The 122,118-nt window shown below is 51.0% G+C and overlaps 3 protein-coding genes and 1 long non-coding RNA gene across 15 annotated transcripts; 2 read left to right on the top strand and 2 right to left on the bottom strand.

The window, feature by feature from the left end:
* Positions 1 to 3,357: 3,357 nt before the first annotated feature.
* On the bottom strand, positions 3,358 to 12,993 carry LOC135183073 (uncharacterized). The gene is made up of 3 exons (XR_010305397.1): positions 12,793 to 12,993; positions 10,501 to 10,822; positions 3,358 to 4,094 (listed from the first exon to the last, which is right to left on the bottom strand). It is a non-coding gene; the product is annotated as an uncharacterized LOC135183073 (long non-coding RNA).
* GLCE (glucuronic acid epimerase) lies at positions 12,646 to 68,669 on the top strand. Of its 9 annotated transcripts, none has more exons than XR_010305396.1 (6): positions 12,646 to 12,797; positions 31,671 to 31,772; positions 52,603 to 53,156; positions 58,234 to 58,479; positions 64,538 to 65,995; positions 67,257 to 68,669. XR_010305396.1 is itself a non-coding variant. In XM_064157861.1 (6 exons), the coding sequence occupies exons 4-6, from the start codon at positions 52,616 to 52,618 to the stop codon at positions 65,560 to 65,562; spliced, it is 1,812 nt and encodes a 603-aa protein (XP_064013931.1). In that variant the 5' UTR covers positions 22,880 to 22,922; positions 23,015 to 23,148; positions 31,671 to 31,772; positions 52,603 to 52,615; the 3' UTR covers positions 65,563 to 66,219. The 9 variants fall into 9 exon arrangements, 8 of the variants coding, with proteins under 8 accessions (XP_064013926.1, XP_064013927.1, XP_064013932.1 ...); XM_064157861.1 differs by lacking the exons at positions 12,646 to 12,797; positions 67,257 to 68,669 and adding exons at positions 22,880 to 22,922; positions 23,015 to 23,148 and having other exon boundaries at positions 64,538 to 66,219; XM_064157856.1 differs by lacking the exon at positions 67,257 to 68,669 and having other exon boundaries at positions 64,538 to 66,219.
* A 10,113-nt stretch (positions 68,670 to 78,782) lies between these two features.
* Positions 78,783 to 96,935, top strand: PAQR5 (progestin and adipoQ receptor family member 5). The gene is made up of 9 exons (XM_064157854.1): positions 78,783 to 79,184; positions 84,380 to 84,432; positions 84,841 to 85,060; positions 85,811 to 85,938; positions 86,045 to 86,250; positions 87,266 to 87,392; positions 91,593 to 91,689; positions 92,522 to 92,663; positions 93,987 to 96,935. The coding sequence occupies exons 3-9, from the start codon at positions 85,007 to 85,009 to the stop codon at positions 94,232 to 94,234; spliced, it is 1,002 nt and encodes a 333-aa protein (XP_064013924.1). The 5' UTR covers positions 78,783 to 79,184; positions 84,380 to 84,432; positions 84,841 to 85,006; the 3' UTR covers positions 94,235 to 96,935.
* Positions 96,936 to 97,613: 678 nt separating this feature from the next.
* On the bottom strand, positions 97,614 to 115,237 carry KIF23 (kinesin family member 23). 4 transcript variants are annotated; one of them, XM_064157853.1, is made up of 24 exons: positions 115,145 to 115,234; positions 114,911 to 114,980; positions 114,641 to 114,769; positions 114,119 to 114,224; positions 112,926 to 113,062; positions 112,261 to 112,370; positions 111,165 to 111,335; positions 110,255 to 110,296; positions 109,751 to 109,863; positions 109,519 to 109,640; positions 108,669 to 108,771; positions 108,256 to 108,335; positions 108,046 to 108,165; positions 107,120 to 107,279; positions 105,710 to 105,877; positions 105,344 to 105,501; positions 104,608 to 104,781; positions 103,865 to 104,044; positions 103,243 to 103,539; positions 100,834 to 101,064; positions 99,703 to 99,785; positions 99,334 to 99,415; positions 99,145 to 99,215; positions 97,614 to 98,426 (listed from the first exon to the last, which is right to left on the bottom strand). In XM_064157853.1, exons 1-24 carry the CDS (start codon positions 115,153 to 115,155, stop codon positions 98,411 to 98,413), a joined length of 2,934 nt encoding a protein of 977 aa, XP_064013923.1. In that variant the 5' UTR covers positions 115,156 to 115,234; the 3' UTR covers positions 97,614 to 98,410. The 4 variants fall into 4 exon arrangements, with proteins under 4 accessions (XP_064013923.1, XP_064013921.1, XP_064013920.1 ...); XM_064157851.1 differs by lacking the exon at positions 110,255 to 110,296 and having other exon boundaries at positions 114,911 to 114,977; positions 115,145 to 115,237; XM_064157850.1 differs by lacking the exon at positions 110,255 to 110,296.
* Between the last annotated feature and the right edge of the window lie 6,881 nt (positions 115,238 to 122,118).

Here is a 122,118-nt window from a genome sequence, read left to right as displayed (position 1 = left end):
GAGGTCCTACAGCCCGGCCAGCAGAGCAGTGCCCACAGGAGGGCACTGCAGACTCTGTAACCACTGCTGGGCCCGGGCTGCTCTGCCTGGACCTCCCCCCAGTCCCCTTTGCCCAAGTTCTGCCCCATCCCTCTGCCCACCCCAGCGTCCAGCTGCTTCTTTCTGGAGCATATCGGATATTTTTCTGCATACCCAACCACTTTGGCAGCTCCTCCGAGCCCACCCCAGCCCCAGCTTGCAGACCAGGAAGATTTTAACTCTTTTTGCACCAAGAAAATGTGGGTTTGACATTTTTGTGTAAAAACAACCCTGATAAAAAGCAAGATTAGTGTAGATGAGACACTCAATTGATGGCCTTCAAAGAGCAGGAAGGTCTTGGAAGCCAGCTGGGCTTTGCTTTGAGTTTGATTTTGCTTTTAGAAGGATGTGGTTGGTGTTTGGAGGACACCAAGACACAAAGAGTGGCCTCTCTGCTCACCAGCAGTAGCTTTTTGTAGTCAGGTGCATGGTTTATCAGGAGGAACTTGGTTGCTCTTTTTGGTTTTGGGAATTGCAAAGTGCCTGGAGGGGTTGCAGACACATTGCAGGAGGTCTTTGTGCTGCCCTGGAACAAGGTCACTGCTGATGTGATGAATATTGAGCTGCTCACATCCCAGTGATGAAAATTTGTTGACTTTCTTCCTTTTTCTACCCACAAATGCTCCATCAACTGCCACTTCCTCCCTCTTGCTTCTCCAGTTTCTTTTTGGATCCAAGGAATAAATGATAAAAGATGGGAAAGTTGAGGAGTGAGGTTGCTCAGGGAAGGGGATTTGGTTATGGAGCAGGCAAGGAGGTGAAGGCAACTTGGTTTGGAATCATAGAATGGTTTGGAAGGGACCTTAAAGATCACAGAATATATATGGTTAAAAGGAGGCCTCCAAGATCATCCTGTCCAGCCCTCAACCCAGACTGAAGTCAACACTAAACCATGTCCCTAAGCACCAGCTCCATACAGCACTTAAACAGCCCCAGGGATAGTGACTGCAGCACTGCCCTGGGCAGACCATTCCAGTGCTTGAGAATCCTTTCAGAGAAGATTTCCTAACATCCAGCCTGAACCTCCCCTGGCACAGCTTGGAACCATCTCCTCTAGCCCTGTGGCTTGACACCAAGGAGCAGAGGCCTCCTCGCTCCAACCTCCCTTCAGGGAGCTGTAGAGAGAATCATAATCATAGAATCAAGCAGTTTGGAAGAGACCTCCAAGATCATCCAGTCCAACCTAGCACCCAGCCCTAGCCAGTCAACTAGACCAGAGCAATGAGGTCTCCCCTCAGCCTCCTCTTCTCCAGACTGAACATCCCCAGCTCGCTCAGGCACTCCTCAGAAGCCCTTCTCCAGGCCCTTCAGCAGCCTCCTTGACCTTCTCTGGCCATGCTCCAGCTGCTTGATGTCCTTCCTGTAGTGAGGGTTCCAGAGCTGAATACAACACTTGAGGTGTGGCCTCACCAGTGCTGAGCACAGGAGGATGATGACCTCCCTGTCCCTGCTGGCCAGCCTGTTTCTAGCACAAGCCAGGATGCCATTGGCTTTCTAGTTCCAACCCCCTGCCATAGGCAGGGACACTTTCCACTCGCCCAGGTCGCTCAAGGCCTCATCCAACCTGGCCTTGAACACCTCCAAGGAGGGAGCATTCACAACCTCCCTGGGCAGCCTGTGCCAGTGTCCCACCAACCTCACTGGAAAGAATTCCTTCCTGATCTCCAGTCTCAATCTGCCCTCCTCAAGCATGGTGAGAAGTGGTGATCAGAGAGGAGCTTCTCCCTCCAACCTTGGGGTTGGATTTAGTTTTCCTTTTTTTTCACTGGGGAGGGCTGGGTTGTTGTTTATCACTTCAAAGCTCCAAACGAGGAGCTTGGGAGGCAGGGGGAGGCTGGGTAATGATTTCCCTCCTGATTAATGCTTTCCCCTGGCTGGCTTCGTTCCTGTGATTGCACTGAGGCTGTAGCATAGCAACGAACTAATTGTTGGTTGGATGCAAAGCTCAGGGTTGCCTGTATTAAATTTTTATTAAGATATAATTGCCTTCATCTGGCAGGAGGCTTCAAAGATGCCAAGGAGATGCTTGTGGGGCTCTGCTGTCATGCTCCCCGAGCTGTTGCTCCAGCTGATGGGGTTTGAGTGATGGTTGAACCTAAGGATAACAGGTGTTGGGAGGTTAGGGCTTTGCAGGGTTGTCCTGGAGCTTGGTTTTGGGTGAGGGCATCTGGGCTGTGGGTGCCTCTTGTACAGAACACTGTGTGCAGAATATTCCCTAATGAACCCTCAACAAATCGATTCTCATCCACTGAGAAATGGAAATGAAGGTTTAAGAGGTGATGAAATGCTGTCATGCCTTGGTCCTGCACTTGAGTCACAGCAACCCCATTAAGGCTCCAGGCTTGGGGCAGAGTGGCTGGAGAATACCCAGCGGAAGAAGACCTGTGGGTCTTGGTTGGCAGTGGCTGAAGGTGAGCCAAGGTGCACCCAGGTGCTCCAAGGCACACATTCTCTCCATCCCAAAAGGTTCCAGGATACTCATCCTCTCCATCCCCAAAAGCCCCACCCCAAAGCCCTCCAAGATGATGCAAGAGCCCATCTCCTCTGCCCCAAAGCCCAGAAAGGTACCCGAGGACCCCTTCCCCTCCATCCCAAAGCCCTGCAAAATGATGCAGAACCCTGCCCCATAGCCCTGAAAGGTACCTGAGGACCCCTTCCCCTCCATCCCAAAGCCCTGCAAAATGATGCAGAACCCTGCCCCAAATCTCTGAAAGGTACTCAAGGACCCCTTTCCCTCCATCCCAAAGCTCTGCAAGATGATGCAGAACCCTGCCCCAAATCCCTGAAAGGTACTCAAGGACCCCTTTCCCTCCATCCCAAAGCCCTGCAAGATGATTCAGAACCTTGCCCCAAATCCCTGAAAGGTACTCAAGGACCCCGTCCCCTCCATCCCAAAGCCCTGCAAGATGATGCAGAACCCTGCCCCATAGTCCTGAAAGGTACCTGAGGACCCCTTGCCCTCCATCCCAAAGCCCTGCAAGATGATGCAGAACCTTGCCCCAAATCCCTGAAAGGTACTCAAGGACCCCGTCCCCTCCATCCCAAAGCCCTGTAAGATGATGCAGAACCCTGCCCCAAATCCCTGAAAGGTACCTGAGGACCCCTTGCCCTCCATCCCAAAGCCCTGCAAAATGATGCAGAACCTTGCCCCAAATCCCTGAAAGGTACTCAAGGACCCCGTCCCCTCCATCCCAAAGCCCTGCAAGATGATGCAGAACCCTGCCCCATAGTCCTGAAAGGTACCTGAGGACCCCTTGCCCTCCATCCCAAAGCCCTGCAAGATGGTGCAAGAGCTCATCTCCTCTGCCCCATAGCCCTGAAAGGTGCTGGGTATTAGGAAGTATTTCTTCACTGAAAGGATTATCAGACATTGGAATGGTCTGCCCAGGGCAGTGCTGGAGTCACCATCCCTGGAGGTGTTTTACTGGTGCATGGACCTGGTGCTAGGGACAGGGTTTAGTGGTGACCTTGCAGTGCTGAGTTGAGGGTTGGCCTGGATGGATTTGAAGGTCTCTTCCAACCAAAGATCAAGAGTCAATCCTGTTACTGGTGACAAATACCTGAAGGGTGGGTGTCAAGAACAATAGGCCAGGCTCTGTTCTGTGGTGTCCTGCGACAGGACAAGGGGCTCCTGGAACGCAGGGAACTCCACCTTAGCTTGAGGAGAAACTGCTTTGGTGTGAGGGTGCTGGAGCTCTGGAGCAGGCTGCCCACAGATGTAGTGGAGTCTCCCTTCAAGACCTGTCTGAACGCTTTCCTATGTGGCCTGCCCTAGGTGATTCTGCTTTGGCAGTGGAGGTGGATTGATTTCCAGAGGTCTCTTCCACCCCCTACCATTCTGTGATTCTATGACTTGGAGTGGGAAGATGCTCCAGGCTATTCAGACCTGGGGAAGCTTCTCTGGAGAAGCCATCTGCACACAATCCTTTGTGACCTGCTCTAGGTGATCCTGCCTTGGCAGCTGGGTTGAACACGATGATCTCTGGAGGTCTTCTACCACTCTGTGATTCTTGCTCCTGACGGTGAAGAAATGGCACTGGTTAAAACAGAGGGTTTGAAAGAATGCATCTTGCTGGAGCAAACAAGCACTCTGCAAGCCCAGGAGCTCCTTGGGGACCAGTTATTTCTCCCAGCACTGCCCTGTGGTCCTGCTGTTTGTCCCTGCAACAGGTATGAATGCCTGGCACCTTCTGTTCTGTGCTGGGCAAAGCCAGGGCAGAGCCAGCACCATCCCCTTAAAGGGGACTTATCTCCATGGGTCACTTCACATTTATCTCATCCAGTCACTCCAAACACAATCCACTTCTCCTGAGGTGTCAAGGTGAAGATGCAGCCTGGAGAACATCAGTGTGAGGCTCAGGCTGGAGGAACCTTGCTGGCTTTCCAGGAGAAGTGTGTGTCAGTTCCTGCTGTGATGGCTGCTGTAACCTGTGAGTAGGTGAGGGACCTACTGACAGCTCCCTGCTGCTTCTCACATGTGATCAGGACACAAAGGTCTCTACCAGCAGGCACTGTCCTCAGGATCATGTGGTGGCCAAGAAGGCCAACAGCATCCTGGTCTGTAGCAGCAGTATTGTTGCCAGCAGGACTGGAGAGACAGGAGCAACAACTGCCTGCACTTAGGTACATTCCTCCACCATTTGGGCTCTGCGCAATGGAGCGGTGCAGGACCTGTGCCCATGCAGACCTCAGCTCCTGTTCCCATCAGACCCACTTAAAGCAAGATTAAATGTGAAGAGCTTCACATGACTGTTACTGGCCTGGTGGAGGATGCCCCTGCAGAAGGCCTACAGCAGCAAGCTATGACATTCCTCTTGGCAGATCCAACTCTCGTGCTCCCTTGCAAGTATCGCCCCTGTGTCCCTCCCCTTCCCCCCCAAATCCCTGTGCTCCCCCAGCACTGCCTCCCCTTGCTCCTCCACCATCCAGACAGTGAGGGAGACCTCCAGGCAGAGTGTATTTATGGAGAGGATGATCACACTTGGCATGCTCCATCACTAAGTGGCCCTGCTACACGGATATTATTCACTTAAGTAATAAATCACTGCCAACAAATTACAGGATACAGGGAATGAAATTAAAGCCAAATGAACTCTGGATGTCAAATCCATTTGAAATTCAATTGAGGAGCAACGTTGGCTTTCAATTAGCCTTGCCCAACTGGTTGAGCAGCATTTTGGGTCTATCAGAGTTTTCAATACCTTCTAATTAACCTTTGCTGGGGAATTGGTGTTGATTTCATCGAGATCATTATTGTGTGACTCCTAATCTTTCCCTCAGATGGAATCTTATTAGCTGGTGGCTTCTAATGAAGGAAATGAAGGACCAGGAATGGTGATTTCATGGATTCATAGAATCACAGAATGGTTTGGGTTGGGATGGACCTTAAAGATCATCCAGGTCCAACCTCATCCCATAGACAGGGACACCTTCCACTCAGATCAGGTAGGTCAAGGCCTTGTCCAACTGATTTCTGAGGCTCATTGTTTTCTCTGCCTGGTTAAAGTGCACCAAAGCTTGGAGTTTGGTTGTGGAATTTGGTTCAGGGCTTGGCCCTACTGTCCCCAGCTGGACATAGAGCAGCAGTGGGTGCTAGAGATAGAGGAAGGGCCATAGGGTGCAGCACCATGGATATCCCTGCCCTATCCTGAAGCCTCAAGCAGCTTGGTCTGGTGGAAGCTGTCCCTGCCCAGGGCAGAGGGTTTGGAACTAGATGATATTTAAGATCCCTTCTATGACCCCTGGAACCATTCCAGATCAGGTTGAACAAGGTTGTGAGCAGCCTGATCTAGTTGAAGATGCTCCAGAGGAGGTTTAGGTTGGAGATCAGAGAAAAAAATCTTTCTTGCAAGAGTAGTCAGGGATTGGAACAGGCTGCCTGGCAAGGTGGTGGAGTCACCATCCCTGGAGGTGTTCAAGAAACCTGTGGACATGGCACCTGGGGACATGGTTGAGTGGTGATGGTGGTGGTAGGTTGATGTTTGGACTTGATGATCCAATCTTTATGATTCTATGACTTCATGTTCCCTGCTGACTGCAGAAAGGTTGGACTAGCTGGAACTATGAAGGTCTCTTCCCACCCAAACAAGTCTGCAATTCCATGATTCCATTAATAGAAGGGTGATGAGAGGGGTCCTGCAAACTCAGGCAGCAGCACCCAGATGTTGGATACCTCCTTGGAGAGGGTGATACTGATTTTGCCTCAGGTTATTTATAGCAGGGTGAGGGACCCATAGGGTGAGGTGGGGCTGGAAGGGCACTGGTGCCTTCTTGTGCTCTCTCCATTGCCATTTCCATTCCCATCCCCATCCCCACGGCCAGCAAGATGGAGGGTAGTAAGAGGTGGACATCTGGGGGTTTTGTGCTTCAGTGCACCATGTGTGCCCACAGTGGGATGTCTGGATTTAAATGAAGCTCTTTCTCATCTGTAAAAGCTGATCAGAAGGTGAGTGGTTCCCTGTAGAGAGGAGGTCACAGATGGTCCCATGGGATGCAGCCATCAGGAGCCATGGTTCCTCCTGCTGGGCTTTGAGAAGGGTGATGGACAAGAAGGCTTACATGCAGAGGTGAGATTGCCAGATAAGGAGTTAGAAGAAGAGTTAGTTAATACAGCAAGCAGCAGCAGAGACTGACTTGGTTTATGTTTCTTGGGTTTATATCTCTCAGCAGAACCTATGAGTGATACAGACATCAATGTTCTTTTTCACAGCCAATGATCTAATTTATCTCATTAAAATATTCCAGTTAGCCTCAAACCAGCACAATGGGGAGGTAATTAATGAGAGGAACTCATTGTGGTCCCATTTGAGGGCCTGAGGGTCTCAGCAGCTGAGGAGGGCTGAGCTGTTCCTCTCACATCATGAGCAGCCCCCTGATCAAAGCCAAGAGCACAATAGGGCCTGAATCTTTGAGCTACAGAATCACAGGATTCTGGAGCTTAGAAGTGACCTCTGGAGATCATCCAGTCCAACCCCCCTGCCAAGGCAGGGTCACCTAGAGAAGGTCACACAGGAATACATCCAGATGGGTTTGAATCCAGACTGAGACTCCACTACTTCTCTGAGCAGTCTGCTCCAGGGCTCTGCCACCCTTAAATTAAAGAAGTTCCTCCTCACGTTTAGGTGGAACTTCTGATGTTCCATTGTGTGCCCCTTAGCCCTTGTCCTGCCACTGGGCACCACTGGCAAAAGCCTGGCACTGATGAGATCCCCCTCGGGCTGCTCTTCTCCAGCCTACAAAGACCTAAGCTGGACAGTCACAGGAGTTCTGGAGAGCAGCCAGGAGGAAAGGGACCTGGGGGTACTGATAGACAGTAAGCTGAAGATGAGCCAGCAGTGTGCCCAGGTGGCCAAGACAGCCAATGGCATCCTGGCCTGCATCAGGAACAGTGTGGCCAGTAGGACAAGGGAGGTTATTCTTCCCCTGTACTCAGCACTGCTCAGGCCACACCTTGAGTACTGTGTCCAGTTCTGGGCCCCTCAATTCAAGAAAGATGTTGAGGTGCTGGAACATGTCCAGAGAAGGGCAACAAAGCTGGTGAGGGGCCTGGAACACAAATCCTATGAGGAGAGGTTGAGGGAGCTGGGCCTGTTTAGCCTGGAGAAGAGGAGGCTCAGGGGTGATCTTATTACTGTCTACAACTACCTGAAGGGGCATTGTAGCCAGGTGGGGGGTGGCCTCTTCTCCCAGGTAACCACCAATAGGACAAGGGGACACAGTCTCAAGTTGTGCCAGGGTAGGTCTAGGCTGGATGTTAGGAAGAAGTTCTTCACAGAGAGAGTGATTAGCATTGGAATGGGCTGCCCAGGGAGGTGGTGGAGGCACCGTGCCTGGGGGTGTTCAAGAAAAGCCTGGATGAGGCACTTAGTGCCATGGTCTGGTTGACTGGTTAGGGTTGGGTGCTAGGTTGGACTGGATGAGCTTGGAGGTCTCTTCCAACCTGGTTGATTCTATGATTCTATGATTCTATGATTCTATTTTCCCAGGCAGAGCTTTCCCCCTTCAGCTGCATGGGGTTTGAAGGTTATCAGTGGAGCTAACATCTGATCCATGGGCCTAACTGTTGCCCCTAGTGAGGCAGCTGGAGATGTTTCCACTGACGTCAGCAGGAGAGGGATCGATCGTGGCATGTGGACTCTTTATTCTGAGGTCTGAAGAGTTTCATTTCCTCCTGCCAGGGAGCAGCAGTGGAGGGAGAGGAGGCAGCTCCCAACCGCACACTCAGAGGTGAATCATCAGCTCACAGCCCAGAGCAGGAGGCAGCTGCAAGGAGAATCACCCAGCTTGGTGTCAGGAAAGGGATTTGCAGCCAGATGTTGGGCACCTCCTCGGGCACAGCTGGAGAGGGTGATGCTGCCTTTGGCACAGCAGCTGTTCTGCAAGCAGGGGATCCTGGCAATGTGCATTTTGACACACTGGTGTGCATCTGAATCGTGGAATTACAGAATGGTTGAAGAGATCTTTGAGATCATCAGGAGGTGATGGAGGTCCTGTCTCAGGAGATTCTAGGTCAGGCTTGATGTGGCTCTGAGCAACATCTAGTCGGGGATGTCCCTGCTTACTGCAGGGGGGTTGGACTAGATGACCTCTAGGAGTCCCTTCCAGCCCAGTGCATTCTATCATCAACTCCAACCACACTCCTGGACCTCACAATTCCACCACTGCTGCTGAGCCACTACCACTAAACCCTCAGCACCACATCCATGCAGCTTTTAAATCCCTACACGGATGGGGACTCCACCACCTCCCTGGGCAGCCTATAACAGCATTGGAGAACCCTTTCTGGGAAGAAAGTTTTCCTAACATCCAACTTAAACCTCCCCTGGTGCAACCTGAAGCCATTTCCTTTGGTCCTGTCCCTTGTTGCATGTGAGAAGAATGCCAGTCCTCACCTGACTCCAACCTCTCCTCAGGTTTCCCCTCAGCCTCTCCTTCTGAAGACTAAACACCCCCAGGTCTCTTGGCTGCTTCTCACCAGACCCTTCACCAACTTGGTTGCCCTTCTCTGTCCTCTAGGAGCGAGAGGCCCAGAACTGAACCCTTCCCTGGTCCTTCTGGCCACACTGTTGCTGATCCAAGTCCTTCACCAGCTTTGTTGCCCTTCTTTGGGCTCTATTCAGATGCACTGTGCTAGACTTAGGCCTCTGTTGAGATCCTTATCCCACGCTGGGACAGAAGCAAATGTGGGATTTCTTTAGGACACACTTTGAAGACACTGCTTTGGGATTGACACCAGAAAGCACTTTACAAAGCTGGGACAGACAATGTCCTTGGACACCACTGTGGGGTAGGCAGAAAAGGACCCTCAAGTCTTATCCTGACACCTCGTTTCTTCTTTTGCATCATTAAGAGGGAAGGTGACCATTCTGGCTTTCATTTCACCATTCCTCCTGCACAGCACTTCAGGAACTTCTCACAGGAAAGCAGAAAGATGGATTCTGTTTGGCCTATGACACCTAAGGGGAGAAAAGGAGGCTGAGGGGAGGCCTTCTGGCTATCTACAACTCCCTGAGAGGACGCTGGAGATGGGATGGAGTTGGCTTCTTCTCCCAAGAAACAAGAGGAGAGAGGCTCAAGTTGCACCAGAGTTAGGCATTAGAAGAAACTTCCTCAATGAAAGGGCTCTCAAGCCCTGGGACAGGCTGCCCAGGGAGGTGGTTGAATCCCCATCCCTGGGGGTACTTCTGAAAGGCAGAAATGTGGCACTGAGGGACATGCTTTAGAATCATAGAATCAACCAGGTTGGAAGAGACCTCCAAGATCAGTCAGTCCAACCTAGCACCCAGCCCTAGCCAGTCAACCAGACCATGGCACTAAGTGCCTCATCCAGGCGTTTCTTGAAGACCTCCAGGGATGGTGCCTCCACCACCTCCCTGGGTAGGTTGCTTAGAGCCCCAAAAAACCTGACCTGCCATGGTGCCAGGCGTGGGGCAACTCCCACCTCTCTGGGCAGCTTGGGCCAGGGTCTCACCACCTTCATGGTGAAGCATTTCTCTTTTCTCTCTGGTTTCAATCTCCCTGTTCTAATTCAAACCATCACCCCTTGTCCTGTCACAACAGGCCCTGCTCCAAAGCCTGTACCCAGAGTTCTGACTGGCTCCCTAACGTCCTGAAAAGCCACCAGAAGGTGTCCCTGGAGCCTTCTGTTCTCCAGGCTGAACAACCCCAACTCTCTCAGCCTGGCCTTCCAGCCCTGACATCACTGTGGTGGCCCCCTCTGGTCCCTGTCTCTGCTGTGCCGAGACTCCAGAGCTGGCCTCAGCACTGAAGGTGAAATCAGAGCAGAGAACAGCAGAAGGGCAGAATCTCCTCCCTCTGCTGCCCATGCTGCTGGGGACCAGCCCAGTACACAGCTAGGACTGGGATGTGAGCCTTTGTTGATGGCTCAGTTGTGCTTGATAGGGAAACTATGGTGTCACTTGCCAGGTCTCACTGAGAGGATTTGCAGCCTGGAAGGAATGGAGTCAGGAAAGGTAGGAGGCACCTTCAGCACTGGAGTACAGCAGAGATGATTCTGATCAGTGATGTCACTTCTCTGCTCAGTGAGGCACTTTCTGAAGTTCAGGGCAGGTTTGCAGAGCCAGAGGCTGCAGCTGGCAGCAAAAACCTGATGGAGAGGGTTACTGCCAAGGGTTGCGCTAGAGGAAGGCTCTGGCTCAGACTTGGTCCTCTGCAAACCAAGGTCACTCCCAAATCTAATGTGTCTAATGTGACCCATTAGAGTACATTAAGTGAGAGGTGGCACCTGTAGAGAGGAGCAGACAGGACAGGTGACTCTCAACTGACTGACAAGGGATTCTATCCCATGGACCTCATCTTCAGTGTAAGGGGTTAAGTTCTTTAATAGCCAGCATCAGAGAAGGACTCTCCATTCTGCTTGCAGTCCTGATCCACATGGGACATGGCTTAGTGGTGACTTAATGGTTGGCCTTCATCTTAGAAGACTTTTCCAACCAAAACGATTCCATGAGTTGCTGAACCCAGTTCCATGATCCAGCTCCTGAATCCTGTTTTTCTCTCCCATTAAATCCAGTCTAGAATTTCCTCAGTCTCTGCCCACAGCATCAGTGGTGGCTTGACCATCTCTGGGTGACACTAGGTTTGGATCACAGGATGTCAGGGGTTGGAAGGGACCCAAGGAGATCATCGAGTCCAACCCCCCTGCCAGAGCAGGACAATACTATCTAACACTGATCACAGAGGAACACATCCAGACAGGCCTTGAAAGGCTCCAGAGAAGGAGACTCCACAGCCTCCCTGGGGAGCCTGTGCCAGTGCTCTGTGACCCTTACAGTCAAGAAGTTCCCCCTTGTGTTGAGCTGGAACCTCCTGTGCTGCAGCTTCCACCCATTGCTCCTTGTCCTATCCCAGGGAGCAGTGAGCAGAGCCTGTCCCCCCCATCCTGAGCAGCCCTCAGATACTTATAAACATTTATCAAATCCCTTCTAAGTCTTCTCTTCTCCAGACTAAACAGCCTCAGGTCCCTCAGCCTCTCCTCACAAGCCATGCCCTCCAGTCCCCTCATCATCCTCCTAGCCCTCCGCTGGACCCTCTCCAGCAGATCCCTGTCCCTCTTCAACTGTGGAGCCCAAAACTGAGCACAGTATTCAAGATGAGGTCTCAGGAGGGCAGAGCAGAGGGGCAGAAGAACCTCCCTTGATCTGCTGGACCCACTCTTGGATGTATTTAATTATATTCTTATTTTCATATGTTATTGTTTCATTAAAGCAGTTTTAGTGTTTCCCCTCCCAGCCCTTTCATTTCTCTCCTTTATTCCAACAGAACAAGGGGACACAGTCTCAAGTTGTGCCAGGGAAAGTCTAGGCTGGATGTTAGGAGGAAGTTGTGGCCGGAGAGAGTGATTGGCATTGGAATGGGCTGCCCAGGGAGGTGGTGGAGTCACTGTCCCTGGAGGTGTTCAAGAAAAGACTGCATGAGGCACTTAGTGCCATGGCCTGGTTGATTGGATAGGGCTGGGTGCTAAGTTGGACTGGCTGAGCTTGGAGGTCTCTTCCAACCTGGTTGATTCTATGATTCTTTTGGGAAGGGGTTCATAAGCTATCTCTGAGAAGTTTAGTAGCCAGCTCTGCTTTAATTCATGACAGAGTGTGAGCTGCTCAGCAGACAAAAGAACATTTTACCTCAGGAAAACTTGATTTTTTGTTGAAGATTTCCTGAACAACCTGGATAATCCACCCCCTCTCACAGCCTATTTCCATTAAAAACCCCTTCACACGTGAATTAACTCCTCCCGTCGCAGATTATTCCAATGAAGCGCCATTGCCGCAGATGGTTTTTATTGCTGCAGCCCCCTCTCTGCCTGCTTTAACAACTAAACCTCCTCATCAGTGAGTTGAATTCACGTCCCGTCCCTCGGTCTCCCCCCGTCCAAGCCAGCAGGCGCAGCCAGCCCCGCCCTGCGCTTCCCGCCACTCCGCCCGGCGCGCCGCCACGTGCGCCCGGCCAGGGGGCGGAGCACCGCTCAACCAATAGCCAGCTCTCGCTCCCCTCTAGTCCCACCTCCCCCGCTCCCATTGGCTAGTGGAGGAACCCGCCCACCCCCGCCATTCTCGCGGGAAGTAGGGGCGGGGCTGGCCCTCCCGCTCCGTTCCCGGTGCTGGGACTCTGTCGCCCTCGCCTCCGTTGAGGGCGGCAGCTGCCCCGGAGGTTCCGCTGCTCGCCGCGTTCCTCCCGCCGTCCATGTCGGTGGCTCACCGCAGGTAGGGTGGCTGGCAGCGGGTTGAAGCGAGGCCGCAGCTGAGGGTGAACGGAGTGAGGGTGCCATTGAAAGCTGCCCTTCCTGTTGGGAGGCGCGGGAGCGTCTCCGCCGCCGGGCTGATGCTGCCGGTGCAGCAGCTCCTCCCTTTGCCGTCCAGCGGCTCCCCGCCCCGCCGCTCCGGCTGCCGCTGTCACGGCGTGCCGCGCGCCCGGCGCCTTCCCATTGGCCACGGGCTGCCGACGCGCCCCGCCCCGCTCTGCCCCGGTTGGCGGCACGGCCCGAGGGCGGCCCCGCCGCGGCCCCGCCGTGCTCCCCCTCACCCCGGCGCTCGCGTTCCGCCGCCGGCGAGGCCCGCGCCCCGCAGGTAGGAAGCGGCCCGGCCTCCTGCCGCTCGCACACCCTCGCCGCGCCGCCTTGCCTCGCTCCCCTTCCGCTCCCACTCGGGAGGCCTCTTCTAGCCCTTCCAGAGGAGCCGCGGCCCCTCCTCAGCTGCAGGCGGACGCCCCGTGGGCCGCTTTTCCCTCAGAGGCTCGCCGGTAACGGTAGCCCTGGGGCTTTCCGTGTCATCTAGTGGGCCGGGGGCGGTTGGGGAGGGAGCTGGAGCCGCTCTCGCCCCGCGGCGTCCGTGGTTGCGTGTGCATGGCTCAAATTTGGTTTGTCTCTCGGAGGCTGGTGAGGAAAATGCGGGACGTGGGGCTGTGGGTTGTAGGGATAGGCGGAGGAGCCCAGCGCCGGGAGTTCTGTCTGGAAACCCCCTGAGCCAAGGGGATGCGAACTCTGGACTTGTGCTCAGCGAGGCCTCCCAGCGCTGGTGAAAACCTGGTTTGTTTCTTGGAGGAGAGGCAAAGCTGCTTCTTGATCAGCAGAACGAGGGTGTTATCTGGTCCCGTGCTTTGTGTCTGCTGCTGTGGTGTGTGCTTGGTACCTGGAAAGGCTTGGGAAGCGATAAGGAATTGGGGTTTGATCATGTCATGCCTCTGCTAGGTGAGAGAGGCAAACGACTATCTTCAGAGGTCGTCTCCTAGTGCTCTGCTCCAGCAGCTTGTCCGAATAGAGCCATAAAATCCTTCAGCTTGGAAAAGATCTGAGTCCAACTGGGAATAATAATAACAATAATCTATCTCTAGGGACAGTGCCGAAGTGGCCCAGTCAGGAGCTGTGTTGATGCTGCTCGGGTGTGGGGGCTGTTTTGCTCTGTGAAGGTGTTTTTAACGTGTTTGAGATGGCGAGATAACAACAGAAGCACCATGAATGTGGATGAGAGGCTTTGTCAGGTGGCCATAAAGCTTAACTCAACTCGAGTTGCTTTCTTATTCTTTAGTTTTCGACTGGGAGCTAGGGATGGGTCAGGCTTTGTCAAGCTGAGCTCTGAAAGTGTCTCCGCACCAGCACGCAGCAGCTCCCCAGTGCTTCTGGAGTTGGTGGAGCATCAGCTGCCAGTAAAGCTGTTTGTGTGAAGGCTCATTACGTGTTCCAAGCCCAGAGCTGCTGTAACGGGATGAGGTTAGTGTTGTTAGGAAGCCTGGAGCTGTGTTTGTGTAGAACAGTCTCTTTCTCCTTCATGGGGCTTAATTCAAGGAGGCATGGCCGTTAACTGCTCCTCATCTTGCCTTCTGGAATTCCAACCCACCCGAATAGTGTGAAGAGAGGGCAAAACCTGATCAACACCTGCTCTGGGAAGGGGAGATTAAAATAGTACCTGTGGGTTTTGGCAGAGCAAAGTGAGCGAGGTGTCAGAACCTGGATGATGAGGACAGTGTGTTCCAGGACACTCTGTCAGGATCAGACCTCCTGTGGCTTCTCTCAGCATGCAGCATGCAGGTCAGCTGCTCCACACCTCATCGTGCACCTGTGGATGCTGGGTGGTGAGACGCTGGAACAGGTTGCCCAGGGAGGTATGGATGCCCCTTCCCTAACAGTGTGGAGTACCGGCTTGGAGCAGCATGGTTTGGTGGGAGCAATCCCTGCTTATGGTGGGGAGGGGGGTGTGTGTAGAACTGGATGGTCTTTAAGGTCCCTTCCAACCCAAACCATTCTTTGCTTCTATGACACTGAAAGAGATTTGGAGCACTTTATTGTCAGGAGAAGACAAATAAGATGTGTAGCTGCAGATAGGTTTGAGTGTCTGTGGGCTGCTGTGCTTATTTAGAGAAGCAGAAGAAGAAGGCCTGATGCAAAATTTTAACTAATATATTCTGCCTCTAAGCAGAATTATGTTGCAGAGGCAAATACCTGCCAGCTTCCCAGGTAGTGGAAGATGATGAGCACAGATACAGGAGTGTGATCTTCCAGTTCTTCTACATGATGCTTGTTGGCTCCAGGGGACTACAACACAAAAACTCTTGAGGGTTTTTTTATTACTACTTCTTACTGTTTTATTCCTTTGACTGAAGAGCTTGAGCCTCTTGGCTTGTTCCATTAGGCACAGAAGTTGCCAGTAGTTAATAGTCCTCCCAGTCAGAGCTGGCCGAGCAAGAAAGGGTTTTAAGGCCCTTACATGCCTCTAAAGTTGGCCAGTTGGAACAAGCCTTAATATTTACTCTGTCCTTAGAGGCATCTTGCCCTGCTGAGATGTTCTTTGGCACAGTTGCGAAACGGGGGCGAAACAGTGCCCTGTGTTTCTCTAAAGGCATTGTTTACGCTTCAGTGACCCTCTCACCTTCTGATCCACTTGGTGATGGATCAGTAGAACCGAGGTCAAAAGCAACTCGATTATCCAGGTGCTCTTTGTACCTTTTTTAAACCAGCACATCCCCTCTCACCGAGATTCGGCAGCAGTTCCACCGCCGCCTGTGACATGATGCTCTAATAAGGCAGGATGGCTTGCTTGTCGTGCCATGTGTCCCTTCAGGTGGCTGCCTTAGGAAGTCCTCTCTCTGTTTCTGAGGTAACAACATCACTGTCTGCATCTGGGATGGAAGAGAATGGTTTCTTTTTCTTCCTTTTTTTTTTTTTTAATAATCAATAAAAATGCCCTAAAGCACCTCCTGGCTGAAGCTGTCCCTTTTAGATCAGGCAGTCTGTTACACAGCTCCAAATTAGTAGGGACCTGGAATGATTAGTATCTGGCTGGTGGCCCAGAAAGAGGGAAAGCTGAGGCTGGAAGCATTTGACAGTAATTTTCTGTAAGACAAGTGTCCTTAGCTCTTTCATTGTCCAATTGATTCTTTAACAATAGCTCTCCCATTTGTAATTCCAAATCTATAGAGCAGCTCCGGTAGGGAAAAACGAGAGGTGTGCTAAGGCTTGTGCTGCAGGAGACAAGAGGTCTTGGGTGCCTCCTTCAGAGAAATAGGTAAAATGTGTTAAAATCACCCCAAACACCATCACACCCCTCTTAATGTTTGGCTAGAGTGGAGGTGGTTGCCTGTTGAAGCGTGGGCAGGTGATAATCAGCTGCTGCTGTGTGGGAAATGTGAGTCTCATGAGGTTCAACAAAGCTTAAGTGCAAGGTCCTGCACCTGGGCTGGAGCAGCTCCTGATGTCAAGCCATGGGGCAGAAAACAAGGACTTGGGGTGCAAAGAAGAGCTGGCACTGAGCACCCCAAACCCTGCCCCAGCTGTGTCCTAGGCAGCAGGGGCAGGGAGGGGATGCTCCCCTCCCCGGCTTCCCCCCCACCTGCACTGCCGGGGCCAGCTCTGGAGTCCTCAGCACAGCAGAGGCATGAACCTGTTGGAGCGGGCCAGAGGAGGCCACAGCAATGCTGGGAGGGCTGGAAGGGCTCTGCTATGAGGCCAGGCTGAGAGAGTTGGGGTTGTGCAGCCTGGGGAGAGAAAAGGTTCCAGGGACACCTTCTGGTGGCCTTTCAGGACTTCAAGATGCTGATCAGAAGTCTGGGTACATCTGCAGGGCACCTGAACCATGGCACCTCCCCAGTACCTTCTCTAGGGAGCACGAGGTCTCAGCACAGACATGGACCTGTTGGAGCAGGGCCAGAGGAGACCACAGCAATGATGCTGGAAGCCCTCTGCTGGGAGGCCAGTGTGAGAGAGTTGGGGTTGTTCAGCCTGGAGAGGAGAAGGCTCCTGAGACCTTCTGGTGGCTGCTCAGTGCTTAAAGGGGCTGGGAAGAAAGCAGGGGACAGACTTCTGAGCAGTGCCTGTTGTGACAGGGCAAAGGGTGGTGGTTTGAACTCAAAGAGAGAGATTCAGACTGGAGAGAAGGGAGAAAGGGTTGACCCTGAGGGTGGTGAGAGCCTGGCCCAGGTTGTCCAGAGAGGTAGTAGTTGCCCCATACTTGGAGCCATTGCAGGTCAGGTTGTTTGGGGCTGTGAGCAACCTGCTCTAGCTGCAGCTGTCCCTGCCGAATGCAGGGGATTGGTCTGGATGACCTTTAAAGGTCCTTTCCCACAAACACAAGTTCATGACTCTCTGATGCTACGTGTTGCTGACCTCTATCATTCCCCACCCTTTCCTTCTGTCCAGGATCTCCTCTCCCCTAAGAAAAAGGAAAACCACAGCTGGGATTTCATCGAGGTTCCGTTTCGAGTCAGTTTTTCTCTGAACACTTAATTGAAGCCCAAGATTAAAAGGCCTTTCCTTGCAGTGCTCCTTCAGCTGGTTACTGTATGTTTGGGGATGTTTCTAATGAAGAAGCTTTCATCTCTGAGCCGCAGCTGAAACTTTTAAGCTCTGATTTCTGCTGGTGTTCAGTTGACTCATCGCTTTAGCCTTGTGCTGCAGACCTAAGATGTCGGAAGATGTTTCCCCTTTCACAGCAGTGCCGTTTTGTCCTGCTCCTTTCCCCCCCTCTCCCCCCCCTCCTCCCCCAAAGAATGATTAAATTCTGATGCTTCTAAAGTAGATTCAGGGAATAAACACGAATATTTGAGGAGTGTTTGCTTATGTGAGCCCAGTGCCTCGCTGCTTGTAGCACGAATCATTCCCTTTGTGCTGCCCTGGAGGATTAGGTCTGGTTCTGGGCTCCTCCGTTCAGAAGACACTACTGGAGAGAATCCAGTGGGTGGCTACAAAGATGCTGAGGGGCTTGGAGTGTCTCTGTGAGGAGGAAAGGCTGAGAGCCCTGGGGCTGGTGAGCAGCCTGAGAGGAGATCTGCTCAGTGCTCAGCAAGAGCTAAAGGGTGAGGAGCAAAAGGACTGGGCCAGCACCTTGTCAGTGATGCCAAATAACAGGACAAGGGGCAGTGGGCACAAAGTGGAACCCAGGAAGCTCCATCTGAAGATGAGGAGAAACTTCTTTGTTGTGAGGGTGCTGTAGCCCTGGAGCAGGCTGCCCAGAGAGGTTGCGGAGTCTTCTCTGGAGAGCTTCCAACCCCCTATGCCATTGTGATGCTGGGCAAGCTGCTGTGGGTGCCCCTGCTTGAGCAGGGGGATTGGATGATCTCCAGAGGTCCCTTCCAATCCCTACCATACTGGGATTCTGTGATATGCTGGATTTTCACTTAGCATTTCTAGAACCAAGTCTAACTTTGCTTCTTTTTAGCACTTGCCGTTTTCCTGACTCCATTCTGTGTTGCAGCTTTGTCTGCTTTCTTTTTACTTCATCTTCTCTTGATGTCTTTTTTTTTTCCCCTCCTTCTTCTTTATGGTGTCTTGTTGGTGCCAGAACATGGCATGTCCTCTGTGCACAGCGAGCAAGCTGCTGGCCTTTGAATCCCTCTTTGGTGCCAAACTTTGTGCCATGCTTGCTGCCGGAGCTGTGGGAGAGCCTCGGTGCTTGCTTTTGATCTGGGAAACCTTTGGCAGGACAGAGAGACTTTTGATCTAGCTAATATTTAACCAAGTTTACCTGAAAACCTCCTGTAGCTTCTGTGTTTTAAAATGTTAATATTGAATGTGAAATATTGAAGGTGACAGATAAAACACATGGTAATGAGATCCTTCCAAAGCAAGCTCACTGCTAATTCCAAAGGAAATGAGGTTTTAATTAGGGTCTTATCTCAAGTGTGGCACCTTTTTTTTTCCCCTCCTTTTTCTTTTTACCTCATTTAGATGATTAAAGTTCAGCTGCTGTCCCCTGATGTGGGAAGCAGTTGGTTGGTGTCACTTTCTGATAGCTGATTTACAGACTTTGCTTTGATTTGATCAGAAAATGAATTGCTTTTGGCCATATTGTCAACAGGGAGGGTTTGTTGGTGTCCAAAGGAATGCTTTGGGATGGGAAGATGTTCATGGAATGTCCATGTTGCTGTCTGGGCAGGATATGTTGTAAAAATCAAGGCTTGGGAGCACTGAATCTCTGTCCTTTTAGGAGTGCTTATTGAATCACAGGCTGCTTTGGGTTGGAAAGGACCTTTAAAGCTCACCTAGTCCAACCCTCTGTATGATAGGTTGATCTGGTTGGTGATAGGTTGATCTAGTTGGTGATAGGTTGATCTGATTGGTGATCTTGGAGGTCTCTTCCAACCTGATTGATTCTGTGATGCATTCCTTGCTTTGTCATAATCAAGACCTTAAATGTCTTGAAGGAGCTGTAAAGACTAAGCAGAGAGTTTAGCCACTGGGGCTTCTCCCTTCCTAAAACCTTTTTAGTTCATAGAATCACAGAATGGATTGAGTTGGAAGGTACCTCAGAGATCATCTAGTTCCAACCTCTCAGCCATGGGGACACCTTCCACTAGAATGGGTTGCTCAAGGTCTTGTTTGACCTGGACTTGAACACCTCCAGAGAGGGAGATGGTGATGGCACAGCCTACTCCAGCTCCAGGCAGCTGGTGCTCAGCACAACTCCTCCTCCCTGAGCTCTTGTAGCACTTTGGAGAGGCTTGTCCAGGTTTGGATAGCCTGGAGCATCTTCCCACTCCAAGTCATAGAATCACAGAAGGGATCTTTGGAGATCACGGAGTCCAACTCCCCTGCCAAAGCAGGATCACCTCAGGCAGGTCACACAGAAAAGCATCCAGATGGGTCTTGAAAGTCTCCAGAGAAAGAGACTGCACAAGCTCTGTGGGCAGCCTGCTTCAGTGTCTCACCACCCTTACTGTTGGCCTTTAAAATCTGACTCCCTGGTAGGGTTAAGAGCAACAGGGCTTCTGTCTGAAGGTTCTTCTGCAGCAGGCTTTCCAGAGTCATTTTGGTTTAACAAGATGTAAACCAGCTGGTAAGGTTTTCAGACTTCAGGAAGTGTGTGTGGAGTTTGAGAGGTGCAGTGATGTGAATTAAGGAGCCAAGTTGGCCCAGCAGAGTTCACTTGAGCCAAAGGGTTTCCATGTCTAGCAGGGTCCAATATTTCTGCTCTGGATGTTCACAAAATCACAGAATGGTTTGTGTTAGGGACATTTCAAGGTCATCCAGGCCAACTCCCCTACAGCCAGCAGGGACATCTGCAACTAGAGCAGGTTGCTCAGAGCCATGGCCTGACCTGCAATGGTTGGAACAAGCATGGTGCAACTACCAACTCTCTGGGTGACCTGGGCCAGGCTCTCACCACCCTCAGGGTCAACCCTTTCTCCCTTCTCTCCAATCTGAATCTCCCTCTTTGAGTTCAAACCACCACCCTTTGCCCTGTCACAACAGGCACTGCTCAGAAGTCTGTCCCCTGCTTTCTTCCCAGCCCCTTTAAGCACTGAGCAGCCACCAGAAGGTCTCAGGAGCCTTCTCCCCTCCAGGCTGAACAACCCCAACTCTCTCACACTGGCCTCCCAGCAGAGGGCTTCCAGCATCATTGCTGTGGTCTCCTCTGGCCCTGCTCTGACAGGTCCATGTCTGTGCTGTGCTCCCTGGAGAAGGTGCTGGGGAGGTGCCATGGTTCATGTGCCCTGCAGGTGGGAGCAGTGGTGACCCACGTTTACTGGGCTGTAGGACTAATGCACAGAGCCACAAGAGGCAAGGTAAGAACAGAGCTGGAGTGAGTGAGCATCAAATGAGCTTGGCCTGGCACTAGGGCACTTGGATCTTCTCACTTGTGCTGGGAACTATGAAGGTTAAGCTTTGGTTTAGCTTCTAAAGTGGCTTCAGTCAGGCCCATTGTTTTGTGGCACAAAGCAGGAGAGGAAAACCCAAATGTATTCCAGAGCCCTCTGTTGGGTGCCTCTGAGTTTAGTAGAGGTTGTGTCCTTGGTGAGAAGCCTTCTAACAGGTTTGAGAGGAGTGTCCAGCCTGGGAAATGAGGCTGTTGGTGCATTTCTCTTCCTCTTTTTAATGGAATGAAGTGATGCAGGAAATTCCAACAAGCATTGAAACAAAAGCAGTTTATCAGGAGCTACCTGAGCCAGCGAGGTCATGAGGTTTCCTTGGAGGTGAAAACTCAGGATCTCTCTTTGTGCTTCTCTGCCTTGGAGATAGCAAAGCTTAGCCTGAGCTTTGGTAAGTGTCTGGTGTTTGAAAAGGCAGTTTGGCTCCTTTTAAAGTCGGTTTCTGTGCTGAAAGTGAAATGGTTTTACCTTTCCTTCCTGAGTGTGGTTTTCCAAAGAAGTATTTGTGCTGTTTTCCTTCTGGATGGCTAAATCTGAAGAGAAGGAGCTTAACTGACCAGCTGTACTTAGTGGACACCTGGATTTCCCAAAGGAATCTTCTCACCAGTACCAAAAAATACCAGTTAATTCCTACAGACTGACTGGAAACAATAAAAGATGGGTTCTTTCTGGTGTCAGGTAAAGGGGGTGAAGGTCATCCAGATGAACAACCTCTCAGCTGGGCTGCAGACAGGTTGCCCAGGGAGTTCATGGCTTAGGGGTTTAGACTGGAGGTGAGGAAGAAAATCTTTCCAGTGAGGGTGGTGAAACACTGGAACAGGTTGCCCAGGGAGGTTGTGGCTGCTCCCTCTATAGAGATGTTCAAGGCCAGGCTAGATGAGGCCTTCAGTGACCTGGTCTAGTGTAAAGTGCCCCTGCCTGTGGCAGGTGGGATTGGAACTAGATGATCTTCAAGGTCCCTTTCAGCACAAACCATTTTGTGGTTCTGTGATTTGGTGCTCTCCAGGCAGCAGCAATGCAGTTGTGGAGTCTCCTTCTCTGGAGCCACAGCAATGCTGGGAGGGCTGAAAGCCCTCTGCTGTGAGAGCAGGCTGAGGGAGTTTGGGTTGTGCAGCCAGGAGAAGAGCAGGCTCCAGGGACACCTTCTGATGGTCTTTCAGGTCTTCAAGGGGCTGAGAGGAAAGCTGGAGACAGACTTCTGAGCAGTGCCTGTTGTGACAGGACAAGGGGTGATGGTTTGAATTAGAAGAGGGAGATTCAGACTGCAGAGAAGAGATAAATGTTTGCCCCTGGGGGTGATGAGAGCCTGTCCCAGGCTGCCCAGGGACACTGGCAAGAAAATCATCTGCCAGTCAAGCTGTTGTTGCTCATGGTGGGATACCACAAAGCACCTATAGGCTTCCTAACTTGAGTGGTTGCTGTCTCCAGTTAATTTTAACATGCTTGTAGGGTTTACCTTTCTTCCAGAGCAAGTTCAATTGTTTAAAAGGAGCTGAAGGTCTCCCAAGCAGGTCACTGCCACACAACACTGAATTTTGGGTTTTAAACATCCCTGTTTTCCCTCAGGATCTGTTGGTTATGTCATTTGATGCAGTAAGAGATATTTGGACTGATGAAGAAATAATAGACTGCTGCTGGCTTAATTTTCTTCCTAATGATTTGGTTTAAGCAGCATCTGAGCAGATGTAAGGATTAATTGTTAAACTGCTTAACGAGCAGGCTGCTGAAGAGCATGGTTGGTGTTTGGAGCCAGTTGTCCTTGGAGAGCTGACCTGGATCAGTTCACTTGCTGAGTGTCTTAATAATTTAGAGAGATCCCAGAATCCCAGCATGGTGAGGTTTGGAAGGGACCTCTGGAGATCATCCAGTCCAACCCCTCTGCTAAAGCAGGGGCACCCACAGCAGCTTGTCCAGGATCATAGTGGCCAGGAGGGTTTGGAAGCTCTCCAGAAAAGGAGACTTCACAACCTCTCTGGGCAGCCTGCTGCAGGGCTTCAGGACTCTCACACCAGGCTGCCCAGGGAGGTGGTGGAGTCCCCATCCCTGGAGGTGTTCCTGGCACTTAGTGCCATGGTCTGGTTGATTGGATGAGGCTGGGTGCTAGGTTGGACTGAATGAGCATGGAGGTCTCTTCCAACCTGGTTGATTCTATGATTTCAAGACTTACTCATCAATCTCTCTTGTTTAAAAGGCACCTGAGGAAGAAGCTGGATGCAGAAGTCTGCTGTTTCTGTTGTCTTGGCTGAGCTTGGGTTCTTCTGTGAAACTCAGGTGGAGTTAACTGCTTGGTGCATCTCAAGCAGAAGGACTAATTAGCTCTTGCCATCCCTGCTGTTTAATGCAGGCTTTCTTAAAGACCTTAAGAAGCTTTTCCTCTCCTGGTGGAGGTCTTTTGGATCTTCCTAATGATAAATGTCAACAAATGAGATCAGAGCATCTTCTGCTGCAGGAAGGGAGAAGTAATTTTCTCACTCTGGGGTGAGCTTTTTGAGAGGTGCTCTTTTTCTTTATATATCCATGTAGCTGAGACACCAAAATAGGTCCCATATTTCATACTGGTGGTGTGTGGCTGCCACTGGCATCCACTGACTGCTCCTGGGCTGTCTGTTTCATGTTCTAGCCGGATTGGAGTGGCTTTGGTCCTTGCCAACATGACAAATTCACACTGGAGCTGCCATATGGAAGGTGAATTGAGAGAAAATCTCCCTTACATGCCAGTTCCACAACCAAGGTGTAGGAGAGTTGCATGCTTTGAAGGATGGCAGCCACCTTCCTCCACGTGTTAGTGGGTTTTGCTATCTTTGTGCATTGAGAGTTCTTCCAGAAAAATCTGAATTTCCCAGGAGGTTGAATTGTCAGAAGAGCTGCTTGGGGGGTTGGGTGGGTGGGAGGAGCAGCTTTGCTCTGCTCAGCCATATGTTGGTGGTAACTTGAAGCCAGTGAGGTTTTAGGACTGGAAATGGGTGAGAATTTGGTCACCTCCACAGCTCAGACATGAATGCCAACGTGGTGGGTGTTGGAAGGGATTCTGGAGATCATCCAGGCCAACCTCTCTGCTAAAGCACCCACAGCAGCTTGGCCAGCATCACAAGGTCCAGATGGGTTTGGAATCTCTGGGTTTTTGCCTGGAAAAGATCTCCAACCATCAGCCTAAGACTATCGTGGCCATTAAACCATGTCCTGAGTGCTATGTCCACAGGTTTCTTGAACACATCTAGGGATGGTGACTCCATCTCCCTGGGTGACCTGTTCCACTCTTGCAGGAAGGAAAATTATTCTTTGGAATGGGCTGCCCAGGGAGGTGGTGGAGTCACTGCCTCTGGAGGTGTTCAGGAAAAGCCTGGATGAGGCACTTAGTGCCATGGTCTGGTTGATTGGCTAGGGCTGGGTGCTAGGTTGGACTGGATGAGGTTGGAGGTCTCTTCCAGTCTGGTTGATTCTATGATTCTATGTCCAACCTAAACCTCCCCTGGTGCAGCTTGAGGCTATTTCCTCTTCTCCTATCCCTTGTTCCTTGTGAGAATGGGCTGCCCAGGGAGGTGGTGGAGTCACCATCCTTGGCGGTGTTGAAGCAAAGCTTGGATGAGGCACTTGGTGCCATGGTCTGGTTGATTGGATAGGGCTGGGGGATAGGTTGGACTGGATGAGCTTGGAGCTCTCTTCCAACCTGGTTGATTCTATGATTCTAAGGCACTGACTCCACCTCACTCCAACCTCCTTTCAGGGAGCTGTAGAGAGCCAGAAGATCTCCCTTCAGCCTCCTTTTCTCCAGGCTGAACAACCCCAGTTCCCTCAGCTGCTCCTCAGCAGCCCTGCTCTCCAGCCCCTCCACCAGCTGGGCTGGTTGCAGGCTGTGGCTCCTGGGTGGCCAAGCAAAGTAGGTCAGTTATTTTGAAGGGCTATGATTAATTTATAAATGCCATCATTTCATGGAGGCACCCTTGATCTAAGCACTCCCTCTCCTGTGACTGGTGGCTTGTTTGCAGCAACAAACTGCTGCTTGACAGTAAACAATAAAACCCTTCTGCAAGGCTTCAGCTCTGGAAGGAAATGGAAAAGATTAATTCCTGGTGTGTGGGGTTGTGTTTTTTTTAAGCTTAAAGATTTGCATGCCTGGAGATTAATTTTTTTCCCCCTTCTTTAACATGAAATGGCTTTTTAGGAGAGAAAAAAATCTTTGGTATGTAATGCTTCCAAAACCCTTGGCAGATGGGTGACTTTGTTTCCAAACATCAAATGTTTTAGCTGTTTTAATGCCTGGTTTTAAGCATGAGCAGCACTCGTGGAGAATGTTCATATTAAGCCTGGTGGGAGTTAGACTTTTACAAAGAGCCTCAGCAGTGCTCAGTCTAGGGGGGGCAATCCCTGCCTTGGTCCTGCTGGCCATACTATTGCTGATGCCAGCCAGGATGCTGGTGGCCTTCTTGGCCACTTGGGTGTGTGGTGGCTCATCTTCAGCTGTTGTCAGCCAGGACCCCCAGGTCCTTTTTCAGTGGGCAGTTTCCAGCCATTCTGTCCTAGTCCTGAAGCATTCATGGGGTTGTTGTGATCCAAGTGCAGGACCTGATTCTTGACCTTGTTCAATCTCCTCCCATTGGCCTTTGCCGTGGTCCCAGCCCATTCAGGTCTCTGGGTTAGCCATATTGGGGTTGAACATTGAAGTAGCAGTACTTGAGGGACAGTTTCATGCCTTGAGGACTCAAATTGAGGGATCAAGTGCTTGTGTTAGTTGGGTTTAACAGTTTGAGTCAGACTGTTTCCTCTTTGGAGCTAGATGATCCTTGAGGTCACTTCCAGTCTGGTATTCTATGGATCTATGAATCTTTGGAGCCCAAAAATGCCTCTTGCACCAGGAAGAATCACACAGAGTCACAGGATGGTCAGGGTGGAAAGAGACCTCTGGAGATGGAGTCCAACCCCTTGCCAAGGCAGGTTCACCTTAACAAGGTCACACAGAAACACGTCTAGGGAGGGAGGTTGAGTATCTCCAGAGATGGAGACTCCACAGCCTCTCTGGGCAAGAGACTTGAATCAAGCTGAATATGGGGTTTGGGTGGACAAAGATGATCCTGGAAGCCAAGGTGCTGAAATAAAGGCTGAATTTCTTGGGAGAGGAGGAGAAGGGTAGAGTGTTAGCACAGCTTTGTTGTGTGTGGGCTCAGACAATGAAGCAGCCCACGTCTGCTTGGAGTGTTTCATGAATATTAATGCTGTCCTCCTCCTGAGCAGTTAATTGGGTGCTGTCCCTTCATCCACCTGATTGAAATGGAAAAGTGCTCTGCAGAAATGACAAATGTCAGAGTGAAACTCGCTCTGCTGGGAGCAGGCTCTGGTGCCTGCTCCTCTGCTCCTCCCTGCTAGTCTGGTCCATAACCTTAAACCCCCACAAGCTGAGTCTCTGCTGGCCTTTGGTGTCTGGGTTGAGGGCTCCAGTGGGTATTTGAGGCCACAGCTCAAATTCTGGGTTCAGTTTTGGGCCACCCACTCCAACAAGGATATTGAGGGGCTGGAGTAGATCCAGAGAAGGGCAATGAAGCTGGTGAAGGGTCTGGAGGACAGAGGTGGTGAGGAGCAGCTGAGGGAACTGGGGTTGTTCAGCCTGGAGAAAAGGAGGCTGAGGGGAGACCTTCTGGCTCTCTACAGCTCCCTGAAAGGAGGCTGCAGCCAGGTTGGAGCAGGTATCTTCTCCCAAGGAGCCAGAAAGATGAAAAGGTGTCAAGTTGTCCCATGGGCATTTAGGTTGGACCTGAGGAATTTCTTCTTGCAGGTTGCTCAGGGCAACCTCTCTGAAAAGAGGTTAGAGCCAGGTGTCCCTGGAGCCTTCTCTTCTCCAGGCTGAACAAGCCCAACTCTCTCAGCCTGGCTTCACAGCAGAGGGCTTCCAGCCCTGACATCACTGCAGTGTTCCCCCCTGGCCCCACTCTGACAGCTCAATGCCTCTGCTGTGCTGAGGACCCCAGAGCTGAACCATCATCTGCGCACTTGCTGAGGTGCACCTCATCTGACCCTCTGTGTCACCAACGAGGATCTCCATCCCTCAGGGCTGCATGAAGTGTCTCTTGTGCCTTTTCCTGCTTGGTTTGTGTCCTTTCTGCCCTTGGCTTCTCCCAGCCTTCACCTACCACAGTCCTGGTGGAGCTGGCTGAGTGTGTGACTGCGTCAAGACCTCCATCCCCCATCCGAAGGTCCCTGCAGGGATTTCTTGGCTGTTGGAGCCATGCCCTCTCCCAGCCCTTGGTGCAAGCTGTTAGCAAGAGCTGCCTCTCGCCTTGCTGGAGAAGTGGGGAGCAAAGCACCTGCTTGGCTGCTCCATGCTCAGCCTTCAGGCAGTCTCCTGGGTTTATTTTCAGGCTCTGCAGCTGTTCTTTCTGCAAGCCAGAAAGACAACTTGGCCAGATGGACTCTCCTGACTGGTTCCAAGCTGTTGCAGGGATGCTCCTGATTTATTCTCTGCTGACCTGTTGTAACCAACCAGCTTGGTCTTGCCCATCTGGGGTCAGTGGGGAGCAAGGGGACCTTTGCCCAGCACTGATCTCTACATCAGTCCTGTGGAGCAGGACTGCAATGGCTTCTGGAATTCTACCAGGATTTTAGAGAGGAATTCCTCTTGAGGAAGAGGTGCAGGTTTATTTCTACTGCCTAAGGACCTGCTGGGGTGGGGTCAGAGAAGGACACAGCAATGCTGAGAGGGCTGGAAGCCCTCTGCTATGAAGCCAGACTGAGGGAGTTGGGGTTGTTCAGCCTGGAGAGGAAGAAGCTTCAGGGACACCTTCTGATGACCTTTCAGCATTTAAAGGGGCTGAGAAGAAAGCTGGGGACAGCCTTTTGAGCAGAACCTGTCATGACAGGATAAGGGGTAAGGATTTGAGCTAGAAGAGGGAGCTTGAGACTGGAGAGAAGGGAGAAATGTTTGACCCTGAGAGTGGTGAGAGCCTGACTCGGGCTGCCCAGATTGGTTTTGAGATGCGCTATGCCTGGAGGTGTTCAAGGCCAGGTTGGACAAGGCCTTTGGCAACCTAGTCTGGTGTTCTTCCCATAGTCAGAGCTAAATGATCTTCAAGGTCTCTTCCAACCCTAGCCACTCTAGGATTCTATGATTGCCAGAGGACCAGAGTGCAGAATGGGTGAGATCTCAACCTGGCCACTTCAAGGCAGCTGAGTAAGCTGTTAGATAATACAGATTCCATCTCTTGATACAGGCAAGCCAAGAGGTTTGGGGGAGATGCTACCTACTGGAGAGACTTTAAACATGTATGTTGTGTGTGAAGGGATTCTTGATTGCTGCATCCTTGCCCATGGAAGTTTAGTCCTTTCCAACCCATTCTATGATTCTGCAGCCTGGCTGGGAGGAAAATCCATGCGGGAGCTTTGTCTGTTGGGATCTTGGCTTTTGTTTGCTTCAGTTTAGAAATAAGTGCCAAGAAAAATTAGTGGTTCTGTTGTAAAGATGTTTTCAAGGCCACTTCTTTAGTAGCTGGGGTTGTGGTTTGTGTTTGGGATTCCCCCCCCCCCTTTTTCAGGAGAAGCATGGAAGAGAAGCTGACAATTTAGTGGTGCGTGGTGTGCTAATAAAAACGTCTGTGTGGTTGTGAGCTTTAATCCTTTAAAGGAGAGAACAAGAAACAGAGGAGTTATCAGCATTTAAAAAGCAAAACACAGGCTTTCAATGTATGCAAAGCCTTGGAGGGAGGGGGCTGAAGAAATGTTCTGCCTGTGTAGCAGAAAGCTCCTGACAGCCACATCGCATCTTTGAAAGTAAGGTTTGAATTGTTAGAGCCTCTTTTGTTTATGAAATTGAGCCTCCAGCAAGAGCATGAGAGGGGGAAAAAAACCAAACCCAAACAGTTCCAGGCTTTGAATGGGTGATAAATTTGATTTTCTTTTATAGAGCTCATTCAAGAGGGGAAATACTCCACTAGGTTGGTAAAAAGATCCAGGTGTGGTGTTGGCTACCTAAAGAAATGAAGTGTGTGAATGAGCCTCCTCTTAGGGGAATCCTTTGCCAACAGGACTCCATCAAGGCACAAAATACACAACCCCAACCCAACAGAAGAGCTTTTGTTTCATTTGGATTTGGGAAGGATGCAGAGAGCTAATAAGAGAGGAATTATCCACGGGGTTGCCAAGCTGAGGAAGGGCAGAGATCATTAAAATGCCATTTGAGGAGTTAATTATGTGGCGTCGCGAGGCGATGCTGGTGTCCTGCTTTCTCTGGGAAGCTACCTAGGTGGTGGAGTTAGGATGTTGGTTGGGCTTGATCTTAAAGGTCTTTTCCAACCTTAATGGTTCTATGACATCTCCTTTCTGTTTTGAGGGAATTTGGGCTTGCTGCATTATAAAATGCTTTCCCCCCCAAAAAAAATCCCAAACATCTTCCAGCTGCTGTAAGTTTGGATTTGGTTAAGGAAAGAGCACCAAAAAAGGGCTAAATTGTTGGATTGGGGTGGGAAAGAGGGCAACAGAAAGTTAATATTGGTTGGATTTGGTTAGGAAAGAGGAGGAAAAAGGGTAATGTTTGGGGGATTGGGTTAGGAAAGGGGGAGGAAGGCAATGATTGTGGGATTAGGTTAGGAAAGAGGGCAGAAAAAGGCAATGATTGTGAGATTGGGTTAGGAACGTGGGAGGGAAGGCAATGAGTGTGGGATTGGGTTAGGAAAGGGGGGGGAAGGCAATGAGTGTGGGATTGGGTTAGGAAAAGGGGGGGGAAGGCAATGATTGTGGGATTGGGTTAGGAAAAGGGGGGGAAGGCAATGATTGTGGGATTGAGTTAGGAAAAGGAGGGGGAAAGGCAATGATTGTGGGATTGGGTTAGGAAAAGGGGGGGAAGGCAATGATTGTGGGATTGGGTTAGGAAAAGGGGGGGAAGGCAATGATTGTGGGATTGGGTTAGGAAAAGGGGGGGGCAAGGCAATGATTGTGGGATTGGGTTAAAAAAAGGGGGGGAAGGCAATGATTGTGGGATTGGGTTAGGAAAAGGGGGGGAAGGCAATGATTGTGGGATTGGGTTAGGAAAAGGAGGGGGAAAGGCAATGATTGTGGGATTGGGTTAGGAAAAGGAGGGGGAAAGGCAATGATTGTGGGATTGGGTTAGGAAAAGGGGGGGAAGGCAATGATTGTGGGATTGGGTTAGGAAAAGGGGGGGAAGGCAATGATTGTGGGATTGGGTTAGGAAAAGGAGGGGGAAAGGCAATGATTGTGGGATTGGGTTAGGAAAAGGAGGGGGAAAGGCAATGATTGTGGGATTGGGTTAGGAAAAGGGGGGGAAGGCAATGATTGTGGGATTGGGTTAGGAAAGAGGGGGAAGGCAATGAGTGTGGGATTGGGTTAGGAACGTGGGAGGGAAGGCAATGATTGTGGGATTGGGCTAGGAAAAGGGGGGGAAGGCAATGATTGTGGGATTGGGTTAGGAAAAGGGGGGGAAGGCAATGATTGTGGGATTGGGTTAGGAAAAGGAGGGGGAAAGGCAATGATTGTGGGATTGGGTTAGGAAAAGGGGGGGAAGGCAATGATTGTGGGATTGGGTTAGGAAAGAGGGGGAAGGCAATGAGTGTGGGATTGGGTTAGGAACGTGGGAGGGAAGGCAATGAGTGTGGGATTGGGCTAGGAAAGGGGGGAAGGCAATGATTGTGGGATTGGGTTAGGAAAAGGGGGGGAAGGCAATGATTGTGGGATTGAGTTAGGAAAAGGAGGGGGAAAGGCAATGATTGTGGGATTGGGTTAGGAAAAGGAGGGGGAAAGGCAATGATTGTGGGATTGGGTTAGGAAAAGGGGGGGAAGGCAATGATTGTGGGATTGGGTTAGGAAAAGGGGGGGAAGGCAATGATTGTGGGATTGGGTTAGGAAAAGGAGGGGGAAAGGCAATGATTGTGGGATTGGGTTAGGAAAAGGAGGGGGAAAGGCAATGATTGTGGGATTGGGTTAGGAAAAGGGGGGGAAGGCAATGATTGTGGGATTGGGTTAGGAAAGAGGGGGAAGGCAATGAGTGTGGGATTGGGTTAGGAACGTGGGAGGGAAGGCAATGATTGTGGGATTGGGCTAGGAAAAGGGGGGGAAGGCAATGATTGTGGGATTGGGTTAGGAAAAGGGGGGGAAGGCAATGATTGTGGGATTGGGTTAGGAAAAGGGGGGGAAGGCAATGATTGTGGGATTGGGTTAGGAAAGAGGGGAGAAAAAGGCAATGTTTGTGGGATTGGGTTAGGAAGGGGGGGGAAGGCAATGTTGTTGGATTTGGTTATGAAAGGGCAAAAAAAGGGAATGCTTGTGGAATTTGACTGAAGAAAGGGGGGGAAAAAAAGGCAATAAAGGCTATTGGAAAAAAACCTTAGCAAATATTTTCGGGGCTGCATCCCATAAACAAAAGCTTTTGCAGTGGAATTTGGTGAGTAAAATCCCTTCTGAAGCTCATTTAATAATTCCAAAGCCTCTGCTCCTGCTCAGATGTAGAAAGCTGTGATTTGTTTGAAGGTTAGGCTTTGACTCCTGCTTTATTAGCTTTTTTTTTTTGGAGGGGCTGGAGGGAAGTTGGGGGTGGAGTATTTAGATTCATTTTTTGCCTAGCACAGTTTCTCAAGTGAAACTACCTCATGGTTGGTAGTTCCTGGGATCCTCCTAAGAGAGGGGCTTGGAATGGGAAGGCTTCAGAAAGCTGGGAAGGAGGCAGATGTCAGGATTTCCTCTTCAGTGGGGGAGGATTGAGGTGGGGAGAGCAGATTAAAGCTCCTTTTTGCAGTTGCTGTGCCTGCCTAGAGGAAGTGACATTTATGCTCTTGATCCTTCAGTGATTTCTGCATGTCAAGAGCTGAGCCTTGAAATTCATCTTAAGAGCAGGCAAGGCTGAATAAAAGGATTTTTACAGATGTGGGGGGACACACACACACGAAAATCCACTCCCATGGCTGCTGCAGATCTTTAAGTGCTTCATTTTTGCCTCGTGTTTTCTTCCTTAAGTACTTCATTTTTTAACTCCCTCCCCTCCCCTTCTTTCCACGTCTTTCCTGTAGGGAATCAGGAGGGAACTCGCTTTCAAACCACCAACTGACGTCTTTCTGAAGTTGAAACAAATCTGAGATGCATTAGAATTCCAAGCCCTCCTTTTGCTTAAGGTAAGTAAAGAGCAGCTTATCCTTGCTCCCTGCTTCAGCAATGCCTGTTTTCAGTATTAATTGCCTTGGATTAACTCCGGGGCAGGAGTTTTGCTCTGTTGTAGAAGGTTTAGCCTGCTGGGGATGCCCTAAACGGTTAACGTTGATCCCATTTAGTCACTCGCAGCTGCAGAAGGCATGTGGCCGGGGAGGGGAGGGTGTGGGGTGGGGAGGAGGTTTGCAGGAGGTGTCCTGGTGATGCCAGGTTTAGAGGAGAGGACACAATCTGCTCTCAGCACCGCTTCTCCACCACCAGCTTGTTTGTTGTCCTGCTGGGGCAGAGAGGAGCTGCTTGGTTTTGTTGTAGCTCTGCTGCCTAAATCCTCCTCTTCAGGGTTTTTTCTTTCCCCTGTTTAGATGGTAAGTAAGCTCGGGAACTTGTGAAGGATGCTGGTGGGGAGAGAGGAGGGGGGAAAAAGGTGGAGGTGGTGGAACAATCTCACTGTGGAGGGGGTAGTAGGTGCATGAATGTCATGAGACTGGGTGAGCTGTAGTGATGTTACCATGGCAGCCATAAATTACTCCAGTGTGAGTGCTTCCGAGTATCAAGGGGGAATTCTTCTGCGGGAGAAGAGGTCTGCATGCTCTTAGCTGTGTGGCCTTTCTGAGAGGGGTATCTGAATGCCCTTCCTTTTGGATGTTGTGTAGAGTTAGACATGCTGTAGGCAATGAGCTTTTGGTGGCAGAGTGGAAGGGGGGCAGGGTTTGTGACCTGTTGGTTTTGCACAGAGGCTTTGGGATACTTCCTGAAATCCAGGTGTGAAACTGAAACTTGGCTTTCATTTTGCAGCTGAAGTTTCTCCTCTGGTTAAATGCAGTGATTGCTTTTATTATTATTGGTGTTTTTCTGCTTTCTTTACCCTGGGTGAAACTCAGGGATGATTTCTGTTCTACCTCCTTTACCCTGGGTGTAATTCAGGGATGATTTCTCTTCTACTTCCTTTACCCTGGGTGAAATTCAGGGATGATTTCTGTTCTACTTCTTTTACCCTGGGTGAAATTCAGGGATTAATTCTGTTCTACCTCCTTTACCCTGGGTGAAACTCAGGGATGATTTCTCTTCTACCTCCTTTACCCCAGGTGAAATTCAGGGATGATTTCTGTTCTGCCTCCTTTACCCCAGGTGAAATTCAGGGATGATTTCTGTTCTACCTCATTTACCCTGGGTGAAATTCAGGGAAGATTTCTGTTCTACCTCCTTTACCCTGGGTGAAATTCAGGGAAGATTTCTGTTCTACCTCATTTACCCTGGGTGAAATTCAGGGAAGATTTCTGTTCTACCTCCTTTACCCTGGGTGAAATTCTGGGATGATTTCTGTTCTACCTCCTTTACCCTGGGTGGAATTCAGTGATGATTTTTCTCTTTTCTCCTTTATTTACCAGTTGAGCTTCATCTATCTGTGCACAGTTTTAGGAAACCTAATTCAAAAGGCTTGATACCACTGGAAGGTAGCAGAAACTGTAAGGGTAGCAAATCTTCATCTGGAGGTTTCCAGCATAGCTCCTGTGCTAGAGCTGAGAGATAAAAGCTCTTTGGGAGCTGCCTCACCAGACAGGAGATTTCAAAGCATTTCCAAATGATTAAAGGGGACTTTAAACTCCTGCCCAGTAATTAATACAGCTCTGCTCCTGTGTGCAGCTTCTGAAATGGGTGAGTTTGGGGGTGGTTTGTTTATGTTCAGGCTGAATTTGTTCAGCTTGGGGTGAGTGCTTCTGTGAATCTGCCTCTTCTCCATGTCCACACATCAAGCCCTCGCTGGTGTACACAAGCTGTCATTTCCAATTACTCTCTGCAGCCAGGACTGTCTAGGGCACAGAGTGTTTGAAATCCTCTCATTACTTTTGAGTGAGCAGGGGGGGGGAAAGAAAATGAAGCAAGAGCATATGTGTTAGCAATTAAAATCTGCAGCTGGAAGGGAGAAAATGAATTTTGAACCAAAGCTGTTTAGAAAATCAGGTGGTGTTGGCAGGAAAAAAAACAACCCAACCCCAAACCCCCATCAAAAAAAAAAAAGCATCCATTTTGTGTTACTGCAGCTGCAGGAGAAAACAAACAGACTCAGTCCCTTGTGGTCTTTGATATTTATTTTTATATCACTTGCTTAAAATGTTTCATTTCTTTCCTTTTTCCCCTCCCCCTTCTCACTTGTGATATTCTCCAGGTCTCCTCCTGAATGGATTTGTTAAACTCATCATCCTTCCCTGACTTTTTCTAGCTTCACTTGATCACAGAATATGTGTTGGTTTGCCCTTTTTTAATTAACATCCAGGCAGTAGACTCAGAGAGAATGCTGCTGTTTAGGAGGGGAGGAAAGTTTTGCTGCCAGGTTTTAAATATATATCCTCTTAACCACGCTTGGCAATCTGCTTATGTGAGCATCAGGAGTTTTTAATGGAGTGATGAGGTGGTTGGGTTGGTTTGATGTTGGTTTTTGGGTTGGTGGGGGGGGGGGGTTTGGGTTGTCTTCCTAGGATGAAAGTAGCTGAAGATCTGAATTGTGAGGCACAGATGAAATTAAGCTGCAGAAGCACTGATGGCAATCTCCTAAGCTTTAATGTGTTAATGTAGTCAGGGTATTATACATCTTTAGAAGCAGTCTAGATGGAATCCTGGAGAAAAAGCTGAGTTATTCATAGACTCCTGGCTTGATCCTATTTTCCTGTAAGTGATGGATGGAATGAAACTGCTTTGAAGCAGATGCTAAACATCATTTTGCTGCTGTTAGAACTGTATCAGCTAATAATTGTCCTACAGTTCAATATTGATATAAAAAAAATACAAGAGAAGGGGGTAGATGAAGGAAGGGGGAGGAGAACCCAACCCTGTTTGCAAGAATTCCCCTGTTCTGTGTAGAATTTTATGGCCCCATGCATTATTCACATGCTCAAGTTTGGGATGTGGCTGTATTTAATCTGTTTTAAATGATGTTGCATCAGTTAATGTGGGCAGGGAGGTGATTTGGGCAGCCTGATAATTAATCCTGCCGAGGGGAAAAGCAGCAGCAAAGCTGTTGATTATAGGCTGAAGAGTTGAGTTTAGACAAACAGAGCATCTCAGCATCTGCTAAAGGGCTGCTTTGATAAAGCAGGACTGCAAAGCTTGCTGGAGCCTTTGCCTTGACCCTGGCTGGAGTCTCTGGATGCCCTGCAATCTAAAGTCATAATTTATAGGCTGGCAGTGGGGTTGAAAGAGAATCAAGAGTGAAAGCTTTGAACTTCTCAACAAAGAAGGCAGCCTGGAGCACCCCAGGAGAAAATAAGTTGGTGTGGATTTTGGTTTTAATCACAGAATCACGGAGTGGGTTGCATTGGAAAGGACCTTATAAAGATCATCCAGTTTCAACCCTCCTGCCATGGGCACCTTCACTGGAGCAGACTGCTCTCAGGCTGCTCTTCTTCAGGCTGAATGGCCCCAGGTCTCTCAGCTTTGCCTTCTCACAGAGATGCTTCAGGCTCCTCAGTATCTTTGTATCCTTCCCCAGGCTCTCTCCAGTAGATCCCTGTCTTTCTGAACTGGGGAGCCCAGAACAGAACCTTGTGAAATTCAACAAGGCCAAGTGTAAGGTCCTGCACCTGGGTAGGTGCAATCCCAAGCACAACTCCAGGCCAGGTGGGGAATGGCTGAGAACAGCCCTGAGGAAAAGGACCTGGGGGTCTGGGGTGATGAAAAGCTCAACAGGAGCCTGCAGTGTGCACAGCCCAGACAGCAGCCCTGTGCTGGGCTGCAGCAAGAACAGTGTGGGCAGCAGGGCAAGGGAGGGGATTCTGCCCCTTGGCTCTGCTCTCCTCAGACCCCACCTGGAGTCCTGTGTGCAGCTCTGGAGCCCCAACACAAGAAGGACATGGAACTGTTGGAGCCAGTCCAGAGGAGGCCACAAAGATGCTCAGAGGGCTGCAGCAGCTCTGCTATGAGGACAGGCTGAGAGAATTTGGGCTCTGGAGCCTGGAGAAGAAAAAGCTTTGAGGAGACCTTGGAGTAGCCTTCCAGTATCTGAAGGGGTCCTGCAGGAAGGCTGGGGAGGGACTATTGGCAAGGTCTTGTAATGACAGGATGAGCAGCAATGGGTTTAAACTGGCAGAGGGGAGATTTATACTGGATGTTAGGAAGAATTTCTTTGCAGTGAGGGTGGTGAGACACTGGCACAGGTTGCCCAGGGAGGCTGTGGATGCTCCTTCCTGGAGGTGGCCTTTAGACTACAGAGGAGCTTTAAGCCTTTTGGTTTGTATTTCAGAGGCACCCTAACACAAAGCAAACTTTTCAGTAGGAGCAGCTGAAAACCTGTCAGTTCAGTAGGTTGTTCTGAGCTGCACTCAAACAAGGACCTGTCACCATAGAATCACAGAATTCTTTGGGTTGGAACAGCTCTCTAAGGTCATCAAATCCAACCACCAATCCAGCACCACTGTGTTCATCAAACCATGTTCCAAAGTGCCATGGCCACAGGTTTCTTGAACACCTCTGGCAATGGTGACTCCACCACCTCCCTGGGCAGCCTGTTCCAATGCCTGACCACTTCTGCAGGGAAGAAATTGTTCCTAATCTCCAACCTAAATCTCCTCTGGCATAATTTCAGGCCACTTCCTCTTGTTCTGTCACCTGACACTAGGGGGAAGAGAGCAACCCCCACTTGGCTCCAGCCTCCTTTAAGGGAGCTGCATGGAGCCAGAAGGTCTCAACCTCATTTTTTTTCCAGGCTCAACAATTCCAGCTTCCTCAACTTGTGCCCTAGACCCTTTGACAGCTGCTTTGCTCTTTTCTGGACCAGCTGCAGCCCCTCAATGCCCTTGGAGTGAGGAGTCCAAAACTGAACCCAGGATTTGAGGTGTGCCCTCATCAGTGCCCAGTACAGGGCCATAATTATTTCCTTGGTCCCTGCTGATCTAAGCCAGGATGCTGGTGGCCTTCTTGGCCACCTGGGCACACAGCTGGCTCACATTCAGCTGCTTATCAACCAGCACCCCCAGGTGCTTTTCTGCTGGGCAACTTTCCAGCCACTCTGCTTCAGGCACCACCTCAGTGCTTTTGTGCAGCACCTTCCAGCTTGTTGGGAGCTTCTGGGATCTGATGCACCACGGCTGGGTGGAAGGAGTTGGTTGCAGCAAGCCTGTTAATTGCTTCTCCAGTGACCTAGTACCTTTACTGGCAACAGATGCCTAAGCTTTCCCTTCCTCACTTTCTGGTGGTGGCACATCCAGGGCAGCTTTTCCAGCAGCTTGGTTTGTTGTTGTTTTGCCAAAGGAGCCAGCTTCTGTTTGGAAATTTCCACAAGCTTGGTGGCTTTGTGCTGCTTCTCCACGGAGGTGAGAGGTGGACTGTGTGTCTGGGGGCTTGTTGACCAAGCAGGTTTTGCTGTAGCTGCTGTGGAAATGTCACATCACCATATTTTATTGCCCTGCTGTGGGAATTCCTTTCTCCAAGCAGATGGCAAAAAGGTGGCTTGGTTAATTTGTACCTGCTCCAAATAAGTCACTAAATAGGAGTTAAACCTCTCCTCTAGTAGCCCAGGGGCTAAATTCAGCCTTCCCTCCTGTAAAACCTCTCTTGTGCTGTTTGCTCTCAGACTTGGCTTGCAGGGTAATGGACATCTGATGCTCACTGAGCATCACCAAGTGTGTGTTGGCTTCTGTTTGACCTATCAGCCATGGTTATGTGCTCACCCAGCCTTGTATTAGTCCTCTGTCAGCAGAGCTCTGTCTAATTCTGAGGTCTCCAACACAAGAAGGTATCAGACTGTTGGAGAGGGTCCAGAGGAGGCCATGAACATGATCAGAGGGCTGGAGCAACTCCTGTATCTAGAGAGGGTGAGGGAGTTGGGGCTGTTCAGCTTGGAGAAGGCTCTAAGGAGACCTTATATGGGAGCCTTCTGGTACTTGAAGGGGGCTACAGGAAAGCTGGGGAGGGACTTTTTACAGGGGCTTGTAGTGATAGGAGGAGGGGCAATGGCTTGGAGCTGGAAAAGGGGAAACTTAGACTGGAGATGAGGAAGAAATTCTTTCCAGTGAAGGTGGCAAGACACTGACACAGGTTGCTCAGGAAGGCTGTGGATGTCTTCTCCCTTGGATGTGTCTGAGGCCAGGCTGGATGAGGCCTTGAGCAACCTGGGCTAGTGGAAGGTGTCCCTGCCCATGGCAAGGGGGTTGGAATTGGATGATCTTTGATGTTCCTTCCTACTCAGACCATTCTGTGAATCTATGAGAAGGATCTGCCCTGGCAGTAAACAACTTGGGTGACCATGGTTTTCCCAAGGAAAATTGGACCAGATAGTCCTTAAGTTCCTTTCAATGTGGGATTCTATGGTTCTATGATCTTTCAACCATGTTTCAGTTCTGTGTGTTCAGTTTTGGTCCCCTCACTCCAAGAAGGACACTGAGGTGCTGGAGTGGGTCCAGAGGAGGATAACAAACCTGGTGGAGGGTCTGGAGAACAGATTTTGTGGGGAGCACCTGAGGGACCTGGGATTGTTGAGCCTGGAGAAGAGGAGGCTGAGAGGAGACCTCCTGACTCTACAGCTCCCTGAAAGGAGGCTGGAGCCAAGTGAAGGTTAGTCTTTCTTTCCCCATACATCAGGTGAGAGAACAAAAGGAAACAGCCTCTAGTCTGCCCAGGGGAGGCTTAGGTTGGGCATGAGGAAAAATCTGCTCGGGGAAGGGCTTATCAAGACCTGTCACAGGCTGCCCATGGCAGTGGTGAAGCCCTCATCCCTGTAGGGGTTTCAAAGCCATGGAGATGTGGTGCTAAGGAGCATGGTTTGGTGGTCACCTGGCAGTGCTAATGATCTTAGAGCTTCTTCCAACCAAAACAATTCTATGTCCTTCACAGAAGGTCAAACTATTTTTGCTTCTCCATGGAGAAATGGACTTGGCAGAGGGGGTAAAGTCACTTCATAGTTCACTGCTTCTGGGAGACCTGCAAGAAAACAGTGGTGGTTTTCTGGCCAGCTTAGTAAAGTGTGCTCTTTCATAACCATGTGATCTTCTCATGCTTTTGTAGGTACCAGTGCAGCAGAGCTGCTCCTCTGTTCTCCTTGCCTAAGGAATTAGTCATGCTCTGAGTGTCCTGAGCTCTTGCACTTGCTGCAGCTGCAAATCTTCTGCAGTTCCTGCTTTGGCAGAGTGTCTCTGAGCATCACCAAGGGGTATAAATCGAAGTGAAACTGGCCCAGTAGCCAGCAGAAGGCTGGGAAATGCTGTCCTGTCCTCTCTGAGAGTACCTTGGGAGTTGTGTAAGCAGTTTCTCAGCCATGAGGGTTGTATCAGATGGAGCAAAAGGAAAGCTGAGCTAAGAAGAGCAGCAAAAAAGGAAACCAAAATATTGTTCAGTTGTGTCCATTACCAAGCTGATCCAAGCTGATAACCTGATGTACCCAGATCAAGTTGAGATCAGCTCTTCCTGCAGCATCCATCAGCGGCTTCCAGGCAGCTCCATGTGTGCTTTCTGTGGGCTGGAGCATGCACAGGCAGCAAACAGAGTATGTGGGGACCTTCCTTCACCTGCATCTTCCTGCATCAGACTGCTCTGCTTTGGAAAGGACCTTAAAGATCAGCTAATTCCAGCCCTGCTGCCATGGGCTGGGGCACTTTCTACTAGAGCAGGTGGTTCAAATCCATATCCAAACTGACCTTTAGGTGTGAGGACCTCAAACTCCAGATATGGATATTGGGGAAGGAGGTGTGTATCCATGTGTCTTCTCTTTGGCACAGTGCTCCTTGACTTCCAGTGCCTGACAGAGGCCTAGAGGAAAGCTGGGGATGGACATTTTTCATGCACTTGTAGTAAGGGGATGAGGGACAATGGCTTTGAAAGAGGGGAAATTTAAACTGGAGATGAGGAAGAAATTCTTTCCAGTGAGGGTGGTGAGACACTGGAGCAGGTTGCCCAGGGAGGTTGTGGATGTCCCCTCCCTAGAGGTGTCCAGGACCAGATTGGATGAGGCCTTGAGCGTCCTGGTTTAGTGGAAGGTGTCTCTGCCCATGGCAGGGGGTTGGAACTGGATGATCTGTTTTGGGGCAATTCCTGGTATCAGCACAGACTGGAAGATGAATGGCAGGAGAGCAGCCCTGTGGAGAAGGACTTTGGGTACTAGGAGGGGTGCAAAGGTGGACAGAAGCCAGCACCGAGCACTCCCATCCCAGCTGTGTCCTGGACTGATCCCCACAGTGTGGGCAGCAGAGGCAGGGAGGGAATTCTGCCTCTCTGCTCTGCTGAGACCTCACCTGCAGTGCTGGGGCCAGCTCTGGAGTCCCCAGCACAGCAGAGACATGGACCTGTTGGAGCATGGCCAGAAGAGGCCACAGCAATGCTGGGAGGGCTGGAAGGGCTCTGCTGTGAGGCCAGGCTGAGAGAGTTGGTGTTGTGCAGCCTGGAGAAGAGAAAACTCCAGGGACACCTTCTGGTGGCCTTTCAGGACTTAGAGGAGCTGATCAGAAAGCTGGGGACAGACTTCTGAGCAAGGGCTGTTGTGACAGGACAAGGGGTGATGGCTTGAATTGGAAGAGGGAGATTCAGATTGGAGAGAAGGGAGAAATGTTTGAGCTGAGGATGGTGAGAGCCTGGCCCAGGTTCCCAGGGAGGTGGGAGATGCCCCATGCCTGGACCCCTTGCAGGTCAGGTTGTTTGGGGCTCTAAGCAACCTGTTCTACTTGCAGCTGTCCCTGCTGACTGCAGGGAGCATGGACTGGATGAGCATTAAAGGTCCTTTCCCACCCAAACCATTCTGGGATTCTGTGATCTTCCTCACTTCATCTTTGCAGCAGTTTTCTCTTTTCATGCCTTTGCTTGATTATCTACCAGGCACCAACTTCTGAACAGCATCATCCAGGAAAGAAGTCAGCCCCCCTCCATCTGCATTCTTAGTCAGTGCCTGCAAGTTGGAGAATGGAAATGCTTAGAGTGCACAAACTGGGAAGGCTGAGCCCTGCCCAGAATGCTGAATGCTTCCATTTCTGCTCCAAATGTTTACTTGGAAAGTTCTTTGTGTTTAAAGGCTGAGCAAAGCTGCTAGCACAGAGCTACTGTCAGTCCCTTTTATCCTGTCCCCATGTGCAGGACCTTCTGCAGCGCCTCTTGCTGAACGTGTTCAACACCAGCAGCGCCATCAGCACAACCATTGTTCCTCTCTAATTGCCAACTGCATCTCTCCACGTTTTGCAGGATGAAGGTTTTTTTTGGCAGTTCCCTCACCAGTTGCTCAGAAAGAATCAAATCCCCACAGAAAAGCCACTTGTGAAGGCATTGTGATACATTGAAGGGCCTGGAGCATCTCTGTGAGGAGGAAAGGCTGAGAGCCCTGGGACTGGTGAGCCTGGAGAAGAGCAGCCCCAGAGGGGATCTGCTCAGTGCTCAGCAAGAGATAAAGGGTGGGGGGCAGGAGGATGGAGCCAGGCTTGTCAGCGGTGCCTGTGAACAGGACAAAGGACAATAGGCACAATCTGGGACCGAGGAGGTTCCATTTGAAGAGGAGGAACTTCTTTAGTGTGAGGGTGCTGGAGCCCTGGAGCAGGCTGCCCAAAGATGTTGTGGAGTCTCCTTGACTGGAGAAGCTTCCAAACCCACCTGGCTGTTGTGATGCTGGGCAGCCTTGAGTCTTGGGTTCACTTTTGTGGCCCTGCCTACTAGACACTGAGACCCTGGGGCAGGCCTAAAAAAGGTCAGTGAAGCTGGGGAAAGGTCTGGTGAGGAGCACAGTGAAGGTTGGAGAAAAGCAGGCTGAGGGCAGACCTTTTGGCTCCCTACAACTCCCTGAAAGGAGGCTGGAGCCAGGTGGGGGTTGGGCTCTTCTCCTGAGGAATGAGTGATAGGGTGAAACAGGCTCCAGTTTCTCCAGGGGAGGTTTAGGTTGGACATTAGAAGAAACTTCTTAACTGAAAGGGTTCTCAAACGCTGGAACAGGCTCCCTGGGGTGATGTTTGAATCCTCATCCCTGGAGGTGTTTCAGAGAGGCAGAGATGTGGTGCTGAGGGACATGGTTCAGCACCAGCCTTGGCAGCGTTAGAGAATGGTTGGACTCCAACTGAAATGATTCTGTGACTGTAACCAGCTCCAGGTGCCCCTGTTTTAGAGTGGGAATTGGACTACATGACCTTCAGAGGGCCCTTCCAGCCCCCACCACTCTTTGCTGGTGGGCAGGCTAAGATGCACTAAAGGAACAGCAAGAAACACTCTCTGCATCCCAAGTAATTTGCTGTACATGGTGAGATGTTTGAAGTGTCCTGCTCACAAACCATTTTTACAGTGGCCTGATGAGTTCCATCTGCAGAGTGATTGAAGCATCATCATTTTAATAGCCTCTTTGCCTGTAGGGATGTGAGATGGTCAAGATTAATGATGAGGGATGGGAGTGGTTGTCAGCCTCAACTCATTTTGCTTGATGTGTTTTCATTAGATTAATGACCTCATTTGGGGCTAGGCAGAGCTTGTCTATAAGGCAATCATGATGTTTGTGTATGGATTGATTGATTGATAAAGCTCCCCTCCCTTCGTGGTGCTTGGGTTGGCTTTTTTTCCACCTCTTGAATTCTCAGTGATCCCCACTGGCAGGTCAAGAGGGCAGAAGTTCCATCTAAACATGAAAAGGAACTTCATTACTTTTAGGGTGGCAGAGTCTTGGAGCAGGCTGCTCAGAGAGGTGGTGGAGTCTCTTCCTCTAGAGACATTCCAAACCCTCTTGGATGCATTCCTGTGTGACCTGCTCTAGGTGATCCTGGTTGGACTCCATGAGCTCCAGAGGTCCCTTCCAACCCCCTCCCCCCAAAATTCATTCTGTGATTCTTAACAACCAAGACATTGAGTGTAAGGTTGCCAAAGGCAGAGTAAGTTCTTGTCTTCAGTCTTGCAAATTGGTGAGCAGGGAAGCAGGATGAACTAACTTTCACCTTGGTCATTCTTCTCAGATATTGAAGTTCTCTGCCTTTAGTACAGAGTAAGATTTTGAGGTCAGCTCGTGCTGACTGTGAACACTCTGCTCTGTGGAACTGAGCTGTGAGGTTGTTCCTGAAGCCTCAAAAAGGGAAGGAGCTGTAGGCAAAGAGCTGCCTCCTACGCATCAACTTCAGCAGCCTTTTCTGTCCAAGTGGAGATTTTGCCAGCCTCATCTGCTGAACCTCTTGTGAATCCAAGCAGTTTGGAGTCATTTCATCTTTTCCAGCCTGTGAGAAGCTGCTCAGTGCAGCTGTGCCTCCAGCTCCCTCTGAGGGATGGAGGTGGGTGCGTGGGAGGATGTGTGGCTTCCTGTCTTGGGAAGCTCTCAGGAAGGCTCTCAGCAACCATCAGTCTCCTTTTTGCAAGGCTCTCCTGGACCCCCTCAGGGCAGCTGTTTGAGAGGGGAAATTTCAAACCTACCTCATCTGACAGAAGTGGAATGATCCCTCTCCTAATTATGACAATCACAGAACTATCCTCATGGATTTGAGGCCAGAGTGGTCCCAGCTGCTGTGCCTGGTGCCATGGATGGTGCTGCTGCCCCACACTGTCTCTTGCTCCAGCCTCTGCTGCTCCAGCCTGACCTCCAGAATCATGGAATCATTTGGGTTGGAAAAGACCTTGAAGATCATCAATTCCAATGGTGACCCAGCACTGCCAGGTCACCACTAAACCCTCTCCCTCAGCAGCACCACATCTGCATGGTCTTGAAATCCCTTCAGAATCATGGAATTGTTTTGGGTTGGAAAACACCTTTAAGGTCACTGAGTCCAGCCATTCTCTAAGTCTACCAAGGTGAACCATGTCCCTCAGCACCACATCTCTACTGCCTCTTTGAAACACCTCCAGGGATGGGAATTTAACCACCTCCCTGGGCAGCCTGTTCCAGTTGTGTCGAGAACCCTTTCGGTGAAGAAGTTTCTTCTAATATCCAACCTAAGCCTCCCCTAGTGAAACTTGCAGCTATTTCCTCTTCTCCTATCACTTCTTCCTTGGGAGAAGACACTGACCCCACCTCCCTCCAGCATCCTTTCAGGGGAGCTGTGGACAGCCAGAAGGTCTCCCCTCAGCCTCCTTTTCTCCAGGCTGAACAACCCCAGGTCCCTCAGCTGCTCCTCATCAGGGCTGTTCTGCAGGGGAGATGCTGGACCACATCTTCAAATGTCATCAGCTTGGGAGGAGCCACAGAGCTGTGAGGGTGAGCTGTGTGTGCTGTCTCGTGCCCACTCTTTTTGAGTGCCCTTCAGACTCAAAGGGTTGTTCTTCTATTTTTACTTTAAGGTTGCATGCAAGCAGGCATGCCAAGCCCCTGCCAGCTGTCCATGGTGGAATCTGGGGCAGGCCTTGTGCTGAATTCCTGCAGGCCTTGTCATGATCTGGCAGCAGAAGCTCCTGTGCCTCTGGCCCCTCTGTTACTGGCCATGAAACCCTGGTGGGAAGGAGAGAAAGCAACACTGACTCCCACATCTCTCTACTGCAGGGTGGGTTCCTTAGCAGGCTGCTTAATGGTGGGAAGAATCATAGAATCAACCAGATTGGAAGAGACCTCCAAGATCATCCAGTCCAACCTAGCACCCAGCTCTATTCAATCAACTAGACCATGGCAAGAAGATGATTCCTGGCCTGCATCAGGAATAATGTGGCCAGCAGGACCAAGGAAGTCATCTTGCCCCTGCACTCCACACTGATGAGGCCACATCTTGAATCCTGGGTTCAGTTTTGGGCCTTCACTCCAAGAAGGAGGTTGAGGGGCTGGAGCAGGTCCAGAGAAGGGCAACAAAGCTGGTGAGGGATCAGGAGAAGAGGGCTGGTGAGAAGCAGCTGAGGGAACTGGGGCTGTTCAGCCTGGAGGAAAAGGAGGCTGAGAGGAGACCTCATTGCACTCTACAACTCCCTGAAAGGAGATTAGAGTCAGATGGGAGTTTGTGTCTCCTTCCGAGGAACAAGGGACAGAGCAAGAGAAAATGGCTTCAAGTTGCACCAGTTTGGATGTGAGGAATGCTTTCTTTGCTGCAAGAGTGGTCAGGGATTGGAAAAGGCTGCCCAGGGAGGTGTCAAAGTCCCCATGCCTGGAGGTGTTCAAGAAACCAAGGACATGGCACACTGGGACATGGTTTAGTGGCCACAGTGGTGTTGGGTTAATGGTTGAAGTCAGTGACCTTAGAGGGCTTTTCCAACCCAAACAATTCTCTGATTCTGTGCTCAGGAGCAGGAGGTTTGTTTGGGTATTTAGTGTAAACTCCTAGAAGTATCCTGATGGGGAAGAAGTGAAGAACACAAAATGAATGTGACATCTTCTGGGCTGCAAGAAGAGCCAACAAATCTAGCAGAGTTGAGCTCACCAAGCTGTGCTGCCTTTCCTTGGCTCTTTCTGATCATATAAGAGATCTCTAAGAGCATGTGTTAGAGGAAAATGGAGAAGGACTTTCAGAGCAGAGGGAGCTTGTGCTGCTGTGGCTGCTCAATGCTTAGAGCTGTTATTTCCCAGCTATTTAGGAGAGCTGCACTGTGAGCTGCCTGTGTCATGCCTGGGTGACTGTGTTCTGTCATTCAGTGGAAGAGTTTAGTTGCTGAAAGGAGTTCTTGATGTGTACATAACCCCATGAGACATTGTCTAAGTGTTTCTGATGAGGCAGTAAAGAGAGAGAGAAGAAATCTCAGTTTTAGTCTTAGATTTTTCTCTTCTCTTTCCATGAACTTCCAGGGAAAATGCATTTGTGTTTGGCATCAGAAGTGACAGGGGCAAGGCAGCTCCTCAGCTCAGTGTGGCCAGCAGGAGGAGGGAGGTCATTCTGCCCCTGTACTCAGCACTGCTCAGGCCACACCTTGAGTGCTGTGTCCAGTTCTGGGCTCCTCAATTCAAGAGAGATGTTGAGGTACTGGAATGTGTCCAGAGAAGGGCAACAAAGCTGGTGGAAGGCCTGGAGCACAGCCCTGTGAGGAGAGGCTGAGGGAGCTGGGGGTGTGCAGCTTGCAGAAGGGGATGCTCAGGGCTGACCTCATTGCTGTCTACAACTACCTGAAGGGAGGCTGCAGCCAGGTGGGGTTGGGCTCTTCTGCCAGGCAACCAGCAACAGAACAAGGGGACACAGTCTCAAGCTGTGCCGGGGGAGGTCTAGGCTGGATGTTAGGAGGAAGTTGTTGGCAGAGAGAGTGATTGGCATTGGAATGGGCTGCCCAGGGAGGTGGTGGAGTCCCCATCCCTGGAGGTGTTGAAGCAAAGCCTGGCTGAGGCACTTAGTGCCATGGTCTGGTTGACTGGATAGGGCTGGGTGCTAGGTTGGACTGGATGAGCTTGGAGGTCTCTTCCAACCTGGTTGATTCTATGATTCTCTGGCAGAGCAGGAGGGCTTCTGATCATAGAGTCAGAGAGTGTTTTTCCCACCAAAACAACCCTGAGATCAAGTTTAACCATCAACCTAAGACCACCGTGGCCACTAAACTACAGCCCTAAGTGCCATTCCCACATGCTTCTTGAGCACCTCCAGGGGTGGTGACTCCATCACCTCCCTGGGCAGCCTGCTCCAGTGCCTGACCGCTCTTGCAGGAAAGAAATTGTTCCTTATCTGCAACCTAATTCTCCCCTGCTGCATCTTGAGTCCATTACCTTTTGTCCTGTAATTGATTACTTGGCACAAGAGGCCAACACCAGCCTCACTCCAAGCTCCTTTCAGGTAGTTGTAGAGAGCAATGAGGTCTCTTCTCAGCCTCCTCTTCAGGCTAAACCTAGCTCAGGCTTTGCTTTCACAGCCCAAGTGGGAAGGAGACTGATGGACTGGGTTCAGCTTTTGCTTCATTAATCTGGGCAGTAACAACAGGAGAGTTGATAGACTGCAAAGAGGCAAGGGAACAGCTCTGTGAGCAGCAGCCATGGCTTGGAGTTGTTGTTTGTGCCGTTAGCGAGGGGATTAATGGCTGAATCCATCTGGGAAGCAGGTGGATTTATTAGACTCTGCAATAAATGGGCTCTAATTACAGCAGCAGCCTCTGCTAACTGGTTTCCTGATGTGGTAGAAAAATAGGAGCTAGAAATAACTTCATCTGCAAAGTTTTGGAGTGATGTGCTGTGCCAGAACACACTTCAGTGGCTGGAGAGCTTCTTGACCCTCTGCAACCTCCTCATCTTGCTCCTTTTGTAGGATAGGGCAATTGTAGAATGGTTTGGGTTGGAAGGGACCTTAAAGATCATCCAGTTCCAACCCCCTGCCATGGGCAGGGACAACTTCCTCTAGAGCAGGCTGCTCAAGACCTCATCCAGCCTGTCCTTGAATGCCTCCAGGGAGGGGGAATCGATCAACATCCCTGGGCAACCACTACCCTTGCTGGAAAGAATCTCTTCCTAATGTCCAGTCTAAATCTCCCCTGCTCTAGTTGCAAACCATTGCCCCTTGTGCATTTCAGGCTGTTCTTCTCCAGGCTCACCAGCCCCAGAGCTCTCAGCCTTTCTTCCTCACAAATGTTCCATGCCCCTCAGCATCTCTGTAGTCTCCACAAAATCTCTCAAGTAGTTCCTTGTCTCTCTTGAACTGGGGAGCCCAAAGCTGGACTGAGTTCTCCAGGTGTGGCCTTGCTGGAGCACAGGCAGGTAATAGGAAAAGTCCAAGGAGCCAGCACAAGCAGGTTGAGGGCACAGGTAAAACATGTTTGGGACATTCAGAGCTGTCAGGGAGTGAAGTGATGACAAATGTCACATTTTAGGACACAAATAGGCTTTGGCAAAGGATCTGAGGTTTTGCTATCATTAGAATTATCACAAAGAACTTAGACAGTGATGAAAAACAATTCCTGAGCTATTTGTTCTGTTCTGTAAGATCAGAGTGACCTAAGGAGGGGTTTTGTGTGGGCAGTAAACAGGAAATGTGGTGGGGTGGGGAAATTCAGGTCTGGTTGTGTTCAGCTGAGTCTAACATTTAGGTCTGGGTTTAGACTGAAGTTCTAATCTTGCTGCTGTAGTTTATAGAGCCATAGAATTATTTCAGTTGAAAGAGACTTAAAAGATCATCCAGTCCAACCATCAACACAGCACCACCATGGTTGTCAAACCATGTCCATGGCCACAGGTTTCCTGAACACTTCCAGGGATGGGGACTCCACCACCTCCCTGGGCAGCCTGTTCCAATGCCTGACCACTCTTGCAGGGAAGAAATTGTTCCTAGTCTCCAGCCTAAACCTCCCCTGGCACAATTTCAGGCCACTTTCTCCTGTTCTATCACCTGCCACTAGGGAGAAGAGTCTATCCCTCACCTGGCTCCAAACCTCCTCTCAGAGAGCTGTGGAGAGCCAGAAGGTCTCCCCTCAGCCTCCTTTTCTGCAGGCTGAACAGCCCCAGCTCCCTCAGCTGCTCCTCACCAGTTCTGTTCTCCAGACCCTTCACCAGCTTTGTTGCCCTTCTTTGGACCTGCTCCAGCCCCTCAATGTCCTTCTTGGAGTGAGTGGCCTTCATAGAATCAACCAGGTTGGAAGAGACCTCCAAGATCATCCAGTCCAACCTAGCACCCAGCCCTATCCACTCATCTAGACCATGGCACTAAATACATGTGGTGTTCCTTTAAATCCTGAGTTTAACTGACCTCAAATGGGCTGTAGCTGTTCAGGCCTTTTTTCCTCTGCACTAAATGGCTTAGTCCAGTGTAGAGGCTTCAAAGTAAATAGGTGTCTTATCAGTATTCAGCAGAAATCCCTGGATTTAAGTAGAAATAGTGTTGTTCTTCCTGCTGAGCAAAGCCAGAGCAGGCGTGGGAGATGATTCGGGGACCTTGGAGGCTCAGCAGGCAGCTTCACTTCTGATTATTGTTTAAACAGAGAGAATTTCAATGGGAATGCTTTAGCTTGCTGCCAACAGACCTGTGCCTGGGAAATGGTCTTTGTCAGGTGGCTTCTGCAGTCCTGAGTTGTTTGTCCAAGAGGATGTTTGGTGGTTTTAAGCCACTTCAGAAGCTTCTTGCTCTCGGTTGGGGCAACTGTGACAGTCTGAAGATGAGCCAGCCTGTGCCCAGGTGGCCAAGAAGGCTACCAGCATCTTAGAATCACAGAATCAGTCAGGGTTGGAAGGGACCACAAGGATCATCCAGTTCCAACCCCCTTGCTGTGGGTAGGGACACCCTACCTTAGATCAGGCTGCCCACAGCCTCATCCAGCCTGGCCTTAAACACCTTCAGGGATGAGGCCTCAACCATGTCCCTGGGCAACCCATTCCAGGCTCTCACCACTCTCATGCTGAACAACTTCCTCCTCATGTCCAGCCTGAACCTCCCCACCTCCAGCTTTGCTCCATTCCCCCCAGTCCTGTTGCTACTTGATAACTTAAAAAGTCCCTCCCCAGCTTTTTTGTAGGCTCCCTTCAGATATTAGAAGGCCACAATAAGGTCACCTTGGAGCCTCCTGTTCTCCAGACCACAGTCTTGGGTTGTGTCAGCACTAGGGTGGCCAGCAGGGCCAGGGAAGTGATTGTCCCCCTGGACTGGGCACTGATGAGGCCACACTTTGAGTCCTAAGTTCAGTTTTGGGCCCCTCACTCCAAGAAGGACATTGAGGGGCTGGAGTGGGTCCAGAGAAGAGCCATGAAGCTGGGATTCCCACCTAGTAAACATCCCTCTATGATCCTGAGGTCTTCCCATGCTGGAGGTTATCACTTCCAAGCACAACCATTCAGCAAACTACCCCAGCCTTTTCTGTTGCATTTACCCAATGGTTATACCCAAGAGGAGCCTCCTGGGTTCATCCTGGGCTTTGTGGCTGAGCAATGATGAATGAAGCTCTGGGGGATGGTTCACAGCATCTCAGCTGATGAATGAAGCTCTGGGGGATGGTTCACAGCATCTCAGCATGGGGAGGGCTGGAAGGGACCTCTGCAAATCATCCAATCCAACCTCCCTGCTCAAGCAGGGGCACCCACAGCAGCTTGTCCAGTGTCACAATGACATGGGGAGGTTGGAAGCTCTCTAGAGGAGACTCCACAGCCTCTCTGGGCAGCCTGCTCCAGGGCTCCAGCACCCTCACACCAAAGAAGCTTCTGCTTTGCTGAGGACACAGAAAGCTGACGATAGCCTGGACTTGAGAGGCATTCTGGCTTGTAATGTATTTAACAGAGCTTTGCAGATGTAAAAACCTTGTCTTGTGAGGACTTCCTGAGAGAGGGAGAGATCTGTATTTATAGAACACAAATAACTTGGCTTTATGTAAGACCTGAGAACTAGTCCTGGATCTGTCAGCCTGAATCTTGTGAGGAGCAGCTGAGGGACCTGGGGTTATTCAGCCTGGAGAAAAGGAGGCTGAGGAGAGACCCCATTGCTCTCTGTAACTCCTAGAAGGAGGTTGGAATGAGATGGGGGTTGGTCTCTTCTCTCAAGAAACAAGTGATAGGATGAGAGGGAATGACCACAAGTTGCCCCAGGGGAGGTTTAGGTTGGACTTCAAGAATAATTTCTTCCTCTTGAGGGTTGTCAAGGCCTGTCCCTGGCTCCCCAGGGTGGTAGTGAAGTCCCCATCCCTGGAGGGCTTTCAAAGCTGTAGAGATGTGGTGCTGAGAGCCATGGTTTAGAGGTGACCTGGCAGTGCTGGGTGAGTGGTTGGACTCCACAATCTTCAAGGTCTTCTTCAACCAGTGCTGTGTTAGTGGTTGGACTCAAAGGTCTTGGACCTTAATGACTGTCTGATGATTTGGGGGCAGTGTGGTTGTTGGTCCCAGCTGGTTCTGCAGCCCAGTAATTCAGCAGAGGAATTCAAAGGATTTTAAACCAGACTTCCAGAAGTATTTGCTCTTTAAAAACCTGGAGTTCCACTCCTACCTGAGGCGTGAAGATTGACTTTGAAATAGTCCTTACCTTCACATGCAGGTGGGAAGTCTGTCAGTGCCAGAGAGGCCATCCAGCAAACTGAGCTGAAAGCAAAGGAGAAGATCTCATAGATATATAACTTCAGCCCTTGAAACTCCTTTCCCATGCTGTGCTTCTTAAATCTTTAAAGTGAGATGTGATGAAATCCTTTTCATCAGGGCAATGAGGGAATAAACCAATTTATCACACTTCCTTTGTGGCTTTAAATCATCTTCTTTTACCCTGCAAATTCTGAAGGCTTTTCTTTTTTTCCACAGCTGAACAAAGCTCCACCACACGTGGCATAGGCTAAGGGTGGCCTTGGGTCAACAGGAGCCAGCAGTGGGCCCTCAGAGCTAAGGCAAACAATGGTCTCATGGGATATGTGAAGAAGAGTGTGGTCAAGGGAGGTTCTTGGTCCCCAGGTGGCCAACAGAGCCAGTGGCATCCTGGCCTGCATCAGGAGCAGTGTGGGCAGCAGGACCAGGGAGGTCATTCTGCCCCTGTGCTCAGCACTGCTCAGGCCACACCTTGAGTGCTGTGTCCAGTTCTGGGCCACTCAATTTAAGAAAGATGTTGAGGTGCTGGAATGTGTCCAGAGAAGAGCAGCAAGGCTGGGGAGGGGCCTGGAGCACAGCCCTGTGAGGAGAGGCTGAGGGAGCTGGGGGTGTGCAGCCTGCAGCAGAGGAGACTCAGGGCTGACCTCACTGCTCTCTGCAACTACCTAAAGGAGATGGTAGCCAGGTGGGGCTGGGCTCTTCTGCCAGGCACCCAGGGACAGAACAAGAGGGCACAGCCTCAAGCAGTGCCAGGGCAGGTTGAGGCTGGATGTTAGGGAGTTCCTCCCAGCAAGAGTGATTGGCATTGGAATGGGCTGCCCGGGGGGGTGGTGGAGTCCCCGTTCCTGGAGATGTTTAAGAGGAGGTTGGATGAGGCACTTAGTGCCATGGTTTAGTTAATGAGAAGCTGTTAGGTGCTAGGTTGGACTCGATGGTCTCAGAGGTCTTTTCCAACCTGGTTAATGCTGTGACTCTGTGAAAGGTCACAGAATCACAGAATGGTCTGGGCTGGAGAAGTTCTTTGTTACTCCCATGGGATTTGGGGCTGCACAGACCTTCACCTGAGGTCTCCTGCTGGCTTGGTGCTGTGCCCACAAAGCCTTTATCCAGGGCAATGTCCTCGGAGGCAGCTGAGCTGGGAGCTTCCCCTCTGCAAGTGCCTCCTCCCAGGGCTTTGACCGCAGGAGCAAGAGCCAGGAGAAGCTCTGGGCTGGTTTGTGCTTGCTGCTGCTTTCCAGACCCCCAGGGCATTCTGCTCTGGTGGCTGCACTTAATGCCACGGTTTAGTTATTGAGAAGGTGTTAGGTGATCGATTGGCCTCGATGATCTCCCAGGTCTTTTCCAACCTGGTTAATGCTGTGACTGTGTGTCAGAACTGCTCCTTCCAACCCTTTCACACAGTATCACAGTATCATCAGGGTTGGAAGAGACCTCACAGATCATCAAGTCCAACCCTTTACCACAGAGCTCAAGGCCAGACCATGGCACCAAGTGCCACATCCAATCTTGCCTTGAACAGCCCCAGGGATGGCGACTCCACCACCTCCCCGGGCAGCCCATTCCAGTGCCCAATGACTCTCTCAGTGAAGAACTTTCTCCTCACCTCCAGCCTAAATCTCCCCTGGCGCAGCCTGAGGCTGTGTTCTCTTGTTCTGGTGCTGGCCACCTGAGAGAAGAGAGCAACCTCCTCCTGGCCACAACCACCCCTCAGGTAGTTGTAGACAGCAATAAGGTCACCCCTGAGCCTCCTCTTCTCCAGGCTAACCAATCCCAGCTCCCTCAGCCTCTCCTCGTAGGGCTGTGCTCAAGGCCTCTCCCCAGCCTCGTCGCCCTTCTCTGGACACACTCAAGCATCTCAGTGTCCTTCCTAAACTGGGGGGCCCAGAACTGAACACAGTACTCGAGGTGTGGGCTAACCAGTGCAGAGTAGAGGGGCAGAATGACCTCCCTGCTCCTGCTGACCACACCATTCCTGACGTGGTCCCCTCTGTTTCCCGCAGGTATGGTGTGAATATGCGTTGCTTGGCAGCTCGGGTCAACTACAAGACTCTGATTGTCATCTGTGCCCTCTTCACCTTGGTGATGGTGCTGCTGTGGAACCGCTGCTCCTCGGACAGAGCCGGCCCCTTCCCCCGCAGCCCGGCGGGGCTGGAGCGCCGAGCCGCCGCCTCCGACAGCGACCCGGGCAGGCAGCAGAGCGAGGAGGCATCGCCCCAGGAGCAGCAGAAGGCTCCTCCTGTCGCCGGCGGCTTCAACAACAAAGCCCCGGGGCTGAAGTATGAGGAGATCGACTGCCTGATCAACGATGAGCACACCATTAAAGGCAGGAGGGAAGGCAACGAGGTCTTCCTGCCCTTCAGCTGGGTGGAGAAGTACTTTGAGGTGTACGGGAAGATTGCTCAGTACGATGGCTACGACAGGTTTGAGTTCTCTCATAGCTACTCCAAAGTGTACACGCAGCGAGCACCTTACCACCCTGACGGGGTCTTCATGTCCTTTGAGGGCTACAACGTGGAGGTTCGGGACAGAGTGAAGTGCATAAGCGGAGTCGAAGGTTTGTGTGGAGTGCTTGGTTGGGGTTTTGTTATGCTAACGTCAGGAGGGCACTTTGCACAAGGGCTTTAGTGATAGCATGAGAGGGAATGGATTCAGGCCGGAGGAGAGCAGATTGAGACTGGAGATTAGGAAGAAACTGTTTCCAGTGAGGGTGGTGAGACACTGGAATAGGTTGCCCAGGAGGTTATGGATGCTCCCTGCCTGGAGATGTTCAAGGCCAAGTTGAATGTGGCCTTGAGTGACCTTCTCTGGTGGAAGGTGCCCATGGCACCAGGTGATCCTTAAGGTCCCTTAAGGACCCTTCTAGCCCAAACCATCCTCTAGGTTTGTGAATGAACCATCTGAAGTTCAAAGTGACCTTTATTTTGTCATGAGTGTTCCTGAAATCCACTTATTGTGACACAGCCTCTGTTTCCTGCTGGGTTTGCCAGCTTCTATCAGGTAAATCAGTGCTCAGAGGAAACCTCCTTGCTCTTCACAGCTCCTTCTAAGGAGGTTGCAAAGAGGTGGGCTTGGGTTAAAACAAGTAGTGAGTCACAGAACAAGATCGAAGGGCCTCAAGTTGCACCAGGGGAGGCTTAGGTTGGACATGAGGAACAATTTCTGTCCCAGAAGGGTTGCCAAAGTGTGGTCCAGGCTGCCCAGGGCAGTGGTGGAGTGAACTCTGGAGGGGTTTCAGTGCTGAGGGATGTGGTTTAGTCAAGTTCTTGCTAGTGTTAGGCTAATGATTGGCAGCAGTGATTTTAAACTGGAGCAGAGTAGATTTAGATTGGACCTTACAAAGAAATTATTTACTCCGAGGGTGGTGAGACACTGGAACAGGGTGCCCAGAGAAGTTGCAGACACCTCATCCCTGAAAGTATTGATGACCAGACTGGATGAGGCCTTGAACACCCTGGTCTAGTGGCAGGTGTCTCTGCCCATGGCAGGGGGATTGGAGCTGGATGATCCTTAAGGTCCCTTCCAACCCAAACCATTCTATGAGCACCTCAGGCTGTGAAAGAAGCTGCTGCCTGCAGCAAGATGAGGAGGTTCCAAAGGGTCAAGAAGCTCTCCAACCACTGAAGTGTGTCCCTGGATCCAATTAACACCCAGCAAAACCTTTCCAATTTGCTAGCCCATGCCAACAGTAATTAGCATGTGAGGTTTGCCTGTGGCTCAGCAAAGATTTGATCTGGTTGGGTTTTAGATGAGAGAGATTCATAACTTTATGAAGCTATTACAGAAGGTGACACCACGACCCCTCAGAAATTAAAGAGCAACTCTCACTTAAGGAATCAAATGCATTCATTTTCATGCATCACAGTCATCAGTGATGCTCTGCTGTGGTAGAAGGAGCTCTTCCCACAATAGGTCACTGCAGAAAGCTGGCATGGAATCGTGGTTTGGGTGGGAAAGGACCTTTAAAAGTCATCTAGTCCAACCCCTCTTGCATCTGCAAGTGGATGTCTTGCAGTTAGTTTGTCTGTAAGTGACTCACAGAAACAGATGCAAGGGGTGGGTTAGTTTGGGGTTATTTAAGGTTATCCTCACATTTTTACTGCAGGGTTGGGGTTTTTTTTTTTCTACTTTCATCCTCCTCACATCTGCCAAGGAGAGAAGCAGGACTCTGGAACTCAGTTTTCCCAAAGGGGCAAACTCGCTCTGGTGGCTGCACAGAATCATGGACTTGTTTTGCTTGGAAAAGCCCTTTCAGATCATCCAGTCCAGCCATTGTCTAACCCTGCCAAGGCTACTTGGTGCTAAACCATGTCCCTCAGCACCACATCTCTGCCTCTTTGAAACCCTTCCAGGGGTGGACACTCAGCCACCTTGCTAGGCAAGCCTGCTCCAGGGCTTGACAACCCTTTCAGTGAAGAAGCTTCTTCTAGCTCTCTGGTGAGAGACCTGAGATACAAACCCTGTGAGGAGAGGCTGAGGGAGCTGGGGGTGTGCAGCCTGGAGAAGAAGAGGCTCAGGGGGGACCCCATTGCTGTCTACAACTACCTGAAGGGAGGCTGTAGCCAGGTGGGGTTGGTTTCTTCTGCCAGGCAAGCAGCAACAGAACAAGGGCACACAGTCTCAAGCTGTGCTGGGGGAGGTCTAGGCTGGATGTTAGGAGGAAGTTGTTGCCGGAGAGAGTGATTGGCATTGGAATGGGCTGTCTGTGGAAGTGGAGGAGTCCCCATCCCTGGAGGTGTTGAAGCAAAGCCTGGCTGAGGCACTTAGTGCCATGGTTTGGTTGATTGTCTAGGGCTGGGTGCTAGGTTGGACTGGATGAGCTTGGAGGTCTCTTCCAACCTGGTTGATTCTATGATAATGCCCAACCTAAACCTTCCCTGGCGCGACTTGGGATCTTCTCCAACCAAAAATGATCAGAACTCTGGCCAGATTCTGCAGCCTGTTGCCTTGCCAGATGTGTGTGCTGGGGACATGAGGTGTCCTCTACGGGACCAACAGGTTCAACATTCAGCAGTGTGATTGTTCTTCTAGAGGGGTGTGGTTGGGAGAGCTGCCACTGTGAAACATGATGCTAGAGCCTGGGATTTGTAAAGGCCATAGAGTTGCTGACACACAGCACCCAGGGTGGAGAAGGGAAGCAGTTGTAGCTTGTGAAGGGGGCAGGGTTTAGCATTCAGAGGTGGTCTCAGGAGTGCTTTAGGCCTTTTGCCTTCCATCACTCCAGCCCTGGTCATTCTCACATGGCTGCATGATGGAGAAACCTCTCATGGTCCAGTTTCACCTTCTCCTTTTCTGCAAGTTAATGTGTTATGTCCTATGACCTGGAGGATTTAATCTTGTCACCTCCTATAAACTTCAAGTTAAGCTCTTAGAGCAAATTTCTTCCTTTCCCCCCCCCCCTATTTTAATTCTCTTTCTTTTTTTTTCCCTCTATCTTTCAGCCTCAATGAAGATGCTGTAATGAGGGAGCTGGAGTTGAGATAATCTGTGGGTTTCAAATACTTCCTGCCATGGTTTTCTTCTTAGGCAGCAGGAAGCCATCACATCTCCATCAACAACATCTATTAGTGACACAAAGCACCAAACTGTGGCTACAAATGTAGCTTTTTGGGGGTGTTTTTTTTTTAACATTTAATTTAAGCAACCTTTCCATTGCACCACTTTTCAGAAGAAATTGGCTGTCTGAGCTTGACATTGCCACGGGGGAAAGTGGTGCAAAAGCCAACTTGTTTATTTTCATCCTTTTCCTTCTCTTAGCCAGAATGCACTGGTTTGGAAGGGACTTCTAAAGGTCATCCAGTCCAACCCCCTCCACTGCAGTCAGCAGGGGCATCCTCAGCTAGAGCAGGTTGCTCCCAGCCCCAGCAAGCTTGACCTTGAACGTCTCTGGAGATGAGGCCTCCACCACATCTCTGGACATCCCATTCCAGTGTTCCACCACCCTCATAGTAAAGAGCTTCTTCCCAATGTTCAACCTAAACCTACCCTGCTCTAGTTTCAAACCTTTGCCCCTTCTCTCAGTGCTACAAGTCCCTCCCCAGCTTTCTTCTAGGTACTGGAAGGCCTCCCTAGAGTCTTCTCTTCTCCAGACTGCACAGCCCTAACTCTTCCAGTCTGTCTTCAAAGGAGAGCTGCTTCACCCCTCTCATCATCTTCATGGCCCTCTCCTCTGGATCTGCTCCAGCAGGTCCATGTCCTCCTTGTGCTGAGTGTGCCAGAGCTGGACACAGCCCTCCAGGTGATGTCCCAGCAGAGCAGAGGGGCAGAATCACCTCTCTCATCTGCTGGCCACGCTACTTTGGATACAGCCCAGGCTGCCACTGGCCATCTGGGCTGCAAGTGCCCATAGCTGGCTCATATCCAGGTTCTCATCCACCAGCACCCCCAAGTCCTTTTTCACAGGGCTGCTGTCAGTCTCAGCATCCTCCAGCCTGCATTGTTGTCAAAGGTTGTCCCATGCTGCACCAAGGTGCAACACCTTGCATTTGGCCTTGTAGAACCTCATGAGGTTCACACAGACTCGCTTCTCCAGCTCGTCCCTTTGATACTCTGTATGCTTGGTTTCCTGCAGGAGTGTCACAGTGGTCTATTCCCAGACTGGATTTGTATTTAGAGATTGGGAATTTGTCCCAAGTAAAATCCAGGACTTGAGGAGAATCCTGTTTTTATCTCTATCTCAAACACCCTGTGGTTGGTTCCATCTGGAGCTGTGCATAGAAAGAAGTCTCCTCCACACTGGCTGTTTTTGTTTCCCACACAGCCAGTGATGCAATCAGCATTTCATGGCAGGGTGGTTTTTTCCACCCAAAACTGGAGCCTGCAGCTCCTGGGAGCTGGTGAAGGGCAGGTAGAGGAGAGTTCAGAGCCTGGCAGAGGAAACAAGGTCACTGTGAGCCAGCAATGAGCCCTCCTAGCTAAGGCAACTGATGGTCTTATGTAGTGTATGAAGAAGAGTGTGGCCAGTAGGACGAGGAAGGTTGTTCTGCCCCTTATGAGGCCACAGCTGGAGTCTTGGGTCCAGTTTTGGGCTCCCCAGTTAAAGAGAGACTGGGAACTACTGGAGAGAGTCCAGTGGAGGCTACAAAGATGCTGAGGGGCCTGGAGCATTTCTGTGAGGAGGACAGGCTGAGAGCCCTGAGGCTGTTTAGCCTGGAAAAGAGCAGCCTGAGAGGGGATCTGCTCAGTGTTCAGCAAGAGATAAAGGGTGGAAGGCAAGAGGATGGGGCCAGATTCTTCTCAGTGGTGCCCATCAACAGGACAAGAGGCACTGGACACAAACTGGAACCCAGGAGCTTCTACCTGAAGATGAGGAGAAAGTTCTTTGGTGTGAGGGTGCTGGAGTGCTGGAACAGGCTGCCCAGAGAGGCTGTGGAGTCTCCTCCTCTGGAGAGCTTCCAAACCCCCCTGTCCATTGTGATGCCGAGCAAGCTGCTGTGGGTGCCCCTGCACAGGGCTTGGACCGAATGATCTCCAGAGGTCCCTTCCAACCCCCACCATTGTATGGTTCTTTGAGCAGGACTTGCCTCCTGGAAATACCTCTGGCAGCAGTGGAGGGGGGACAGGTCAGCAGTGAGGTTTGCATGCTGGTTTGGATGCCATGCTGATGAGGTCCTCCTTTTCTCCATCTCTGGTAGGTGTGCCCTTGTCCACGCAGTGGGGCCCTCAGGGCTATTTCTACCCCATCCAGATTGCACAGTATGGCTTGAGCCACTACAGCAAGAACCTGACAGAGAAGCCACCTCACATCGAGGTCTATGAGACAGCTGAAGAGAAGGACAAAGGCAGCAGGGCTGCAGACTGGACGGTGCCAAAAGGCTGCTCCTTGTCCACGGTGACAGACAAAGCCAAGCTCACCAGCGTCAAGCAGTTCATTGCACCAGGTGGGTGATGCTGAAGACCTGGTACCTAAACTCTGTCTGTTGATGTGCACAGGTGGGACCTGGGGAGCTTGCACTTGCTGGGATTGAGCTCCTTCCATTTATCTTTCATGACTAAAAAGGACATGGATCTGAGGGGGAGGGTCCAGAGAAAGACACAAAGATGATCTGGAGGATCTCTCCTATAAGAACAAACTGAGAGAGCTGGAGTTGTTCAGCCTGGAGAGGAGAAGGCTCTGGGGAGACATTAGAGCTTCGACTTGCTGGGATTGAGCTCTTTCCATTTATTCTCCAGGACTGAAAAAGATATGGATCTGTTGGAGAGGGTCCAGAGGAAGACACAAAGATGATCAGAGGGCTGGAGGACCTCTCCTGTAAGGACAGTCTGAGAGAGTAGGAGTTGTTCAGCCTGGAGAGGAGAAGGCTTTGAGGAGACCTTAGAGTAGTCTTCCTGAGGGGAGTTACAGGAGAGCTGGAGAGGGAATTGGGGTGGTAGAACAAGGGAGAATGGTTTGAAATAGGAGCAGAGTAGATTGAGGTTGGACATTAGGAAGAAGTTCTTTCCAGTGAGGGTGGTGAGACTCTGCAACAGGTTACCCAGAGTGCCTCATCCCTGAAAGTGTTTTAGAGCAGGCTGGATGAGGCCTTGAGCAAGCTGGTCTAGTGGGAAGTATCCCATGGCTAGATATCCTGAACTAGATGTTCTTTCAGGACCCTTCCAACCCAAGCCATTCTGTGATTCTTGGCTTCCTAACCTTAAGATCTCACCTGAGAATGCCATTTTGGCCACAACAACCCCAAGCAGCACTACTGGCTGGGGACAGAGTGTCTGGAGAGCAGCCAGGCAGAAAGGGATCTGAGGGTACTGGTAGATAGAAGCTGGACATGAGTCAGCAGTGTGCCCAGGTGGCCAAGAAAGCCAATGGCATCCTGGCCTAGATCAGGAGCAGTGTGGGCAGCAGGACAAGGGAGGTTATCCTGCCCCTGTACTCAGCACTGGTCAGGCCACATCTTGAGTCCTGTGTCCAGTTCTGGGCCACTCAATTCAAGAGAGATGTTGAGGTGCTGGAAGGTGTCCAGAGAAGGGCAGCAAAGCTGGTGAGGGGCCTGGAGCACAGCCCTGTGAGAAGAGGCTGAGGGAGCCTGGGGTGTGTAGCCTGCAGAAGAGGAGGCTCAGGGGTGACCTCATTGCTGTCTACAGATACCTGAAGGCAGATTGTAGCCAGGTGGGGTTGGTCTCTTCTGCCAGGCAAGCAGCAACAGAACAAGGGGACACAGCCTAAGACACAATCCTAAGAGGAGGATTCCTCTCTCCTAAGAGAGAGTGATTGACATTGGAATGGGCTGCCCAGGGAGGTGGTGGAGTCACCATCCCTGGAGGTGTTCAAGCAAAGCCTGGCTGAGGCACTTAGTGCCATGGTCTGGTTGATTGGATAGGGCTGGGTGCTAGGTTGGGCTGGATGATCTTGGAGGTCTCTTCCAACCTAGTTGATTCTGTGATGACATTTCTCTGCAGTTGTTCTGTTTTTGCCCCATCACAGCTTTTTAAGCACCACTGTAATGAAGAATGAGTGGGTTGTAGAATAGGATCACAGAATGCTTTAGATTGGAAGAGACCTTCGAGATCATCAAGTCCAACCACCAACCCAGCACTACTAGGTCACCACCAAACCGTGTCCCTCAGCACTGTATGTCCACAGCTTTCAAACCCCTCTAGAGGTGGAGACTCTACCACTGGGCTGGGCAGCCTAGGCCAGGCCTTCACAACCCTTTCTGTGAGGAAATTGTTTTTCATGTCCAACCTAAACCTCCCCTGGGGCAATTTGAGGCCATGTCCACTCGTTCTATCACTTCTTTGGGAGAAGAGACCCACTTCCACCTGGCTCCAGTCTCCTTCCAGGGAGTTGTAAAGAGCCAGAATGTCTCCCCTCAGCCTCCTCTTCTCCAGGCTGAAGAACCCCAGTTCCCAGCCCATGTGGAGGGTGATGAGAACCTGCAGTCACATTTCCTGAGCTTTTCAGCTCCACTCTCAAAATAGAATTAAAAAGAGAAAGGAGATGGAGCCAGTTGTGAAAGCTGGGAAATGAGGCTGCTGTGTGATAAGCAGATGCTGACTGATGATGATGATGATAAGGTCTGTTTTCAGCCTGCAGCAAGCAGACCACGTACAGCTCTCCCTCTGGTTGGACCTGAAATCTTCTTCATTGGAATGCAACTGTTTTGGCAAAATTTGAGGTCTTAGCTCTTCGTAACCCAAGTTCACTCAAACAAAGCAGCAAGAGGCAGCAGCTGCCCAGGTATTTGCAGAGGACTTGGAGAGGATGGTGAAGATCTGGAGCTGCACAGGGGCCCTTCTTCACCTGCAGAGGTGCAAGATGCATTGTGCCTCACAGCAGAGGGCTTCCAGTCCTCCCAGCATTGCTGTGGCCCCCTCTGGCCATGCTCCAACAGGTCCATGCCTCTGCTGAGCTGAGGACTCCAGAGCTGGCCCCAGCACTGCAGGTGAGGTCTCAGCAGAGCAGAGAGGCAGAATCCTCTCCCTGCCCCTGCTGCCCACACTGCTGGGGATCAGCTCAGGACAGGGCTGGGGCTGGGCTAGGAGCACTTGGTGCTGACTCCTCTGCAGCTTTGCATCCCCAGCACCCCCAAGTCCTTCTCCCACAGGGCTGCCCAGACAGACAGACTTCAGGGTGGTTCCTGTTGTCTCCTTAGCAGGGAAATTCATTATTTCAGGCAGGAGTTCCTTTCTGCTGGGACAGAGCCATTAATAAGGAGGTGATGAATTTCTCCTCAATCAATACCCATTAGAATTAACGAGTCCATTACTTAAAAAGACAATGAAGTCATTTTCTCTTGGCACCTTGGGCCTGGATCCCTGGGGAAAATAATGCTGAATGCTCTGGTGTCTTTGTAGTAGATAAATATGGTTAGAGGAGAGGCTGAAAACCTGCTCTGCATTCTCTCTGCATCCCCTCCTCTTAGGTGGCCTCAAGTAATGGATTTAGGGCACTCAGGGCAGCACAAACAACAGGAGCCTTCAGTTTTCCTTCTTACAACTCTTTTGTGCCCCTCTCTTACCATTCACTTCATTATCACACAACCATTTGTTTACCAGCAGCCATAAAACTCATTTGACAGCCATTGTGAGTGGGGGTTTGAATTAAGATTCTTCAGATGGTGGGTATCAAAGTTGTTGTTTTCTTCTCCCAGCCCAGATGCTGCTCTCCAAGACTCCCAAGGGGGGAAGCTTTTACTTTAAATGGTTGGAAAATGTGATGTTGAGTCAGAAAAAATGGACAGTGGTCATTAGTGCCCTACACGGTGTTGTAAAGTGGGATTGTCCCCCTGGACTGGGCACTGGTGAGACCACACCTCGAGTCCTGCTTTTATTTTTGGGCCTCCCTCTCCAAGAAGGACATTGAGGGGCTGGAGCAGGTTCAGAGAAGGGAAACTCAGCTGGTGAAGGGTCTGGGAAATAGGTCTGGTGAGGAGCAGCTGAGGAACCTGGGGTTGTTCAGCCTGGAGAAAAGAAGGCTGAGGGGAGACCTTCTGGCTCTATCATTCTGTGTTGATGGGACGACAGGGCTGGGTGATAGGTTGGACTGGATGATCTTGGAGATCTCTTCCAACCTGGTAGATTCTATGATTCTACAACTCCCTGAAAGGACTTCAGGTGGAGGTTGGTGGAGGTTGGTCTCCTCCTAAGGAGCAGGCAATAGGACAAGAGGAAATGGTCTCAAGTTGCACCAGGAGAAGTTTAGGTGGGACACAAGGAACAATTCCTTCCCCTTGAGGGTTGTCATGGCCTGGCCCAGGGCAGTGGTGGAGTCCCCATCCCTGAAAGGGTTCAAAGTCATGAAGATGTGGTGCTGAGGGGCATGACTTGGTGGTGACCTGGCAGTGCTGGGTTGATGGTTGCACTTGGTGATCTTGGAGGTCTTCTCCAACCTTAATGATTCCTTCCCTCTATGAAAACACCATGGATTAGTTTGGGAGAGTTCTGAGGGCCAAACTTGATGATCTTGGAGATCCTTTCCAACCTTAATGATTCCTTCCCTCTATGAAAACACCATGAATTAGTTTGGGAGAGTTCTGAGGGCCAAACTTGATGATCTTGGAGATCCTTTCCAACCTTAATGATTCCTTCCCTCTATGAAAACACCATGGATTAGTTTGGGAGAGTTCTCAGGGCCAAACTTGATGATCTTGGAGATCCTTTCCAACCTTAATGATTCCTTCCCTCTATGAAAACACCATGGATTAGTTTGGGAGAGTTCTCAGGGCCAAACTTGATGATCTTGGAGATCCTTTCCAACCTTAATGATTCCTTCCCTCTATGAAAACACCATGGATTAGTTTGGGAGAGTTCTGAGGGCCAAACTTGATGATCTTGGAGATCCTTTCCAACCTTAATGATTCCTTCCCTCTATGAAAACACCATGAATTAGTTTGGGAGAGTTCTGAGGGCCAAACTTGATGATCTTGGAGATCCTTTCCAACCTTAATGATTCCTTCCCTCTATGAAAACACCATGGATTAGTTTGGGAGAGTTCTCAGGGCCAAACTTGATGATCTTGGAGATCCTTTCCAACCTTAATGATTCCTTCCCTCTATGAAAACACCATGGATAGTTTGGGAGAGTTCTGAGGGCCAAACTTGATGATCTTGGAGATCTTTTCCAACCTAAATGATTCTATGAGGTGAGGAAAAGCCTTTGCCAAGCTGCCCATTAACTTGATGGTTGCACATAGAAACATTTCCAGGATGCTTGACCCATCAGGGTATAACAGAATGGAAACAGCTGCCTTCTAGAGGGGAATTTTATTCTCTGTGAAGGCTTTAATTGAAGATGACTTTCTCCTAAGTGTTCATCAGCCCTCTGAGCCTTCAGAGCTCCAGGATTCACACACAGCCTAACAGACTAATTAGCTCTTTGATCATCCCAGTAGAAGTGAGGGGAGAAGCTGATTTTACACATTGGAATGGAGCCTCCAGGAGAACGCTGGGATTCAGTCTGTGCTATTGCCTAGCAGCTTGATTTCAAGGGGAGGTTTAATTAAGCTGAGTTTTGCCCATGGAGAGGTTAATAAACGCTTCACCACCTTAGTCTTTTATGTTTGCTTCTTTCTTCTTTCTCTTTTTTTTATCCTTCTTGAAACTGATCACCCCCCACTAGTTTTTGGAACTGTCAGGTTGGGGAATTAAAAAGAGCAGTTTGGAATATCACAGAACCATGAAAGTCAGAAAAGACCTCCAAGATCATCAAGTCCAACCTTCAAAATTCTCCTAAACTAATCCATGCTGTTTCCATAGAGTCATGGAATCATTAAGACCTCCAAGATCATAAAATCCAGCTGTTAAAGAACACTGCCAGGTCACCACCAAACCATGTCCCTCAGCACCACATCTACCCAGCTTTGAAACCCTTCCCAGGTTGGAGACTCCACCACTATGCATGGCAGCCTGGGCCAAGTCTTCACAACTCTTTCCATGAAGAAGTTTTTCCTTGTGTCCAACCTAAACCTCCCCTGGGCCATGTCCTCTTGCCCTGTCACTTGTTCCTTGGGAGAAGACACCAACCCCCATCTGGCTCCAAACTCCTTTCAGGGAGCTATAGAGGGCCAGAAGGTCTCCCCTCAGCCTCCTCTCCTCCAGGCTGAACAAGTCTGGATCCCTCAGCCAGGGCAGCCTGGTCCAAGCCTTGACAACTCTTTCTGGGGACTTTTGGCCCTGCTCAGAAGTCTGTCCCCAGCTATCTTCTGGCCCCTTGAAGTCCTGAAAGGCCACCAGAAGGGTCTCACTGGAGCCTCTTCTTCTCCAGGCAGAACACCCTCAATTCTCTCAGCCTGACCGCCCAGCAGAAGGCTTCCAGCCCTCCCAGCATTGCTGTGGCCTCCTCTGTGACAGTGCAGAGGAGGAATGATTGAATTATTGATGGGCTGCTCTGAAAGCTTTTAGATGCTGCGTGGTAAGAGGGGTTGCTACACTCCGGAGCTTGGAGGCTTTGGGTCAAAGGAGGCTTTGTCACCAGGGACCAAGGCTTTGTTGGGTTGTTTTGCAGAGCACACGGAGGGGGTGGCTCTGCAGCTGGGGAACAGCCGAGATTTCATCATTTCTTTTGATCTCAAGTTCACCACCAACGGCAGCATCTCCGTGGTCCTGGAGACGACGGAGAAGAACCAGCTCTTCACCGTGCACTACGTCTCCAACACCCAGCTCATCGCTTTCAAGGACAGAGACATCTACTACGGCATCGGGCCCAGGACTAGCTGGAGCACCCTCACCAGGGACCTGGTCACCGACCTGCGGAAGGGCGTTGGCCTCTCCAACACAAAAGCTGTGAAGCAGACCAAAATCATGCCCAAGAGAGTGGTGAGGCTGGTAGCCAAGGGTAGAGGCTTCCTCGATAACGTCACCATCTCGGCCACCGCTCACATGGCAGCTTTCTTCGCTGCCAGCAACTGGCTGGTGAGGAACCAGGACGAGCGGGGTGGCTGGCCCATCATGGTGACGAGGAAGCTGGGGGAAGGCTTCAAGTCCTTGGACCCGGGCTGGTACTCAGCCATGGCTCAGGGCCAGGCCATCTCCACCTTGGTGCGGGCCTACCTGCTGACGAAGGAGCAGACGTTCCTGAGCTCGGCTCTGCGGGCCACGGCGCCCTACAAGCTGCCATCAGAGCAGCGCGGGGTGAAGGCTGTCTTCATGAACCGCCACGACTGGTACGAGGAGTACCCCACCTCGCCCAGCTCCTTCGTGCTCAACGGCTTCATGTACTCCTTAATCGGGCTTTATGACTTAAAAGAAACAGCTGGGGAGAAGCTGGGGCGGGAGGCCCGCGTCCTCTACGAGCGGGGCATGGAGTCCCTGAAGGCCATGCTCCCCCTCTACGACACCGGCTCAGGGACCATCTACGACCTTCGGCACTTCATGCTCGGCACCGCTCCCAACCTGGCCCGCTGGGACTATCACACCACCCACATCAACCAGCTCCAGCTCCTCAGCACCATAGATGAGTCGCCCATCTTCAAAGAGTTCGTCAGGAGGTGGAAGAGCTACCTGCGAGGCGGGCGGGCAAAGCACAACTAGAGCCTGCGCCCAGAGCCCTGGCGCCCGCCGCCTCGCCCAGCCACCGCGCCCCGGCTCCCAGCCCACCTTCGCTTCGGTTCTTCTAACTGACTCTCTCAAAAGAAGTGATCCTTAAAACTGATCTCCGGATGAAATCATTGCATTCCAGTGAGGGAAATCGTTTGGGTTCGAGGGGTGGGAGCTGAGAACTTCACCTGTCCTTGGTGCCCCACAGCAAAACGATCTGCACAAAGCCAAACCTCTTTGTGCTCTCGAGTTTGAAGGCCGGGGATGGGGTGGGGGGGGTGGGGGATGGATTCTTGGCTTTGGAGTTTTGTTTTTAACTTCTTTTGTTTCCCCTAGGAAAAGATTTGCAGAAGCCATACAGGTCTCTTAAGAAAAAACCCAACAAACAAAACCCAACAGAAAGTTCAGCACTTAACTTGCCTGAACAGTTAAGTTTGTGGCCTCTTGAAAATGGAGTTTGCTGTGGATGTGTTGGAGCAGCTGGTGTGGTGTAACTCTGCAAATGTGTGTTCTGCTCACGGCCTGGGTAGTGGACAGTGGCTCTTGAGAAGGATTGTTTGGTTTTTAATCTGGATTCCTCTTGTTGGTGGCAGGGGGGAGGTAAAAATCTTCACATTTGGATTCCTTTTTACCTATTTATGAAGATTTTTGGAGCTGTGTGGTTTCTTTGCAGGCAGGTGGATGGAAACTATGTGGAAGGGAACGTGCAGGCTTGGAAGTCACATCCCATAAGCACAACTTATGGACTGCACAAAGCCTGTGGCCACACTGCCCCCCTTGACAGAACCAAATTCACCATTGTCACCCATCAGCTTTGCTGGTGTCTTCTCCTCCTCCCTGGAAGCTGAAATTGCTCATCACGTAGCCCCTTGGTGTTTGTACTTTGGTTTATAGTGACACTGGAGAGGTTTATCTGAGCTTTGGCAACATGTCTTGGGTTCCCAAGCATGACGTGGGGCTTGTGAGCAGCACAGGAAACTGAGGTGGAATTAAGGGAAGTTCCTGTGGTGAGTTTTATTCTTAAGCTGCTTGAGTAATTCAAGCTTTTTAGAAGCTAAAGATGACCTCTAGAAGGCTTTCCAACTCCATGCGTGCTTCAGCACTAAATTTCACCTCTCTTTACTGTCTTACTCATGGTGTAAGGTGTCATCACATCTCCAGCAGGGGCTTCTTGGGTGAGCTTTGTCCTTCTGGCCCAGCCACACGAGCAGGGGCACCTGTGCAACAGCTGAACATGCACATCCCAACCCAAACTCTTACACTGGGCTGTTGTGATGCGGAGCAAACCAAGTGAAACCAAACCTAAGAAGAAACCAAGTGGTTTCTTCTTCCTGATTATCAATCCTTGACACTCACTGTTATTCTGCCTTCCTGGTTGATCCAGAAGAATAAAACCATCAGGGGTGGTCTGGTAGTGTCTCAAATGTCAGGTTCTCGACCCATTGAGACATTCTGGTGGTTGCTCTAAGTCCAAGGCTCAGTGTATTTGGGAAGGCCACATAGGAGCTTAGAGGTTGTTCGACTCATCTTGTAACACCTATGTGGAGGTGGAGATGAAGCTAAAGATGTTCATCTCAAGGACAGTTGATTCAGATCACAAGAAGGCTCGGCACAAGCACATTATGCATCTTGCTTTTATTGTTGTCCTCTCTCTTTTTTTGATGCTTTTTTGATGCTGTTTCTTGCAGAGATTGAAGCTGACTTTTTGATGCCTTGATCTTACCCAAGGCGTGCTGCAGTCACGTCAGTCAGTGAGAAGTGGATGTCCCAGCAGAAAGTTCAATACCAAAGGTAGCAGAGGTGACTTTGTGGTGTGGTGTTTTTCTCACGTGCCCACCTGTATACGCACACACAATCCCCACACAAATGTGCTTCCTTCCCCAGCTGGTCCTTGCTGCAGGCACACAAACAGCTTTCTCCTGCCTATTTCCACCATCTTTTGCCTTTTTGGCGTGTGGAGAAGCTGGAGAGACTCTAGGTAGTGCTCAAGAGATGGTATTGGTGCCTTACAGAGGCCACAACTGCCCCTTTGACTATTTCTTGACTAATGCTGTTGAGAAGTCATGGTGGTGTTGCTCATGCAGTGCTTTGGGACAGCCAATCTGGTTGGCTCTTCGTTGGATGGGTGAGCTTAGAAGTGTTGGATGGATAAGCTTAGAAGTGTTGCTTGGCCATGCCAACGTCACTGGTCCTGCCAGATCACCTTATCCCTACCCCCTTTGTGGAGGTGGCCAGTGCCTCGAGCAACCTGGTTTAGTGGAAGGTGCCCCTGCCCATGGCAGGGGGGTTGGAACTGGATGATCTTTAAGGTATCCTCCAACTTATGAATCTGTGAATCCTTACCATCACCCTTATGCTTCAGTTGGCCTTAGCACACATTGGCCTTCACCCAGTCACCACTGAGATTGTGGAGCTGAAGAGACTTCATGTGGGGTTTCTTCCATCGTTGTTTTTCATTGAGTTGAGCAGCAGAAGAGGGTTATTGGATGCTGGTGCCCTTAACTTCATCGAGATCACTTCAGTTGGGGATTTTATTTTGCTTTGTTCTCAGCCTTCAAACTGACAAAGGTCTTAGGGTCTAAGATCTTTCCCATCTTCTTGTACATAGACGTGATGGGGAGTGTGGTGCATGTAGGTGTACACCAACCAGTAGCACACAAGCACAACCATCCAGACGTGGCAGTGCTGTTTCTCTTGAGCCACCATTCAAGACACTGATGGAAAGCTGCTATATTCCTTCACCTTCTCGTGGTTATCTTCTGTCTTTTATCTTTCTTTTTGTTTTGTGTGTGTGTGATTTTTCTTTTGTTTGGTTTTTTTTTTTTTGGTCACATGTGGGCTCTAGACCATGTGTTAAATATGCAATAACTTGTTTACAGGATGCTCTGGTAAAGGGTGGTCCTTTGTGAAGCTGTACAGACTTTGCAGTTCAAGCACAATGTGCACACGTTAGTTTTCTATACGGCCAGAGGTGACTTTTTGCAGCGGGAGAGGTTCTACTATGTTTCTACACAGAGTTAAATGGCTTCAGCCTTTGTGCTTCATGGAAAAGCTGCTTTCTATGACTGTAAAATAAAGGTTTTTTATCATAAGAGATACAAGGAGGTGTCTTGGTGCCTTCTGTCTGTACCTTCTGCTCTACCAAGGGCTGGACGTGAAGTCCCGAGGAGCAGTTTGTAGAGTTATGGCATCATGGAGTGATGGAGTCAGGGAGTCATCGAGTCAGGGAGTCATTGAATCGTGGAGAGATGGAGTCAGGGAGTCATTGAATTGTGGAGAGATGGAGTCAGGGAGTCATTGAATCGTGGAGAGATGGAGACAGGGAGTGATGGAGTCAGGGAGACATCGAATGGTGGAGTGATGGCGTCAGGGAGTCATTGAATCATGGAGAGATGGAGACAGAGTCATCAAATTGTGGAGTGATGGAGACAGTCATCAAATTGTGGAGTGGTGGAGTCAGGGAGTCATAAAATAATGGAGAGATGGAGACAAGGAGTCATCAAATTGTGGAGAGATGGAGTCAGGGAGTGATGGAGTCAGGGAGTCATCAAATCATGGAGTGATGGAGTCAGGGGGTCATAGAATTATGGAGTCATGGAATCATCAAATCATGGAATTATGGAGTCATGGAATCGTGGAGTCAGGGAGTCATAGAATTATGGAATCTTGCAGTCATAGAATCTTGGAATTGTGGGGTCATAGAATCACGGAGACAAAATCAGAGTCTTGGAGTCAAGCAGTCATAGAATCATGGAATCATAGAATCTTGGAGACAGAGAATCATAGGGTCATAAAATCACAGAATCATGGAGTTATGGAGTCATGAAATCACAGAGTCTTGGAGTCATGGAGACCAAGAATTATAGAATTATGGAGTCATAAAATAATTGAGTCTTGGTGTTACGGAGTTATCAAATCATAGAATCTTGGAGTCATGGAGTCAAAGAATCATGGAATCATAGAATCTCAGAGTCAGGGAGTCAAAGAACCATGGAATCATAGAATCTCAGAGTCAGGGAGTCAGAGAATCATGGGGTCAGAAAATCTAGAATCATGGAGTTAGGGAGCCACGAAATCATAGAATTATGGCATCATGGAGTCGTAAAATCATAGTCATGGAGTCATAGAATCTTGGAGTTAGGAGTCCTAGAATCATGGAATCATAGAGTCTCAGAGGCATAAAACCATAGAGTCATAGAATCTTGCAGTCATGGAGTCATAAAATCACAGAGTCTTGGAGTTATAGAGTCACAGAACCTTGGAGACATGGATACACAGAATCTTGGAGTCATGGAGTCATAGAATCAGAGAGGAGGTTGATGTCCCATCTCTGGACCTGTTGCAGGTCAAGTTGTTTGGGGCTGTGAGCAACCTGCTCTAGTTGCAGCTGTCCCTGCTGACCGCAGGGGGATGGACTGGATGAGCTTGAAAGGTCCCTTCCCACCCAAACCAGTCTGTGGTTCTTTGATGACTAAATGCATCTTCTGTTGTCTATGATTTTCCTTAAAGGACAATTTTAAGTGGTCACTAAAAACATCCTAAGACAACAGGAGGTGGGCTGAGGTTGCCAGTCGTGTGCAAGGACTCACCACTCTTAATTCCTGTTTTCAGCTAAATATAGATAAAGTCCTATCAAAATTCTCCCTCAAATGGGGATTGAGGTCACCTCTGTCTTGACCATTCCACGCCTAAAATGACACTTTCCACCCTGGTGCAGAAACACTGGTGAGAAATCGATGCCTCAGTGGCTTGGAGGTGTCACCAGCACCCCAAATGCCATGTTTTGACTTGGTCATAACTAATTTTTCCTGACAGAAACACCACAGAAGAAAACTTCTGGAGCTGGGCAGAGCTTCAGGAGTTGGCTCCTGACTGCCTGGGCGACGATACTGAGTTTGTGTGACTTGGCAGTTTGTTCCAAATGTGGGAATCAAAAATAGCAGTGGTTTGAAATATGTTGTCTGGGTGATGAATTCAAGTGTTTGCTGCTCAGTTTGTGGTGAAAGGAGACACATTTACCATCTGCCTGCAGGGACTGATAACTCCCATCCACGCCTTGCGCTTCCGGAACCTTCAGCAGCTGCTGCTGCACTTGGCTGATCTCCTCTAGCAGCATCAGGAGCTGTTGAAATGTCAAACTCTGGGTGTTTCAGCCTAGTCAACGAGGTGGAGCTTTGTGGTGGTGAAGGGCAAGTATTGAAAGACCTCCTGGCACTCACCAGCTCCAATCAGAGAATCACAGAATCTTTGAATGCCTTAGGTTGGAGGGGACCTTAGAGATTATCTGCTCCAACCTCCCTGCCGTGGGCAGAGATACCTCTCTCGACTAGGCTCAGCTGCTCCAGGCCTCATGTAACCTGGCCTTGAACACCCCCAGCAAGGAGGCATCCACAACCTGCCTGGGCAGCCTGTTGCAAAGTCTCACCACCCTTGTACCAAAGCCTAAACCTACTGTCCCTCAGCTGCAAACCATTCCTCCTCATCTTGCCACTGGACACCCTGAGGAAGAGTCCTTCTCCAGCCTTCCTGCAGGATCCCTTCAGGTAAGAGCTCATCTTGGGCAATGTGTGTGTCTCTAAGCAACTCGCTGGGAAGAAGTGAGGCTGGGGGATCCCCATGAGGTTCAACAGGGCTGAGTGCAGGGTGCTGCAGCGGGTTGGGGCAGCCCCTGGTATCAGCACAGGCTGTGGGCTGCGGAGAAGGACTTGGGGATGCTGGAGGGTGAAAAGCTGAACCTGGGATGCTTCCACCTGCACAAACTTAGAGGAGAACAGAGGAGGTGTTTCAGGTGGCACAGGACAGCATATTGGCCTAACAGCATGAGCAACCCTGTGGAGAAGGAGTTGGGGGTGCAAAGCTGGAGATGAGCTAGCACTGAGTACTCCCAGCCTAGCCCCAGCTGTGTCCTGGACTGATACCCACAGTGTGGGCAGTAGGGGCAGGGAGGGGATTCTGCCTCTATGCTCTGCTCAGACCTCACCTGCAGTGCTGGGGCCAGCTCTGGAGTCCTCGGCACAGCATAGACATGGACCTGTTGGAGCAGGGCCAGAGGAGGCCAGAGCAATGCTGTGAGGGCTGGAAGCCCTCTGCTGTGAGGCCAGGCTGAGAGAGTTGGGGTTGTTCAACCTGGAGAAGAGATTGCCATGATGACTCAGGATGTTCTGGCTCCTTTCCAGATGGGAAATGAAACTACACTTTGCATGGTGTCCTCTGAGAGCCACAGAATCACTTAGATTGGAAAAGGCCTTCAAGATCATCAAGTCCAAGCGTTACCAAAGCAACCAGGATCCCTCTGGCAATGTGAGACCTCCAAAAAGTGAGACCTTCAGCATCCAAAATACATTGGCCATGAACAATTTCTTTCCCCTGAGGGCTGTCAAGGCCTGGCCCAAGCTGTCCAGGGCAGTGATGGAGTCCCTGTCTCTGGATTCATAGACTCATAGAATGGTTTAGGTTGGAAGGGACCTCAAAGTCTAGTTCCAATCCCCCACCATAGGCAGGGACACCTCCCACTGGAACAGGTTGCTCAAGGCCTCATCCAGCCTGGCCTTGAACACCTCCAGGGAGGGAGCAGCCACAACCTGCCTGGGCAACTCGTCCCAGTGTCTCACCACCCTCATTCCTGCACCTTCAGTCTGGAGAAAGGTGTCTGGTGTGTGAATGGACTTACTGCTTAAACCACCTTTCCTGTGTCCAGAGAAGGGCAGTGAAGCTGGTGAAGGGGCTGGAGAACAGGTCTGGTGAGGAGCAGCTGAAGGAGCTGGGGTTGCTCAGCCTGGAGAAGAGAAGGCTGAGGCTGTCTCAAACTCCCTGAAGGGAGGCTGGAGCCAGGTGGGAGTTGGTCTCTTCTCTCAGACAGCAAGTGACAGGATGAGAAGAAATGGCCTTAGGTTGCCCCAGGGGAGGTTTAGGATGAACATGAGGAACAATCTCTTCCCCTTGAGGGTTGTCAAGGCCTGGCCCAAGCAGCCCAGGGCAGTGATGGAGTCCCCATCCCCGGAGGGGTTCCAAAGCCATGGAGGTGTGGTGCTGAGGACCGTGGCTTGGTGGTGAGCAGGCAGTGCTGGGTCAGTGGTTGGACTCTGTGAGCTTGCAGGGTTTTTCCAAGCAGTTCCACGATCCTGAGCCTCCAAATAGATTTATTTGTGCAAAGCCCATTAGTGGGAGAGGAAGAAGAAAACCCAAGAGAAGCCAGCTAGGATGGGTGGAGAACAGTAACCCATTAAGGTGATCATCAAGAAGCCTTTTGATGGAAATCCCAGCTCTTTCTCCCCAGCCCTTACCTGGATCTCATTCACTGCTCCCATCTATTCCACTGTAGCTTTTTGTTGTTGTTGTTTTTCACCCTGGGCTTTGTTTGAACAACCAAATGTCAGCAGAAGCAGCTGGTGGGAAATGGCATTTCCCTCTGCCCGGGGAGCCGCTGGAGCCAGCCCTGAGCTGCTTAGGGAGAATTAAAGATCAATTCAGGGTATTAGCGCTGCCTGCACCCGGCCAGCCTGCCTGCGGGGCTGGGCAGGCAACCAGCCTGCCAGCTAGACAGCCACTGAGGGCTGGGTTAGGGATGGGGGTGAGTTGAGTGTGGCCAGCAGGTCAAGGGAGGTTCTTCTCACACAATTGTTTTGGTTGGAAAAGATGTCTAAGGTCACCGAGTCCCAACTCTGCTCTGCCTTGGTGAGGTCACAGCTGCAGTACTGGGTCCAGGTCTGGGTTCCCTAATTCAAGAGGCAGGGAACTACTTGAGAGAGTCCAGTGGAGGCTCAAAAGGTGCTGAGGGGCCTGGAGCATCTCTGTGAGGAGGAAAGGCTGAGAGCCCTGGGGCTGGTGAGCCTGGAAAAGAGCAGCCCCAGAGGGGATCTGCTCAGTGCTCAGCAAGAGCTAAAGGGTGGAGGCCCATGGACAGGATGAGGGACAATGGGCACAAACTGGGACCCACGAGGTTCCACCTAGAGATGGGGAGGAACTTCTTTGGTGTGAGGGTGTTGGAGCCCTGGAGCAGACTGCCCAGAGGTTGTGGAGTCTCCTGCTCTGGAGAGCTTCCAAACCCTCCTGGCTGTTGTGATCCTTAGCAAGCTGCTGTTGGTGCCCCTGCTGGAGCAGGGGGGTTGGCCTGAATGATCTCCAGAGGTCTCTTCCAACCCCCACCATGCTGGGATGCAGGGCTTTCCCCCATGAAGTCCCAAAATTCCAGCAAGGATTTGGCTCCTCTCCCGTGCTGTGGCTTCTCAGCACTCCCTGCCTTCCTGGCTGTTTTCCACGGGCACTCCCTGAGCCATCCCTGCTGCCCTGTGGCCTCCAAACCTGGAACAGGAACATCAGCACTGGCACCTCCTGCAATCTCACACACCCTGGAAGCAGAAGGTGTCAGCATAATCGTTTCATAATTAAAAACATTAATTAGGGCAGGCTGGAGCCAGGAATGTGCTGCATGAGCTGGGCTAGGTCAGTGGCTGGAGCTGGCTGCTTGCTAGGGCCAAGGTGGGCAGGTGGGCACCCCATGCCTGGGGGTGGTGATTTTGGCTGCACCCTCCTCTTTCCTTCCCCTTGAGTGCTATCAAGGCCTGGCCCAGGCTGCCCAAGGAGGTGGTGGAGTCCCCACCCCTGGAGGGAGGTTTCAAAGCTGTGGAGATGTGGTGCTGAGAGACATTGGTTTAGTGGTGACCTGGCAGTGCTGGGTGATGGTTGGACTCCATGATCCCAAAGGTCTCTTCCAACCAAAACCATTCTGTGATTCCATGACCCTGCTTTCCCCCATTGCTGTTGCTCCCAGTGATTCCTGCTAACCCTTTCCTGGCCCTGCCTGCAGCCAAGAGCTGCTAGTGCCAGGGGAGTCTTGGCATGCTGAGGACACAGGGGCAGGTCCCACGGGCAGCACATTCCATCAGCTCCCACCAAAGTGGGGGAGGTCACCCACAAATGTTTTGCTGTTCTGCAAGTCAGGGACATCATGAGCTCCAGCACAAGGTCTGGAACAGCTGATTGTCCTCATTCAGAACAGCTCCAGCTCACAACAACTCGTTTTAGAGACAATGAGTCCCTTTTATGGGGGGCAAAAAACAACTGGGCCCAGCAGAACAAACCATCACATTCCTGTTCCACAGTTGTCACCTTCTGAATGGTCCCTTGTTGGTATCTGCACTGTGGTCGTGATCAGCAGCACTGACTGGCAGCAGTGTCTGCTGCTAAGTCCTGTGTAGTATCTTCAGTGATGATCTGAATGAGGGGATTGAGTCCACCAAGTTGGGAGCAAGTCTTGATCTGCTGGAGGGCAGGAGGGCTCTGCAGAGGGACCTGGACATGCTGGTTGGGAGAGTGAAGTCCAACACCATGAGTTTTAACAACAGCCCCATGCAGTGCTGCAGGCTGGGGACAGAGTGGCTGAGAGCAGTCAGGCAGAGAGGGAGATGAGGGTACTGGTCAATAGGCAACTGAACATGAGCCACCAGTGTGCCCAGGTGGCCAACAGAGCCAGTGGCATCCTGTCTTGTATCAGGAGCAGTGTGGCCAGCAGGACCAGGGAGGTCATTCTGCCCCTGTACTCTGCACTGCTCAGGCCACACCTTGAGTGCTGTGTCCAGTTCTGGGCCACTCAATTTAAGAAAGATGTTGAGGTGCTGGAATGTGCCCAGAGAAGAGCAGCAAGGCTGGGGAGGGGCCTGGAGCACAGCCCTGTGAGGAGAGGCTGAGGGAGCTGGGGGTGTGCAGCCTGCAGAAGAGGAGACTCAGGGCTGACCTCACTGCTGTCTGCAACTACCTGAAAGGAGATTGTAGCCAGGTGGGGCTGGGCTCTTCTGCCAGGCACCCAGGGACAGAGCAAGAGGGTACAGCCTCAAGCAGTGCCAGGGCAGGTTCAGGCTGGATGTTAGGGAGTTCCTCCCAGCAAGAGTGATTGGCATTGGAATGGGCTGCCCGGGGGGGTGGTGGAGTCCCCGTTCCTGGAGATGTTTAAGAGGAGGTTGGATGAGGCACTTAGTGCCATGGTTTAGTTAATGAGAAGCTGTTAGGTGCTAGGTTGGACTCGATGGTCTCAGAGGTCTTTTCCAACCTGGTTAATGCTGTGACTCTGTGAAAGGTCACAGAATCACAGAATGGTCTGGGCTGGAGAAGTTCTTTGTTACTCCCATGGGATTTGGGGCTGCACAGACCTTCACCTGAGGTCTCCTGCTGGCTTGGTGCTGTGCCCACAAAGCCTTTATCCAGGGCAATGTCCTCGGAGGCAGCCGAGCTGGGAGCTTCCCCTCTGCAAGTGCCTCCTCCCAGGGCTTTGACCGCAGGAGCAAGAGCCAGGAGAAGCTCTGGGCTGGTTTGTGCTTGCTGCTGCTTTCCAGACCCCCAGGGCATTCTGCGCTCATGGCTGCGTCTCAGCTCAGTTCCTAAACGTCCTCACATCGCACCAGAGGACTTTTAGGTTGGACATTAGAAGAACCTTCTTCACTGAAAGGGTTCTCAAACACTGGAACAGGCTGCCCAGGGAGGAGGTTGAATCCTCATCCCTTGGGGGATTTAAAAGATGCAGCCATGTGGTGCTGAGTGACTCCCATTGGCACCAGCCTTGGTAGACTTGGAGAATGGTTGGACCCTGTGATCTTAAAGGGCTTTTCCAACCCAGTCTATTCTGTGATTGCATGATCCTGTTTTGTTACAAACCCCAGAGCTGCTGCTCAGCCATTCAGCACTGGGAGGCCTCCACCAGTTTGAACCTGGCTGTCCCCAGCCACATGGGAGACCCCACAGAACTGGGGCAACCTTTGCAAAGGCTGAACCCCCTAGTTCTGGAGACAGGAGCTTTCCCAGGCTGCTTGTCTGTGGTGCTGAGAAGAAAGTCCTGCCTTGGGCTAGAGGTTGTGGTGGAAGTGGGGTTGAAGTCCTCAGGGATAAAACCTCTGCAGATAGAGCTGCTGGTGCTGGATGAGCCTCCAGTGGCCTGGATTCTCTGAGGGGCTGGTGGCAATGGTGGTGTCAAAACAATGAGAAGCCACTGGAAAGAGCTTCATGGTTTTACTGCAGCTTGGCAGCAGATTTCATCCTTTTCCACCTCGTTTGAGCGGCTGCAGCTCATAAACCCGGCTGGGCCAGAGACACAGTGGAGTAAATCTGCACTTTGGGCTCTGTGGTCAATGGGGTGGAGCAAAAAAAGAGCCCAGGAGCTGGTTTCAAACACACTCTCTGTGCCAGAAGTTGCTCTCCTGACCCATAGCCCTGCCAGGATGGGGGAAGTCAGTGATAAGCTATCCCCTGCCCCATTGCCTGCAAAGTCGATCCTGATTTTGGGCCAGTTTGCTGGTAAAGGAAGAAGAATGCAGGAGCTGTGGGTGACCCAGAGGGGAACCAGTTAGACAATCACAGAAGGGTTTGGGTGGGAAGGGACCTCTAGAAGTCATCTAGTCCAGTCCCCCTGCAGTCAGCAGGGACATGTGCAACCAGAGCAGGTTGCTCAGAGCCCCACCTAACCTGCCCTAGAATGATGCCAGGCATGGGGCATCTCCCACCTCTCTGGGCACCTTGGGCCAGGTTCTCACCACCCTCAGAGTCAAACATTTCTTCCTTCTGTCCTTGTCCTGCCCCAACAAGCCTCGACACAAAAGTCTGTCCCCCGCTTTCTGACTGACCCCTTGAAGCTCTAAAAGGCCAGCAGAGGGTCTCCCTTGAGCCTTCTCTTCACCAGGCTGAACAATCTCAACTCTCTCAGCCTGGCCTCACAGCAGAGGGCTTCCAGCCCTCCCAGCATTGCTCTGGCCCCACTCCAACAGGTCCCTGTCTCTCTTGTGCTGAGGACTCCAGAGCTGGCCCCAGCACTGCAGGTGAGGTCTGAGCGGAGCACATCAGAGGGTCAGAATCCCCTCCCGGCCCACACTGCTGGGGATCAGCTCGGGATAGGGCTGGGGCTGAGCTGGGAGTGCTCTGTGCTGGCTCACCTCCAGCTTTGCACCCTCCCAGCACCCACAGACCCTCTCCACAGGGCTGCTCTCCAGTCCTTCATCCCCAGCCTGTGTTGACCCTAGGATTTGCCCCAGCCCAGGTGCATGACCTTGCCCTTGGCCTTGTGGAACTTCATGAGGCTCCCATGGGCCTGCTTCTCCAGCGTGCCCAGGTCCCTCTGGATGGATCCCATCCCTCAGATGGGAACCTTGGTGTCACCTGCAAGCTTGCTGAAGTCCCGCTCGACCCCACACTTGATCCCACACCCAGCGCAGGGTCATGGTGCTTACACCCAGAAACCCATGTCAGAGGCAGCTCCCTTGTGATTAAAAAGCAGGTTTAGTGCTGCACCTTCTCCAGCCCTGATTTCAAAGGACCCTTTTAGCTTCTTCCCATGACCTGTGAGCGTTACACTTGGCTCCAGTTCCTGCAGTTACTTAAGAAGCCAGGAGCAACGCCCGGGCCTCCCTCTGCAGCCACTCCGTGTTGTGAAACCCGTTACCAACGGCTGCAGAGGGGCTGACAGCCTGAGTTTTGCAGCCAGCACACACCAGGTGGCTCCTGCTGCGTGGTGCCTGAGCTGAGGGACCCCATCACCCCGCTGGGAATGGTGTAAGAGCTGCAGGATAAAAAAGAATGGAGGATTTCTTGGGGTGGAGAGGGGCTAAGAGGTTGAGTTTTGCAGCCAGCAGAGAGGTGGGGGCTGCTGGTGGCTCCTGCTGCGTGGTGGCCGAGCAGAGGGTCCCCATCACCCTGCTGGGATGATGTAAGAGCTGCAGGATAAAGGAGAATGGAGGATTTCTTGGGCTGGAGAGGGGCTAAGAGGTTGAGTTTTGCAGCCAGCAGAGAGGTGGGGGCTGCTGGTGGCTCCTGCTGCGTGGTGGCCGAGCAGAGGGTCCCCATCACCCCGCTGGGAATGATGTAAGAGCTGCAGGATAAAGGAGAATGGAGGATTTCTTGGGGTGGAGAGGGGCTAAGAGGTTGAGTTTTGCAGCCAGCAGAGAGGTGGGGGCTGCTGGTGGCCGAGCAGGGGGACCCCACTGCCCTGCAAGGGGTTCTGCCCAGTTTGGGAGCACTTCCATCTGTGGAAATGCAGGCAGTGCAGCAAAGTCGGGGGTGTTTTGCGGCGCTAAAAGCAGAGGACGGCAGGAGCTGAAGATGCACGGGGAGGTCCGGGAGCTGATCTCTTTCCCTGCCCTTCTCGGCTTCCTCAGAGCCCAGCTGAGGCTGATGCAGAGGCTGATCCGAGCGCGCCTTGGCCGCGCTGATTTCCGGTCTTAGTTTGTTGCCTTTTTCCTGTTCCACCACCAAGACGAGCCAGGAGTCGTTTGCTCCTAATCTGGGAGAGGAGCCTGACCTCCACCACCGCTGCCTTTCCCCTCCCAGCCCGAGCAGGGGCTGCTGGGGACCGTCCTGCTTGGGGTGGGGGTGCTGGGAAAGCAAAGCAAAGCAAGGGAAGCTTTCAGGCAGACGACAGCAGAACAGAGCTTCCCTTGCGGGGCTGTGGGCTTTGGCAGACCTGTCCCAGCCCGTTCTTCTCGGCTGCCTACGCCCCAGCCGAGAGAGAGCTTCCGAGCGGCGGCTGGGCCATGTGGGTTGTGTTTGTACACAGATGAGTAAGGCGGGCGGCCGGAGCCAGCGCCGCCGCCGGCGGGAGCGCAGCACCCGACCCGGCCCCGCTGCCCGCCGGCAGAGCTGTAAGTACCGGCTGCTCTGCTTCGCTGGCCCGGCCTCGGCTGCTGCCTTCCCCCGCAATCACTTTCCTTCGCTTTGGGTTGCCCCCCAAGGGATGCCGAAGCTTTGCAGGGTTTGCTGCTCGCCCGTTGTGTTGGTTAGGAGTGAAGCGATGGGGGTGGCGTAGTGGGGATTTGGGGGGTTGGCCTTTCCCCACCCCCCCCACTCCTCCCCTTTCAGTCAGATTCTCCTTTTTGGATGCCACCAAGGGATGCTGAAGCTTTGGTGGGTTTGCTGCTCACCCGTTGTGTTGGTTAGGAGTGATGTGGGTGGTGTAGTGGAGATTTGGGGGGGTTGTCCTTTTTCTCCCCTTCAGTCAGTTCATATTTGATCATCCCCAGGGATGCCGAACCTTTGCTGGGTTTGCTGCTCTCCCGTTGTGTTGGTTAGGAGTGAAGGGATGGGGGTGGCATAGTGGGGATTTGGGGGGTTGGCCTTTCCCCACCCCCCCCCACTCCTCCCCTTTCAGTCAGCTTCTCTTTTTTGGATGCCACCAAGGGATGCTGAAGCTTTGGTGGGTTTGATGCTCACCCATTGTGTTGGTTAGGAGTGATGTGGGTGGTGTAGTGGAGATTTGGGGGGGTTGTCCTTTTTCCCCCCTTCAGTCAGTTCATATTTGATCATCCCCAGGGATACTGAAGCTTTGCAGGGTTTGCTGCTCACCTGTTGTGTTGGTTAGGAGTGAAGTGATGGGGGTGGTGTAGTGGGGATTTGGGGGGGTTTGTCCTTTTTCTCCCCTTCAATCAGTTCATATTTGATCATCCCCAGGGATACTGAAGCTTTGCTGGGTTTGCTGCTCACCTGTTGTGTTGGTTAGGAGTGATGTGCATGGTGTAGTGGGGATCTGGGGGGGTTGTCCTTTTTCTCCCCTTCAATCAGTTCATATTTGATCATCCCCAGGGATACTGAAGCTTTGCTGGGTTTGCTGCTCACCCGTTGTGTAGGTTAGGAGTGATGTGCGTGGTGTAGTGGGGATCTGGGGGGGTTGTCCTTTTTCTCCCCTTCAATCAGTTCATATTTGATCATCCCCACGGATGCTGAACCTTGGCAGGGTTTTATGCTCACCCACTGGGAGCAAAGTGATGTGGGGGTGATGGGGATGGTGTAGTGGGGATCTGGGGAGGAGGGGTTGTCCTTTTTCTCCCTCTCAATCAGTGTCTCTTTTGTGGTTGCCCCCAAGGGATGCTGAAGCTTTGTAGGCTTTGATGCTCACCAGTTGGGAGCACAGCGATGTGGGTGATGGGGATGGTGTAGAGGGGATTTGGGGGGTTGTCTTTCCTCCCTCTTCAGTCAGTTTCTTTTTTTTTTTTGTTGCCCCCAAGGGGTGCTGAAGCTTTTGTGTTGGTTAGGAGTGAAGTGATATGGAGGTGGTGTAGTAGGGACTTGGGGTTTTGACCTTTTTCTCCCCCTCAGTCAGTTTGGTTTTGGTTGCCCCCAGGGACTCTGAAGCTTTGCAGGGTTGGATGCTCACCCATTGTGTTGTTTGGGAGTGATGTGCGTGATGAGGATGATGTGACGGGGACAGTGCTTTTTTTTTTGTCCCCTGCCCTCTTCCATGAGCTGGTGGCTGAAGCTGGTTGTTTGCAGGATTTGTGGCAGTTCAGTGAGGACTTTAGGAGCTGCTGTGGCTTGGGGGTTTGTCCTTCCCCCTTCACTCCCAGTCAGTTTCTCTTTTTTGGTTGCCCCTCATGGATGCTGAAGCTTTGCAGTGTTTGATGCTCCCCTGCTGTGGTGGTTGTAAGAGAAGAGATGTAGGTGATTCACAGATTGTGTGTTGGGTTGGAAGGGACCCTCAGAGCTCACCTTAGACCCTCTAAGGTCATCTTGGTGGACATGGTGTGAAGAGGTGTGGGTGAAGGGGATGGTGTGAAGAGATGTGGGTGCTGGGGATGGTGTGAAGAGGTGTGGGTGCTGGGGATGGTGTGAAGGGGTGTGGGTGCTGGGGATAGTGTGGTGGGGAGAGTGTTTTGTTTCTCTTTTATCCCTGCCCACTCCTAGCAGCTGGTGGCCAGAGCCGGTTGCTTGCAAGCCTTGTGGCAGCCACTGAGGGTTTGAGGAGGTGCTGAGGTGTCCCAGGCAGGACTGGGTCTGGCAGAGAGCTCCGGCACGCGTCTGAAACGCAGTCATTTTGGGAAAGCCCTGAAGCTTCCACGTCTGCTGGGAGCTGCCTGCTGGTCTCCCAGCCCCAGCAGATACCAGCAGCCACCCGCAGCACTAACAACCTCCTACAAAGCCTCTCTTGTTCTGCTGGGAAAGGTCTTGGCATGTCCTGTGCTGCTGAGGCTGGTGCCGAGCGCTCGGAGGAGCCCGGGTTCACGGCTCGGCTCGGCTCCCTCCTTGCACCAGCCCAAGAAAGTCACCAGAGTTAATCATTAACAGCTCAAATATTTTTTCTCCCTCATTAAATGCCGCTGGTGGGAGAGCTGAGCTGGGACAGAGCTGCTGTGGCCATGCTTGTTGGAACCGAGCCCGGACACAGGGCGGAGGAGCGGTGACAGGGGACAGGTCCGGGCTCCGCTTGCCAGAGACGAGCCACAGCGTTAATTAAGGGTGAAAGCCGGTGCTAAACAGGGACCTTCCCTGGGTGACCTGGGCGAAGAACAAAGGCTCCTGGGCTGGACCTGCAGCCTGTGGTGCCTGGCGTCCCTGTGGAAACTTGGGAACGGCATGAGGGAATCGGGAGGGGAAGGAGAGAAGGAAAAAGAGAGGAAGGAGAAGGAAAAGGAGAAGGAGGAGAGGGAAGAGAATGAAAAGGAGAGGGAGAAGGAGAAAGAATAAGAGAGGGAGAACAAAGAGGACAGTGAAAAGAAGAAGGAAAAAGAGGAAGAAGGAAAAGGAGAAGGAGGAGAGGGAAGAGAATGAAAAGGAGAGGGAGAAGGAGAAGGAATAAAAGAGGGAGAACAAAGAGGACAGTGAAAAGAAGAAGGAAAAAGAGGAAGAAGGAGAAGGAGGAGAGGGAAGAGAATGAGAAGGAGAGGGAGAAGGAGAAAGAATAAGAGAGGGAGAACAGAGAGGACAGTGAAAAGAAGGAAAAGGAGAGGAAGAAGGAAAAGGAGAAGGAGGCGAGGGAAGAGAATGAAAAGGAGAGGGAGAAGGAGAAAGAATAAGAGAGGGAGAACAGAGAGGACAGTGAAAAGGAGAAGGAAAAAGAGAGGAAGAAGGAAAAGGAGAAGGAGGAGAGGGAAGAGAATGAAAAGGAGAGGGAGAAGGAATAAGAGGGAGAACAGAGAGGACAGTGAAAAGAAGAAGGAAAAAGAGAGGAAGAAGGAAAAAGAGAGGAAGAAGGAAAAGGAGAAGGAGGAGAGGGAAGAGAATGAAAAGGAGAGGGAGAAGGAATAAGAGAGGGAGAACAAAGAGGACAGTGAAAAGAAGAAGGAAAAGAAAAGGGAGGAGGAAGAGGAGGAGAAGGAAAAGAAGAAGAAAGGGGTTGCATTATATGACTTTTAGAGGTCCCTTCCAACCCAAACCATTCTGTGATTCTGTGAATAGGAAAAAGAAAGGGGGCAAAGGAGAAGAAGGACAAGGAAAAGGAGGAGGAGAAGGAGAAGGGAAAGGAGGAGGAGAGGGAGGAGGAGGTGTGCGTGCAGCCTGCAGAGCTTGTTCTCAGGGGTCAGTGCTCTGATGTGGCCCCGTGCCTCATCCCGGGAGCGCTGCGCAGGAGCGCTGCTCTCCGGGCGGAGAAGGCTGAGCCGAGGGAGGAGGAAGAGGCAGCGCTGCAGGGTGTGCCTGGCTGCGCCCGCGGCTCCACTGACTCATTCTGCTCTCCAGAATACCAATTCTTTGCTAAGCCTGGGCCTGGTGCTTCCCACGTCCTCCACAGGGGTGAGCACAGCGGAGCAGCTCCCTGCTTCTGACCCGGTTCACCTGGGTTGCACCTCAGCCTTTGTGAAGAGCTTGTGTGGCTTCACCGAGATAAGGGACGGCTCTCTTGCTCCATGCCATCGTGGCCCTCATTTGTGTCTCTATCAGGTGTGGGATGGGGCCAGCAAGCCCTGTGCTCCTGCAGCATGCAAATATCCAGCAGGGAGCTGTCCTTGCTCCCTGCCCTTGCTCATAGAGTCACGCAATTGTTCTGGGTGGAAGGGAGCTCTCGGATCGTGTTGTCCAACCATTCCCCCAGCCCTGCCAGGTCACCACTGAACCATGGCCCTCAGCACCACATCTCCAAGGCTTTGAAACCCCTCCAGGAATGGGAACTCCACTACTCCCCTGGCCAGCCTGGGCCAGGCCTTGACAACCCTTTTAGGGAAGAAATTGTTCCTCAGCCTGGTGCAACCTGGGGCCATTTCCTCTTGCCCTGCCCCTTGTTCCTTGGGAGTAGAGACCAACTCCCACCTGGCTTCCACCTCATTTCAGGGAGTTGTTACGAGCCAGAAGGTCTCCCCTCAGCCTGCTTTCCTCCATTAGCCTGGAAGCCCTCAGTTCCCTCAGCTGCTTCTCACAAGACCTTTGCTCTAGTCCCCACTCCCTGCCCTCCAGCTGGGTCCTGATGTTTTGGGAGCTACCTCAGGTTCCCCTTCCCACCACGGAGCAGTGCAGGCACAGCATGGAGGATGACAGCCGGGAGGCAGCACACCTGGAGTTTACCAGCCAGGACAAGGCTCTGGCTTTGGGTCTAATCTTTAACTGGAGGCATTTGCAATTTGATTTTATGCTGAGTTTATTGCTCTCCTGCCTCGTTAATTTTTTCCCTCCTGTTAGCCACCTCCCAGCCACCTCCCTCTTTCTGGGCACTCCCATCTCATGGTGGCCCACAGTGTCCTGCCCACGGTGGTTTGCACTGGAGCTCTCTGGCTGTGCGGAGAGGTAGAGTATGAGTGGAGAGGAAGAGCAGAGGAAGATGAAGCGTAATGCCAGGGCTCAGGAATGGGCTGCAGAGGGGTTATTTGGGACTGGCAGCACCACTAATGTGTGCTGCAGCTCAGTGACGTCCTGGTGTGAAGCTCTGAGATGGCTGCAGCAGCTGCAGTGCCATCCGAGGAGGCCGAGGGACTTGGGGTTAGTCAGCCTGGAGAAAAGAAGGCCAAGGGGAGACCTTCTGGCTTGTTGTAGCTCCAAGCCCATGCTCAGGCTCCTTACAGAGTTTCCCCCAGGCTGGGAGGTCCTTTGGAGTAGGACACAGGAGATGATGTTTTTTTTGGTCACTTTTATTCCACAGACTGGAGGTGGAGGTGGAAGGGGGAGAGGCAGTGCTGGGGAAGCCACCAGCAGGTAAGAGATGGAGATGTTTGGGCTGGAAGGGCTACACCATGGGGCTGGGATGTTTGATGAGGAGTGGAGGGGAACCAACCCAGGTGCTACTTGGGACTCCATGTCCCCCCTGCTTCCCTGAGGGGAAGCCTGCACCCTGCAGCCCCCCTGCCCATGCAAGGGGCTATCTGTGTCACTTCGAGTGCCCTGGGGACATGGGTGCTGTTCCTGCATCTCTGCTGGGGTGGTAACAGAGGGGTGGAGGCTCTGCAGGTGGTGGGCACAGGGATATGCTGTCCTCCTTCTGCCCTGTTTGGGTGTGGGTAGTCAGGAGGACCCCAACGTGGGATAGATGCCATTTCTCACGCGTGGGTTTGGCACCATGTGTGTGGACACTGCCACATCCTGCTGAGTGTTTGTCTCCTCCAGGTCCTGAGCCCAAGGGACATCTCCTCAGCCACCACAGGGCAGCCCCAGCCCGTGGCTTCCTCAGAGTGGGGTGAGATGGGACCAGGCTGGGTGTGAGGCACCAGTGGGGCTTGTCCTCAGGGAAGCCGTGCCAGAAACAGCCCTTGGAGCTGGAGCCCCAACCTGCATGATGCTGAGTCTCAAGTTGCCCAGGCTGCTGAGCATCAACCAAGTGCCTAAGGTCAGAGAGCTCTTCTGCTCTGTGCCCAAAGCTTGTGTGTGTGTGGGTGACAGAATCATGGAGTGCTTTGGGTGTGAAGGGACCTTTCAAAGTCACTTAGTCCAACCCCCTGGCAGCCAGCAGGGACATCTGCAACTAGAGCAGGTTGCTCAGAGCTTCAACCAACCTGACCTGCAATGGATCCAGGCATGAGGCATCTCCCAGCTATCTGGGCAGCCTGGGCCAGGGTCTCACCACCCTCACACTTCTTCCTTCTCTCCAGTCTGAATCTCCCTCTTTTAGGTCAAACCATCACCCCTTGTCCTGTCACAACAGGCCCTGCTCAAAAGTCTGTCTCCAGCTTTCTGACTGACCCCTTAAAAGCACTGAAAGGCCACCAGAAGGTCTCCCTGGAGCCTTCTCTTCTCCAGGCTGAACAACTTCAACTCTCTCAGCCTGGCCTCACAGCATAAACTCACCACCCCTTGCCCTCTCACAGCAGGCCCTGCTAGAAACACTGTCCACATCGTTTTGGGAGGTGACAGGTGGGAGCAGCATGCTAAGGTGACCACCTCCACCCTGGGACAGTGCTCAGCCCCTCCCTAGGACCACCTCCTCGAGGACTGGGACACAGCTCTGTCCTTGCAACTGGGCCCTGAATTATGGGCACCCTTCCTTTGGTTCCTTGCCTTCCTTGCCTTCCTTCCCTTCTTCTCCTCCAACTTGTCCTTCTTTCTGCTCCTGCCACTGGTGCCAGTCCTCTCCTTGCAGGGCTACCAGGAGCAGGGCATCCTCTTCGGGTACCGCCCCCCCAGCAGCTCAGCAGCAGATTGTCTCCTCAGCGTCTTCCAGATGACCAACGAGACCCTCAACATCTGGACTCACTTTGTGCCTGCCTGGTAGGGACCAACCTCAGGGTCTTCAGCATCCATCATGGGAGGAGGTGGTGGGAGCAGGGACAGGGGGCACCCAAGGCTGTGCTGCTCACCTTCCTCCGCCCCACAGGTACTTCGTGTGGACCCTGGCGGGGCGGCTGCGGGGGCCGGGTGGCCCCGAGGACCCCCATGCCTGGCCTCTCCTCGCCTACCTGCTGACCTGCTGCATCTACCCCCTGGCCTCCAGCTGTGCCCACACCTTCAGCACCATGTCCACCCACGCCAGGCACATCTGCTACTTCTTTGATTATGCAGCCCTCAGCATGTACAGCCTGGGTAAGGAGGGGCAGAGGTGCTGGGGGGCATCACCCCCAACGCTTCCCTGGGGCAGCAGGAGATGAAGGCCATGGAGAACTCAAGGGCAGAGTCTGAAGCCTGCTGGTACCCACCAGGCAAGCAGAGATGGTGGCTGCTCATGTGGTGTTTCCACTCTTCCTTTTCCTTCTCCTCGTCCTCCCTGCAGCCTGGGACCATGAAGCATCTGTGATGCCACCACGGGTTTGGAGCTGGGTTTTGGATCAGCCTTGGGATGGAGACCTGTCCCTGTGGCACTCTTTGGTCTCTGTAGTGAACAGAATAAGGAAAAAAAGCCCACAGTGAAATGGTGTCAGTGAAGGTGCTGTGGTGCATGTTCAGGGTGAGAAGCAGTGGGCATGGGCTTTGTGTGGCACAACACACCTCTGGCTCCTCGTGGAAAGGACTGGTGAAGGGTCTGGAGAACAGGTCTAGTGAGAGCAGCTGAGGGACCTGGGGTTGTTGAGCCTAGAGGAAAGGAGTCTGAGGGGAGACCTCCTGGCTCTCTACAGCTCCCTGAAGGGAGCCTGGAGCCTGGTGGGGGTTGGTCCCTTCACTCCAAGGAACAGGTGATAGAGCAAGAGGAAGTGACCTCAAGTTGCCTCAGGGGAGATTTAGGTTGGACATGAGGAAAAATTTCTTCCCCTTGAGGGCTGCCAAGGCCTGGCCCAGGCTGCCCAGGACAGCGATGGAGTCCCCATCCCTGGAGGGGGTGCAAGGCTGTGTAGAAGTGGTGCTGAGGGCCTTGGTTTGGTGGTGAGCTGGCAGTGCTGGGTGAATGCTTGGACTCCACTAGCTTAAAGATCTCTTCCCCCCCAAACAATTCCACCATTCTATGCTCCAGCTGATAGCTCCTCAGCCTTAATCCCCATCTCCCCTTCCTGAGAACACCCAACGAATGCCAAGCACCAGTGTGACAGTTCTCACCTGAGCCCAGGGGGATACCAATGGTCCTGGTGGGACCTGTACCTCAGCAGGGCACCTCCTATACTTGCAGGGTCAGCACTGGCATACTCAGCATACATTTTCCCAGCCGAGTGGGTCAACAGCAGCTTCCACCACTGCTACGTCCCCATCGCCGTGCTCAACACAGTGGTGAGCACCACTCTGTCCTGCTACTCCAGGTAAGCTTCTGCTCTATCCACAGCTGCAGCCTCAGCCTTAATTAGTGTCATTAAGAAAGCCTGGCAGTTACAGGCTCTGCTGGCGCAACAGGAGCCTTCAGTTCAGGAAGGGGAAGAAGAGGACTTTTGGTTTGGGCAAAGTGTTGCCCAATGGCATCTGCAGGGTCTGATGATCCCAAAATGCCTTCCAAAGCAAATAGCTCCAAGTTTGGAAGGCTCCAAAGGTAATTTCAGGTGGTGTGTACCTGGTAAGGAGATGCCACCAAGCAGGACCAGGGCAGAAATTGTTCCTGTGGACTGGGCACACAGGTGAGGTCACTCCTCAAAACATGGGCTGAGTTTTGAGGTCCTTCGGTCCAAGAAGGACTTTGAGGTGCTGAAGCAGGTCCAGAGAAGGGCTACAAAGCTGGTGAAGGGTCTGGAGAAGAGAACTGGTGAGGAGCAGCTGAGGGAGCTGGGAATGTTCAGGCTGGAGAAAATGAGGCTGAGGGGAGACCTCATTGCTCTCTACAGCTCCAGAGATTGGAGCCAAGCAGGGGTTGGTCTCTTCTCCTAAGGAACAAGCAAGAAGACAAGGGAAAATGGCCTCAAATTTCCCCAGGGGAGGTTCAGGTTGGGTATGATGAACTTTCCCAGGCTGTCCAGGGCAGTGGTGGAGTCTCCATCCCTGGAGCTCTTCAGCTTCGAGAGGAGGAGACTGAGGGGTGGCTGCATTCATGTTGATAGTGATGTGAAGGGCAGTGACAGGAGGATGGAGCCAGGCTCTGCTCAGAGATGTCCAATGACAAGGCAAGGGGCAGTGGGTGCAAGCTGGAGCAGAGGAGGTTCCATGCAAACACAGGGAAAAGCTTTCACTGTGAGGCTTGGAGCAGGCTGCCCAGAGAGGTTGTGGACTCTTCTCTGGAGGCATTCAAAACCTGCCTGGATGCCTTCTTGTGTGACCTACTCTAGGGGATCCTGCTCTGGCAGGGGTTGGGTTGCACTGGAAGATCTTCCAAGATCCCTTCCACCCCCTAACGTTCTGTGACTGTGTGAGGGTTTGCTCGGGACCTGGCAGTGCTGGGTTAATAGTTGGACTCAGTGACCTTAAAGATCTCTTCCAACCTAAACAGCTCCTTGGCTCTGTGATGCTCTGTGTGTGTGTTTACATAACAGCTCTGCAGAGGAGGAACCTCAAGGTTCTGGCAGCAGATTGCATCACTCCCCAAGCACGAGCAGTAGCCTCATGTGTGTGCCACAGTTTGCTCCTGCCTGGCAGCAGACACTTCTCTGGATCAGCTCAAACAGCAGAACCCCTCAGCTGGTCCCCAGACATATATGCTCTGCTCCTTCTCCAGCTGCACTGGGCTTTGTTTCACTCGTGGTAGATAGCCTGGAGAAGGGAAGGCTCCAGAGAGACTTTATGGTGGCCTTTCAGTACCTGAAGAGGGCCACAAGAAAGCTGGGGAGGAACTCTTTACAGATATGGGGAAATGGATTGAAGCTGGAGGAGGAGAGATTTAGACTGGAGATAGACTGCAGATGAGGAAGAAATTCTTTCCAGTCAGGGTGGCACAGGTTGCCCAGGGAGGTCGTGCATGCCTTCTTCCTGGAGGTGTTCAATGCCAGGCTAGATAAGGCCTTGAGCAATCTGATCTAGTGGGAGATGTCCCTGCCCGTGGCAGGGGGTTTGGAGCTGGATGCTCTTTAAGGTACCTTCCAACCCAAACCATTCTGTGGTTCTGTGAATCCACTGAGTGATCCAGGGGTGATCTGTCAGTCTGCAGTAAGGCTTGGAACACCTCCAGGGAGGGAGCATCCACAAGTTCCCTGGGCAGCTTCTTGCAGGGTCTCACCATTCATCAGCTGGATGATGCCAGCTGCATTTTTTTCCCCCTGTTCCTCATTTCTTTCTCTTTCCCTCTTTCCCCCTTATTTTTGTCTTGTGCATCTCTTTATTGCCTCCCTTAGCAAAGGAAGCTCACTGCCAGTGTGCTAACCCCAGTCCTTAGCACCTGAAGATAACCTGTAGGAAGTCCCAGCAGCTTGAGATCAGTTCCAGATTCATTGGGGTTGTTTAAAAAGGAATTCCTGATCTGCAGGTTTCGTTGTCAGCATCTCCCTGCTGCAGCGCTGCAGGTGCAGGTATGTGAGGAGCAGGCAGCTGTCAGAGGATGGTGGAATCCTTCTGAGTGCCAAACATCTTTGAGATCATTGAGCCCAGCCATGACCCCAGCACTGCCAGCTCACCACCAAACCATGTCCCTCAGCACCACATCTTCATGGCTTTGAAACCCTTCCAGGGCTGGAGACTCCACCACTGCCCTGGGCAGCCTGGGATAGGCCTCAACAACCCTCCAGGGGAAGAAATTGTTCCTCATGTCCAGCCTAAACTTCTCCTGTAACCTGAGTGTTTTCTTTCATCCTGTCACTTCTTCCTCAGGAAAACAGGCCAACCACAACCCGAGTCCAAGCTCCTTTCAGGGAGTTGTAGAGAGTCAGCAGGTCTCCCCTCAGCCTCCTTTTTTTCCAGGTTGAACAACCCCAAGTCCCTCAGCAGTTCCTGAGCAGCCTGGTCCAGTCCCTGACAACCCTTTTGGGGCAGAAATTCTTCCTAATGTCCAACCTGAAGCACCTTGAGACCATTTCCTCTCCTTTCTCTTTCTGGTGAGGTTGCAGAGGGTGAATGGTTTGTGCCCAGCTCTGCTTCTCATCTCTGTGTAAGTGGATTGTGCCAGGCTTGCAATCTGCTAGGCTGGGCACAGGGGCTCAGTGGATCTGGCCACTCCTGAGCTGCACATGAGGCACCAGCAGCTGGGCCACCCCATTTCCTGCCATGGAGACTGCTGACTGATTGTATTCACTTTGGCCTCACTCTCAGCTGAGTCACACCAACCAAAAGGTCCATCCAAGCTGGGAGAGTTGGATGGGAGCAGGCCCAAAACCCAATTGTGCAATGGGCAGTGAGTAGATGTGCCAGGAGGAGACCTGCCCAGGCACTCCTGCTCCTGCCCAGTTTGCAGAGGGCTCAGCAATGCTGTTGGAGCTGCTCCACCAACCACACCCTGGGCAGGGTTGTCTGGAGGTGCTGGGAGGGTCTGTGGCTGCCTGGCACTGGGGTCACTCTGGGAGAAAGAGATAAGAATCACATCTGGTCCGTTCAGAGAGGTTCAGACAAGGGAAAGGCTCCTGACTTTTGCTGACCTGTTACATCGTGGCCAAGCAGAGCAGCAGAACATGCTAAGTCTCTTGACACACCCTGTGGAGGTCACCAGGAGCATGGCTTAGTGCAGAGGAGGATGCAGCAAGGTGATGAGGGCAGGGACTAGCAGTGGGACATCTGAAGAAAGGACGTGCTGAGCTGCTGCACCAGATGGAATCAACTTCTCAGGAAATGCTGAAACCCTAAATGGCTGCTTGATGAGTCACAGAATTATGGAATCAGTGACTGCTTTGGGTGGGAAGGGACTTTTAGAGCTCATCTACTCCATCTGTCTTGCAGTCAGCAGGGACACCTGCAGTTACTGCACCTTGCTCAGAGCCCCACACAACCTGACCTGCAATGATGCCAGAGATAGGTCATCTTCTGCCTCTCTGGGCAGCCTGGGCCAGGCTCTCACCTCCCTCAGGGTCAAACATTTCTTCCTTCTCTCCAGTCTCAATCTCTCACTTTTAATTCACCCCTTGTCCTCTCACAACAGTCACAAAAGTCTGTTCCCAACTTTCTGAATGACCCCTTGAAGCTCCAAAAGGCCACTGGAGGTTCTCCTTGGAGCCTTCTTTTCTCCAGGCTGAACAACCCCAACTCTCTCAGCCTGGCCTCACAGCAGAGTGCTTCCAACCCTCCCAGCATTGCTGTGAGGGCTCCACTCCAACAAGTCCATGTCTCTGCTGTGCTGAGGATTCCAGGGCTGGCCCCAGCACTGCAGGTGGGGGCTCCACTCCAACAGGTCCATGTCTCTGCTGTGCTGAGCACTCCAGAGCTGGCCCCAGCACTGCAGGTGGGGGCTCAGCAGGGCACAGCAGAGGAGCAGAATCCCCTCCTTGCCCCTGTGGGGATCAGCCCAGGACATGGCTGGGGCTGGGCTGGGAGTGCTTGGTGCCAGTTAATGTTCAGCTTTGCACCCCTAGCATGCCCAAGTCCTTCTCCCTAGGGCTGCTCATGCTGTTAGCCCAATCTGCTGTCTTGTGCCACCTGAAACCTTCTCTGTTCTCCCCTAGGTTTGTGGAGGTGGAGCAGCCCAGGCTCAGCAAGGCTTCCCGCACCCTGGCCTTTGTGTACCCCTACCTGTTCGACAGCATCCCCCTCTTCTACAGGGTATGTCTCACACTGCCCGTGGGCACAGCACCCCAGGCCTGCACTTGGTGCAGAGAAACCTCAGCTGCTTCATCTCAGTCTGAACACATCTGGGAAGATATCCCAGCTTTCTGAAGTCTTTGAAAGGAAAACAAACTCCGGCAGGAAAAGGGATTGGGTTATTTTTTCCTGCACCTATTGACTGGCAAATTCCTCCCACTTCAAAGCTCAGGCTGGAAAGTTACTCTCTTGGAAAACTGCAAGCTTTCCAAGTTCCCAAACTGGAGTGAAGTGGGAATTTTGCTGTAGTGGTGGCTAAGGACGGGAGGTGTGGGGCTGGGATTTACATTAAGTGGAGGTGACAGCAGGATTGGAAGGGACCTCTGGAGATCATCCAGGCCAACTCCCTGCTAAAACAGAGGCACCCACAGCAGCCTGCCCAGGATCACAATGGTCAGGTGGGTTTGGAAGCTCTCCAAAGAAAGAGACTCCACAGCCTCTCTGGGCAGCCTGCTCCAGGGCTCCAGCACCCTCACACCAAAGCAGTTTCTCCTCATGTTTAAGTGAGATGTTCTGCTCAAGCCCTTGTGTTGGGCCCTGGGTCCTGCACCACATGTCCTGCTGCTGGGTGGAAGAGTGAGTGAGGCTTGGGGAGTGCCTCTGCCTCCTTTAGAAAGCAGTGTGGATGTGGTGCAGAGGGACATGGTTTAGTGGTAGTGGCTTGGCAGTAGTGGTGGGATTGTGAGGTCCAGGAGCGTGGCTGGACTCGATGGTCTCAAAAGTCTCTCCCAGCCTCAGCAGTTTTCTCTCCTTTGCATGGTACCTCTGTGTGGACACCTCTCTGCTGCTGCAGTTCTACCAGTGTGCAGCAGAGAGCTGCACGGATGCTTCCATCCTGGTCCACTACAAGCACACCTTCTTTGCCATCCTCACCTGCTTCATCTTTGCCAGCCACCTGCCGGAGAGGCTCGCACCAGGACACTTCGATTACATCGGTGAGTGCCGAGAGGCTGCCAGGAGCCGTCAGGTATCCCCTGCTGGGAGTCTGAAATGGGGTTTCACACCCAGAAGCCCAGCATGGTGGGCTTGGAAGGGACCTCTGGATATCATCCAGCCCAACCCCTCTGCTAAAGCAGGGGCACCCACAGCAGCTTGCTTGCCAGGGCAGGGTTGGAAGCTCTTCAGTCAAGGAGACTCCACAGCCTCTCTGGGCAGCACCATCCCTGGAGGTCTTCAACAAAAGCCTGGATGAGGCACTTAGTGCCATGGTCTAGTTGACTGGATAGGGCTGGGTGCTAGGTTGGACTGAATGATCTTGGAGGTCTCTTCCAACCTGGTTGATTCTATGATTCTATGATTCCAGGGCTCCAGCACCCTCGCACCAAAGCAGTTTCTCCTCCCGTTCAGATGGAACCTCCTGGGTTCCAGTTTGTGCCCACTGACCCTTGTCCTGTTGCTGGGCATCACTGACAAGAAGATTCTGGCTCCATCCTCTTTCCCCCCACCCTTAATCTCTTGTTGAGCATTGAGCAGACCCCTCCTCAGGCTGCTCTTCTTCAGGCTCGACAGCCCCAGGGCTCTCAGCCTTTCCTCCTCACAGAGATGCTCCAGGCCCCTCAGCACCTTTGTAGCCTCTACTGGACTCTCTTCAGTAATTCCCTCTCTGTCTTGAACTGGAGAGCCCAGAACTGGAGGCAGTACTCCAGCTGTGGCCTCACTAATGCAGATCCCTTGCTCCCATCACAACCAGCTGCTTTTTGCAGAAGAAGATCTCTCTGCTCTGCTGGCACAGAATTAAAAGCCACAGGAAGTAGTAAAATTTGAAAGGAATGAATGTTGGCCAGAAGAGCTGCTGAGGTGTTTTAATGAAGTCCAAGGAGCTTCTTGGAGGACTCAAGGAGTGTCTTGGTGGACTCAAAGAGTTTCTTGGTTAAAAGAAGGATATTCTTGGTGGACCTGAGGAGTTTCTTGGTGGACTCAAGGGGTTTCTTGGTTAAAAGAAGGATATTCTTGGTAGACCTGAGGAGTTTCTTGGTGGACTCAAGGGGTTTCTTGGTTAAAAGAAGGATATTCTTGGTGGACCTGAGGTGTTTCTTGGTGGACTCAAGGGGTTTCTTGGTTAAAAGAAGGATATTCTTGGTGGACCTGAGGAGCTTCTTGGTGGACTCAAGGGGTTTCTTGGTTAAAAGAAGGATATTCTTGGTAGACCTGAGGAGTTTCTTGGTGGACTCAAGGGGTTTCTTGGTTAAAAGAAGGATATTCTTGGTGGACCTGAGGTGTTTCTTGGTGGACTCAAGGAGCTTTTGGCTTTCTTGCAGGGCACAGCCACCAGGTTTTCCATGTCTGTGGGATCCTTGGCACACACTTCCAGATGGAGGCCATCATGATGGACATGGCTGAGCGACGTGACCAGCTGCAGGCCACCTTGCTGCTCCCCTCCTCCCTGCAGACCCTGGGGTCGATGGGGCTCTGTGTGGCCATCAGCTTGGCTGTCATTGGGCTCTGCTCTGCCTCCCTGCGCTTCATGCCAGAACCTTTGCAGAGAGAAAAACCTCACGGGCTCTAGGCTGTGGGGCTGGGCAGGGTTTGTGGTGCTCCTGAACACGAGGTGTGAGGTGAGGATGAAGGAGGAGAAGTTTGTTCACCAGTGCTCTCTGAGGAAAGGTTTCCTCTCAGTAACTTTCTCCAGAGCAGAAGGTTTTGCACTGGGCTTTGTACGCAGAGCTTCAAAGCTGGGGGTAGGCTCTGAAAAGCTTTTTGACCAAGTTGCTTTTTTTCCCCACCAGAAATAGTTCAAATGCCTTCTTTTGGGAGGTTTCTGTCAATGGGAGCCAAGTGCTGATGCCTTCCAAAGCAAGAGGCACTCCTCAGGTCTGCCTTGGGGAGCAGACAGGGAGCTAACACTGCTCAGCTGATGGCACACAGGTCTTTGCCATCAGGTTAGACTCTTTGGTGAAGGCACAAGGAAAGGCTCTTCCAGGGGCTTCTTAAGGGTTGGGTTTTTTTGCCTTAAAATGACTTTATTGAGAGGATGAAATCCTCAAATATCCATGTTCCTCAGCCTTCCACTGAACCCAAGTGCCTGAAAAACGTGGGATTGAAGGAGATGAGGGTTTGTCTGTGGATACATTCAGCTGGGTCTAGGCGTTACCCAGAAAGAGTTTGTCTAGACACCTCTATGGGAGGCTCACAAGATCCCAGCATGGTGAGGGGGAAGGGACCTCTGGAGATCATCTCGTTCAACTACCCTGCTCAAGCAGGGGCACCCACAGCAGCCTGCCCAGCATGACAAAGGCCAGGGGATTTTGGAATCTATCCAGAGAAGAAGACTCCACAACCTCTCTGGGCAGCCTGCTCCAGGGTTTCAGCATCCTCATTCCAAATAATTTTTTTCCACATCTTCAGAAGGAGCCTCCTGGGCACCAGTGAAAAGATTCTGGCCCCATCCTCTTGCTCTCCACCCTTTAGCTCTTGCTGAGCATTGAACAGATCCCCTCTCAGGCTGCCCTTCTGCAGGCTCACCAGCCCCAGGGCTCTCAGCCTTCCCTCCTCACAGAGGTGTTCCAGTCCTCTCTGCTCCACTGGACTCTCTCCAGTAGTTCCCTCTCTCTTGTGAACTGGGGAGTCCAGAACTTGACTCAGGACTCCAGGTATGGCCTCAACAGGGTTCCTCTTAGAGTGGGAGGAGACCCTCCCTTGACATGCTGACCACATTCTTCTTCATGCACCTCAGGGGCCCATTGCTGTTCCTGGCCAGCATAGCACACTGCTGCTCCTGTGCTCTGTCTCTTACTCCTCACCTTGCTGCTGCATTGGGATTTTACAGACAGGAGCAGGGAGCCCTGGAAAAGAACTGGGAGGTCTCAACCTGGTCCAGGCAAGGGGGAGAAGTTGACTGCTGGGTGTGGAGTTTGAGGTAGTCCCATTGGATTTACCTACATGGACGTGGACCACAAAGCTGCCTGTGAGGGAATATGGTCTAGCTTCTGGATAATCATACCAGCATAGGAGCTGGGGGTTGTGTCTGATAGGCCTTGACAAATGCAAACTGATGCAATGACAACACACCAGCTTGTTACATATAGAAAGAGACAGAAGAAGTCTTCTGAAGAGGACTTTTCTTCTGACAGCTGGTCAAGATTTCTGCTCATTTTATTTATTGATGACATTGCTATGACACTGGCACAGGTTGCCCAGGGAGGTTGTGGCTGTCCCCTCTCTGGAGGTGTTCCAGGCCAGGCTGGTTGTGGCCTTGAGCAACCTGGACTAGTGGAAGGTGCCCCTGCCCATGGCAGGGGAGTTGGAACTAGATGATCCCCAAGGTCCCTTCCAGCCCAGCTCATGGCTCTATGAATCTTTAGAGGCACTGGAACGTTCTTGTTTGTTCAGCAGGTTTCTTTCATTCCCAGAGCAAGCTTACCTGAACGGTTGCACTGATCTCTACTAATCTAGTTTGTGATTTGTCCTGCAGCAGATCAGCTGTGACAACTAATCACCTAACTGCTAATGACTGCAAGGCTTTAGTGCACCTTGAGCACTGCTGTGAGCAGGAAGCACTCTAGCTCCACATGCAAGGTGGGACTGAAGAGGCAGTAACATCTCCACTTCTCTCTTGGGTTGTTTTACTTGGATTTGAAAAGTTCTTTTGTTTAGCCTAGAGAAGAGAAGGCTCAGGGCAGACCTCATTGCTGTCTACAACTACCTGAAGGGACATTGTAGCCAGGTGGGGGGTGGCCTCTTCTCCCAGGCAACCAGCAATAGAACAAGGGGACACAGTCTCAAGTTGTGCTGGGGGAGGTCTAGGCTGGATGTTAGGAGGAAGTTGTTGGCAGAGAGAGTGATTGGCATTGGAATGGGCTGCCCAGGGAGGTGGTGGAGGCACTGTCCCTGGAGGTGTTAAAGCAAAGCCTGGATAAGGCACTTAGTGCCATGGTCTGGTTGACTGGCTAGGGCTGGGTGCTAGGTTGGACTGGATGATCTTGGAGGTCTCTTCCAACCTGCTTGATTCTATGATTCTATATAAATTGTATGTTGAAAAAAAACAATAAATTCCCCACGGGTGTAAGGCACCAACATCCTCCTCCTCCCCCCACCTTGCGGGCTGCAGGCCTTTGAGTGGGCTCTTTGTCTGGCACATAGGCGCTGGAGAAGTGAATGTGTGACCTTGGAGGGGCCAGAGTTCTTCAGCCGCAGTCAGGCCCTCACCCTTCAGTGATGTGCTGAAACGAGTCACAGAAAGAACCAATAAAGAGGAAATCTGCCTTAAAGTGCTACTGGTAAAGCATCCTTGCGAGGCGGAGCAGCCCCGGTAAGGGCGGCCGCAGCTGCGCTTTGCTTCCCTCGCTTTAGAGGCTGGCTGAGGGCGGCAGGACCGCAGGGCGGCAGCACACTCAGGTGGAGTTCTCTTTAGGATGGCTTTGAGCAGAGGGAAAGGGCTCTGCACCACACTATCTTGTGTAAGTATTTTCTCTGCCTCTTTAACAGCTCAGGCAATGGAAAGTAGTCCTTTCTCCCATTCTGAGTGCCTCCACTTGGCTTCCTTAAATGCTGCAGGCAGTTGTGGGTGAGAACAGAAAGGCTCTGGAAGAGGTTGCCCAGTGGCTTTGTGGACACCTCAGCCCTGTTAGTGCTTAAGACCAGGCTGAGCAATCTGCCTATGGCAGGGGTTAGAACTAGATGATCTTGAAGGTCCCTTCCAACACAAACCATGCTGAGCTATGCAGCAGAAGCAGCCCAGGTTCCTGCACCTGAGGTCAGTGCCAGCCTCTTCAAGCCCCTTCTGCTTCCACAGCTTACAGTGAGGACAAGGCAGTGGGAGACCTTGAAAGGTCTCTTCCAACCCAAAGCAGTCTGAGATTCTATTATTCAGCCCCCAGCCCTTTGCAGAAGATGCTGTAGTGCTGAGTTCCTTCAGCTTACCACAGCCCTGAACAACAACACCATGGTTTGTAAGAGGCACCAAGTGAAAGTCTTTATTATAACACCTTTGCAGAGCCCCAGCTGGTGAGCTCTCATTGCATCTGTGAGCAAAACACCTTTGGACCCCATCTCTACAGCTGGAAAACATGGAATTACTGACTTCCACTACAAAATAGTCACCATAGCTCCTCACATCAGCCTCCTTGATTTGTTACTAGGAAGGTATAAAAAGTGTTTGCAGAGGCTGTTTGGCATATTAAATAATCCAGAGGGAATTCTGCTAGGAAGAGAGCTTGGAGGATGCTAAGAGATCTTGGAAGATCCCAGGAAGAGACCTTTCCAGGCTGTTGCTGGCTAGAATAAAATATGAAATGGCAGAGAGAGACACTTTAAAGTGCTTGACTGTGTCTAAATAAATAGCAGCATCGATGCCTCCTCAGAAGAGCTGACAGGGATGGAGAGTGACCAGGAACAGTTCTGAATGGTTAAAATCTGGAAGCCCAGACAAGGCAAAAACCTTCAGTCATGAATCTAGAAAGATCCAGCTTCCCAACAAGGGTTTTAAGCACAGGAGACAGAAGGCGTTCAGCTGGAGCCCAGAGGACAGGACTGCAGTGTATTCCTCTGGCATCTACTCAAGGTATCCACACCCAGAAAGGGATCAGCAAGCAAACATCTCCCATTTACTCAGCACAGGCTATTGGCTATCAAAACCCAGCCTGTGCTGCTAAGAAAGCAGTTTGGATCCAGCTGGTCCCTGGCAGCAGATTGTTCCATCAGTCTGATCAAACCCAGGGGATCCCAGCACAGCATCACCTTCACTTTAGGGCTTTCTTCTCCTAAAAGAGACAAGAAAAAAGCCACAGACAAGTTTCGGACTTGCCCCAGCAGTAGCTTCGCTTAACAGCACTCAAAAGCCTTCTTCTTTCTTCTGCTGGGTCAGGCTCAGGTGTCCTGTGCTAAGCAAGGCCAAAACTGACATAGGCAAAGAGCAGAGCTATCAAGAAACATTTTATTTCAGTTCTTTAACCAGCTCAAACTCATGCCACAGGCAAACTAAAGGATTTACTATCTTGCAGCAAGGCTGTTGCAAGCAGTAATGGCCACCTTGAGTAGGCTGTAGTAAAGTCCATGAAGGAAGAAGCAAGAGGAGGGGTTTTAGGTTGGACATGAGGAACAATTTCTCCCCCTTGAGGGTTGTCAAGGCCTGGCCCAGGCTGCCCATAGAAGTGGTGCTGTCTGCATTCCCAAAGGGCTTTCAAAGCCATAGAGATGTGGTGCTGAGGGCCATGGTTTAGAGGTGACCTGGCAGTGCTGGGTGAATGGTTGAACTCCACAACCTTCAAAGTCTCCTCCAACCAAAACTATTCAGTTATTCCATGACCTTTCCCTAGACATTTCACTATCTGCCTCGGTTTCCTCTCCTTCCTAAATCATACTAGAGCAAAGACAGAGGTGATTCCTATCTATCTGAAGACACAGAAACAAAGGTGAAGCTCTCACTTTAGATGCCATGAGGAAAGATCATTCCCTGCTGCAAAGGAGAGTTGCACTTACTTGGGCTGAGCATGATGCTGATAGCCAGGTCCAAGAACTGATCCTGCTCTCATCTCCACTGCCACAGAACACTGAGAAGACACAGAAAAGTCAGCATCTCCTGCTCATCTCTCACTCAACAGTCAGCATCACCCCAACTTACCACCCAGATCAAGCATGAGGTGTCCCACTCCTTCCTTTTTAGCTTACCCTGGTTTCTACATCAGTCCATTCAGAGTCTGCAGCATCCTCAGGTGGGTCAGGATTGGAAGGGGATGATCTTCGCTTTCTCCTGGAGGAGGAGGAGGAATAGGGAGGGAAAGAAAAATGTGACCAACACGAGGTATGTGGGCAGATCCTCACACACAGGGACAGGTCTCCTCCTTCATTCTAAATGGACACCTTGCTTTCAGCAGCACACCAACTCTGAAAGCACCTACAGCATCTAGAAGCCACTCAGTTATTTTTGTGTGACTTCCTGGTCGACTGAGCAGCTTCCAGTCCAAACATGTGGATGAGAAGTGGCTGCCCATGTGCTGCTGGAGTTACACCACCTTTAAAAGGAAGACCACAGCTCACCCAGTTGGAGATTCTTGCTTCAGTGTCTCAATCTCTGTGAACTGCACAGCCTGTCCACCACCCCTGGTCTTGAAAACATCACCCTGGAAAGCAAAAAAGCAGTTCACAAGGTACAGTTTGATGGCTACAGGTCAGGTTGTCACAAGAATTAAGTGCTTACAACTGTCACTGCTTGCAGATCAGCAGCCACCAACTCACTCCCCTCCATTAGACATCTTCTCTTGCCATACAGAGGACAATGAAGAAGGAACACCATCTACCCACAATGATCATGCAAGAAACCTAGAGAGCAGTCAATGTGATAACAAGTATTTCTGCATGATTATGACTAAGTGACACCCCAGAAATCACATAATGGGCTTAAGTTACAACAGTTCCAACCCACAGCATGAACAGGAATGTCATCAGTGATGCAAGACTTGGCTTTTGGCTGAAACCTGCAGGGTTGTTTTAAAAGAGGGAGAGCTTTGTAAATATCAAAGCTTAAGATGACATCATTGGAATGCCCCTAACTGTAGGGAAAAGGAACTAAAAGCTTCTTGCTACAAATACCAAAGCTCTCAGTTTGCCTTAGGTAAGGCCAGTCAGCACTTTGGGGCCCAACCACTGCAAGGTTTCAAAGCTTGGGCTGTCTCTGTTTGGCTGCTGACTACTAAAAATTATGTTCTTGGAGCATCTGAACATCCAACTCTGCAGCAAGCTTACTTAGTGCTGGTGGAGATCAAATAACATCAAGAGTGACTCTGCTGGTGTAAATCAACCAACATCACCTCAAGACTGATTCCACAAGATCAACTGCAGCCACAACTCCAGAAAACTTTTTGTTCCAAATGGATTATTCCATTTTACTAGGGAAAAATTAATTTAGTTCATGGGGAAACAGTGACTGAGCTAAAGCAGAGAGTAGCTATCACTCACCTAACAGCCAGCTCAGCCCTAACCCTTGCCAATGGTTGATACTGAAGTTCATCATCGCTGCAGAGAAGCATTTCTAGGCTCTAAAAGCAATTTTGGATCCACCTACACAAGACTTTCAAACAGAATCTTCCCAGCTGGAGCCAAGTGTAGCTTTTCTGTAAGCCAGCTGCCAGAAGAAGGTTTTGGAGAGGGTTATCACCAAGTTTGCTTTACCTTAATGAGTTTGGTTTCAATCTCCCCATCAGAGGCCAGTTCCTGGTGTGTCAGCATGTACTTGTCACACTTAGCTAGGGCCTTTTCACTGGCAGCTGCCACCGTGATGGCATGAGGGACGTGTGGCTGCAGGACTGTGTCAGTGGGCAGGTTAGAAGGTGGTTTGTGGTCCACCCACCTCTCCCCAGCTGAGCGGGACCGTCTGTGTCTGAGGCGAACTGGAGGAGCATTCTGAGCAGAGTGGAAGAGAAGCAGAAGCAAATCAGCACACAGGAGATCTCAGAGGTGATCAGCAGGAGTCAACTGTGCAGGTTTGGTTAAGATGTGTTTGGGTCAAGATCAAAGCTTGGCTCCTGAAGTGCTGTCAGAGTTACCAAGAGTCCTGAATAGCATCATGGACAGATTATTTCTGCACCAATTTCCTGCTCCTTGTCAGTTTTGGCTGTTAGCCAATCTGTGCCATTCCACACCTCAGGATAGAGAATCACAGTTCGGGTGGGAAGGGACCTCTAGAGGTCATCTAGTCCAACTCCGTTGCAGTCAGCTGGAACACCTTCAGCTAGATCAGGTTGCTCAGAGCCTCAACGAGCCCTATCTAGAATCATTCCAGGCAGGGGGCATTTCCCACCTCTCTGGGCAACCTGGGTGAGGGTTTCACCAGCTTCAGTGTCAAACATTTCTTCCTTCTCTCTAGTCTGAATCTAACCTCTCTTAGTTTCAAACCATTGCTCCTTGTTCTTCACTCCTTCTGAGTTTCCAAATCCAAACAGATTGCTATGAACATATTAACCAACCAGAAAAGACAAATTTATCTTTTCATTGAAGCATTCAGACATTAAAATGTATTTCTGAGGTAGCAAAGCAAGCAGATCTGAGTATGGATTTCCAACATCTCCAAGAGATTTGTGAGCTCCTCACTCCTGAGTAAATAGAGCAGAGGAAGCAGCCTCTGTGCTGACCTTCCTGAACTCAGCTGTTGGAAATCCATGAGAAATGATCAAAGTTTGGATATTTGTATTTTATGAAGGTTACTGGCAGGTGCTCAGGAAAGTCAGAACATTCTGGAAACTTGCTTAAAAACCTCCTCCCCTTTGAGACTTCTTAATGGGCTTTCAGAAGAGTATCTGTAGGCTTTGTTCCTTTTACACACTTCATATTAGAGACCTCTGAATAACAGTAAGGTTATGCTCCAAACCTAGAAATGCAAATCTCATCATCATCAATTAGGAGTTCTTTAACCAACAGATACAGAATGGTTTGGGTTGGAAAGGACCTTGAAGATCCTTGAGTTCTAACTCCCCCATGCCATAGGCAGGGACACTTTCCATTAGAACAGGCTGGCCAAGGCCCCATCCAACCTGGCCTTCAACGCCTTCAGGGAGGAGCCATGAGATTGGCTCTGCCCTTCCCACACAAACCCCTTACAAGTCTAAAACAGCTCTTCAAAATTCAGCCTCTCTAGGGAAATGTGGATTTCAGCCAAAACAATCTGCCAGTAAAACAACAACAAAAGGAATTTAAATACATTTTCACCCCCTTTTTACTAGGCAACTCCTTAGTTCCATTGGTGGTTTCAGGAAACAATTCTGCCAAGGTGCATTAGAAGTTTTAAGGGGTGGGCATGCTGCTGCTGGTGATGTCTGACTGTGGCAGACACAGAAAAAGATGTTGCTCACATCTTTTGCTTTGCTGGCAGTGGTTGGTTTATTAATTAATTGGAATAAAATTTGTTTAAAGGCATGTCCCTGGCTTTAGAGGGCCCAGCAAGTGATGGAGATTTTGAAGAACAATCCAAACTAAATTGTACCACAATGAACTTTCCTCCTTTGTACAATTCATTTTGATTTCCCTGAGCCACTGTGACAGCGAGATAATGTGACAGAGACACCACCACTACAAACAGGGCTTTAGTGGAAAGAAAAAAAGTCTCCCACCTGTAAGCAAAGCCCCCAGAACTTTAACACAGACGTGAAAATCAGGGCAAAGAGTTCAAGTTAAGATTCACCCAAGCAAAATGTTTGTCCAAGCACCATTTCCAGCAGATATGGTTCACAAAAACCACCTTTTAAGCTGCCCAAACAGATTGCAGGCTGCAAGATAGGTTTGAGGAGACAAGACACAAGTTAAAACATGAGGACACATATCTAGAGGAAAGGTCTAGCTAGTTCAGAGCTCCTTGCAAGGGCTAAGTGCCAGCAAGAAATACACAGGTGCTTTGTAAGGAGTTTCTAATCATCTAGTTCAGAAGAGAATAAGCAGTGAAGCTTGATTTGGAAGCAGTGATAATCTACTGGAGATACACTGAGGGGAGAACTCTACTCTATGTTAGGTATGTTGAGGGTCAGAGCTGTTGCAAGGAGCTTTGGAGCCAGACCAAGCAACACTACATTTGAGAGGAGCAGCACTAACCCTGCAGCATTGATCCTCTTCTATCTCTAGCTCATCTCTACGCCTGGGAACCTCAATGACTCCAGTCCAGCACATCCCTCTCCTTCTGTCTGAGGTATTATAGTCTCTACTTTGCTCTTGATGTCTACTCCTTGCAGTGGGTGTGCCACTGGTCTGCTTGTGTGAAGGGGTTTTCTGCTCCCATTCCAGCACACAGGAGGCCACAGAAATGCTGCCACAAGAATTAGAACGTCTGTGCAGCTGAGGGTTGCTCACCAGCTGCTGGCTGTGAGGGACCTGAGCAAGGTTACTAGAAGGCTGGAGAGAACAGGAAAGAAGTTAGTGAGCACACAGAAACATCAATAAACCAAACCAATACAACCTGCAGGGTGCCAACCCAGCATGGGTTTGGAGAGACATGGTGTGGCAGTGACAGCATGAAGAGCCACTCCTCCAACACCAGCATCATCAGAAGAGAGACACACAAATAATGAGCACTGATAAAGGCAACAGGAGACAAAGAATTCAAACCAAGTTCTGTGCTTGGTAACCATTTCCTAGCCATTGAAGTGGTCTGCACTTCATTCATTGTCCCAGATCTGCTTATTCCCCTCTATCCAAAGGTGTTTTCAAGGCAACTCACAGGCACTGGTGGAGGAGACACAGATCTGGGAACAGGCTTCTCTCTGTCCCTCTCCCGTGAGGGCCTCTCTGGTTTTTCAGTCTTTGGTTCTGTCACAATGGCTTTCAGCTGCTTCAGCTTTTCATCTTTCACCCAAAGTTTGTTCTGCATCTCCAGCTGCTTTGCTGCTACACGACGCTCCTGCAAGGGAGGAACGGCATGAAGGACCGCACACAGACTTGGGCTGAATGTCTGAAGGGAATGAGATATTCCACATGGAATGGAATTCTTCCCCAGGGAGATACAAGCTGTTGGAAACAATAGCAGACCAAGCTCAAAACAGACTTTTCAGATCATACAACTGTCCCCCGGTTAATGCCATCAGCATTTTGCTTCCTAAAGGATGACAAATGAGAGCATGGTTAAAACTACATCAGTGGTCCTGAAGCAGTAAGCTCAGCCCTCAGATAACACAGAATCACAGAATATTAGGGGTTGGAAGGGACCTTGAAAGGTCACTCAGTCCAACCCCCCTCTCAGAGCAGGACCGCATAATCTAGTGTGAGTTGCACAGGCCTTGAAAGTCTCCCAAGGAGGAGACTCCACAACCTCTCTGGGGAGCCTGTTCCAGGGCTCTGGCACTCTAACAGTAAAGGAGTTCTTCCTCACGTTGAGATGGCACTTCCTGTGCTGTAGTTTACATCCACTCCTAATGCTGCTGCTTCCCAAAGCAAAGCCACCCAGCTCCTCCAGCAGTCACTTACACACTCCTTCTCCCATTTCATGGTTGTTTCTGTCACCATGCCCTGCAAGCGAGCCTCCAGCCTCCGCTTGTCAGAAGCCTGACGCTGCAACTTCTGGTTCTTGTTCTCCAGCTCTTGCTGAAGGCTGCGCTTGTCTTCTTCATAAATGGTGGTGGTTTTCTCCAGAATCTCAATCTGCAGGAGGAGAGGAAGGAACTGATTGTGTGGCACAACCAACCAAGCCCAGAATTATTGGTAACACAGACTGGACTGTGTTGGCTGTTGTACAAATAGCCCCAGAGAAGTAGTCCCCAAACCAAAAAGGTTCAGGTGTTTCACAGCTGAAGTTGCTCATTTTCACCTATTTAAAGCTTCACCTCATAAGAATGCCATCCCATCCTTCAGTGTTATCAACCTCACTACTCAACTTGGTGTCATCTGCAGACTTGCTGAGGGTGCCTCCATCTTGCTGTGTCATTGATGAAGATATTGAACAGCACTGGACCCACTAAGGACCCCTGAGGGACACCACTTGTATCCCATCTCCATCTGGACATCAATCTATTGACCACTACCCTTTGAATACTATCATCCAACCAATTCCTTATCCACTGGGCAGTCCACCCATCAAATCTACCTCTAACCAGCTCAGAAACAACAATGACATGGGAAACTGTGTCAAAAGCTTTACAGAAGTCCAAATAGATGAAAGATACCAAGAAGCTTGTCAAAAACAGGTAGAAAGAGGTATCCTGACCTTGTATTCCAGAGTCTTAATTTTCTTCTCCAGACGTTCCATCTCTGTTTTCTGCCCTGTTATTGTTTTGTCTCTTTCAGACAGCTTTCCTTGAAAATACTTCTCCTTGGATGCAACATTGGTGTCAAAATCTTGCAGTATCTTTCTGAAGGCAAGCACTGCAAGAGAATTATTTTACCCTTCTGACTGTATCTCTGTAGCAGAACCAGGTCTGGGTTTTCTCCTCTCCATTTCATGCTACCAGCAACATCATTACCTCAAAATCAGGATTGTTTTTTAAAAGACAAGTTGTTTCTTTCATGAGATCCCTTAAGTAAAAGACTCCCAAGGATGCTAAAACCTCCAGACTGAGGTTGCAACTCTTACCATTTTTGGAGAACTCCTCTGACAAGGTTTGCCTCATTTTACGGCGTTGCTCCAGTACCTCGATCAGCTTTGGAAGTGTCTGCTCATTGTTAATGTCCAACAGCTCACAGGGAGGCAATGGAGGGAAGTTCTGCAAGAAGGTGTCTGAACTGAATTGCTCTTCTGTTTCTGCAGGATTGAAAGCCAAGAGAGTCTGTCAGCAAACACAAAGCAGGACAATTCCACCTGACAGAGGCCAGCCCAAGATCATTCATTTCACAGCGCTATGGAGCAGACAGAATCATTAATGAGAAGAAGTCTTCAAAGATGACAGTGTTGAGAAAAGATTAGATGTGACATTCTTGATTCATGGCTTTATAACAGCTCCAGGCAACTCTTGATGCCTAAGCATAGAAAGTATCACCCTCAGCAGAAATTTCCTTCCAGGAGGTGCAATAATGAGACCATGAATTCAACCCATCAATAACAAAGAATTACTCTGAGACTTACACAAGAACTGGGTTTCTACTACAAGTAGCACTGCTGTAGGAAAAGAGCAGGAACAGGAACAGAGGAGGTTTACAATTAAGTGGCATTCCTCCCATTAAGACATCATAAAGTTCACCAAGGGCAAGTGTAGGGTCCTCCACCTAGGGAGGAAGAACCTCCTGCACCAATACAGGTGAGGAGGGGTTGACTGGCTGGAAAGCAGCTCTGCAAAGTAGGACTTTGGAGTGCTGATGGGACAAGGTCACCCTGAGGCAGCAATGTGTCCTCGTGGCCAAAAGGACAATGGTGTCCTGGGGTGCATGAAGAAGAGCAAAACCAGCAGATAGAGGGAGGTTTTTCTCCCCAGATAGTCTAGCCCAGTGACCCCACATCTCCAGTACTGGGTCCAGTTCTGGGCTCCTCAGTTCCTGAGACTAGAAATTGCTACTGAGTCCAGCAGAGGCTACAAAGATGCTGAGGGGCCTGAAGCATCCCTGAGGAGGAAAGGAAAAAGGCTGACAGCCCTAGGGCTGTTGAGCTTGGAGAAGAGCAGCCTGAGAGGGGATCTGCTCAATGCTCAGCAAGAGCTAAAGGGTGGGGACAAGAGGATGGGGGCAGAATCTTCTCAGTGGTGCCCAGAGGGCACAAACTGCAACTCATCTGAAGATGAGGAGAAAGTTCTTTGGTGTGAGGGTGCTGGAGTGCTGGAGCAGGCTGCCCAGAGAGGTTGTGGAGTCCCCTTGTCTGGAAAGCTCCCAAACCCAGGTGGCCACTGTGATGCTAGGCAAGCAGGGAGATTGGACTGGATGATCCCCAGAGGTCCCTTCAATCCCCACCACACTGGTATTCCTTTTGCCTTTCCAAGGCTCAGACAGCATTTTAGAACAGCCTCAGTCCCCACCAGAACAGCCTGTGCTGTCACCACCACACTCTGGCACTCACCTCCATCTATGGGGCCGCCCCGCAGCTCCAGTTTCCGTGCCAGCTCCTCTCTGAAGGCCTGGTTCCTGTAGCGCCGGCCTGGGGTTAACCCACAGAGGGCTCTGTCAACAGGTCTGGCAACTTCCACTTCTTGGGTCATCTCTGCGAAGCGCATGACTTGCTGTAAAGAGCAGAGGGTTAACAACACAACCAGCCAGAAGCAGCACAACGGCAGTTTGAGGGCAAATAGAAGTGTTAGAGGGAACATGAGCAAGCTGTTGTCTGAAGTAGTGCCCAACGAGTTGTGACTCTGAAGCAGAACATCCAAAAACCATCCAGTATCACCTCCCCAACCAACCATCACTGTGAGACAGCTGAAGTCTTTTCTAAGTACAGTCATAGCAAGGATTAAACACCTAAATGTGGCTATTTGGACTTCTGGAATGAAGAGAAACCTTTCCTGGTTTGGAAGCAAGTGGCAGTGTCATTTTTAGGAGGGAAAAATAATGAATTTGAGGGCACATTTCAAGTGAATCATAGAATTGTCTGGCTTGGAAGGGACCTTTAAAGGCCATCTAAATCTAAATTCCTTGCAATCAGCAGGGACACCTGCAACTAGAGCCTCATCCAACCTGGCCTTGAACACTTCCAGGGTTGGAGTCTCCCCAGCTTCTCTGGACAACCTGCTCCAGTGTCTCACCATGCTTTTCTAATGTCTAGCAGCTCCAGAAAACAACATCTATTGCCTCTCTGGGCTGCCTGGGCCAAGGTCTCACCACAAAAGTTTTCTTCCTTCTCTCTGGCCCATATTTGCCCTACAATATTATGTGACTATCATCTCACCTGCCCAGGCAAGGAAATATATCATTCCTCTGACCTACTAAACAAGACCTCAGTGATACAGAGGAAAGAAGATGGATGGAACGAGGTAAAATCTGTATAGTTACCAAGCTCTCCTCGTAGTCCTCAGCCTTGGGATTAACACACACAATCATTCGGACTTTTCCTTCCCCGTCAAAATAGTTCTTGAAGAGGTGAGTCAGTTTGGAGTCTCTGTATGGCACCATCTTGAAATGAGGTAGAGAAAAGATCTAGCAAGCTTTCTTTACACCAGACCTTCACCAAATCAAAGGATAATTCATGTATTGCACACACACCTTATTTGTTCCATACATCTGGTTTTCCCTTAGGACTTCAATGCAGGTTCTTAGCGTCATGAGGGACTGATTAATATTACCTTTAAAAAGCAACACAAGGAAAACAAAGAATGAATCTGGTGGCAGCCACTTGGATTAGTCTCTCCAATTATTGAGCAGTTTATTTGAGAAGAAACTGGTTAAGTTACAAATTTCAGTTAAAGTTAAGTTACATTTGTTAGACAAGTGCTCTAATTAACCCAAGTGCTGCTAAAAACTTCTGCTTTCCAGATTGGAGGGTTTATCAGATCAGACAACTGAACATCACAAGAGAACCCTTCAATTCTTCCTGTGATGCCTTCTCTAGTAGACAAGAGTAAGTTGACCATGGATTAGTAGATGAAGTCACCAGGCTGCCTGAAAGTGACACATACCTGCCTCTCGCAACCTGCTGCCTTCAGCTTTGGTTCTGTTTGTCCTTTCACTTCCAGCCAGATCCACCAGTGACAGCTGGCTCAGGATGATCTGCTCCTTCTCCTGTCACAGAACACACACCAGTAGCTTCTACATTGTTCCTTCTACCAGGGCTGAGGGGAATACCCAAGCTTCTTCAAACCAGCATGCACACTTAGCATAGCAGAGAATCACAGAAGGGTCTGGATTGGAAGGGACCTTAAAGCAGCTTCCAACCAAATCCAATGCCCCTGCCATGGGTAGGGACCCTCCCTACCAGACCAGGTTGCTTAAAGCCTCATCCCACCTGGAGTGGGACACTTCCAGGCTTGGAGCCTTCGCAGCTTCCCTGGGCAACCTGTTCCAGTGCATAACCACTCTCATGGGGAAGAATTTCTTCCTAAAGCCCAAATGTGTCTAGAGAAGGGACTGGAGGCTGGTGAAGGGCCTGGAGCACATGGCCTGCGAGAAACATCTGAGGGAGCTGGGGATGGTTAGTTTGAGGAAGAGGAGTCTGAGAGGAGGCCTCATTGCTCTCTACAACTAATTGAAAGGAGGTTGGAGCAAGGAGGGGGCAGCCTGTTCTCCTTGGTGTCAAGTAACAGGACTAGAGGAAATAGTTCCAAGTTGTGCCGGGGGGGGTTCAAGCTAGATATTAGGAAGTATTTCTTCCCAGAAGGGGTTCTCAAACATTAGAATGGTCTGCCCAGGGCAGTGATGGAATCACCATGTCTGGGAATGTTCAAGCAGCATGTGGACCTTCAGTGCTGGGTTGAGGGTTGAACTGGATGAAAATGGTACAGACCTTAAAGAACCTGCCCCAGAACTCACCTGCAGCACATTATCCCCATCAGCATCCAGGGGTGCCTGGGCCAACTTTATGATGAACACACTGTGAGAGCGACTTGATTCTCGATTCAGCTGAGTGTTTGCAATCCTCCTCTTCTTCTGACCTGGGAAGAAGGAAGGAAAACAACCCCTCTGAAAACATTTTAACCAGTCAGTTCTGTTTTCATCAAGATCATGCCCAGGATAAAGTCCTTTGTACTGAACAAGATTTTACCTCTCCAGAACACTTCAAAAGCTTCTTCTGTAGATTTTACCTCAACTTCTGTGCAGCCTGTGACATACATGTTGTGATTCTGGTCCTCACGAAGTAGTTTGGACTGGGGAGGTCTTAAAAATAGGGAAAAAACAAGTCACTAGAATTGAGTAGTTTGTGGCACAAATACATCACACAAATTGTCTTTCAAAGTGCCAAGTTCAGACTGAGGATGCTAAGATACAGCAAATGGAAGAGGAAGCACAGGGACACACATCTAGCCAAGATTAGTGACACTTCAGCTACTGCTCTAATTTAGAAGCTGTATTTGATTGCAATTCTTACTGCAAATCATGGCTTTGGGTGGCAGCTACTGGTTTTCTACATGCATGCAGAAGCAAGATGGCTTCAGCAGCATTCTATAGTCACTAGTGAAGCAAGGAGTGAGAGGAAGCCAGTCTATTTTAGTTGACTTTCTGCTTCTACTGACAGAATTTGCTTTCTTTTTGACACTTATGCACGTACATCAAGTCAGCATTTCGCACAGGCGTGTTGCAACTGTTCCACCTACCAAAAAATAGGGTTAAAAAGAAACAAACACATTAAGTCATTCTGTTTGTATCCAAAAGCTTTTCATGTAGAACAACACTGAAAGTTCCAGAAGTAGAAACAATCCAAAACACCCAAGCTGAGGGATGGTTTTTTGGTTGGGTATGAACACAATATTAAACCAAATGATTTTATTCAAGCCTTTCTCACATCAATAGCTTGGAGACAGTCCTTGATGGTTCAGCATGTTTTGCTCTGCTCTTTGTTGATCTTTAATTAACACATGTACTAATTGGCATTGGGCTTTCTTTAATGGGTTTAGAACTTAAATGTATTCAAAGATGAATTTGCAGATTGGTTTTAGGTTTGGGGTTTTTTTCCCCCTATGTCTCAAGATTTCAGACATCAGCCAAGCACGGCTTTCCAAAAGCTACCCAGAATTTCCTTTATGAAAAAATTAATTTGCTGCTTTAATGCAAATTACAGGCACAAAGTTAATTAATATGCAAGCCTTCTTTAAGTGTAAAGCTAGAAAAATAGCTGATTTTGCCCAATATGCTGTTTCAAGTCAGCTATTTCAGCTTACTCTTCAAGTTGTAGTCACCTGCTAGGAGCTAGCTTAAATAGACTAAGAATCTCAGTGGGATACTTTACACTGTCTAACAAATTAAATACTTGCTTATTAATCTCTTATTTTAATGAAAGCATCAAGCCTTAACAGGAATACAACTACGTGGCACACTTCAGTATTACAATCTGGACCCCTTTGCCATCACTTTAAGGTGATTTTAAAGAATTCTCATGAACTGAGCCAGACTTGCCAAGACCAAAGTCACAAAGACACACTGGAGCTCCCACAAAAGCATAATTCAAGCAGGAAACTCACTTGGGTTTTATAGGCTCAAAGGGGTTTTCTTCCAAGAGGTCATAGATGTAGTTGTTGTAGATCTCTATATAGGAGACAAAGACACTGTAAACATTGTCTTCATCAACTTCTTCCACTTTGCAGTGGTCTTGCACATTGATCATGTCAGCAAATTCTGGATCAATCTGTCTCCTGTTGAAAACACACAGAGAAAGTGATTGTAGTGGAGCAGTCACAGACAGGGAATAACTCAGGCAGCAGCCACACAGTTAAAAGAAAATAATTTCTGATGACAGACAGTAGGGTCTGAAGTTTCACTCATGGATTAATAGGCACAAACCCCAGACTTCTGTTGACTGATTCCAAGTCTTCTGATCCAAATACTTGATTGTGCAATCGCTCAAAATACTGCATGGTCTTTGGAGGTCCCCTCCAACCCAAACCATTCTAGGATTCTACTGTGCCCTAGTGGGGCCACATCTAGAGTACTGGGTCCAGTTCTGGGCTCTCCAGTTCAGGAAACAGGGAACTACTGGAGAAGTCCAGTGAAGGCTACAAAGATGCTGAGGAGCCTGAAGCATCTCTGTGAGGAAGAAAGGCTGAGAGCCCTGGGGCTGCTGAGCATGGAGAGAAACAGCCCCAGAGGGGATCTCTGCTAAATGCTCAGCATGAGTAAAGTACGAGGGGCAAGAGGATGGGGACAGACTCTTGGTAGTGGTGCCCAGTGACAGGACAAAGGCAACAGGCAGAAACAGTAACCTGGGAGGTTCCACCTGAACAGGAGGATAAACTTCTTTGGTGTGAAGGTGCTGGAGCCCTGGAGCAGGCTGCCCAGAGAGGTTGTGGGGTTTTCTCCAGAGAGCTCCCCAACCCACCTGGCCATTGTGACCCTGAGCAAGCTGCTGTGGGTGCCCCTGCTTTAGCAGAGGGGTTGGACTGGATGATTTGCAGAGGCCCTTTCCAACCCCCACCATGCTGAGATTCTCAATAACCTACTTTTCCAGGTATATTTATTTGTTGGGTTTTTTTTTCAAACAAAGATGAGTTAAGGCAAGTTAAAACCCAGAGAGTAACACTGAGATTAATCTGGTTCATTCTTGTCACAGCAGTTACTTACTTGCCAGAGGGAGTTTTTGGCACAGGCATGGCATCTCTTTTCTGGCGCTCTAAGAGAGCATCTACTTCACACTGAACTTCCACACCATTCTTATCATCCAGCTTAAAAACCTGAGCAGCAAGGTTTAGACAACAAAGTGACAAACATTAGAGAAAAGATCCCATTGGCCAACAAATGACTTGATCAAGAGATCTGGAGGTGAAGGAATACCACATCCTCTACAGAAAACAGCCATTTCCGAGATGCTTCCTAAAAGCTCTCAAAGAAATGTCTGCCAATGTCACTTCAAATATATTTAGATAGCCAAATTCCAGAGCTGTTTGATCACAGGAAAAGCCTCACATTGTGTTCTAGGCTATTTTAGATAAGCTTTCCTGTGGTTTTTGACTTTGTGATGAGTTTTCATTCCATTTCTCAGAAAGGTTCCTCTTCTTTTCATTGTTTTCAAGTTAATCAATTCTAGTTACAGCCAAACAACACATCTTCATGAGATGCATATCTCTAGCTACTACATCTGCTTCTTTGGCCCTGCTCTTCAGATCCCAGGGGAAAGAAGGCTTTTTGGTTGGTTTTCTTATTCAAGGGCTCCAGTCACACATCTAGACAGCAGAGAAACACTTCAAAACACAACATTTTATCCACTGTTTGGAGGCAAAGACACTCACAAACCGCTTGGCCTGGAAGGGACCTATGCTGTTGAAGATTGTATCCAGACATCGTGGGAGAAGTCCTCCATCACCAGGAGATCCTGTCATGGTGTGGGTCTTCCCACTGCCTGTCACACCATAGGTGAAAAGCAGACCTAGGAGGGACAAGAGATTTGGGTGATCGCGTTTGCTGTCACCTAAAGATGCTCAGTTATAAGCACAAACTCTTTCTTGGGTCAAATAAAGATTGCCAAAAATAATGACTTCTCCTGAACAGTCAACAGGAAATTATTCCAGCCCAGCAAAAGCCACTCTCATCACTGCTGTTTGCATAAAGTCAGACTCGTTTGGGTGGTAATGGGCTTTTCAAAGCCATCCACTCCAACCCCTTACAGTCAAGCAGGGACGTGCAACTGGAGTTGCTTGCTCACAGCCCAAACAACCTGACTGCAAAGGGTCCAGGGATGTGGCATCTCCCACCTCTCTGGGCAGCCTGGGACAGGGTCTCACTGCCCTCAGTGTCAAACATTTCTCCCTTCTCTCCAGTCTGAATCTCCCACTTTCAATTCAAACCATCATCTCTTGTCCTGTCACAAGAGGTCCTGCTCAAAAGTCTGTCCTCAGCTTTCTAACTGCCTCCTTGAAGCGCTAAAAGGCCACTGGAGGTTCTCCCTGGAGCCTTCTCTTCTCCAGGCTGAACAACCTCAACTCGCTCAGCCTGGCCTCACAGCAGGGTGCTTCCAGCCCTCCTAGCATTGCTGTGGACTCCCTCTGGCCCTGCTCCAACAGGTCCATGTCTCTGCTGTGCTGAGGACTCCAGATCCAGCCCCAGTCCTGCAGACGGGGTCTCAGCAGGGCACAAGCCCTTCCGTCCACCTGCTGCCTACACTGCCAGGGCTCAGCATAGGACAGGTTTGCTCCAGAAGCACACAGTGCTGCCTCATGTTCAGCTTTTCACCCACGACCACTCCAAAGTCCTCCTCAGGGCCTATCTGTTGACTGTTTCTGAGGAGTCTGACACAACCTAGAGATTTCAAGGACCAGCACAGCAATATCAAACCATGCCCAGAAGATCAGGCCCTACAAACTGCCTTATGCTGTCATGAAAGACAAGAGCAGCTTCCAAAGATGCTGTATAGGGAAGGCATTGCAAGCAAGACTTTCATCTTTTTACCTGGCAAATAAATCTTGAGCCTTATGAAATCACTTACCATTTTTCCCACGAATGAGATCTTCCACCAGAGGTTTAGCCACCACATCAAACAGCTCCTTCTGCGCAACAAGGGTGCCAAACACTTCTTTAAATGAATACTGAGTCTGAAGAGAAGACAGAATCATAGAAGTGGTGAGGTTGCAAGAGACCTTTGAGAATATTAAGTTCTCTCTCCACCTGTCACCCACATTCCTGGGGGCAACTCCTGGGCCCAGCACTTCTGCATTAAAACGTCCTTCAAGCAGTTTAAGCATTCGCCAGCCTTGCCTTAGCTCCTTTTACCCCTTTCCTCCACCTCGCTAGAGCTTTTTCATAGATGGGAAACATTTGATGGCTAAGGGTGCATTTTTTGCACCTTTTGTTTTTTCGGACTTAAAAACGTGTATTTCTTAAAGTGCAACCTAGAAGGCTGGGGAAAACCTCAACAACAGGGCCTTGGAGCCCCCCCCTCCTCGTTCTCCAAGCAGCCATTTCAGCCCAGCTCCAGGGCAGAGGACACACAGACAAAGGTTTCCCTTACCTCCCGGTACTCCCCGTTGCGGAATATCCGATAGCCCTCAGGTGGGTGGATCTGCACCGTGGTCTCGCTGATCACCTCGATACAACATTCCTGGTCCGGGCCGCTGAGGGGCCGCACCCTGCAGTACACCTGGGAAGGTTTGGGGGGGATCAGGGCCCCTTGCTCCTCGGAGCAGCCCTAAAGGGTGGCAGCAGCCCGTGTCCCCCAGGAACGCCCTCACCGCAGGGGCTTCCCCACGGCCCTTCCCCTGCCCAGCGGCACTGCACTTACCCCCACGGGATCCTTCAGACTAGGGTTGGACGGCTTTTTCAGCGCCGGCCTCCGCGGCGTCCGGGCCCTACTGTGACAAGGGGAACGAGTGAGGGTTGGCCCCTCACGAGTGGGGCAGGGGCGACCCGGGGCGGCCCCTCGGGAGTGGGACGGGGCGACCGGGACAGGCGGGACAAACTCAGACCGAGGTCAAACCGCGCCCCGTGGCCGTGCCGGGAGCGAAGAAGGACTTACGCTGACTTCATGTCGCGGGGAAGAGGCTGCTATCGCGACCGAAGCTGCTGCCGCCGCTGCTGCCTCTCCGGTCCTGCTCCGGCTCCAACCGACTGCACCCCGCGTCCGCAGCGATTCAAATTGGACCAATCAGCGAGCGGCGGCGTCTTGCGCCATCACGTAGCGTGCGTGCTTGCGTACCGCAGAGCCGCCAACCAGCGCCCACCCCCGGGTGCGTGTTGGGGCGGGGGGCGAGGGGGGGTCTGAGTGCCGCACGCGTTGCCATAGCGGCAACCGGCCCGCAGCGCTGTCGCCCCCTGCTGGACACCGCGGGCATAGCTCGGGCGCTCCTTGCTAGGCAGCGTGGACCCGGTGCAGCCCCTGGGCTTTTGGGAAGGGCTAACCTCGGTACAACGGGGCCAGGAACACCGGAGAGAACTGAGACCCGGCCTCGCAGGGATTTTAAACCACTGGTTAAGACATAGGGCTTGGGCCAAGTGCCAACTAGGTGGGCACATGAGGTCATAGAATCACAGATTCATAAAATCAACCAGGTTGGAAGAGATCTCCAAGCTCAGCCAGTCCAACCTAGCACCCAGCCCTATCCAGTCAACCAGACCATGGCACTAAGTGCCTCATCCAGTCTTCTCTTGAACACCTCCAGGGATGGTGCCTCCACCACCTCCCTGGGCAGCCCATTCCAATGCCAATCACTCTCTCTGCCAACAACTTCCTCCTAACATCCAGCCTAGACCTCCCCTGGCACAACTTGAGACTGTGTCCCCTTGTTCTGTTGCTGGTTGCCTGGGAGAAGAGACCAACCCCACCTGGCTACAATGTCCCTTCAGGTAGTTGTAGACAGATGGACCATGGCTTTTTCTGACAGCAGCCACAGTGAAACATAGAAGACAGTGTGTTGGGATTTCGTTGTTGGTTGCTTTTTTCGTCTGAAGGGGGCAAATTTACTTGATTCAGTTCATTTGCACTGAAGCTGAGAATCGACTGAAGTCTGTGATTTAAGAGTGATTGAGCTCAACCTGACTGGTGGCCTTTAGAGCTGTGACCCAGGGCTCAAACACAGTGACCTCATAGAACTGTCTGGGCAGGAAAGGACCTCAAGGATCATCCAGCTCAGCCATGGGCAGGGAGAACTCACACTAGAGCAGGCTGTTCAGAGCCACATCCAGCCTGGCCTTAAAGACCCCCAGGGATGAGGCTTCCCCCACCTCCCTGTTCCAGTGTCTCACCACCCTCACGGTGAAGAACTTCTTCCTAACATCCAATCTGAATCTACCCACTTCCAGTTTTGCTCCACTCCCCTCAGTCCTATCACTACCCGCCTTGGGAGCTGGCCCCAGCCCTGCAGGTGGGGGCTTTAGAAGAGGGGCAGACCGCCCTGGTGCAGTCCCCGGTCAGATGCTGGCTGAAGCAAAGCGTTGCTTTTATTGACAGCCTAATTGCAATTAGCTCATAAGAAGCTAGCTGTCTCACCAGAAGCGGAACCATGGGGAGGAAGCAGCGGAGCTCCTGTGCTGGTTTGGGAAGCTGCCGTGCCCTGGCTGGTGATGGAGCGTTGGAGGCTGCCGGAGCTGCGTGGGGAGCTGGTGCCACTAGATGGTGTGGAACCACCGCCGGCTGCTGCGGCTGCAGCCTTCCTGCGGGGAGCGAGGATTAAACCCGGGCCTTGGGCAGGGAATTCTTCCTTTCCAGCAGTCTTGGGACACCCCTGAGCTCTGCAGGAGCTCCTTTGCACCTCCTTCCCTTTCGCTGCTGCTCTGGGGGTGGATGGCGATGAGAAGGGCAGCCAAGAAGCAATGCTGAAAGGAAACTTAAACAAAGCTTTGTGGTCCTAATTCTGGCATTTAGATTAATTCCTTCGCCTCTCCTAAGATAATTTAATCTAGTATGAATGATGAGCCAGCTGTCAGATGTATTATCTCGCTGATTTTTGGCTTCAATCATCCTGTCAGCAGTGTAAGGCATTTCAAAGGTGTTACTGGGGGGGGGGGGAACTGAGTGGGAGACATGAGAAACTGATATCCAGAACTTGGTGAAGGGGAAACATTGAGCTACAGAATGTGCCTTCAAGTCCTTCAAATCCCTGTCTAAGTTAGCTCTCAAAATGCTGCTGGTTTGGTTTGGGTTTGGGGTAGGGTTTTTTTTTTATATCCCTGGTGGCAAAAGATGTGTGCCCAAAGTGTTTGCTTCTCAGCCCTGGCCACCTTCTGTGTTTTGAAGGCATAATTCATAGATTCTTTGAATGGTTTGGGTGGGAAGGGACCTTGAAGATCATCTAGTTTGATGTTTTTTTTTTTGGCAGGAGCTTTGCTCTGGAGGTCCTTGTCTTGAAGGAGAGAGCTGGGAGGCACAAGAAAAACAGTTGCTGTAGCCACCTTGTCCTGTTGTAAATGTTAACCAAAAGTGCAAATAGGAAACCGTGCTGAGGAGGAGGAGATCTGTCCTTGCTAGGGTTGTGAGGAAGGTGACAGCATGGTGACAACCTGTCTTGACTCTGGGGCTTGACCTTCATGTCCCTCAGCTGCCCTTGAGGCTGCCTTGAGTGGAATTTAAAGGTAGGGTAAGAGCTGGAGCTGCTCTTCTGGGCAGTCACCACCCTTATGCAGTCAACACGACCCTACTGCACCTCCCTCCTGTCTTAGTTTCGGTTTTAATTAGTCACATGCTGTTATTACCTCCTGAGATGGGCACCAGAGAGAACTTCAAAGACTGAAACCTAATGAGTGAGAACGAGCTTTGAGAGCTGCCCTGGGTTCGTGTCGGGCAAGAAACAGGACTTGGATGAGGACTTGGACTCTGTGAGAGGAAATTCAGAGCAGGGAAGGACTTAAGGGTGCTGGGGTAGTACAAAGATGAATGTGAGCCAGCACTCTGCTTTCCCAGCCCAGCCCCAGCCATGTCCTGGGCTGATCCTCAGCAGCATGGGCAGTGTGCCCCTCTGCCCTGCTCTGCTGAGACCTCACCTGCAGTACTGGCATCAGCTCTGGAGTCCTCAGCGTGGCAGAGACATGGACCTGTTGGAGTGAGGCCAGAGGAGGTCACAGCAGTGCTGGCAAGTGTGGAAGCCCTCTGCTATGAGGCCAGGCTGAGCGAGCTAGGACTGCTCAGTATCACAGTATCACAGTATCACCAAGGTTGGAAGAGACCTCACAGATCATCAAGTCCAACCCTTTACCACAGAGCTCAAGGCTAGACCATGGCACCAAGTGCCACGTCCAGTCCTGCCTTGAACAGCTCCAGGGACGGCGACTCCATCACCTCCCCGGGCAGCCCATTCCAGTGTCCAATGACTCTCTCAGTGAAGAACTTTCTCCTCACCTCCAGCCTAAATCTCCCCTGGTGCAGCCTGAGGCTGTGTCCTCTGTTCTGGTGCTGGCCACCTGAGAGAAGAGAGCAACCTCCTCCTGGCCACAACCACCCCTCAGGTAGCTGTAGACAGCAATGAGGTCTCCCCTGAGCCTCCTCTTCTCCAGGCTAACCAATCCCAGCTCCCTCAGCCTCTCCTCGTAGGGCTATGCTCAAGGCCTCTCCCCAGCCTCGTCACCCTTCTCTGGAGTATGGAGAAGAGGAGGCTCCAGGGAGACCTTCTGATGGCCTTTCAGTGCTTCAAGGGGCTGGTCGGAAAGGTGGGGACAGATTTCGAGCAGTGCCTGTTGTGAACTGCTTTGAACTACAAGAAGGAGATTGAGACTGGAGAGAAGGGAGAGATGTTCACTCCCAAGGGTGGTGAGACCCTGGCCCAGGTTGCCCAAGGAGGTGGGAGAGGAACCAGCACTAGTTGCAGCTGTCCCTGCTGACTGCAGGGCGTTGGACTGGATGCCCTTTAAAGTTCCCTTCCCACCCAAACCGTTCTGTGATTCTACAGTTGACGCCTGCTAGCTTGGTGGAGGAGAAGACCTGGGGATGTGCTGTGTCAGCAGTGGCAGGGGGAGCTCAGCATGCCCATCCAGCTCCACTTCCTCAGCCAGGCCTAGCCAAGGCTTTCCAGCAGCAGAGCTGCACTTGGTGGCACTCCATCACATTCCTCCCAAGTCGCTCTCCATGTCTTCGCCTCTTCTTCACATATTTGCTCTGCCTCACGCTCCTGGCAGTGTTTGCTCTGCAAAGATTCCTCTCAGACTCAGCTAAGCACACAATTTACTTGGCTAACAAGGGCTGGCATTTATGGTGGGTATTTCTGTGTACTTGTCGTTCTTTGGTCTCCGTTGACATTCAGTGGGAAGCATTAAAACAAACAGCAGCAGGAGGCTTGCCTCTACCCAAGGCTCCTCTGTGAAATAGCTCAACTGCTTGGAGTCAGCTCCCACCAGTCTGCTGTCAGCCAGGAGGATGGAAAAGCCTCTTTTTTTAAAGCAAGTGGGGCTTTGGGGAAACATTTTCATCTTTGGAAATTCAGCTTTTTTCTTTTCTTTTTTTTTTCCTTCCCCCTTCTCCTCTTTCCAGTGCAAATAAACCCTCCTTTATTTCTCCTTTATTTCTCCTTTATTCCTCCCTGGAGCTTTTCCCTGATTGCAGCTAACATTTCCCCAGAGCAGGGAAGGAATAACTCAAAGTTCAAATTTCTAGCAGGCAGGCTTTTGAGATGGTAGGATTCTTAGATTCATAGAATGGTTTGGGTTGGAAGGGACCTCAAACATGACCCTTGCCATGGGCAAGGATAACTTCCACTAGACCAGGTTGCTTAACACTTCATCCACCCCTGCCCTTGGACACTTCCAGGGAGAGGGCATCCACAGCCTCCCTAGGCCAACCTGTTCCAGTGTCTCATCCTCCTCACTGGAAATGATTTCTTCCTAATATCCAGTCTCAATCTCCCCTCTTCCACCCCATAGCCACTGCACCTCATCCTAGCAGTACAAGCCCTTGTAAAAAGTCCCTCCCCAGCTCTCCTGTAGTCCCCTTCAGGTACTGGAAGGCTGCTTGAAGGTTTCCCTTGAGCCTTCTCTTCTCCAGGCTGAACAGCTCCAACTCTCTCAGCCTGGGAGGTTCTCCAACCCTGTGATCATCTTTGTGGCCTCCTCTGGACCCTCTTCCACAGGTCCATGTCCTTCTTGTGCTGAGGAATCTAGAGCTGGACAGAAGGCTCCAGGTGGGGTCTCACCAGAGCAGAGCAGAGCAGAGCAGAGCAGAGCAGAGCAGAGCAGAGCAGAGCAGAGGGGCAGAATCACCTCCCTCGTCTTACTGGCCACACTTTTTAGATGCAGCCCAGCACATGGCTGCCTTCTGGGCTGCCAGTGCCCATTGCTGGCTCATCTTGAGTTTGTCATCAGCCAACACCTCCAAGTCCTTCTCCTGCAGACTGCACTTGAGCCACTCCTCACTCAGCTTCTGATTCCCCTGACCTAGGTGCAGGATCTTGCACACTTGGCCTTGCTGTGCATCAGGAGGTTGGCTTGAGCCCATCCCCACATTTCCTATTCCCCAATATTAGAGCAGTTTATTGGGCTGGAGCCATGTCTGAAGCAGGGATTCCAAGCCTGAAGGCATCTTAGGGTCCTGCTGTCCACAGCAGGAAAATTTGGTTGGGATTTGTTGGCTTGGGATCTGTTTGCTCTCTGCTTGGAGCAGCAGCTGCCCACCTACCTTCCTGTTGGGATGAAAAAGTGGTCAGGCACTGGAGCAGGCTGCCCAGGGAGGTGGTGGAGTACCCATCCCTGGAAGTGTTCAAGAAACCTGTGGCCATGGCACTTTGGGACATGGTTTAGTGGCCATGGTGGTGTTGGGTCAGTGGTTGGAGCTCTTCCAACCAAAACCACTGTACAATGTTTGAACCTGTTGGTGAGGAGAGCTCAGTTCTATGTGCACACAGTAAGCAGTGTGGTGTAAAGGCACCTGTGTGGTTAGAGCTTTTCTTCATCTAGAGAAGGTTCATGGCAGGTGTCTCTTGTTTCTGCCAGTCCTCCTCTTGGCTGGTGGGACCAAGCTGTGCTCTGGTGCCATCCACCATGCAGTTTTGCACAGGCTTCTGGTCTGCTGCTGAAAGCAGCTCCTCAGTGCCTTTGTTCTGAGGCTCCTTTCTCTGACTGCTGGTTCCTGGAGCTGGAAGCCTGCAGCATTTCAGTGCTTCCAGCCAGCTGCTTCTCTCTGGCAGAGATGATGAGTAGTGGATGCCCTGCTCTGAGAGCAAGAGAGGAATCTCTGTCAGTTGGCTTGTCCTCTAGTTCCTTGGCAAGCAGGCAGTGGTCAGGAACACCAACCTGAACTCATGTTTACCTTTTGAGGTAAGAAATCCCTGCCATGATGAGCTGAAGGCTGCAGCTGGGGCTGCCCAATCTTCCTGCCAGTTCTGAGGTGTCAGAGCTTCCTGCTGGCAGAAGGTGAAGGCTCTGGACTCTGTTGCTTGAATGTTCTTGGCATTAATTGGCTGCAGCCTCTGCTGAGTAATGAAAAGCAAATGAATAACCTGCAGGCTCAGCTCTGAAATGCTGGAATCACGGAATAGATTGGGTTGGAAGGGACCTCCCAGATCATCAAGTTAACCCAGCACTGCCAGGTCACCACCAAACCGTGGCCCTTAGCACCATATCTCCATGGCTTGAAACCCCTGCAGGGATGGGAACTCCACCACTGCCCACTGGCAGCATGGGCCAGGCCTTGGCAACCCTTTGCATGAAGAAATTGATCCCTTTGTCCAGCATAAACCACCCCTGGAGCAACTTGAGGCCATTTCCCCTTGTCATATCACTTGTTCTTTGGGAGAGGAGACTGACCCCCGCTTGGCTCTAACCTCCTTTTAGGGAGTTATGGAGTGAAAATGTCTTCCCCCAGGGAGAACAATCCCAGTTCCCTCAGCTGCTCCTCACCAGACCCTTTACCAGCTTCCCTACCCTTCTCTGGACCTGCTCCAGCTCCTCAGTGTTCCTGGAGTGCAGACACAAACGAGCTGGAGTGGAGCTGTTCTGTTCTCCAGCTGGGGCTGTTCCAAAGCTTCCCGTCAAAACCAGGTCAAGACAGGGTGCAAAAGCCGAGGCCACCAG

This window comes from Pogoniulus pusillus, chromosome 17 (assembly GCF_015220805.1).
Source record: "Pogoniulus pusillus isolate bPogPus1 chromosome 17, bPogPus1.pri, whole genome shotgun sequence".
In the NCBI taxonomy this organism is placed as follows: domain Eukaryota; kingdom Metazoa; phylum Chordata; class Aves; order Piciformes; family Lybiidae; genus Pogoniulus; species Pogoniulus pusillus.
Note: the sequence above shows the minus strand (reverse complement) of the source record. Positions and strands in the feature narration are given on the sequence as shown.

Excerpts from the sequence above, each read along its gene's own strand:
- PAQR5 (XM_064157854.1), top strand. The coding sequence starts at position 85,007 with ATGATGCTGAGTCTCAAGTTGCCCAGGCTGCTGAGCATCAACCAAGTG. Across the intron at positions 85,939-86,044 it reads ACTCACTTTGTGCCTGCCTG|GTACTTCGTGTGGACCCTGG; the intron begins GTAGGGACCAAC and ends TCCGCCCCACAG. Across the intron at positions 92,664-93,986 it reads AGGACACTTCGATTACATCG|GGCACAGCCACCAGGTTTTC; the intron begins GTGAGTGCCGAG and ends GCTTTCTTGCAG.
- GLCE (XM_064157856.1), top strand. The coding sequence starts at position 52,616 with ATGCGTTGCTTGGCAGCTCGGGTCAACTACAAGACTCTGATTGTCATC. Across the intron at positions 53,157-58,233 it reads GTGCATAAGCGGAGTCGAAG|GTGTGCCCTTGTCCACGCAG; the intron begins GTTTGTGTGGAG and ends CATCTCTGGTAG. Across the intron at positions 58,480-64,537 it reads CAAGCAGTTCATTGCACCAG|AGCACACGGAGGGGGTGGCT; the intron begins GTGGGTGATGCT and ends GTTGTTTTGCAG.
- KIF23 (XM_064157853.1), bottom strand. Across the intron at positions 114,770-114,910 it reads GTCTGAAGGATCCCGTGGGG|GTGTACTGCAGGGTGCGGCC; the intron begins GTAAGTGCAGTG and ends AAACCTTCCCAG. Across the intron at positions 99,416-99,702 it reads AAGCAAGAATCTCCAACTGG|GAGAAAGCGAAGATCATCCC; the intron begins GTGAGCTGTGGT and ends CTCCTCCTCCAG.